At 43.4% G+C, this 114,773-nt stretch overlaps 2 protein-coding genes across 2 annotated transcripts; both read right to left on the bottom strand.

The window, feature by feature from the left end:
- Positions 1–5,805: 5,805 nt before the first annotated feature.
- Positions 5,806–15,605, bottom strand: LOC119379614 (uncharacterized). The gene is given in 5 exon segments (XM_049412034.1): positions 5,806–6,111; positions 11,648–12,585; positions 14,197–14,343; positions 14,345–14,495; positions 15,209–15,605. Coding segments are annotated over 5 exon segments (1,554 nt in total). The 5' UTR covers positions 15,292–15,605; the 3' UTR covers positions 5,806–5,876.
- A 4,969-nt stretch (positions 15,606–20,574) lies between these two features.
- LOC119379612 (uncharacterized) lies at positions 20,575–114,368 on the bottom strand. Its single transcript, XM_049413424.1, has 19 exons — positions 114,089–114,368; positions 107,604–107,709; positions 104,097–104,137; positions 103,952–104,017; positions 103,367–103,476; positions 99,581–99,938; positions 96,333–96,457; positions 92,558–92,675; positions 89,678–89,748; positions 86,445–86,718; positions 68,714–68,966; positions 65,921–66,162; positions 53,576–53,803; positions 50,432–50,530; positions 39,722–40,001; positions 38,813–39,049; positions 36,204–36,299; positions 30,425–30,506; positions 20,575–20,880 (listed from the first exon to the last, which is right to left on the bottom strand). The coding sequence occupies exons 1-19, from the start codon at positions 114,227–114,229 to the stop codon at positions 20,754–20,756; spliced, it is 3,054 nt and encodes a 1,017-aa protein (XP_049269381.1). The 5' UTR covers positions 114,230–114,368; the 3' UTR covers positions 20,575–20,753.
- Between the last annotated feature and the right edge of the window lie 405 nt (positions 114,369–114,773).

Here is a 114,773-nt window from a genome sequence, read left to right as displayed (position 1 = left end):
AAGTGCAGTACAGTCGTTTTCTTTCCTTCTTTTTATGTGTAGCATTATTTGGCGAATTGGTCCGAAAATTCTGTCCGACAGTGGCCTAAGACCACGTGCCTAAGACAAAAGGGAAAGAGAAGTGTTTGGGGGGGGGGGGGGGAAGGGACGTGGTGTAGTCGAGTGTACAAAGACGTTGTCTTTCATAACGTACGCATGCGCAAACGTCGCTCTTCCAATTACACGTGTGCAAAGCAGCCGCAAGACCAGCAGAAGCCGTATGAACATAACGCTAGGTACACTTCGAACGAGTTCCGTTCAGGGAGGTTCGATTTAGTTTTTTCCTCCTAATATTCCTATCACTTCTAAAGGAGACGTTTATTTTTTTGGCAAACTGTGGTCAACCGAAATGCGGGTCATACCTACTATGTAGGATTGACCCAGAAATGGCGGATCATTCCAACATATCATAAAAGTTCAATTTTCGGGATCGCTGAGATAGTGAATTGAGTCCGCTGAAAGGCACTTAATTCACACTCATAGTGTGTTAAAACTAACATGCGCTAAAATGAAAGCAATAATGCAGGAACAGTCAATGATGGTTTATTCAATTATGGCTTTCCAGCTCTTTCAAGAACGAAAGGTCTTCTTCAAAGAGCTCGAAATGGCCAAGAAGCCGTTCTGCAAAGCAGTGCCCGTAGAAAAAAATTAACGGCCAATTGAATAAACCTACGCATGTTTCCAACGAAGTTGTTCGGCACTTGCTTATTTTTGCCAAATTTGCCGCTCTGTGCAGTGATAATGGTGCTCACATGCTGGCCATTTGAAACGCGGTCGCGCGATGCTATCGAAAAATTCTGCAGCTGAGCACGTTCTAAATTATGAGAGCAGAATATCGTATATTATGTTTTCTTTCAGCCTCGCCAAAATGTGTTAATGTGCGTCATGTGCGTCGTCGCCATGAAGCATATCTGTACGGACACACATTGCGGGTTTGTGTGCGCGCGTATATATATATTATATATATATATATATATATATATATATATATATATATATATATATATATATATATATATATATATACGCGCACACAAACACGCAATGTGTGTGTTTGTGTGTTTTCGTTGTATAATATGGCTTTTGTTGGCACTTAACAGCCTTTAACATTCACATTGATGCATTCCTTCTCTCGTTCGTCCTCTGAGTGTAGTTTGGCGCGTAAGCGTAGCTATTCTAAGTCGAAGCGGCAGTCATGTAATGTGAGCGCCCGCAGCATCGAGCGGCCGCCACCGCGGGTGTCTCAAGCGGCTGATCGGAAGACAAAGCTTGCTGAACCATGACACGTGGCTTCGCATTTGTTGGTGTGGAGCTACTCATTTGTGATTATGTCACGTACAAGTATTTTGAACAACTTATATCCGAGTTTCAGCACATAACGAACGACACGGCCGTTAGGCTGACTTGGCACATTTGACGCTCTATAACTTGTTAGCAACCAAAATAATGCAACGTTTTTTTATGCAGAAAGATAGACGACGTCCTTAACTTCAATCAGAGGGATTTTAAAAAAATTAAAAATGGCCTTTTTGAGAAAACCATTTTCATAGTTCGGCGTTTTTGATAAATCACTTACGTTTCAGCCCACTTATCGAGTAAAATGAAGCGTGATAAAACCACGTAAATTATTTTAAAAGAGAGCGAAAAGTACCAAAGTTAATATGAACAGATTTTTATTATCCTCACTTTAACTTGTTTGCAGCAATAAATTCCTCAAATACAGGTACTTTGTGCGACTTGCCAAGTTTGCGATTTTTTTCTTCAAAAGTGCTTCGACAAGCAAGGAAAATAATAAGCTCATAAGATTATATTTCACTTGTTCTTCGAGGGCTATAAATATTGTGACCGAGAAGTGCACCGTTTTTGCCCTAGGTGCGCTCAAAATTCATAAATCGCGAAATTGGCGGAAAAGTGTTTTTTGCGGCCAAAATTTGCATATTTTTTTTTCAGGCGAATAAAATTTTTTTTTCGCAAAACTAACTTCGAAACCATTGTTCTGGGTGTAATGCCTAGACCGACAGTAAATTTCATCAAAATCGGGAATGGTGACCGGGACCTCGTGTTCGATCTTACCTGGACACACCCTACAGACGTTGTCCCTGAATATCTGCCCACTTTTCAGGAGGTATATGATATTATTCCCATGCACAGTTATCCCCAATTAGGCTTAGCGAAGAGCGCGGAAATTTCGCAGAGTATTGTGTTTCGATGCATTTATCAGTCAAGTTACTGCACAAATCTACATAAACACATGATGACTGGGAGCCGAAATCACTTCTCTTAAAAACCAGAAGACAGATTATCTGGCATTTTGAATGACAGGTTTTTCTTGTCTGAATGGGACGAAGATTCAGAAGCTTCCACAAAAAATGAAACAATTTTCGGGCATTGTGGGACTACTGCCACCTTCCGAAACTGCGGTAAAACGATTTTTCTCGAGCTTACACAGACGTAGGTGAGATAGCAGCCACTTAGCGTTGCGCTTAGTGTGCTTCGATGTGTGCGCCCCCTAGGGTGTTGTCATTCTTTGAAATGGCTGATGCCGCCACGACGCCATTTTTGCCCCGCGTCTGGCGCCTCTCAGCGCAGCGGCCGTAGAACGGTGAGACGCCAGTAAGACGCCGTGGGCTCAAGTATGACAGCCGCGCCGCAGTAAACGCCGCAGATGTCCTCACCCTAAAGCAGACAAAACGCGCATCAAGACACCCCAGTTGCGCTAATTATGACAGCTGATGTGGGAGAAAAGTTTCTCTGCAGAAGGAAAAGTGGGGCGTATGCTGTCGCACAAAGGGTACGTTACCAACTAGACCCGACATTCAACTTCACAGGTTGTAGTGTTTCGATGGTGCTGCCAAACGATGTGAACGAGACAAAAGATTCCATGCTAAAAAGAACTTTATTGAGCGTGACTGTAAAATACTATCAAATCTTGTTTGGCACTTAAATTTTACCAGTGCAGTAAGGCCACCAAGACTAATATGTATGGTATAATAAGGCACATTTGCTCGATGTAGTGCCTCCATCCACGCGCAGACCATAGCCTCCTACACGCAGACACACCTACACAACGCTGTCGTCGAAAGAGCTCAAAGACTGGCGTAGAGTACAAACAACCCGAGTGCCCGTGTTGCGTCGTTCTGCATAAGGCCAGCTGTGATGCTTGTACAAAAGAGCTCATCTTTATAATAGCATCTAGCCCTGGCTCACTATCAAGACAGGCTATTTCAGCAGAGAACGTCGGTATCGGAACACACAAAGGAAACGCTGATTGTGCTGGAGAGACACGAGCAAATTAATAATAGTTGTTGGGGTGTAACGTTCCAAAACCACGATACGATTATGAGGGACGCCGTAGTGGAGGGCTCCGGAAATTGTGACAACCTGCAGTTTTTTAACGTGCACCTAAACCTAAGCACACGGGCCTCAAGCATTTTCGCTTACACCAAAATGCGGCCGCCGCAGCCAGACACGAGTAAATTAGAATAGTGATTGTGAATATCTGAATACCACTCCCTCACTCATTACTTTTTAAAACTCGGTTAGCATTGTTTTGGCAACTAATCTAAATCTGGTGTGCTGCTAACCATGGTAATTTTTACGGCAGAACAAATTTAGCTTTTTTTTGGACCTGTAGTCAGTGGCGTCGGAGAGCTCGTGCCAACTAGCTTTTAAAACCACAGCCCTTCAATAGCTATCGAGAAAGAATGGTGTCGCCGAAGCTGGCAACCAGTGCTTATGACAGGTTCTTTTACTGTAAACTGAACTCACAGCTGGGTAATGGGTTGAACGCGTTGGTTCGTCCGCAATATTGTTTCGAACAATTATCGTGAAACACGAGGGGAAAAAAAACGCACGGAAGTGCAACAAGGTGGCTGCTCGGGCTGGGTGGTACAACATACTTGATAAGGAAAACTTTTTTTTTTAGTGCCCAGAATGCAGAATCCTCTCAAGTATGCATGCAGGTGTTAGGTGCAGAGCACCCATTTGTACAATATGGCTCTTTTTGCTATAAAAAAAAAAAAAGACAAGAAAGGAAGTATTGTCCTGCTGTGAGAGTCCGAGCTTAACTTTCACGCAATAAATGAAAAGAAAAAAAAAAACTGCACAATTCACGATAGTTTTGCAAGAAAGGACATAAGGAGCTGGAAGGTTGATTTTAAACTATTGCAGCAGCTCGAAAAAAGGGGTATCGAGAAAGGAGAAAAGGCGAAGAAAACTTCACGTATAGAAAATCTTGCACAAGCTCGGAATAAATCAGGACGGCGTACAATACGTGTCACTGCCTGTAGTTCTAGAACAGCATGGGACCACCTTCCATAATGTGTTCGCTAAACAGAGATGGCGAAATTACTCCTATAAAGTAAATAACCTACATTAATGATTACATCCGGTCGAAAATAAAGTTACTATTACTTTGGAAAGCAATGAAATTACTTTGCAACTTAACCAAAGTTGGCGCGAGTCTTCTTTCTGGCGATCAGGAGCTAAACCGTCAAGGCAACAACTTCTCGTTTTTCACGAAGCTTGCTTGGCTAAAAAATAGTTGGGCGGCAGAGGGACCAGGGACCACAGAAACTATCGTCGTTTTTTGTCGAAAGCAAAGTCCTTTCCCTAGTTTGAAACATCCGCATAGTGTTGCTGAGCTGTCCGACAGTTAGCAAAGCGTGGAGCCTTCATCGACCCCTCTTGGCTGTAGTTTGGAAGGCCGTGGCCTTCCAGCAACATTATTCAAGGCTTCAAATTTGGATACTATGCGAATTTTCTGTGGGCCTGCCTGGTTCCCATGCTTGAGGTTTCGCACTCAGGTTAACTTTGTCATTTTTCTTTCATCCTTCTGGTAATTTTTTTTATGCCATGCAAGAAGCGGGCATGCTATATCTCATTCTAAAGCAATTGGGAAAGCGATGAGAAATTTTCTTGAAGTTACTCGCTTGAAGTGATTCATTACATTACTGAATTAACAGCCCCCATAATTAATTCATTGCATTACTCATTACAGCAAAAAGTAACTTAAGTACTGTAATTCCATTATTGTAATGTCATTACTGCCAAGTCTGTCACTAAATAACGTGGTAGCTGCCAAGCGGATTCAGGAGACGGGAGTAATCTGAACGTGCCACAAGTGTAAAGGGCCGCGACGTTCAGAAGACGTAGCACGAGTTAACCAATATAATGTCCCTCTGGCACCAGGCGAATGTAGCAGAAAAAGGTGAACTTTTAGTGCAACCTTAGTCAAACAAAGAAAAAAGAAATGGAAAGGAACGAATGACCTGCATACGTCGTATGACTTGAGGGTTGCGCACCATCGCCAGCAACCGTATTACACGGCATCAACAACCAAAATGCGGAAACGTGCGAAACGGCAGTGTGTACTGTCGGCCGCAAAAGTTTGCGGGATCTGCTGCGCGTGGCGGAGCGACAGAAAACTGCATTGCTGCGTCACCTACCGTGATGCGGCAGGGTGTTGAGGCTATAGGCCTCGGCGATTAGCGACGGCGTGTTTAGACAACGTGCCTTTGCCGGATCTAATCACGGAGGCTGCGGCCGATAGCCTCAACAACCGCCTGCATCACGGTAGGTGACGCAGCAATGCAGTTTTCCTTCAGCTCGGCCACGCGCTGCACATCCCGCAAACTTTTGCGGCCGACAGTAGCATAAAGGCGGGTAAACTAGCAAGCGTTCCTAACAAACCTCTCACACCAGTTCGACAAGGTGCCTAAACTAAGCAATTTGTACAAAACTTAACACCCCACAACGCGAACACACACACAACAATAAATAAAGCAGTTTTGAACCTCGCACACAACCATATACAAGCGCGCACTGAAGCAGCGTTCTCACACAGAGCCTTCCTCGGGCTGTTCAAATATCTCTTCGTCATCCTCTTGGCCTTGAAGAGCATCGATGATAGCATCAAAGCGTGCATTTATACGCTCTTCCATTTCTTGAATTTTCCCGTCCAGTTTCTCAACCATTTCGACTTTCATTTCTTCAAAGCGTCGGTCTACCATGTTCAGCAACTGATCTTGCAGATTTTGAAACAAGGCTCCGACCACGTCACGCGTTTCGTCCCTGCGAAATCACAAAATAAATAGCATGCACACATAGTTACCACCATGCCAACCTTATAGCCTTTCTTATGTATTTTCAGCACTGCTCTCCAACACAAGACACCAGCGACACACCCTTGTGTTCTGAGATAATTTTTTTCACACACAGCATACATCCCAGCCTTTTAGGTTTGTTAGGTTTTTTTAATTTTTAGTTTTCAACGGTCGTTTCCTGACAAAAAAAAAAAAAAAAAAAAAGAGAGAGAAAGAAAGAAATCCACGAGACAGCAGATCGCTCCACGGGCCATGGTGCCATCTGCCCGTAGAACAAGTTTCAGGGAGACCAGTACCCTCAACACCTCTGCTTTCTTTCCTGACCAAAACCCAAGCGCTGACCACCGAGATGCAGAGGCGTGAACTGAGCTGCGCAGGGGCCGCATTTACGAGCCCGGCCTGGACCCGCTGCCTGTATCGAAAGGCCCGCCAGAGCCCGCTACACTAACAGGGACAGTTGGGCGGGCAACAGCATCCCCCCCGAAAAAGGCCCAGGCATGGCCCCACCTGCACTTCTGCACTTGTTTGCAAAGGTGGAAGGAATTTCGCGGAAGGCTGAAAGGCACTGCACTTGTTCTGAAAGCGAAAATGCTTTGCTTTCTACCACCACAAGAAACTTCTGTAACATCACACCTTTAGCATCAGTTTTTAGCAGCAGCCTGTAGTAGCCGTTTGAAATTCCCCTTCTAATGGAATCAGCACTGTTAGTTGTCATGTTGGATGTCGCTCTATTTGATTTCAAGGACGGTCAGGGGGACAATGTGCTTCACGTTCACGGGAAACTCATTACTCAACTGTCGGGGTTCTGACGCATGCGTCGTGAGCCCGTCCACAGAGCTAAGTTTCCCGTGAAGCGCTGTCACTGCCCCACTGCGTCACAGAAACTTGACAAAACATAAGCTAGGCTTCCCCAGTGGTCGCGGCGTTGTGACAACTTGTGTGCCGTATGGCATTTCTATCGTGTCCGCTTCATCTAAACCGCTTTCGTTTGTGGTTTTGTGGGTGCCTCACTGCATCCTTGTTTTTCAAGCGCGTCCAAAAATACGTTGCAATGCGCAAGGACGGCGAATCGCATTGTTATGTCAGACATTCGAGGCCAAGTTGAGTCGTTTGCAGTGGTGCTTGTAAAGACTGGTGTATGGAATTGGTGTACAGACACGACTGCAGCAGTGTGTGTTCTCCGCTCACTACCGGAACGCGAATGTTCGTAATCCCAATTAGAGGGGGGGGGGGGGGGGCTAGCAACGACGTCGGCTGCGAGGCAGTGGCAGAGCGTAACACATTTCTATGTCTCTGATAAACCATGTAGCTGTGGGGCTCCCCAAAAATGGGTCGCGAGCCCGACCTCTGTGTGGCTGGAATATATCTCACCGCTCGCGAGATATCCCTGCGTACATACTTCAGACCGACCGTGCTCGAGGTGCGTTCACGTAGTCGCAATGCAATTTGCTGTTCACCAGAGCTAGGGTGGCTAGAATGTAGAAGAAAACTTCTAGCCACCCTACCAGAGCTTTCGTTCGCCGCCAAATTTCTTCGCGTTTGCGGATTACCAGCAGGGGGCATAGCGAGCAATTTTTTCGTCAGGGCGGGGGGACTCGTACAGCGCAGTATACAACTCGGACGGCAAAGAAGCACACACGCACGGCGCTGTTTATTTCTCTCTTACGCCACTGCCCATAGCAGTGCATTTCAGATTAACCATGCTATTCGGCTTCATCTCATGAGTGAGGGAGTGTGGCTTATCTTTAAATTTTATTTCCTCGATTGCTTGCTGCAACGTCACCGCTCGTGCGCGCTAGTTTTGGCCGACTGTACACTATTTACAGCACATACACATTGAAATTACATATAGTACATTAAAACCCACACATGAGGATTGGCACTCAGATTACCTTGTCTTTGTTATTTCTCCTTCCTTTCATGGTAATTTTTTATTCACTAAGGGAATCAGACATGCTACATTTTAGTCAAAAGTAATTGGGAAAGTATTGAATAATTTTCTTGAAATTACTCACATGAAGTGATTCATTACATTATTAAATTACAAGTCCACAAAAGTATTTCATTACATTACTCATTACAGCAAAAGTAATGTACTGTAATTTCATTACTGCCAAGTCTGCTATCACCGTACCATAGCCATCAATAGGGCGAGTCAAGCGAATGCTGCTTTTTTTATACTCGCCAAGTAGTTGGCACCATTTCGCAGAAGCTTTCCATGATGTCTGCTGCGCCAAGGGATCGCCTTCTTCATCTTATTTATGACCTTGGCTTCACGCTTTCGCAGAGATGAAGTGTGAGCAGCTCGCGCCATGCTTGAGAGGTCACGTGGTTTTTTGTAGCCTATGTTTCGTGCTCACACCAGCTTTTCATTCAAGGCTACTTTCACATAATACTAGTATAGACTTTTTCACAGGAGAGAAGAAACACTTCCTTTATGGACTGTGGCATAGGAGTACAAAGGTTGACGTCACTGCCTCGGCATTGCATTTTTGGTAACAAACACAAAAGAAAGGACAGAGAGCACAGTCAGCGATTGTCCTGATGTTCTATCTTTGTATGTTCCTGTAGTGCTGCTCAGTGATGATAAATTCCATATGAACTTCACCTGCACTTTATATAAAAACCAGTAGCCAACACCAGGACCTGTTTCCAATATCTGCAATAAGGTTTGGATGGGGCTCTTTGCAACATTAAGCCAAAAATAAAATGCACAAATGGCACAACAAGTGGCAAGTATAGATGTGGGTTGGTTTTCTTGCAACTATTTGAATTTGTGCACAGCTGCGTTAGACACCAGCTTAACTTATCATAACCTAGATTTTTCCACTTTAGGAAAAGTGTGGAGTTGCAGTTAGAAATGCTTACATGCTAGCAAAGAACTTTGCGGCATTGCTAGTGTTATCAGGCAATATGAACAAATAAATTGAAGTCGGTCAATCTAGTATACATGACCATTTTAAAAACTGGAAACCCATAACTAGACTTCTGTGTGCAAATATTTGAAATTTCTGAAGTCAAGAGTGTTACAAAATCTTGAATGGTTGGGAAGAATCATAGCGAAAAACAAAACTGATGCCAAAGATCAAAGTGAAAAATTATCCACAAACAGACTGAGACAGTGCTGATGTTCTCACACATGAAATCTAAGCCAATACCTTCATTTCGAGACATTTCTTATCGCGATAACTGCCCATACCTTGGAATAAGACAATATGAATCTTAAAGGGGTCATGAACCACTTTTCCAAGTAATGATCTAATGACCTTAGTATCAGAGTTTACTGCCTCCCGAATCGATTGCCGCAAAAATTTCTCGAATCCGTCAAGAATCAGCGGAGTTACGGGGGTTTGGCGCACGCTCCCAGCGCTTTCTCTCTTTTCTCGTGCCGACGAGCGCACTCGAAGCTAGACAGGGAGGGATGACACGGGGGAAAGAAGTTACGTCAGTGCGCGTCATGAAACGCGATCGCTCTCCCGCTGTGATTCGCTTGCGCGAGTGCGGCTACCGTGTACTGAGGAGTGCGGCGCCGGCAAGTGGCGGCACGCCGCGGCAAGAAGCGCATCTGATCCGAACGCCGCTCTCGATTTACGTCGGCTATCGGCCAATAAGCATGCTATGTCTCTTGCGACGTAAACTGCCAGATGCCCCGCCCACCGACGAGAGTGAGAACCGGCCTCTGTTTGAAAGAGGGCGCCTGGGGGAAACGGCAACTTCGCGCTCCGCTTGTGGCCTTTACGCGGCGCGCACGACTGTAGTATTTGGCAGAGCAGTTCATAGCCGTGTCAGCTTTCCGCAGGATGTGTTTTTCAATCTACTTACACTCCCTACATCATGTGTACGTCGCATATAGCATAACACTGTTCCTGGTTATCCTCTTTGTTCTTAACAAAGCTCCCACAAAAAAGAGGCTGAAACATCACATTTCAAAATAAAGTTCACTTTGGTCAGTGTCTGTTTTGTTTTCCACCATATGAACTTCCTAATACATATCTACAATCCCTGTTAATTTGTATTCGTTTCTAGAATTTACTATTCAAAACTGTCATATAACCATTTCTGTTGAATACTAAAGGGATAAAAACATTTATTAGGATCTCGAATGTGATGGAACAAAAAATGTGGGGACTGTTTCGAATTGCGCAGAAGGATAGATGCAGTTGTTGTGCAAAAGCAGCAGTTCCTATGTGAGCACATGACGTGTGCACACGGCCAGACAGCTACTACTCAATAATTTATAGTCATTAAATAAGAATGGCTCACTGTTAAATAGCCTATATAAGAATTTGTTTAAACTTTGAAAGTGCCTTCATTACATGGGATGTGCAGGCAGCATTTGTCCATGTATCAAGAACTTGGGCTCAACATTGTACTGCTCATAGCACAACATTGTACTATGAGCATCTGTTGACATGCTCTTCCCTCCTTGTTTCATTATGGTCATTGCTGTGGTGCCCCAGCTAATCGAGAGTTGTTCTTTCTTTTTTTATTATTAAAAAAAACTCTTCAGTTATCCTGACACCAAATTTGGAAGCAATTACAGGCATGTGCTAACTATAGTGATTTTACCAAACAGAGCCCACATAAATTTAATACTTAGTGTCGCTTCATTAATAAAAGGAATATTCAACACTCAATTTATTATTCGGGGGTCATTTTTTCATGTTCGATTAAAAAATTTCACCATTGGCATGCTCAGACCCGAAGACCCGTCCATGGACGTCACTACTCTTCTAATCAGTTCTCATTGCCAAAAGGGACATCATGAGCCCATTTAAAAAATATATCTCAGTTGGATGCTAAAGCAGGAACTCTACATAGACGAAAAAAGTAGCTGTCTCCTCAGATTTCTTGTATTAAAAACCATTTTTATAGGCTGAAACACACAAGTGAACTTGCAAAATTACATCAGTGGCTCACATGCTGAACCTGAATTCTAGATTTTCATGATAGCTTGTGATATACAAGGCACTTCACGGGCACTTTTTGTCGTCTTTAGACTATACAATGGTGTACACCAAACTGATGCCGATTTTTACAAAAGCTGACAAAAATAATGCACTTAAATCACTGCCATACATATCTGCATGCACCAGGCATTATATCGAGGACTGATTATTTGTCATAATTACTTCCGAGCATATTCTGAAAAATACTTTAAGCCAGCTACCCAATTGGGTAACTGGGGGACTAAGAAGTTAGAACACCCATTCTTTAATGACGATTCCCTTCAACCTTTTTATATAAACATTTACCCTGCAGCTTAATTAAGATGTGATCAGTTTGAATGGTGAACATGTTGCGTTACTATTTTTGCAAATGACATGTGCCTCAGGTTTCGTCAACCATGTGACACATTTCTCAGTTCATGTGGTTATAAACTGTAGTTGCTGCCACTGAAACAAAACTGGGCACAATAAATAAAACATTAAATGCAAAACCGTAATCACTGCACAGAGTTCTTATATAGAGAAAAATTTGTACAACAGAAAAACACACTTTACCTCTGCTTTTGAAGGGCTTCCATTGTTAGTGGTGCTGGTACCAGCTGTAGTTCTTCGTTGGCTGTCGGCACTGGTTCAGGCTGATCAGTCTGTGAACCAGTCTCCTTGGATGGCTTGTTATCAGTCCCAGTTGCCTTTGACATCGTCTCGAGTATATTATTTTCAGCTGCAACCTTTGGTTGTTCGGATGCAACGTCTGCAACAGGAATATTTGTGGACTTTTTTTCAGCATCTCCGTGCGACTGGTTTAGCTGTACTGTGGCTCCAGTTTTCTGAATTATTTCTTCAAGAAGTACCGTGGCAGTCTGCTTGTTCAGGACACCAGATTTTTCAAGTAGCTCCAGAATAAATTCCTTGTCCAAGGATGCCGACTCTGAGGCACCTACTTTAGCCTTTGCTACAGCCTGAGGTGGAGGTTCGTGCTGAGGTTGTTGCTTGGCCGTGTGATTTTCCAGAAGCTTCAGTATACCTGCAAGCAGACCATCCTGGCTGCTCTCGACAGCTCCTGTGCTGCTCGAGACTGGCAGCGCAGCCTCTCTAGTTGACTCAGCAGCAAGTGAAAGTTTGGGTGCCGGCTTTGTAGACGTTTGCTGCATTTGAGATTTGAGACCAGCGTTTTGGAACATGTTGTAAAACTGTGCCATGCCGTCTGGAACTTGTTGCGGTGCTCCACGGGATAATGCTGAAAATCCGGCAAAAACGGGCGACATCGCAGCCGCTGAAAACATACCGCTGCTTCCCTGAAACAGTTCCATCATTCGCTTAAGGTTCTCGGCTTTCTCACTCAGCTGTGCCCCTGATGCTTCTAGCCTCTCTTCAACATCTTTCAGAGGCATGGAAGTTGGAAACAACTGCAGTGTGTCTGGCCTTGGCTTTTCCTGAACCACCACTTTGATTCCATACAGCCACATCGAATCTTTAGACTTCATAGGGATGAACTGCAAGTACAAAAGTAGGCATGCAAAAAATAAATTACACCGCAAATAGTATTGAATAATTTCTATATAATACACTGAAAAACTAATGTCAAATTATTGTTATAATTTTTAACTGGCTTTCTGTTTATTTAAAAATTTATTTCTACCCCCCCCCCCCCTTCCCCCCCAAAATAAAATCCTGACTACACTCCTACTGCCATGAGAAATAACTGTCCTTCTGGTTGCTTTATGTTTGTAAGTGGTGCAAAGTTGCTCTTATTTATTTACTTATTCATGTTACCCTCAAGGCAGAGCAGCATTACAGAGGGGTGTGGTTACAAAGTAAATAAAGAGAAAAGACAAGAAATACAGCAACAAAAATTTACAAATAATCCTAATTATAAAATGTTAGCTGTGCATAGTGAGAAAATAAAATACAATAGGTAAATGTACAAATGTAAGTTTTTAATCCAGTTATACAATACTAGCTAGAGGCTGTCACAAAAGCTGGTGGTCAGTAACAGTAACAATTTCCTCTGGAAGGTGGTTCCAGTTTGATGATGTACGAGGCAAGAGATCAGTAAAAGACTCGGTGTTACAAAGTTCAATGTCAACCTTATGGCGGTGGTCAATGTGATGTGATACACTGAGCTGTAAGAATTAGCGAGTCATGAGGCGTAGGATGATGTAATAATTTGCTTAATACAGACAACTGAGTTATTTTGCGGCTTGAAGCAAGAGAAGGAAGGGCTAGCTTGGATTTTGTTGATGTTACACTGGCAGTACAGTTATAAATAGAAAGAACGAAATGCATGTAGTTATTCTGTACAAGTCCAGGTAATGTAATCAAGTTATCATGGTGAGTACCATATACACATGGAGTGTATTCGAGTTTGGAACATACTAATGCTTTCTACAGAAGTAATATTAGAACAGATGGTGCTTTCGAAAAGTTACGAAGTATGTCGCCTAACATACGGTTAGCATTATTAGTAATGTATTGAATGTGAAATGCCCGAGATAGATAGATGTGACATGAATGCCCAAGTATTTATAACGATTGGCTGAATCGAGAGGAATGTTGTTAAGGTAGTATATTAATGGGCTGTTAGGACTGCTAGTAACATGCATTTCTTTACATTTTTTAATATTTAAATCCATTCTTCAACAAACAGCGCAGGAGCGGCAACGGACAAAGACAGGAACAAAGACAAGCGCTGTCTTTGTTCCCTTCTTTGTCCATTCCTGTGCTGTTTGTTCAAGATGGATTACCAACGAACCCAATCTCGAACCTTGCTTTAAATGCATTCGACATGTGCTGCACGAAGCTACATTGGTATTTAGATCAGATTGGAGGCATAAACTATCGTTACCATCAGTTAGTTCATGAAAAATGGCATAATCATCAGTAAAAAGGTGAATGTTAGAAGAAATTGAGGTTGTCCAAAGAAATTAAAAACAGGAGTGGACTAACCCCTGTGGCACATCTCTGTGTATTACAGAAATTGACAAGTTATGATTGTCAAGTTATGGACACAGCATGATCAATATCCTAAACATAAGACTTGATGCTTTCATTTTGCATGCAATGCATACATAAAAAATGTGCAACCTAAAAAAAATTATACTTACTTTCAAGCAGCATTCCTTAAGAGGTCTTGTAAGGTTAAGGTCACCTCGAAATACAGACATGCCATCCACTTCTTCCATAAGCTCGTTTTTCAGGGTGCTTAAGTATTCTCCATGGTAACCGTAGACTTCTATGACCCTTGCCTCGGACTAGAATAGACACACTACTCATCTGATGTGTCTCACCACAGAACAAGAAGACCTGGCAGGCCGGGACAATGTAGTTACCAGTGACATCATCCGCAACCGGTGCTTCCAATTGGACACAATTTTCAGCAGAAATCGCATCCTCGAGGTCAATGCTACAGGGCAGGCAGAAAAAAAAAAACACGAATGAGCTTTGTCCGCTATGGTTCAGAACATAATGCATAATTTAGGATATTATAAGTACACATTTCTAATTGTCGCACAAGCACACGCAGCAACAGCCAGCTAGGAAAAATCTATACATAAAATTCAGCCTTTCCTCTTTACTCTCAGATAAATCAGTCATAAGTCTACACACAATATTATATAGGTGTGTGCTCTGTATGAAGCAATGGGCCTAAAGTTCATAGAGGCACTTCTCGGAATAGGGGCGACAATAAACTTCGTAAATTGCGGTCGATCCTGTGCGCCAAAACGAAACAGCATTTACCCTAGATGTAAACACGCTATTTTTCAATGCTGAAATGGCATGTCCCTGCTATAAAAATGTACATGCATCTCAAGGGCAATTATCTAGTTCATCCATTCACCCCAGACTTCAGGACTTGGCATCGCCGCGCCCACACAGAGATGAGATAAAAATAGACTATTCGCCACGGGATTAGTCAGGACATCAAGCAACTGCAAGAAAAGGAAGTTTGCGGCACGATGATATTATTTCTGCCTAGTTCCTGCCGGGCAATCACTCTACAAAGCGTAAACTTACATGTAATCTTTAATAACGCTTGCTTTGCTTCATAGCAGATGACACGCGCACATGGCCGAAAGCGAGGGAACGCAGTGGACGATGCACAGCAGTCGAACTTACTTTTCATTGTCTTCGAAGTATACAATTGCGTCAGACACAGGACGGTCGCCTTGAACCTTCCACGTGCACTTTGCTTTAATCATTTTACCAAAACTGTGCTCTTGGCGGCCAGTTCCCTGGCGGAAGCAGACGCACGCGGTATCTGTAGGCTTCTTTCACGCCAGTCAATGATGCCTGCGAACTTCACAAAGCAACGACCACAACGTTTACGTTCGATCACCTATTTCGACACCGTAGTACACTTGACTGGATACTTTCAAACTTCATGCCGTGTCAGTCGGGAAAGGCTAGGCACATGTAACTGCGAAGCAAAGCGCCGGCTGCGCGCCGCTAAGATTCCTGCATCCCTGCCCATCTCGCGCTCCACCACACATCCCTCCGATCCCTCCTGCGGCCACTGCGGCCGGCTCGGCTTTCCTCCGTTCTGACTTCTGACTTCTCCGAGAGCACCCGAAGGGTCATCATCATTAGCACCTAGCAGGTCTGAGGATGATGATGGTGTAGAAAACGTTTTCTTTTCTTTTCTTTTTTTTGCGCATGATACAATAAATAGCTATGTATACGGAGGGTAAAATTCCATACTTAATATTGTACTACGTTCAGTACTGATGGTCGCTTTGTTCTCGCTCAAATTTCGCAGGAAGCGTTTCTGAGTTCACGGTGTGCCCTGCTGCTGAGCGCTTAGCTGACTTCACCTCATTATTTCTGTAATACAGGAAATACGGGTATCACACTGAGTTTTATGGTGCGCATGCTGTTAGTAAAAGCATACATGACCTTTAAGATCCGGTTCTTATAGCCCGAAATGCCTGGTGTGTCAAAAGTTAAAAAAAAAAAAGGCGAATTCGTCTTCACGTGTGTGTGCGTGGGAGAGAGAGAGCGATGTTGCGTAAAGGAAAATACTCTGTTTATGATCTCCTACAGAGAGCACGGCATAGCGACGTCCACATCGCAACCACTGTAGCTACCGTAGCCATGACCACAAAAACGACCAGCTGCTGCCATAGCCGACAGTTAAAACTCGATCTAACGAAACCCGGTTTTACGAAATTCATGATCTAACAAAGAAACATTCACAGGGTTTAATGTTGTCGTCTTCCCGAATTAACGAATCTAACTTGGCACCAAACTTATTCTTAAATTAAGTGAGTAAAAAAGCGGTGACTTCTCTGCAATCTTCACACAGACGTATTATATGGGGCTAAGGGCAGCACGGGCTCGTCTCCTCGCAACTTTATTTCTGCCATGGGATACAGGGCACAAAATGACACTCGACCACACTTGCCGGCCCGGCCTCCACTTCAGGCCCGGGCTTTGACAAAATTACACTTCTCCTCTTGGAAACGCACCGAATAGGGCGGCCGTAGCTAATCCCCACGGTCCGACGCAGGGGCGTAGCCAAGGGGGGGGGGGGGGGGTGGGGGGTTCAAACCCCCCAACCAAACAAACATACATGCATAAAGTATGGTTGAACCCCCCCCCCCCCCCGAAAAAAATTTCTGGCTACGCCCCTGGTCCGACGTAACATAGTTGAGCGCGAACGCGCTGCATTGAGGTGGGAAAACGGAACGCGGCAGGCGTCGAGATGTCTCTTGTTTCATTCATGCGTTCATCGCGCCGGATCCGTCGATTCACAAGTCCGTAATGCATTATGCATGTGAGTGGGGAACCGTCAGGAACTGTTCTGCGCATACTCCGAAGAAAGAAGCCGGTGGTCGTCCGGAGGCGCACGCGTCGGGCACGGTAGGCGTACCGGGCGCCGGGGCGCAGCGTATCTCGAATGGACGCAACCGGGGCTCGCCTGCGCGCCGAACTGTCGCGAATAATCACCGGCAGCGCGAAGTAGGCGGCTTATTAGAGAGTTTGATAATTGGGACCCAAGGGCCAAGACACTGGGTCCCCAAGCTGCGTTGGGTAGGCTGCTCTTGCGTTCGGAGGAGCAGCAGAGTTTGAGAAATGGGTCAAACACACGAGGCGCCACACCAGGGGCGTAGTCAGAAATTTTTTTCGGGGGGGTTCAACCATACTTTATGTATGTTCGTGCGCGCGTTTGTATGTGTGCGTGTGTATATATGCAAGCAAAACTGAAAAATTTCGGGGGGGGGGGGGGTTGAACCCCCCCCCCAATTCCCCCCACCCCCTGGCTACGCCCCTGCGCCACACGTGGCGAAATTAAAATCATGCGAGACTGCGCCGAGGCCCGCGGTGCATCCGTCTGCGTCGTCTCAGCTGGCGACCCAAGACCAGAGAATATGCCAAGACGCCTTGGGTACCCACGCTAGTTTTCGATTTTTGGGTCTCGGGCGCAAGAGCCCACGAGTGGCTCGGGCTTCTGCGCATGCGCCCTGGTGGCTCACAAATTTCTTGGGTCCCCAATTTTCAAACTCTCTATTAATAGTGCCCAGGCACAAGTAGACGACCGTTCAGAGTTTTTGCTCGCACATACACGTTCACGTACGACAACGTCCCTTGCTTTTTTTAGCTATGTTTTCTGCCTTACGATGAATTACGAAGACGCCCCAACCTTATACCGTTTGATGCAGCGTTCGCTGGTTTTTGCACCGATCGTTCTGGTTCCGGAGCCTGCGCCGCTTCTACAATCTTTCCGCTGTTTAGTGATTCAGCGTCCGTGACGCTGACTTCAGTGAACACAACACGGAAACGCACCACGATAGTACGACGCTCTGCATGCCATGCAGCCCTTTGCAAGATAGGCCGACGATCGCGATAAGTGCTTGGCCTACAGAAAACGTTTCGCCTTCGACAAAACACCGTAATTAAATGTCACGACCAAGGAAAGGTGCGATAGAGCTCAAGCTGATCAGCGACGGATTCCCGGGTCCAGCGCGCCGCCATTTTATCGCGATAGCAATTATATGGACACTCGAGGCATATTTTTGCCGTCGCCGTTGCCGTCATGTACCGTATAAAGGCCAAATCAATAACTCGCCTGCGCGCCGTATGTTCTCTGTGCGAGTGAAAGCTCGCGAAAGTTGCCTACGGGCACGGCTCAAGCAAAGATGAAACGCGCCGGCCGGCTCCGCCGGGCGAAGGAGCATGAACTGAAGGGGTGCCAGGGGAGGGTGCGTCGCTCGGGCAGCAATTGCGAACTTAGATCAAACGGGCACGGTCGCGCGCGCTGTTTCGACACAGGTTAGCAGACGGGGCTCGTACGTGCTGTGCTTCTCACCGCTTATTTCGCTTTGAAGCGTACAGACAGCACGAAAACCGCTTCGCTCGCTGGAGCGGCCGTATTCCCTTATGCCAGCGTTTTGTAGAGTTACGCCAGGCCGGATCCTAAAGGAATTAGCTGCTAGCCTTGCTTCGTACAACACACCAATTTGTTGCTATCGCATTCATTTCTTCGCCTTTGTGGCGAAACTGCGAGTTTCTTTAGAGTGTTCTAGTACACACGTTTCTTTTTTTGCTCGACTGCGGCACCTTAATTATGACGTCGTGAAACGTAGACGGAAGTCGCATTCGTAGCTTCGACAAAGCAGGCTACAGTGCCACGTGCTGTATCGAAAAAGCGAAGCAGAAAATGTGATCTTGAGGCAAATTTTGAGCAACCAGGTAAGTAACAATAATGTCCATCTGTGCCGAAAATAAAGGATATGGCACGCTTATTTCTATATTCATTTTTTTGACAAGGGGCTAGTTCCGACAGTTGTCCCACGCGGCTCTCTACACGATTAGCGTTAATAATGGCATAACGATCATCGCCCGTTGCATTCAGCACCAGCTGTCTCAACACGACGACTGCACAAAACCACGGCCTTCTCTCTGCATTCCCATCCCGTGCACATCAACAGCGTTTTTCTTTTTAGAGGTCGTTTCCCCTGGTAAATCCTGCGGGTATTTCCTTCAATACGCTGTTAAACTGTGCATTGCGACATCTGGCGCGTGCCTACGAGAGATGAAGAAGACAGTGAAACAGGTCGTTGGTCCTCGTGTAATCATCATCACTGTGAGCACGTGCGACTGTTCTGAAGGGAACTCTTTGCTGTCGTTTAAACCTATCCACCCAAGTGAGCACGAATTCGTAATTCCAAATTCACACCACAAGCCAGCCAGCAAGGACCGCGGTTCCGACTCGGCGAAAGGACATCAAGGTATGGACAAGTGTCTCGTCACCTGTATCACTATCCCGAAATGGCGCCACTGTTGAAGATGGACCTACGACTATCAGCAACACATCTAAAGCCTTGCATCACGTGGTAAGTTTCAGACTCACTATTGTTTCATAAGCATTTCTTTCTCCCGTACGAAGCATAAGGACGTTTTCTTTCATGCACGTATTAGCGTGGCATAACATGACTGGTAATGTTACACGACTGACCGCGTTGCTCTTCACAGAACTACATTACTTCTTTTCAACACATTCAACAACTAGACAATATCATACCCTCAATATCGCGTCATACGCTTCTCGCACAGATACGTTCATGCATGCATAATTTTTCCCTCGTACCAGTCAGTGTTGGAATGTAGATGTATCATTTCTTTTATCCCACTCCTGCTATAGCCAAATATTTGGCTGAAGTACGTACAAACAAATAAAAAATCACGTCAGATCCCACGCATTGCTGGAATCAATTTCATGCGAAGCAGTCAGCGAGTAGCTGCCTAGATGCCGCACCTTGACCAAAGTCTTACCAGGTAGATCGACGTCTTTTGTGCAATTTTAGTAGTAGTGTGCATCGTGGGCTTACCAGGCACGTTGACTACACTGGCGTCTAAAGTCAACTATAAAAAAACGGCGTCTTCCCTTTGTTTAATCCATGCAAAGTGTATCAAAGTTTTCAATGCATATTTTCGCTGTCCCGAGTTTATGTACCGTAAATCATCTGCGGCACATACCCGCATACCATTGATCGTTGTATGCGGGTATGAGCCATCATGGGAAAGGGTTTCATGACGCACGCGACAGACATGTCATGTTATTCAAATCATGACCTGTCAGTCATGTTTGTCATAGTCATACCCTCCTATGCAAATTTAGATAGATAGATAGATAGATAGATAGATAGATAGATAGATAGATAGATAGATAGATAGATAGATACAGGCACGTAGCCAGGATTTTTTTTCGGGGGGGGGGGAATCCTAATTGTTCGAAAGAAGCTCTTTCCATGGCAAAAAGAAAAAAGAAATTTGCCCGGGAATATAGAAGCCTGGACGAATTTCGGGGGGGGGGGGGGGGCTTGCCTACGTGCCTGGATAGATACGCTCAAAGCGCCGTTGGTTCGCTATTCAATAAAGACTGCAACGCAAACATGCAAACACATCTTACCCACTTTTCTTAGTGCTATGTTCCTGCTCGCTAGCAGTTCCTGTTGAACTCTTTAATGCAATCAGAAAATCACTGATGCTCTGAGAGATTTATTTTTTTTTTTCTGATTTAAACAAACGGGGCCCTTTGTAACACAACAATGTCCTTAACAGAGCACAACTGTTTCACGTTCAGTTTTTCAAACTCCAAGGTCCCTAACTTTTGGTTGTGACTGGGAGCATCACATGGAGATGAAAACAGGCCATTGCAGCATTACGTTCTCTGCAACAAACCCGCTGACATCATTGCGGCTGAGGACTGCTTCCTTCGTAGCAAAATGTCCTTCAAGTTGACGTGGACTTTCTCTTTGTTGGCCACAGGCACGGAATTGAAACAAAACCTGTTTGAGGACAAGGAAAAGAAAGAGATAGTACAAAAGTTAACTCATAGTACTAAAAACGGCGGAGCAATAACAACCTCCGCAAGCGTAACAAGTCAAAGTAGACATCTTGTTAAAAAAAAAAAAAAGCGTCGCCATCACCATTCGCTGATAGTGATCCAAGACATATTGCGCAGTTCCTTGGTATGACTAGTGTTACACGACCTCCAAAAGTTAAAGCGCACGCCGCGGCAGGCCCTGCGCGCTGAAAAATCGCGGAGGCGTTGTGCTAGGATCTGCTACAGACCAGGTGCACAGGTCATTTTATGTGCCATTTACAGACCGCAACAGCCCTGCAGCTTTGTGAAGATTGATTCAGTAGGGGTACAACAGCACGGGCGTAGCCGGGATTTTGCACAGCGGGAGGTTGACATCCCAATATGTCCATGTATACAGGCGCGCATGGCGGTTTACCTTTCAAGCGGGAAAGTGGGTGGGGGTGACTGACATTGAAATGGTGATTGGAAATAAATAAATAATAATAATAATAATTCACGTTGCGATTACCATTAATACAACACAGTAACAATATTAATGCGATAACTTGCCGGCGGCTAGTTATCTTTTGGTCCACTCTAATTTCTTCACACTTATACCAAAAATACTAGAAATAACATTCTCTATACTAGCGTTGGCTTGATTGTCTGTTAGTTCTCATTAATGTTGTGTCTAACAAGGAAAAACGAGCCCTTAAAGTTCCCCTTCTTTAGTAACAATGACGGATTTCAAAAGTTTCAAATTGTGGCGGCCGGGTGGTACTGCATCAATGACAATGTGTGTAGCGCAAATAACACGGACACGAAGGACACAAGACGACAAAAACAGAAGTCATGTTTGTCGTCCCGCGTATTTTGTGTCCATGTTATTCTGCGCTACAAACTGTCACTGAGTCATAAGTTTGTCGCGTGTCATGCGCGCTGCTTGGCACTGCGCCCACAAACACTTCAGGGAGGAGGGACCCCTGGATGCGTGTGCACGTCACACATACAGTGCTGCAAAAAATATTGGGGGAGGGGGGTTACTAGTCGCTACTTATTTATCGCCAATGAGCAACAGTGAAATTTCGTTGCAGTTGGCCTTTGGAGCTGATCGAAGCTGGGCTTCTATTTGGGACAATAATTTTATGGACTGTAGTGAAGCCTTGGAGCTGTGCGATGGGTTGTCCTCCTGCTCCACAGATTCATGCTGAGTCACGGTCCACTCCAGGAGCTTCTCCGCTATCGATGCCGTGTCTTCTTGACGGAAGTCGTCGAAGCCATTCTCAGCGTGCCATGCCGTTCACCGCAAAACTACTGCTTACCACCCGCAGACGAATGACCTCATCGAACGCTTTAACTGTACGCTCGGCGACATGCTCCCAATGTACGTCGCCGCCGATCACACATCGGGATGCCATTCTGCCCTTCGTCACCAACGCCTACAATACCGTCCCTCAGAGCACTACTAGTTTTTCACCATTCTTGTTACTGTACGGAAGGCACCCGTCGCCATCGCCCCCCCCCCCCCCCCCCCCCCAATAAGTCAATGCATGGGGTAGACTTTGCGCCCCCCTCTTCTTGGGTGGCTAGGGAAAGCACCCCCCCCTGGACGCACGCCTATGCCCGTCGCACACAATCGACATGATTCTTCCATACAAGCCGGATCCATCTGAGTGTGCACCTATTTCTGTGCGGAAGAGTGTCGCGAGCTTGCCAAGACCTTTACAACGCATGAACAGAGCGGCAGAAGAGCATTCGCGGTGACAACACCACTTATGCGCCCACGTTCCTCCCTGGAGCGCTTTTATGGCTCTCGGTCCCTAGCACTGCAACTGGCCTATCTGCCCAAATACAAAGGCCCCTACCGTGTCGTCGAACGCACATCCCCGGTTAACTACCTGATCGAACACATAGAACCATCTTCGGACATGCGCCGTCGAGGGCGCGACATTGTCAACGTGGAGCGCCTCAAGGCCTACCATGACCCGCTCATGGTCACAAGCGGTTAGGTCGCCAGGCGGCTCCCTTTTCGTACCCGAGGTATTTGTAGTGAAGCCTTGGAGCTGTGTGATGGGTCGTCCTCTTCGGCTCCTTTCTGGCGGAACGCCGCTCGAGCTGGGAGTCCGCGCTCTGCCTTGACTGTCGCCATTATTCATTGTCGCCGAGTGCCGATCGCCGAGTCAAACGACTTTACAGCTGTGGACGATTACATCATACGCATGCCATTTTCAAGCGACAGTGACAAGTTTGGCCGTAGCGGCGGTCAATCTGTCTGCCGCAAGAACCGGATTTCTGTTTATCGTCCGGAAAAGGGTGTTGAATCGAGTTATGGCTCCAAGGGACCCCGTTTGCTGTTGGAGGGAAGGGGCAGCCCTGTAGTAAACGCATGCCTGCTAGCGCGCCAAGAAATAATACCTAAGTCTATTGACAATTTTCTCATTTGCCTTGCTGAAATAACACTGCTTTATTTATACTGAGACTCAAATAGTTACGGGAAGTCGTAGGTAAACAACAATTATTGTTCACTTCACAAGAGTGTCTTTTTTTCTTTCCATTTTAGTCAGCACCACGTTTCCTGCACGCCTGTTTTCCGAAGTAAACATGGCGTCCGCGACGTGTGGGCCAGTGCGCGGCCGCAAACTCGCCGTTTAATTATCCAAGTAAAATATACTCTTAACATGACGCTGAAATGTACACTGAACAATCGAAATGTCTCACTCCCATTAAAAGCGTTAGCGGTGCTATGGGGTGAAACCGAAATCAGCTGCAAGCTGCCATACTAACTCGAATGTGTGGATGCCCGCCTCCGTAGCCTTCGCTCCACTGCCAAAATGAGCTGTCTCCGAGTGCAGTTTTTTTTTTACTTCGAGGTAACATGTACCAACTGGCCCTTCAGCAAACCCTACTCCCTATTCTTCTCCGCTTCTTGCTCTGCGTTGTTGGTTCTTCTCTTTCAAATAAGTACGTAATACGCGCATATGTATGTTTTGTGGGGATGCTCGCCAGTGTCGCATCGCCCAAGTTTTCACCGCATGGGGCTCGCGTATTCTGTAATCAAGAGCCACTATGTTCCAGCGACTCCAAGATGCGATTACTGTAATCCGGCTTCATAATGCGTGGACCACGTCGAGGTCAGCGTAGAGTGCCTCAATCTCCTCCTCGCACAGCGGCAAGCGAAAAGGACATCCAAGACACTCTGGTACCTTAGCGTAGTTGCGCAGGTTGCACCTGATGGCAAGGAACGGGCTTCCTCCTCTTTGCTTGTGGACCGGTCACCGCAGCCGCACGGAGTCCTCTTGGCTTGGCGCGCTCGGTAGGGAGCTCCGAGGGGCTGTCCCGCGGAAACCTTCTCGTTCCCTCGAATGTGCCTACGCTCGCGATGACTCACGAGCGAACATCACTCGTTCGATGGCTCTACTCCGTGACGCGCTACACTGGCAAGCTATTGGTTGTACGTTCTTGCAGGCTAGTTGGTTTACAATTTGAGTGAGAGGCTGAAACTTCCCGAAAAAACGAGGGATGGGGGGGGGGGGGCAGTTTTAAATATTGCCTTGCAGTGCACTTGCAACGTGTTTATAGGCGTACGAATGTATTTGATAGGAAATCTGTCGACTTTTTTTAAAGCATCGTGTCCATGCTTCATCACACTTTCCTTCAATGCTGCGACAAGGTACGCTTGTCGCATTGTTCAAATATTGCTTGCATGGGGATCATTTATAATGCTAGTTTTGAATGTTCTCAGAACTAGAGAGTTTCAACAAAGGATTGATGGCCTACCTTTTTTGTCATCATTATAAGTGAATGAAGGCAATGTATTGAAGCTTTTCAGCCCCACAAATCTTCCTGGCAAGAAGCAGAGTCCAACATACATATTCCTTGAGTGGAAACTGTGCACAGGGACAGGTCATAGGAAGGGATATACAACACTGCTGTCCCTTGAAGTGTACATCATTATGTCCTGTGCCTGTGTGCTGTTTCCACTCAAGTCATGATCCAACTAGACAAAATGCATATACTTCTGCAATATATATAGTCCATGCCAACTAATATGTTTCACCATTATTCTTGTTGCAAAAAATTTGACATCAAATGCTACATTTTAAAGTTTCAAAATTTGCAAAGAATTTAAGAGGAAGTGAACTGTGATTTCTTTGGAACACTTTGCAGTCAGCATCAAACCATTTGCCAAGAAAATTGGAAAAACCTCCAGCGATAACCTCTAGTACATAAAACTATCATGTCAAACTATGAGCAATAAGAGATGTACACAAGAAGATAGAAAATTCCGTGGCAATTTAGCAGTAGATGCAAGAGAAATAGATTAGAATTACTTTAGTTATCTTCAATTACCTTGATAATCAACAGTAGCATACATTTGTCAACAGTGGTGGTATTACATGAACAAGTGTGGCAAACTAGCTTCGAACAACGGGTCAGCTTCATACGAACTTTTTTCCACATTGCCCCTTCCTCCTAATCAGAGGCATCAGTATGGTGCATTCAGACGATGGACTGAATCTGGATTTGTCCAGGACGCGGATGACTATTCCGCGGATAATCCGCCTGCAGGTGCATCCACACGACGGGTGGGGTCCTAGCGGACGACAGCACCAGAGAACCAGATTACTCTCGACCGCAGCTTCTGCGCTAGCTGCCAGCAGATCGGTTTGAGAGTATACGACATTGAGGCCAACAGAACACGATGCTCACTTTGTCGAATCTCTAACATTGATGAGGACTGTAATTTGCGTTGGTGAAAACCGCGTTGTGAGCAGAAAGGCTGCATGGAAAGAAAGCCTCTAAGCAGCGGCTCTCTGTACAGAGAGCTGCTGAAGACTGACCTTGCTGCTGTCGCACAAGGGGCCCCGCATGCGAAGGGAGGATACAGTGATGCGCTCATTTATATCGGCAGTGTTCTTCTTTTGCGGATAACAGGTACTGACCGTGCACATTGCTCTGCTGCACATTGTGTTTCTACCTCTTAGTTCGCATCTTTACCTGAAGTGCAGTGTTGAAACACAGGCTGTATTCTAAGACAACTCTCGGCGACAGCGCCACTTTGCCTGCCCTAGAATCCCGCATGTGCAATGAATACAGCGGCAACCTACCTGCTATTCTACAACCCGCCATTCTGCGCATTGAAAGTGATAGATGTCTCAGTGGTGATGGTCTTAGAATACAGCCCCAGAAATAAACTGAACCATGCGCTAGCAAACAATGAACTGATGTCGACAGTGAAGACTGCCATACTAGCTGTACGGCTCGAGCAGAAGAAAAGTGTACTGGTTGCCAGACACTGCTGGTTTGACAGCTAAAGCTGCACTGTTCCGCCGCCAGAATCGCGATGTGTAAAGCAGGTTGGGATTATCTGTCCGTGAGCTGCGCTGACGAGGGGAATCGCTGATGTGAGGTCACATTACATGCCGTCTGCCCCTCCAAATCCAGACTCGGTCCATCGCCTGAATGAACCATTACAGGGGGACAAGTTTGCATCCCCTCACCCAGTCATCATTTCTATGAAAAATATCTCCTTGCTTGGCCTCCTCAAAGAGTACAGTAACTTAATATCACTGCAATCAATTTCCATAAGTTTCCCGTAAATAAAATACTGCCTTAGCGAAAGAAAAAAAAAAGCAAATGGCAGTATGGCAACTTTTCTTGAATGTTATGGTGGTTAGGACTTACACAGGATAGGGGACATTAGTGGCCTTGCAAAAAACTGATGGTCAAGGATGCCAGTACTAGTTCTCAGTTTACTGACACCATCAAAAGCCACATTTATCAAACCCAGTGGCGGTATAGCTAGTTTGGGATTTCGAGCAATTTTTTAAGCAGGAGAAGAGCAGTTATGAAGCAGATAAAATAGTGTTTGGGATCAAGTGGAGCAGTATAACATTAAAGGGGCCATGACACGGTCACAAAACAATTTGTGGTTTTCAGCAAAGGATAGAAGTAGAGAGTGTATTGTAGCTATACGTATATAAAAAATGCACTGTAGAAGAATAGTTCAGTACAAAATAAGCCCCAGAAGTTGCCCGCTATAAGCCCCGCCCACCACCAGCAACCGCCATTTTGCCATGGCATGTGTGACATGTGCTGCACGGAGCGGAGCCACCTTCTACCAAAGTTTCGGCAGCTGCAAATCGTTCAATTTCAATGCCAAGCTGAAGAAAGCTGAAATGGCTTGATTGCGCATGCAGCTGATGAGGGCATAAAATTTTGCCGGAATGCAGATGCTCAAATGTAAAGAAAGACACAAAAACAACAATAGGAAAGCAGCCATCAGTCCTCTACATGAAAGAATACTATGAAATGTTGCAAATAGACTTTCAATATGAAAGTTATGCTGGTAGGCACAAATTACAACTGCACTACAACAATGTTGTGTCGGCAGGCATCAAGCAAAATGACAACAAAGCCTTTCTTCATTCCACCGCAATACACAAGATGTGTATTGTGAAGCATTTATTTGTGACAAGGGCAAGCACGGCACATAAGGTTTCTGCAAGCAACTGTTGTCAAAATGTCACTTCAACCAGAAAAACCAACTTAACAAAACCTGCAGCCTAACCATTGAAAGAAATATAAAATTTGTGAACACTGCCTTCAGTTCGCAATTACCTAGGTGCACAGTACACCCTGCCATCAGCCCAATTTAATATGGCTAATGCCTCATCGTGCACAACGATAAGGCGCTGACTGTTATTAACTGTTGTAAAGCACAAATAACCATAGAATGCATACATCACATGTGGTATAAAGTGTACGTACTGAAATAATTGAAAGCTTTAGTTGGGTGTCAGCAGCAGCACAGCACATGCATGGAGCTTTTGGAGGCAGCAGTGAGCATGTGCAGTACAAAGCAGCATGGCCTGCATCTGGCCTCAACCCAGTTTTTTTCAGTAACTGCGTTGCAGCTGTTCTGGCCTATGTGTGACGCTCTTGTGTGTACTCGTACAAATGCAAAAGCGCACTTTGAAGATCAGTCTAAATGAAAGAAGCCACGAGGGTTCCAGCAGCAGCAGTAATCAAATTCTTTATACTAAACAGCTTTTAGATCAGGGAGAGAGGGGGAGTAAGCAGCGCTGAGCAACAAGCATACATCTAACAATTGCTGTTCCGTGGGTGTGCGTTTAGAACATGTGTACACTGTTGCATGCTGTGTACAGGAATGGTTGTAGATGCTTAACTAAAACTGTCAATTGATTGCTTATAGACCATGTATTGTGGCCCTAAGGAAGCTATCGGGAAGCTTTTTTCTTGCGGCTTGATGCCGGCCATGGCAGCAGCATCCTGATGTATGAGGGGTTCTCAAATTAGGTTTCATGAAAAGCGTTTTAGGGCTCTGCAAGTGGATGAATCCCCAACTCCGTCTCCATAGGGTAATAGATCGCTGACTGCCTGTAGTGGCCTAGCGATTAGTGCATGCCATGAACCCCAAGGATGACTGTGCTCCACAAAAGGTCCTTTGCTGCTTCAGTAAGTGGTGTTACCAGTCGTTCAATGATTCCAGATTCAGTGCGAGTATGGAAACACCTTACAGATAGGCACTGGAAATGCAGAGAGCCATTATTGTTGTCACTGACAAATGTGCCAGTATGACTTATCACCAACTGCCTTGTCATAAGCATCCTCCACTGCTTCAGCTATCTCCTCAGCAGTGTGTAGCACACCGCTGTTGTAAGCATACTGCATGCTTTAATAGGCAACAACCCAAATGCTCCGTGCTACCATTCACTCCCACCTCCTTGAGCAGGAAACGCGGAGTGTGCATTGTCTGCAGAAACGAAAGCAGCTCGCTGTCACTGCACTGGCCCATCAAAATGCTCGTCGCACCTGTGCAGTCAGGAGAGACTTGGGTCCGAGTTAACCTCACTGCACAGACAGCTTGGCAAATGCTTGCATACTGTACAGCAAGCGTTCAGCGAATGACAGCACAAGCTTAGTAGGTGGCGTGCGCTACACAAATAGTTAGGTATGATGATGGTTCTGCGCAGTACCAGGCACCGAATTTCAATAAAGCGGTGCTGGTTTTCGCTCAGTAGCAGATCCCTGTAAGATGCACACATATGCATAAGGGAAAGCTTGACAAGTCATCCGCTGTGTTCCTGTCATAGTTTCGAAATGCTACCCATCACCATGCACTATCAGATGATTGTAACAAGGAGGATTGATCGAGGGCTTGTTTCTTTGTTAAACAGAACCTAATGAAGCTAAGGAAGGTAGAGGGGACATTATTTGTAGGTTTTAACTGCAGCAATGTAATTATGACATAAACAGAAAGGAATTAAAGTGGATGAAAAATCAACTTGCCGCAGGTAGGGACTGAACCTACAGCCTTAAAATAACGCGTCCGAAGCTCTACCAATTAAGCTACAATGGTGGTTGCTTTCCCATCCACTTTAGTGGGTATTTATATTTTGCGTAATCCCTGGGAGTGTTAACTGTGCAAGATAGCGAAAATGTTTTCTGTGCCTTGGTAAAAAGAATGAAACAGCCTTGTAGTGGGTACTTAGGCACCATTTACTACGGCATCGCTTTAATTTTTTCCCCAGTACAGGTGAATCACGCCAGAAGATTCTAATTTGTACTTGGTGGTTATAGAGCAGTTATGCTTTGTTCCAAGCAGGTAAATATTAATGAGGTGTTACTGTACAAGCCCCGAGACACCTAATAAGTGTATTGGAATGCCCTTAGAACCATTTCGGATGTGGCTGTCGTGATTTTACACCTTGAGGGAAGTAAGAACACAAAGTTTTTTTTTTTTTTTTTTGGACTGCCCGATATTTTGAAATTTAACGCTCTCTAGGGAGTCCGAAATATCAGTTGACTGCATCTCAGGCTACTTTGCACTCACTTTTCAAAATTGGCGATTACGAAACTGCACAATATAATACATTGTACGAGTTAGTTTTTAGCTTCCATATTTACAGCACACGCGACACCACAGAGAAAAAGGCACACGAGACACAGAGTGCTGATGTCCTGTCTAGCTTTTTCTTTGTGGTGTCGTAGACGCTGTAAATAGGGAAGCTAAAAACCAACTCGCCCTACATATTGTATTGTGGAACTTCTTTTCTAGTACAAAGGGCTCTCTTGCTTATGGCCTTGCTCCTTAAGAAGTCTGTGTCTCGTGTGCCTTTTTATCTGTGGCGTTGTACTCACTGTAAATATGGTGGCAATTAAAAGTCACGCTGTATTTAGGTGCTAGGATTGTTTTAGGTGTTATACATTTTCATTTATGAAAGCTATGAATAAGAAAGCTGATGTTGGAGAAAATAAACGAGTTTCTTAGCATCCATCCAGTTCAATTGACAGTTAAAGCTACTAGTCCTGCTTGATGTCAGTGCCTTTTTGGTTGTCGTCTTCTTCTGTGCAACGACTGATTAGAAGAAATTAGTTAAAGCTGCTGACGGCAAGTCTAAAAAGCAGTACCTATTGACGTCCTCCAGCTTTTTCGAGAACCCCAGAGAGCCCAAGTTTAGTCCAAGAAGGTGCCTTATGCAAAAACACGAATGGTAACTTGCCTTTTAAAAGCTTCCACTTCACGTTCTAGTTCATCCAGGTCTCCATTTTCCAAATCAATATCCTTCGGAAGAAATACTTCATCTGCAATATTGTTAGACACAAGGCAATTACTCAATGTGGCTATACAACGCCATGAGCTGCTGCACTTTGCAATACAGTAAAACCTTGATATTATAACAGTCATCTATTCAGCAAAAAAAAAAAAAAAAAAAATCATATTCCGAATTTCATTAAAGGGAACTAAAGGCAAATATCAAGTAGGTGTGGACTTCTGAAATACCACTCCAGAAACATTGTACTGCTTGTTTTGTGCCAACAAAATGCTTAGTTTGAAAGAAAATCACATTTTAGTGGTACACATACCATTAAAACAATTCAAACTGCCTGCCTCCAAAGGACCTGTGACGTTACCATTTCCCAAAGCTGCCTTTAGCAGGCACTACACCAATACTTTTGCTCACTGCCAACATTGCACCTGCACCAGAAATGCACGCAATGCTGCAATACTTCCTGTTTTGCTTGTTTTTGTATACTTTGCTGGCCGCTGCTGCTGCATTGTAATGAGATATTTTCCGTGGATGGAATAATTCTAATGAAGCGTTTGATCCTCGGGCATTGCTGTGTTGTGTCGGGAAGCTGCATGCAATTCGGGCATCAGTGCCGGTCTACAGCTGCCCCATGCGTGTGTGTGTATTTGTGCCGACGCCGTTCGGTGAGCTGTTTACACCACTAGCACGCCCGCCAAAGAAAGGCAACATGATCAACTCATGTATACCGCGAAATCTGTGCACACAGCCTTCATATGTGTGATCCACGTCGGACCAATGTTCATCCCCTCCGAAGAGTCTTGCAGAAGGCGCATGACGACTCAGGTGGCTTCGAAGCATGCAGAGGGGTGGTTCACAAAAGCAGCCACGAGAATGATATGTAGCCCTTCCTATTAATACAGTTTTGCATTTTTAAAGCCCTGAACCCATTTATTTATGCTTCCATTTCGCTTACATGGGCTTGCAGCATCCTGACAAGACTGACGGAACAACACTGCGGGGAAGCGGTACTTTGAATGGCACGTAACACTGCTTGATTACATTATTGTTGGTTTTGTAATCCTCTGCTTGAAAATGCAGTGAGCACACAAGTAAATTTTTTTGTTGTTCATCCCACAGTCGCAGAAGTATGGCACTTAGATACTTTGAGTGTAGGAGTTTCCACCGTCGTGCCCATTGGAAAGTCGATTTCGTTGCTGCAGCTGCTCTTGGTCAAGTGGCGTACACAATTCGGGCATTCGAAAACATTACGTGGATGCCCGCATTATCTCTAAATTGCAGTTAGAGCAAGTTTTGCGAGCCCGCAACACCTGTGCAGCAATTTTGCGATGATGAAACAACTCTTGAGATGCGATTACACCAGCGGAGCAGAGCCTGGTGAAAACGAAACTCAACCACCAGCTTTGTCCACGGTAAAGTCAAGAAGTTCTTCTTTCTATGAATCGAACAGAAATGCACAAGTAGAATTTTATACCGTCTTCTGATTCATTGCAGTGATCTTTTTTTATTATGTGTCGTTAGAGTACTAGTATTTATAAACTGAGGCCTCACTATGTCAAATCGAGCTAGTACTAGACTGTCCCACTGGTGATGCAAATTGTGTCCTACATTTACCCGAGTTTCTCGATTACTGAAGCACTGCTGCAGATAATATTGAAGTTTTAGACCAGGGGTCTCAAACGCATGACCCTTGGGCCGCATGCGACCTGCCGACCTTTCGTTAGCGGACCACGGACCACACATGACAGTCGTCGTCCCATAATTTTTTTATGACTTTGTGATTGTTTGTGACATTGCTAAATGGTGGTCGCAATATTTTCTCGCCTATCGTGATTAATAACACTTTGTTCGGGTAAGCCACACAGACATGACCCAACGGCCGTGGACTTGGGTATATGGTGCAGTGATTTGGGTATATGGCATCATTTGTAGAGAGAAGAGGAAGCTATTTCTAGCGGACTTCGAGAATTAATTGTAAATGCCAGGTCGCTCTAACGGAAAGGTCAACAAAATGCTGCGTCCCTGTTATGTTGCCAGATGCCTGAATGGTGTGTGCTGCTTTAGCAACAGCAGCTGTAGCAAAGAAACCGACGTGACTTTCCAATGGATGCCGCAAATAAACCCATGCCGAAGTGGCTGAGTGCCGTGCCTCTGTGACAGTGTGCTAAACAACCAAGAAATTTGTGTATGAGCTCGCTGCACTTTCGTGCAGAGGATCACGAGATCAACTTCAATGTTGGGCAAGGCTTGTAATGTGCCTTTCAGAACAGAAATCACAACGTCGGCTGCCGGGCAGTAAAGGCAGGCAACGTTGGGCAAAGCAAATGCTGTCAGGAGGCCTTTTCAGGTGGGCGATTTAAGTGCGCTAACGCTGCACGGTGGACCACTAAAACGTAATTTTCTTTTATAATAAGCATTTACTTGGCATGAAACAAGCACTACGAGCTTTCTGGAACATTGTTTCAGCAATCAACGGCGACTTGACATTTTCCTTTAGTGTCCCTTTAAGGTCGATATCAAAATTGACATTGTCCAGCGCTAAAAACGCAACCTCTCCATTACATCAGACCAGAACTACTCGCGACAAGGAAGTGATGACGTGCCAAAGCAGAATCTTTCAGGAAAATTGGCAAGCATTCTGAAATACGCGAGTAGACAGGTTATTCTTTCGGTACAATGTGTGGTGCTTATCTGTTTGCTAAAAACTACCTCGTCTGTCTGGAAGAAAAAGCGCCGCAGTGGCCACTGCCGAGTTTTATGCTTCGCAGTGAAAGAAAAGGTTGATATCGCGTTTTTTTTTGCGCGCAGCTCAAAACAGATATGCACCAAACACCACATGCAAAGGTAAGGCGATCCGCTGGCGCAACTGAGATGACCTGCCGCTTTTCACAAAAAGATAAGGTAGGGTCCGCCTTCATTCAAATTTCGTCACTTCCTTGTCACCTGTAGTTCCGGCCTGAGGTAACAGAGTGCTCGCGTTTCCTGCATGCCGGGTGTAGTCAGTTTCTGTACTGGCCTTGAAATTCGATGAATATCTCTAATTATGTGCAACTTTTGTGATTTGCAAAAAAAAAGGTATGCCATAAATTCGCATGCACTACAACTTTCCAATATAAACACCTGCACCCAAGTCAATAATTTAAAAAATAATTAACGAGTTTTTGTTAACTAGTCACATCAGTGTCATTTTAACTCCGCCTCGACGTGGAGTTCGTGTGAGAAAACGACAGGAGCCTTACTGTCATGGGATTTGTATAAAAAACCTGTACTGTCCAAAAAAAAAAAAAAAAAAACACCCTGTGTATGAGTGGGTGTGTGTATATATATACACAGGGTGTTTTTTTTTTAGACAATACATATTTTTTAATAAAAAATAGTCATCGAATTTGAAGGGTGAAATAGAAACTGATCGCACAAGGCGCACAAGAAGCGCAACTGTTCTGCTATGGCAGACAGGCCCAAATAGTTTTTCGTGTCTTTATAGTTTAAGAAAGAAACAGATAAGCACCACCCATCGCACGCAAACATTAAGCTATCTACTCATGTATTTCAGAATGCTTGCCGATTTTTCTGACCATATTCTGCTTTGGTGCGCCTTCATTTAAAATTTGTCGCTTCCCTGTCACGTGTCGTTCTGGTGTTCCGCTGCGCTTTGTGTGCGCCGGGCGCCGTCAGTTTCGATGTTGCCTTTGAAATTCAATGCTGAATATCTTGAACTACGTGCAACTTTTGCGATTTTTAAAAATGGGTGTGCCATGAATTATCATGCACTGCAACTTTCTAATACAAACAACTGCCCTCAAGCCAATAATTAAAGAGATAATTAGTGAGTGTTTGTTAATTAGTCGTGTCAACGTCATTTTAGCTGTAGGAAAGTATTTCCGCCTCGACATAGAATTCATGTGTGAAAACAACAGGCGCTTGACTGTAATAGATTTTTTAATTAAAAATCTGCATTGTCTAAAACACACACACACACAGACAGAGGGAGAGAGGGGGGGGGGGGGGGGCGGCAAGGTTGTGCTGGATTCCGGCAATATAATAGAAGTGAGGTGCTCACGCACAAGTGAAAAATGCCTTTATTGACGTTATGGCCATAGGCCATTTTTTACAAAGGCCGGGCCCACGGCCTAACCATCGCTAGTCACACTTGTTCTTTTTGTATTTCGCTAGGCTTTCTTTGTAGCTTGGAGAAAAATGGTATACGTGAGACTTTTTTTATCGCAAATAATGCAACTGGGGTTTCTGAAGACGCTCTCGAACTTCGCAAGTCACATTTCTTGCCTGAAGTCAATATCTAGCAATTTAGTTAAATAATCCTAATTAACAAATTAGTTAATTACCAAACAAAAGATTGTCTCTATTGCACAAGGTGACTGTCAGTAATTTACAACTGATTTCACTCGCCTGCCTCTAATATTGTATTTTTAACCGTTGGCTAAAGATGGCCCTGGACACCCGGGTATATCATGCACACACACACATGCACATACACACACAAACTTATATTGAAATATGATCAGAATACTTCCAGCTTTTAATTTAAAAGCACTGTATGTGATCATACTAAGCAAATTATCACATCCTGCTGGAACCATGGTTACATTATTTTGCATGCTGACTTCAATCCTTTTAAAAGTTAGTTTACATAGAATTACACACTACCTTTATACCAAATATAAGGTCGGATTCCTGCGGAAGTTATGGCAGCAGTTCATTTGTCTCCTGCTAGATGTGTCATCACTGATGATGAAGAGCTATACGACATGATTCAAATACCTCAAAATGGTATGAAAATCCAGGGTGCAGTGCCAACATGGCAACACATCCCAAAACAATGTTGTATTTCAATGTCGCTGTTTATGCAAATACAAGCGGCTTTTACTACATCAGACCCGATGGTTACCATTTTATCAATGTAAATAGAGTTCCTGCTTCGGGCATCTAACAAGAATATTTAAACAAATAATACTTTTTTCACATTTATAACATGGCAGCCCAGGCACAGCCAGAAATTTTTTTGAGGGGAGACAGTGGTTCAACCAACCTTTATGTATGTTCGTGCGTGTTTGTACATGCACATGTACACTTGCATGTGTTTATATATCATCAGCCTGTCTACGACCACTGCAGGGCAAAGGCCTCTCCCATGTTCCGCCAATCAACCCGGTCCTGTGCAAACTTCTTAATCTCATCTACCCACCTAATTTTCTGTCTCCCCCTCACGCGCTTGCCATCTCTTGGAATCCAGTCAGTTACACTTAATGACCACCGGTTATCCTGCTGACGTGCTACGTGCCCGGCCCATATCCATTTCTTCTTCTTAATTTCAGCTATGATATTCTTAACCCCCATTTGTTCCCTGATCCATGTGTGTGTGTGCGTATATATATATATATATATATATATATATATATATATATATATATATATATATATATATATACACACATACACACACATGCAAAAATGAAAGAAAATTTAAGGGGAAGGGGGGGGGTGGAGTTGGCCCCCAGATATGCCGCATGCCAGTCACTAATAAGGACCTAACTGCAAATGATTATGCTCTTGAGATGCCTTCAGGTCTCAAGAGGATATATTTACAAGAGAAATAAATATAAAGTCAACAACACACAATAACATACATTTCCTACTGTCTCGCACTGACCTCCTTTTAGTACATGCTTTTGCAACTGCATGAAGGCATACATACAGATTGTAGTACACTAACCTGGAGATGTGACATCAGTTGAGTTTTTTTTTTTCCTAGACTTCTTGCTTTTGGAAGCATTCTGGTGGTAAGAGAAAAGACAATATAAATGCATAACTTTCCACATTCCATAAGCAAACGAAAAATGCTTACTTATATTTATGTTCACGAGACAGTTACAAGTCTACATGGTACTACATGTTTAAAAAGTGATATTATTTCATGATGCCAAAGCCCTATCATAATCATCACAAATGCACAAATAAGACAGTTTTTCCTCACATATTTTGTAATGCCATCATAGGCACAAGTTTCCAAATTTGCTTTGTCCTAATAACTGAGCGAGTTCCTCTTAATTGCCTCTATTCCACTTGTGAGTCTAATTACCATACATAAGGGCTACCAACTGGGCATTGCAATATGTGTGACCATTCCTGATGAACTAACAACAGAATACTGACTAAACAATTTTAATCAATGACTTCAGGGTGCATGCTACAAGAGGTTAAAGTTGGTCAGTTCCATTGACGGCTGTCTTCCTTGCTGGGAAAGTGCGGCCACTTTCAGAATTACCACACCTAAAATCTGTCATGAAATACATAGGTGTCCCACATAGCTTCGTCCAGCAGTGCAGAAGGAAAGCTTTGCAGGGCGGATGACATATGGGTGGCTAATTCAACCTCTTAAAGCATGCTGTAAGATTCAAGTATACAAAGGCACCTACTATCCTATAGAAAAAAAGACCTCCACTGTGTGGTCTTTAAAGATATGAGGTGATATTCATTATAACAGGTAGTATAGTTTTCGCAGACCATATATATCTGCTGTAAATTAGAAAGCAGTACTCATGACTCTCATCACTATAATTCACTGCCAAATAATTTCATCTCACCGGGCACATTCAAAACCTTAAAAAGACAAAGTTGATCTAGTTGGCAGGAATTCACGCTAGAAAGAAGTTTAGCATGCAGACCTGGTCTAGTTTCCCTGCTATATTGCGTAATTTTTTTCCTAATGCAAAAGCCTTATATAACATTTCACAGAATAGGTGGGACAGCATCTGCCCCATTGCCCATGTGAGGCTACCAAGGGTGCTGGGTCAGGGCATGTCCCACTGATTGTGAGAGACTAAAGAATTGGAATACAAATTTCACTTAGAGCCAGTGATTGAATTGAAAAAGGTACAAAACACCAGATGAACAGACTGCGGTTTTGAATAACATTCTAAGTGTAAATAAGTAATTTTCCAGGGAAGTGACCACGAATGTCAGTTGGTTTGTCTAAAGCCCCTCCATTGCATCTGCTACCGCTTTTTTAAGTACCGCCATCTATTGTTTCGACGACGACGCCCACTTCCGGTTCTGGAGTTTCCGGAAGGAAGTTCTTGAGCCACTTCCTTCCGCTTTTTCCTTCCATCTTGTTTCTGCGCATGCACATGCTGGCATTTGCACATGCGAGAAAGCAAATATTTCCTTCTCTGTTTCGCAAGTGTTGTTGTTTTGAGGTATGTTGTAAACTGCCTGCCGCTGAGTGAGCTTTCACTTGGTGTTTCTGCGTCCCGAGGGCATGGGCGGGCATGGGGCGGGGGCATCAAACGGAAAAGCAGCAGAAACATCATGGCGGCACTTCGGCTTCCGCTAGGCAGGAGCCGGTGTAAAGGGAGAGGGAGAGGACGAGTTGGCGCTACTTAACCTAGCCGGCGGAAAACGCATGGAGGGGCTTTAGGTTTGTCACTTCTCAATACACTTTTGGTTGTCTCGCCTAGCAGTACCCAGCCATCTCAACACACATTACATTACGTAATGTAATGTGTGTTACATTCAGTTCCAAACATTAACGAAATTAATTTGCATTACTACTCAATACACTATAGGTGGCCACTATAATGGTTTGTTCGATATACAAAATGAATTTATGCATGTCAAGCAAATCATTCTGATTGGCACACATTTGTCCCTGCTTGTGATAAAATCCACAGGATTAAGCAGAGACTACAGATTTTAACAAAAGAAACAGAGACCCACTGGTGTTATCACAAATTTTAGACCCAAAGTTTGCAGCACAGGATGCATTTCATCTGCACTTGAAAAAAAATAAGCCAAGTAACTGTTGATACAGTGATATTGTGATCACAACCAGTTTCCTGAACATGTGCCGACTGACTGGGGGAAACATGCAAGTTGAATGCGTCCTGCATGGTGGCGACATGGTGGATTTTTAAAAGTGCAGATGGAATGCTGCTCACCATGTATAACCTTATTAAAAAAGCTGATGGTGCACAATTTACAATTACACTTAACTATATTTCTAGTGCAAGCAGTAGCAGAGATACTTGACTGGGCTTAAAATCTGCCGAGTGGGTTGAAAGAGAGATCTAACTGAGGCACAACTTGGGCTTTTGCAACTGCATCTAGCCATTCTTAAAAACTCTGGCCTTATGGTGTGAGAAATCATAAAGGCTTAGCTCCATCAAATGGCCACAGACAGTGCCTCATTTCAATAGCAGTAGTAACTAATACTACTAAAATGCACCAGGAGGACTGGCGACAGCCATGAAAGAGATAGGACTCCGCATAACTTCTAGTATTTTCAGGGCAGAAGTCAGAGAAATAGTGTCCTAAGTGGCTGACCTGTGTGCCAGTTGAGATGGTGTGTAATGCATAGCTGTTTTTTGGCTTCCATATGCTGATCTGCAGAGCAGCTTTGCTGATGGTTATGTCTTGCAGTTTCAGGTATGCAGGCTTCCCGGTCCTGGGGCACTTTCTTTATCACATTATTTGCAGACAATGTAGATGATGTCACTGATAACTCCACATCTCCTATGGTCATTTTTGACACAGTTTCTTTGCTGAGCATGCTCCCAGTTTCTGCCATGATACACAGAATAAATATGTCCTGTCAATGACTGTATGCAAAGACAAAGTGTCCACTGTTACCGTTTCAAAGAGAGGGATAGAGGTGGGGGGTCTAATGAAGAGAGAACATAGAATATATACACAACAAAAAGCCAAAACATTGTGAGCAACACAATTAAATTTTTCAAATGACTCGTGTAGATCAGCAATCTTTGTGAAAAGGAAAAACTTTTCTGTTCTTTTTAGTGCAGAAAAAGTTGTAAGAAATGAAGGAGATAGGATAACACACAGTTCTTGCATGCTAGAAAGGTTTTCCTTGTCTGAAGGATGCAACACGAACCACCCCAAGCAGCCACCTTGTTAGACCACCAATATTACTGCTGTGTGAGCAGTAATCCTTAAGTCATTTCTGTCAATCAGGATACTATAATAAGTGTTTTGTATGTTGCATGTTTAGCAAGTTCATTAGAGACTGTGTGAAATTTTTGCATTTTCATGTAAGTAAACTACGTAAAAAATCACTAAATGATAGTGATGTGGCTGTTGCAGTCATATAGCTATTTATGAATCCGCACATCTTCCTCGGTAGCTTTTCATGGCATTAGTATTTCACTAGAGGCTAACTACCAGCTTACAGTTCCAGACATGAGAATGTGATGTGGCCATGTGCTCCTATGCACTCACCTGAAGGTAAAGATGGCCTGCCAATGATGAACACATTACCAGATATTGATGTTGTGGGTACTCGGCTGCTAGACATTGTGTTTATGGCTATGCTGGAAGTCACCCTGTTGCACAAGGACACTTCTGGTGGGGGACATTCCTCATTCAATTCTCGAATGCTGGCAATGCAGCTACTACCATTTGTGCTCGTGCCATTAGTTTTAGAACACTTGTTCAACCGGATGCCATTCTCTTTGCGGGCTTCTTTTCGGTTCACCACTGCCTTTGGTGATGACGGTACCTGAAAAATAGTGTTCATTTACCAAAAACCTTAAAACCGTTTTTTTTTCTTTTTTTCTTAACAGGCCTAACAAGCACAATCATAAGGAACTAAGAAGTTGAAGGGAACACTGCAGGACAGCATTAAAGGAGCACTAAAGGGAAATGTTAACCCAAGCTAATACAATAGAGTACTTTTGTAAAAATTACGCTTCGTACATTTTGAAAGACAAACGTCTCTTGTGAGCATGACGATATAAAAGAAACACTTCGAGCCCCTTTATCTGTATTCATTATCCCAGTTAGTTCAAAAGGAACAAAGGTGAAATCTGAAACTAAGATTGAACAGCCACCAAGCTTTTCAATGCTAAAGCAGACCACCCTAGAACCATACTGCTTCTTGTTGCCGAATTAAATCTCATACCTTCAGCCCTACAGGACAAATGAAAACCAAGTTTGCCATAAATATGGCCTCCAAAAAAAGGTTGCCAACCAGGCAGAGCTTAGCAAGATAGCCAAGACACTACAGTAAATGTCCCCACTGTACAGCATTTCATATATTGCATGTAATGCTGTGGACGCTACGAAAGAAGTTTAGTCATTAAAATGTATGATTCTGTGTGCTTCATCATCAGCTTTCATGGTTGTAAATGCTCCTAAGGCCCTGCCATGGTCTGCAAATGAAAAACTGGAAAATGGAAACAATAAAGCACTAAATGATCTAGAATATATTAACAGCCACATAAATGAGTTTACATTTCATTTATAACTCAGCATGAATAAAGAATTCACATTCTGGCCAGTAAAAACACCAAAGTATTCCATGGTGTGTATTAATCTACTGCAAGAAGTCTCGCTAGCCACTACAGCTTTGCATGCTATGTATGAAACGGAGTATAGACCCAGTTGGGATGGCCAAACATTCCAACATTAGTTTCCATTTTTTTGTCTTAGTCTACTGAATAACAATTAATAAACCGGGTTTCCTTAAAAAAAAAAAAAAGACAGGAAAGCTTAGTTGCAAGTTCTCTTTTAGCATTGTACACCTCCGAAGATACTTCACCAACTAGCCCAAACAGCCACTTTGCTCAGTTGTATGTGCAGCTGTGTAAGCCAAGGAACCTCCCCCTCCCCCCTCTTTACCCACCCCTCTCCCAATGTATGCGCACCACCCATCCCAACTTCAACCAAGTGAGAGCTGGTAACTCTAGTTCCAATATGTCAACCTTAGTCAGTTCTCACTTCGTCGAATTACATTTAATCATTTTATTTACAATACTGCCAGTCTCACATGAGACCACAGTAGGTGGACAATGAATCATAGAAAACGTTTTCAAAACATGCATACTTTAAATCTAGATGAGAACATTATCTGAAAGAACACTTGCAGCCTTATCATTTTCCACTCTCTTAATCGACTAATACAGAAAATAGGGACTGAAAGGGACACTAAAGTGAAACAATGAATTGGTTTAGATTGATAAATCGTAGTCTGAAAACATTAATGTCATTAATTTCACTATCATAGGCATCTTAATAGAGGAGAAAATAAAGGTAAATGTTTCATTTTAAAATTTTGTGCCTAAATCTCCGCGCGTGACGTCACAGATCTTGAAGTGAATTTTTCGCATTTTGGGGACATTGCCTCAATGAAATCCACGACGTCACGGTGATTGGTGCAGGAATTTCAAAGTGGCGTCGCCACCATGCATTTTTTTTTGCGTGTTTTCTCACTTATTAAGCATCTCTCACGGCAAGCGCAGTGATTTTGATATTGTGAGAGAGTACCTTACTAATAAGACAAAAATTGCTTTGCTCTTTAGTGTCCTTAAGTAAGAATCTAAGACTGGCGTGTCATAGGCTAGACAGATGCATAGGTGACCAATTGGGCAAGCAACCAGAAGCCACGGGAGAAAAAAAAAAGGGGGGGGGGGGTTCACTAGACAGACAACCGGATAAAACAAATGTGAAAGTGAAACTGGAAGTGAACAGACTGATAGTATGCGTTTAACGGTCTAGGTACAGTGAATGTTTTATAGACGGGACAGCCGTCCGTGCCCAAGACGGAGCCAGCACGAGCACGAGCACACACCACAACAACAGTCTTCGTAGTTTCTCTACAGGTAACCAGATTTATCACTACAGGACATTCAGGCTTTTGCATGTAAAAAGCAAACCAATTTGGAAGCATACCAGTTATAGAACTTTTAAATGCCACGACTACCAGCCCTGCAGATATTGATATAAATATAAGCCAAGCTTGCCGTAATCGAGGAAATGGTAGTGCTATAAGTTTGCAGAGGTCATATGTAATGGTAAATAAGAGATGTGCCTCAGAGATTATATATTTTTTATTATTAACAAAGCTAATGGGATGGATTAAATGCAAAAAATAGAGTTTATACTTGTATACTTAAACACAATTTTAGTTTCACACTACCTTATGTTTTTTTTTTGTGTGTGCCCCTGGAAGGGAGGGAAAAGTAGCACCTATCGTGCAAAGTTTGGCCTTCATACAATGCCTAGGGGTGTGTTATAAAATAGCTTATAGTACTCCTTAAAAAGAAATAGTGCCCAAATGCAAATAAGTTCCATATTTATTTTATTTTAGCTTACTAATTAAAGAAATTAATCTCTACTACAAGTTATTGAGAACACAGATGATTGTCTTCATTGCAACATGCCCAGAATGGAAGCAAATTAGGATAATGCCAAATTTACACAATAAACTACACCCTAATTCAAGTACATGCCCCAATCTCGAAAGGAATTGAGAAAAACATATAAGAAGTTTATTGCCAACTGCAAGAAGTAGTAGAACAATCACCAAAAAAGGATGTGCTATACATCCTTTTTTCTTGAATTGAAGGCAACTTCAATGCAAGAACAGGTAAGGAAGGAATGCCACATATTACGGGCAAACTTGTATTAAGAGAGTAACGAATCTGCCAATCACATGATCGACTTTTGCTCTGCCAGCAATATCACCCACACTGGGTATACACTTGGACCTCCCCAGGTTGTCAGTGTAGAAATAAGATTGAGAGACTAAGTAGCAAATAACAGATGGAAAAGATCTGTAATCACCTGCAAAATAATGCCTGGTGCTGATTAGGGAGCTGATCAAGACCTAATAGCAGGGATATGTACTGGGCTACACAATATTAAAAAGACAGCTGTACATGCTCATTACAATCCTGGCTGTATAACCTCTGAAAATGCTGCCATCAGCGAGTATTCAAGGATATGGACCTGGTTGAAAGGGTACTAGATGTGCTTTGGAATGAAATAAATAATGTCACTGAACAAGCTGAAAAACATGTTCAAAGAAAGGAAATAATATCAATCTCCATGGCTTTCAAAGGAATCAATTAGAATAGTAAAAGAAAGAGGGTTGGCCAAGGCTAAGAGGAAGATAGCACATGCAAGGTCCCTAACTCCAAATTAAAAAAAACAAAACAAAAGGGTATAGACGAGGAAGAGTATTTAAAAACACAATGTAAAGAAATCAAGGAGAGCAATTCGAAGGGAAGAACAATGAACCTCCACAACAAAGTTAAAGAAATTACAGGGAACTTTCAACCTAGACTTAACACAGCCACTGACATGCAAGGAAGGCATTGTACTATGAGGGAAGACAAAGATGGAAGGATACACCAAAATTCTAGTTATTGGTGTAATCTAGAAATTAAGGAACAGCCTTGGGTAGTACTTCGAATATAAACTAGAAAAAGCAGTTTTAGAAGAAATAAGATGGGCTTTACAGCAGCTACCTACAGCTATGGTAAGAAGGCCAGACAACATTCCTATCGAAATAGTTAACTAGGAGAAATAATATATTTATTATTAAATTTTTTGGTTTTTCATGCCAAAACACCACGATACAATCATGAAGCATATCATAGTGGGGGATTCTGGATAAATTTTCGCCATTCGGCATTCTTGAATGTGCACCTAAATGTAAGCACATGGGTATTCTTTGCATTTCGTGCAATTTGAAATGCGGCCATCATGGCTGGGGACCAAACCAACACTCTTGGGCTTAGCAGCGCAACACCTTATTTAGTAAGCTACCAGGACAGGTTGAACTAGAATCAAAATCAACAAAGTCGTCACTAAACTGTGTCAACAAATCTCGACGTCAATTGTTTAAATCTATTCACAGCTGGCCCAACAATTCCGATAAACTTCATCCCTAAAAATTAACAGAGAGCTTACTACATGACAGTAACCGCAAGTTCAAGCTGTAGGAAAGATGTCGACAGCGAGCCAGTAATACACCAAAGCGAGCTTGCAGACAGATTGGGCGGTACACCATATTGTGTCAAAGTGAGTAGACCGCTCTTTATCTACATGAAGCAGGTTGATTTACAAGCATTGCTGGTGTTAAATGAAGTGTGAAGAGCCGGGTGCATGGCCAAAGGTACTGTTCGTGTCAAGATAGCGACACATATTGAATTTGGTGCTGGTTGCAAGAATGCACAGAACAAGAATTTCTGGGCTTCTATTTGCTTTTCTTTTTTTAAAACAGGAAGTTCACTTGCCTCACTCGCACCAGCAGCTGGCAATTTTGCACCGCACCAGTATCAGCTTGCAGGAACATGGTATGATGCGGTGTTTCAGTGCCAAAGTGAGTAGACAAGCATAAAAAAACAAGCAAAACATCCCTGCTGGGTGCATGACCTCACCTCCAATGGCCAAACCCGATAATTGCAACAGTCTCCAATGAAGACTCGTCCACATTATTGAAGGTTATCTTGGGCCACATAATCTGCCGTTCAAGCTTCATTTCACGACCACACTAACGAGTGTAATGAATAAGCTCGCGATTTCCTAGGCTGTGCAATCGTCGGACAGGAAATTACAAGACTGTCAAAAAAAAGGCAGAATGATAAACCAGCTTGAATTTGCGCTGCTCAGAATATGAAATTTTAGGTTTACTAAATACACGAATCACAGATGTACCCTGCATGCAAGGTGGCAATCATCATCTGGTATAGAAGGCAAACTGCAGCTCATAAAATTCAAGCTGCTCTTCTCTGACCTACTTATAGCTTGCATTCAGTGTTCGCTGGAATGAAAGTAAGTATGGCACTAAACATGCCAGAATTACTATTCACAAACTTTTACGTCTACAGTGAAAAAGCTAGACCAGTGATCTTGTGATGAGGGGAAGCAATCAAAAGGCAGGCATCGGAGCCGAGGTCTCATACTTAAATTATTTTGCTGTAGCTCTTGAACAAAACCAAACTCTGGGGCTTCACACTACGATTAACAAAGGGCAAGCTCGTACTAGACCCCGTTTTAATGGAAGTATATGGCTTTGCCTAAATTTATCTTTTTGGCTTTAGAAGGGCACCGAAGAAAAAAAACGATTTTTCTCGTATTAATAAATTACTCTTTCATAATACCAAAATCGCTACGCTTAATGCAAGAAGACACATGGTAGGCGAGAAAAGGCGCAAAAAAAAATATGCAAGTGGCAACGCCACCTTGAAGTTTTGCATCGATAACCGTGACGTCAGATTTTGAAGGAGTCTACTAGGGTCTACGTAATTCCTAATCGGAAAAAATGAAGTTCATTGTCCTCTGAGCGGCCAGAGACATAACATACCAAGTTTTGGGAAATTTCGTTGAGCCAATGTGGCCAAAATACGAAAAAAATACACTTAGAAATCTGTGACGTCACCATCATAGATTTCGGCGGGAAATTTAAAAGTAAAGATTTTGACACTGATTTTCTGATCTAACAGAAAACCTATAGGGGTGAAATTGATGACACTGTGGTTTTCGTGGTACAACTTATCAGTATAATCTAATTTACTGTCCTTTTAAGTGCCTTGGCAATTTATAATCCCTCTTAAAGCTGGCTTCTCATTGCAAAAATGCTTGGTAATAATGAAGTGCATATAGTACCAAATATTTAATTATCTCAATGACATTTTACTTGTTTAGAAAATAACAAAAATCAATACACTTAAGAGAGAGTCGCTTGTCAATCATCTAGAGTTAGCAACTGATGTAAGGACTGCGTTATTCCATGTGCTAAAAACTGTGAAATTAATTCAATTCACTGCCATTGTACACCAAAAAAATATCCAGAAAAAAAAACAGGGTGCATGTGTTGGGGGGAGGGGGGTAGGACACAAACAAAACTAAACTAGAAACAACAGAAAGGTGCAACATAGTTTCTTAGTGCACATAAGGCAGCATTAAAAATTCTTGGGACTGGCTCTGTTTTAAAGAAAGTAAGTATTTTGAAGCAAAACTGCTAGCCGGCCTAGTTGGAACGAATTCGTTGTGGCACTTGCGCATACCACAATGTACCAAGTACCAAGTACCACAATGAGTAAGTATTTTATATGCATTCACACTGTCACCTTTCAAACAGTCCCCTTGAAAAGCAAAATAGTGCTCCCTGCATTCCTATCCCATTGTGAATACGTTGTGGACCACTATTTTTTGTACCAAATCAAGCACCTCTCTACAATTTGAGCTTGATTAATAGGGGCCACAACATGGCCTTCCAACTATATTCACAGTTTGCCACTGTAAATGAGTAGAGGTCCAATATGGCTGCCATTTTGGCATGAATTGTCTGACATAAAGGATCATGGGGTCACCATTCTTTTGACTGCTTAGAAACAGTCCAAAACCACAACGGACATTTTAGTCTGCAAGCACAGACACCGAATGGTGCAGCAGGGACACTGGCATTGTAGTGAAAGAATTGCGGTCGTAATTCTTTCACTTGCGCAACAGTAGCAGCACAGACCAGACAAGACCTGCACAATTCATATCAGACTAACTGAGAGACCACATGTGAAAACAAAACCTGCGGTGATCAAGATGTACAGGGTGGATGGAAAGAAATGCGAACAGCGCAACATGCTGTTTTCATCATGCTCTGACCTTGGTGGCACTAAAAAGATGCTAGAATGATTCTTGACTGTATCGTGAAGGGCTCTATTGGCTTTTTATTACCATCACCATCCAGGCTACAACCGCATGAAAATAAATGCTAAACAGCAGAGAACGTAGATGCCACTCTGTTTGTGATTGTTTCCATCCTCACTGTACATTTACAGTTCCTGCAACTGCTCCCTGTGCTTGCAGTACATAGAAGTAAGGCTTTCGAAATCAGCTTCCACTACTCCTAAGCAGGTGTAGTTAGGCAGCACCAGTTAGTGCGGCCCAACTACCATACAATTTAACAGTGATGCAAATGATGTTCTACAGCACTACATAAAACAAGATTACAACAGCTTGTAGGACACAAGCAGTTTACAATACGATACGTTACCTAAGCTAAAAATTTAGTGCTGTAGCCCCTTTAAACAACTGTGACAAAATGGCGACCTTTGAGCTGTGTTTTTAACTCGCAGAAGTGAAACCTGTTAAATGAACCATCTTATATGCTAAAGATCTATCACTACAGACAAAAGTTAAACGTACGAATACAACACTGAGACAAAGCAACAATAGTCATGGTGGAAAACCACTAATGTCTCCATGACCAAAATATGGCTAGGCATGTCTGCAGCTCAACGAAGTGCATGCTCACCATCTTCTTCAACATAAACTTTGCAGTAAAACTCACTGGTTCATCAGAAATTAATCCCAAATGGCCAGACTGTCAACAGTGATAGTAGGGTGGTGGTGGTAGAAACATTTATTGCCAGTGTGTGAACGTGGGGGCCAAGCCCCCTACATGGCACGTGGGTGCTCCCTCAATGTGAGGGGGCACCCTTACAAAGCGAAGGAAAGTCCCTGAAGCGCAATCCTCTTCATGGCGCAGGAGATGATCCGGCGCTGATCGAAAGCAGAAGTGCTGGTCATGATGGACTCCCAGTAAGACACCGCCACAGCCGGTGATGGGGGATGAGGGAAGGTGGGGCATGTGAGGAGGATGTGTAGGAAATCTCCTGGTTTGCCGCAAAGTTTGCATGAAGAGAAGAATTGGTCTGGGTATCGGGCGTTTAGTAATATGGGGTATGGAGCAGTTTGAGTTTGTAGGCGTCGCCAATGTGCGGCCTGTGCTATGGTTAGGGATGGGGCTGGGGGGGTGTATACTCTTCGTTGGTCCCGATAGTACGAGAGAATATCTCGAAAGGAGAGCAGGCGCTCCTCGGCCGGTGGAGGGGGCTCCATTTCTCCTGCCCGGAATGTGAGACCTCGGGCTAGGGAATGAGCCTCCTCGTTGCCAGGGAGGCCGGCATGTGCTGGCGTCCAGACGAGTGTTATGGAACGCTGGGGCTGCCAGAAGCGTAGTAGGCGAGCAGCGGTGCGGGAAATGAAGCCATTGGCATAGTTCAGGATAGCTGATTTTGAGTCGCTTATGATTGTGGAGGCAGATGTAGAAACAAATGCAAGCGCGATGGCTGCCTCTTCTGCCTCTGTGGAGGAATTGGTGATGACTGAGCACGACGTTAGAAGCTTTGCCTGACTGTCAGCTACCGCCAGGGCCATACGGGATCCTGACGCGTATTCCGCTGCGTCCACGTAGACCACGTCATGGTCCTCGCTATACTGTTTCTCGAGGGCCCGAGCCCTTGCCGTTCTGCGTTTCTCGTCTCGCACAGGGTGCATATTCTTCGGGATTGGGGGCACGTTGAGGTGAGAGCGGAGGTTAGAAGAAAGAGGGACCCCCTCGGGTGAGTGTGTAATTGGGGTTAAGTTTAATTGGGACAACAGAGTGCGCCCAGCCACTGAATTAGACAGATGAGATCTTTGTGCCGTAAAGGTGGCTTCCGCGAGTTCCTCAAATGTGTTATGTACACCTAGTTTGAGGAGTCGGGCATTGGATGTGCTGGGTGGAAGTCGTAGAGCCGTTTTCGTGCAACTTCGTATTAGCGCGTTAACCCGGTCTCTCTCCTTCTGTCGGAGGGGTAGGTAAGGGAGGGCATATGTGGTGCGGCTTACGATGTAAGCCTGGGTGAGGCGTAGCGTGTTTCGCTCGCGTAGGCCAGCCCGACGGTTCGCGATGCGGCGAATCAGTCGAGTGGTCTGCTGAGCGTGTGTTTGGAGAGTCCTTATGACTTCTCCGTGTGCGCCATGCGAGTAGAGAACTAGCCCTAGCACACGAATTTTAGAGACTAGTGGGATGGGATGGTCACCTAGCGTCAAATGTCAACGGTGAGTTTTACTGCTAAATTTTAGGTATCTGAGTGAGGAGAGGACATTCAGCGAGAACAGTTCTACCTATAGAGCACAAGAAGCTGGATCCTGCACAACAATGCATCCTGTCACACAGCACTCCACACATCCAAATTCCAACCAAGAACAACACAGTTTCTATTCTGCATTCACCATACTATTCATATTTGTCTCCCCTTTATTTCACTCTTTCCAGAGTTAGAAACCCAGCTCAAAGGTCACTATTTCAACAAGGCTGTTTGAATGAAGCTTGAAATGCAGAAGGGTGCTTAGCTCATTATGTCAATAAGTCTAGGACACATTCACAATGTCGAAGGAATGCTGGGAGCACTCTATTGCTGAGCAAGGAGACTACTTCTAGTGACAGTGTTTCTATAGACAAATTTCTGGGGTGTACAAATAACAGTTTTTCAGATAGAATTGAATGTGAATTAAATATTGGCTGACACAAATTAAACTGACTCAATGCTGAATACTGTTTAATGTAGTTATCATAATGACCAACAGTTTTCACACTCAACAGAAACAGATGTTCACTTCTTAGACATCCTACTAGTCATAAAATTACCATATTTACTCGAATCTAGGCCGACCCCAATTCTAAGCCGACCCCCGAAATTCGCAAGGCCAGAAAAAGAAAACTTAATCATTGTACTCGAATCTAAGCCGACCCCCCCCCACTTTCGCACATAGTTTTTTTGAAAAAAACATTGGCTTAGATTCGACTAAATACGGTAGCAAGTTTCTGCTTTAGATTACACAATATGAGTTCCTCGTTGAAATTTCAGATGGAGCATTAGCAACAAAAAAGTTTGTTCAGATATGCTGTGTCCCTCAGAGGTAGTGAACAGTGTACAACCAGCAAAGTGTGGTTCCCCTTAGTGAAATAGCTTGTTCTACTTCATAAGTTCTTGTTTTATGCCTATCTGTCCCCGTGAGGATAAAGGTATTGTACCTTTTCTTTGTGTTTTATTGCTTGCTGTTGATGCTATGAAAGAGTTTTCAAAATGTTCATATTTATATATAGGAACTATATGACTCCAAGGTCAAACTGAAAATCGTTTGATTTGTTTGAAAGTTTCAACATTTTTCCAATGCCTACAAATTATTTTCTTCAAAAAGTAAGTCTTAAAACTTTGATACCACTTCATATATGCTCTCTCCATGGTATTGCAGTAATAATTTTCCCTCTGTTATTGTTAACACGAAATCTTTTTGCTTTTTTTTTGGGGGGGGGGGGCTTCGTATATTTTGCCACCCCTGGAAATATCACCAGTCCATTCATTGCATGCCCACCTTCTGCTCCTCAGTTTCTGCTTCTACTAGCCTTGATATAATGGAAGGGCTACTGGGCTTTATTTCTATTGCTTCCTTTGTCTTGTCAATTTCTTCTCTCTGAAATAAAACAAGTCCAGTGACTTCATTGACAAACAATGTGAATTTACAATAATGACAAGCACCAATGACATCATAATTATGACAATTACAGAAATGTTAATGTAGGATTAGGATGCTCCAAAACCAGACCCAAATATTTTGAAGTATGAAACATGGCATGACTGCTTGATCTTCGTATCGCATCATTTAGTTGTTGTAAATTACAATATTTATACGGAGAACATGACGTGTCGAGAAGAAAGCACACCTGTTGAATGAAATATCTGGAAAATCAATTTTTCATAGCTGAATGCTTGACAAGGTATGGCCCAGACACTTTGAATGAAAAAGTTCACACTATAGAGTTCACAACACCAGTACTCGAGAGTGTATCCTCCACTCAGCCCTTCACCTTTACTCGAGGAAGTGTGTGGCACAGCCACCACTTGACAGAATTGGCAACTGCGCTCCAAGACACTCCACGGCAATTTTTGAAAACCATAGTGCCTTTCTCAATGGAGAGGAAGCACTGTGCTAAGCTATGTTGAGTAGAAGGAAAAGCTTAGAGTGGATGACCGTTTCGGCATACAGGGGTGATACAATATTACTAATCCTGCCAGGCAAGCTGCGACAAGGAAGCCTGCAAGTCTAGAAAGAAAGACCCCATGCTTTCAGTTTCACAGACCCCATTATAACATTAACCAATAGTGACAACAAAAGTATCTTCTTTCTGTATGTCAGGTACTGAAAAGAGGCCAGAATGTGCCACAAGACGCTGGTGAAAATGGAAAGACTGTGTGTTATAGTGACAGAATTGAGCATTCTTTTCAAAATTTGAATAGAATTTGTATATTACATTGCGTATGAAAGTCACAAAAACCAGCACGTCAGGCCACCTGGCGGACAGAGCTTGTTACTGCCCGAATGAGTCACTCAGATTGCTGCATGTAGACTGCTGCTGTTTAGGCGCACCACGATTCATGCTTAAAATTAGTCTGTATATTACATGCATCACCACTTTATTCTATTATTACGAAGTAAAGGGGGTTGACGCTGAGAAGCGGCGCTGGCTTCGCAGCAACCAGGGGTACTGGAAACCCGTTTGAAGCCGTGGCACATGCTCATGGTGTGCAGGCATGAACGGCGAGCTGTGGAGCGTGAACACAAGCTGCTGCAACACAGGCTTGATTTACGGGGCCTCACTTGTTTGCCAGTGTATAATTGCTAATACACATATACAAACAAACTTATGCTTTAAGGGCAAGCTTTGTCGCAAGAAAAAAAAAAACATTCCTATCGTGCTAACCTACCACTGTTTGCAGCATATGTTGCGTGTACCACTTCATCAGCCCTGCACATCGTAAAATTCTTATTAAAAAATATTTCACGGCGTTTTCAGTGTTACCATTTCATGATTAGACAGTCTGACTGGTAAGCTTTCCATTGCACTAAAGAAAACAGCATAAAATTTGGTTGTCAGTCCCTTTAACTAGTAAACAATCACATTTAGCTGGTTGAATATATTTTGCCCTTAGGAGGTTCGCCCATATACCAAAAGTTGAATACAGCAGAATCTTGGTAAATGTAAAGTGCTTAAGTGGAACACCTGCCTCTGGTTTTGTAGGTTATGTATTTTGCTGCAGCACCCTAATACATATTTATCAATAAACTAAACTCCTCTTAAATGAAACCTACTTTCCCAATCCCTTCAGGTTCCATTTAATCTGTACTGTATAGAATGATGATACCAACAGACATAAGCAGTTGAAAAACTTTCGATTGTGGCATAAGTTTTGTTGTCAGAAACTAGGTAGTAGCTTATATACATGATTTTGTTCTTGGTGAAGATAACTGATATAAGTACTCAAGCTGGCTAAGCATGCCCCAATCACCTTCATTTGCAAGATATAGCCACACTGTTGACAATGCAGTGGCTTGCACTTAATTGCCTGAATAATGCTAAAACTCCACTATTACTTTGTAATCTGAAAGAATTATGCAGATTTTATGCACTGTGGTAATCTGTGAAAGCAAAGGTTTCCTGAGCCAGTAAGAGGGGACCACACAGCTTGATAACAGATACATAGCAGACTTCAAGAGAGAAAGATGGCAGAGAAATGGGACGCAGAACTAGTACTCACCACTACATATAAACATTTAGACACTATAAATCTCTCATGCAAGAGCTTATGCATTTCAAAGAGCTAGTCAGTGTTAGCATGAGAGACATTTGCACAGAATTGTGACCTAACAGTCATAGCATTGTGCAGTTGTACTGAGAAACTGGGGTTCAATATGACCAAAGGACAGTCCTTGTTTTTTTCCCTGCTGTGTGAGCTATTTGGCAAGGTAGCAGCCACAGCAAACAAACCCTGGAGGGGTTCAAAAATAAATTTTTACTTTCAACTTTCAAATATTTGTTGACAATTATTCAGCAAGGAGTGATTCGTGATCACTGTTTCAAAAAAAATGTTTTGAATAGGCCATCTCTGCCAGGCAACAAAAATATAACCATAATGAGAGTAATGTAGCCACAACAAGGAAGAATGTCAGGTGAAGCTAAGCAAAAAAGCATAAAGTGTTGCAAAACAATTCCAGAAAAGATTGCTTACTCCCAAACAACCCCAAAAAATTTTTGAGGAATTGGCCAATCTGCATAAGATACTGATGCAAAATGGTAGAAGAACAGTGACAATTGTGGGATGAATAAAATGCAAGTGCAGTGCAATATAGAAGTTTAAGTCAGATTAATTTGCTATGTTCAAGAGGTGTCACATGACTCTTTTGTCATGTGCTGAAGTTTTTGCAAGTTTCTGTCATATTGGCTAAACACTTTCCTGGGCCAGCTGGTTCATAACCGAAGATGGCGGTATTTTTTTACCACGGTCTGAACCTTGGACACAAAGGTGTTCTCCCTTCACAATCTGTCAAGAACTATACTACAACAAAATGCGACATTTTTTTCTTTTAATATTTTAGGTTGCTCATTCGGAGAGCAGTTAAGTTGGAGCAATGGTATATCAGCAATCTGTAAAAATATACATGATCTGCGAATTAGCATACCCTCTTAGTTTTACGTTTATGTCGCTTGGTCACTGTCCCCTTCACCATTGTTGAGGAATTTGTGTTCGCAATACTGGATTCCACAGCCACATGTGTGGATGCTTTTCTACGGCCTCCCGTGTCGGTTCCATTGATGTAGCTGAGCAGTTCTTCAACTTCTCTATCATCTTCGTGTCGCTCTTTATGATGATTTTGTTGCTGCTGCTTGGCCATGTGAATTGCCTCTGCCTAGAAGATGTAAAAAACAATTCACATTCATTGGTAATTAGAGCACCACATTTACCACACAGACTACTCAAACTTTTACATACTACTGCTGCTGCTTAACTTGAAACAGGATTATACTTGAGAGCAAGTCTCGCTTTCAAGGCAAATGCCATTAAGCTAAGCAAAAAAAGTTATAATAGCACACACCATGCACAAGGACATGGAATCTGGCATTTAAGTGCTCCTTGTATTTTACAGCCCACTCCATCAACTCTACAAGTGCTCACAGACAAATCATCAGGCAACTCTACAGTTGTTACCAGTTTGTGCTAGGTAGACATTATTTTTTTGTGTGCTGTAAGAGAGGTACTGTGATTTTATGGAGCAGAATTAAACAAGTTAAACAGCAAAAATACCTTGAACCATCAAAGGATGCTACATAATTTACTTTAATATTTGTTCTCTAAGCCAGTTTCAGTTTCTCTATCCTGGAGATGCATGTGCCATGGTGTCACGATATATGACTCACTCTGTTGGTGCAAATGCTGCCATTGCCAACCGTCAGAAGAAAAAGCACACACGCAAAATCCTTTTGTAAATGTCTTCGATAATTTGTCACGATTCCTTTAAAGTAAACGTATAGTCTGCCCAAATTCACTTGCAACACCTTTCCACGTAATAATACAATGACATCATTACTGGTTTCTGCGGCTTCACGAATCTCCTGCTGCAAAAATATTTTGAATTCGTTTAGTACAAGTGAAGTTACCCAAAGTTATCACACAAAACATGCACTTTCTCACTCTTTGTTGCAACGAGCACACTGGAAGCAACACGGAAGGATGGCAAGGGGGTGACAGGGAGACACCTGGCCCTAAGGTTACAGTGCCACGTGTAATGGCCTTAGGCATTTCTTTCTAGTTTCTTTTTTTCTTTGACCCTACTGCCCGCTACTTCTGGTTAAGTGCACGGCACCAGCATGTGGTGGCACTCCGTGGGCATCTACAGTGCCTACACGATGTGGCATGTGGCCTCTGTGATGGTCGCGCTGGCTTCTTTCCACCTGCTGCGTAGTTTGCCGAGGGGAGAGCAAGCAGTTATTGGTTGTCTTTGGCATGAAACTGAAAATTTTCTGCTGCGTGCAGTGCAATAGACGTCAGACTCTGCCCAGGCGGCGCTGCGAAAAACACCGCCACCAGCGCCCTCATCGTAGCCCTGGCACTAACTGGGTAGTGCAAAGAGAGCCGCCCGCAAGCGAATGTGCATAGGCCGCAATATAACCCTCCTCTTTCGTTGGTGTCGAGGCGCGGTTTCCTGAAAATCAAGGACCTGGAAAGCTTCTTCCGCCAATCCACGCTTCAGAAACAAAGGAAGCTGATCAAAGCGAACTGCGAGTACAATGCAAAATAAGTTTTAGTTATTCCCGCGCGCTGCAACTCGCAAGTACAAGCGAGCGTCACACGACACCGAGTTCGAGGCAAGCCCTCCGACATCCGTTCTCTAGAGCCTAAATGCGTTAAAATCGGGTATATACGTATGCCACAGCGATAAAGTACCTACATACACGATCAATTTACTTAGCTATGCATCTTACGATCAGTGGTACAAAACTCGGTTCATCAGGGGCAAATGGCTCCGGCGATTTTCGCCTTTTCAGTTGCATTCTCCCTTAATTCATCTCTCGCTTCCTGTGCATTGGAGTGTTTTATTACGCATCCTCAAATGGTCTCTTGATGGTCGTCTTCCGTTTGTATGTACTGCAAATGGGGATACGTGCGTGTCCACTTTCGCGGGGTACAACCAAAGGCAAAACCGTGGCCTCCGAGATAGCTACGGCAACCGCGGAGGACACGGGCGAAACAAACCTGAAGGGGGTCACGACCAACATTCTGCGATTTACTTGTATGACGCACGTGGTGTCAGCTAGTTAGAACCAGAACTCTGAGCCTTCAAAACGTACATACGTCCACGATGCTGTGTTGTGACGACCAACTCGTCGCGGTGTGCGTATCACGCGTCTCCAGTCTGCCTCTAGCTGATCACTTCGTGTTACACGACAAGCACCGCGGTCAGAGCCTCTGCTGAGCTTCATAGTCAAGGTTACCACGGTTTTGCACCAGGGCTACGCAAAACAACAGCAGAGCCACACATTCATGCCACCGGCTGTGGAGAACGCGGGTACTTCGCTTACCCAACACGCTCGCAACGGCCCGTATCCAGCGCTCTCGCCTTTCTTCTTCGTACGACAACTACGGAAATCGGTAAAACTGAACGTTGTTATTCAGTCTTTTACGTCCGTGGCAATTCACAACGCAACAGTGCGTCTTTTGCGGAGTTTCTTCGTAGCGTGCGGAGGGCTCTCGTCTGCTGCTGTTTTCGCCGTCGTTCAGGCGAGTGATCCAGCAAGCACTTCACGACGGCTCGGTGGCGCGTCCGACTAGCGGAGAGCAATTCACAGCTCTCGTTCTGAGTGCTAAATGCGCAAACACACGCGATATTAAGCTCAATCGTTGTTTCGCACTCGCTAGTTGCACCTGGTCCCATAGCAAACTGTGCGAGAGAGTCGGTCTATGCACTACTCAATACTTCTCCGACAGGTGGCGCCACACATCTTGGAAACTCCAGAGTCTGACGTCTATAATATTTGGCTCACACATTCCCAGATGCCTTGACTACAGACAGGCAGCATTTACTGACTATGTTCAAAAAGTGTATATGAACAAATGGAAACTCAGCCAGAATGTTATTTTGCACTGTTGAGGTATTCATCCTTACCATCGCTCTAGTGTACATTTGGAAACCTCATGTATTGGCCTCATGTATTGGCTTCAGAGATTATTGCACATGAATCACAAAAAACCAACCGTGCGCCTCGTGGCCCAGGTGTGCAAGCTGTGCGGTCACTTCATCTTTGTAGCATTCATGAGACTAAAAAAATATCTTTAAAAAGCACCGTTTGCTTGACTTGGCCTGAAGTCACATGACCACCCGCGCGCCTCTTGGATTGAGGCATGCGAGCTGCGCGTTCACTTCGTCTTTGTGGCATTTATGTCATTAAAAAAATAATAAAAGATTCTCACACTTCCTCTATGTAAAAGCGCGAAACCAAGGAGATAAAAAAGAAAATAAAGACAATCCCCTGGTGCGGCAGGTGTCATGAAAAGCTTCCACGAAGCGGTGCCAGCAGCTTAGAGAGTGTAAATAAAGCAGCGCTCCCATGACTCGGCTTACTGAGATCTAGCGGAGTGAAAGCCATACGAAAGCAATTGAAGGCATTACTGTACTATATATGATAATAATCAAGCAAGCTAAGTGTATAGTGAGTTAATTAGTGAAAGTTAATTGGTGATAGTTAAATGAGCGAAGTTAATAAGTGACTTAAAAATTCAGGGAGTACTGAGTTTATTGAATTAATTAATGAAATCTAATTAGTGATAGTTAATTGGGGAATGTTAGAATGCTGATATAAGGTGCACCCTGTGATTTTAACGCGACAATGTCCCCCCCCCCCCTCCCCAAAGAGCCCCTTCCGCGGAAATTCTGGTGTCGGCGTCGGTGTTCGTGTCATTGGATGTGAGCGTAAAACCAGTGTTGTCCATGAGCGAAGATTCGAAATAGATGCAAAAAAATAAATACCGTATTTATTCAAATCTAAGCCGATGTTTTTTTCGAAAAAACATGTGCGAAAGTGGGGGGGGGGGGGGTCGGATTAGATGCAAGTACAATGATTAAGTTTTTTTTTGTTTTCTGGCCTTGCGAATTTCAGGGGTCGGCTTAGAATCGGGGCCGGCCTAGATTCGAGTAAATAGGGTAATAAAACACTTCAGTTCGAGTGGGAAATGGAACCCAGGCCTTCTGCATGGCAAGCAGGTGTTCTACCACAGAGCCACACCATTGCATGGAACTACTTCAAAAAAAACCATACAAATATCGTCTAATGCAAGGAGTCTGCCATACGTCATGCCATGTCATGAGTGCTGCCTTACAGTTGTGCAGTGGGTACTTCGCTGATTCACAAAAGGAAGAATTATGGCGTAGTGGGAACTTCACAACTGTACTTGCAGTAGGCATTGTAGGACAGTTTTAAATGGCTAATGTTATGCGTACAGACGTTCCTTTCCTTGCGGCACAGTTGAGGAGTCCACCGAGAAGCGAAGCAAGGCTACCGATTGAGAAGGCGATGCGAAGAGTGCCCGATTACGCTATCGCGTTCTACGCTTGAGGTGAAGCCCAAGCATCCTCCAACTTTCTTAAGGACTATGTTTTCGAGAGGTCCGATTATTCACAACTGTCTCTGCACATCGCTGCGGCATATGAACAATATGCTTCTTTTTCATGTAACCACTACCTTGCGTGCGCCGTGATGGAATATAGAACATCCTTGGTTATTTTATATTGTCCTGATAAACTTGAGCACGCAACGCGAACAGTAAAGTTTATTCTGGAAATAACACGGCCACCAACAATAAGGCTGGAACCTTCGATGCCACATGTATCAATGACGACACGCCTTACTGCAGATCAGATTACTGATGACCGATGGTTGTGCTCGAGGCTATCGTTGCACTGAGTGTGTCCCTTCTCTTTCTGGGCACAAGTTCGCCTGATAAAGTGTTTCATCGTTACTTGCTGGAGTTCTGCTTGCGTCACTGTCACAACCACATGACAATATTTAATGCTGCCACTAACATACTATGTTAAAAAAGGAGAGGCACGCAAGCCAGATGACAATTATTGCTGTGTAAATGTTTTTAAAGTGAAGACAGCAGAACAGCATTAGCAGAATGTCGGCACGCAAGCTGTGCAGCGCAACAAGGTAAGTGAATGGCACACACCGTAACACAATATGGTAAGGATCTCTAGAAAACAGGAGAGTAAACTTTCTTCTAGTATGGCAGGAAAAAGGATAAGTGGATACGTGGGAGGGGGTTGTATACAACTTTTATCGGTAAATGTGTTGCCCTTTGTACGTGCATGCAAGCTAATCCATTTTCTTTCATCACATTTTGCAAGTGCATCACTTGTCATGAATATTTCACCGAGGTCAGTAGGTAGTGAAATCATGATGTGTCAGCACTTGTCAAGGCAGCATAATTATGTGCTCAGATTCCAATTAACAGTCGTTCATGTTAACAAGCAGTGCTGATGCAAAGACCCCTGCTGGGGCTCGAGGCAGCATAGTTCTGTGCCCAGATGCCAATAAACAGTCGTTGATACATTAACAAGCAGTGCTGAGGCAAAGACCCCTGTTGGAAATTAGTCATGCCATTTGTCATTTGGCGATGTTTGGCGCAACAGAAAACTTCAGTATTATAATGTTCCCTTTACATCATTTTGGCAGCAACCGCTAAGGCTGATTAAGTCTACTGACAAAAAGAAAAAAAAATTACACTGCATTAAAAACAAAAACAAAACTCTTTGCAACTTTTGAGGACTTATCCAGTATAAAAATGACTCAAACAAGGGCTAATACAACTGCAATGACACAATGTTAGTTCTGTAATTTGACAATAAAAAAGGAAGTCTGACTACCAGACAAACGAAGCCAACCATTTTAAATCTAGCAAGTGCAGTGTTTTGGATGGCGATAGCAACAACATGTTTATTATCACTTTGGTTTGGCAAAGTCATATGGATGAGGGGAGACGACGTGTGAAGTTGCATTCATGGACATACCACTGTATTCACTGATGTAAGGCTTGCATTTTTTTTTTTAAAGATGGTTATGAGCTTGCCTCATCAGTGCCTCTAAAGTTATTTTTCATCCATGCTGTCATAGGTGGCATTCACACGTAACCAATATTAAGCAATTCTCTTCCTTTGAGTGGGAGGGCGAAGTGGAGCTACAGCATCCTCTTTAAGGGGTATTCGCACGAAGAAGAAATCTGCGGGAGACACTGGAGGATTGCGAATAACATGACAGCGACGCCACGAATTAGTCGCCCCACGCCTCCTTGGAGGAGACGGGGACATTTTCCAGACAGGACAAATGATCCCCCGCGGTGGGGGAGAAAACGAATTTTCGGGCAGGTGCTTGGCATAGTTGCTCCTACTGCAGCAACCGTTTTGCAATTGCTTTGTGGGTTACCCTTTTTTTTTTTTTTCGAATGGGGTGATTTTTATGAGCATTTTGACATTGCCAGTTTTCTTGAGCCCATTTAACAAGATGTCGCCGCTTTTCTTGAAATAACGACTTAACGAAAAAAGAAAGTAGCGCATGTTTGCAGTAGTATATTAATGATGAAAAGCAGCAAACAATACGTTCAAACGAACTTTCTAGATGTTTGCTGGAGTGTTGCTTGCTCTCGCACACTAAATAGTTCTCATGCAGAAGGCCCCGGCTCATTACACGTAATTTTAGAAATCTCTGTCAAGCATCAAGAGGCAACATCTCTTCAGTTCTATTGGGGGAAGGGGGGGGGGTGAGCAAAGAAAAAAAAAAGAACTATGATAACTGCACTTCTTCGCTAACACAAAGCCGACCAACATCGAAAGACATTTCATTTCAATTCCTATCACTCGACAACATGACCAAAGTCTCACAGATTAGAACAAAAGTTGACTGATTCGAAATGCTGTGCACAATTTCTTCAGCAGAGAAAAAAAAAAAAAGCAGCCGTCAATGACCTTGTGAAGAATGGCACTTTTTATTTTTCAGTCTAGGCTTGCGACAACAAAAGCACATGAAATACTCAGCGTTATTTTTTTTTACACGTATTCTGCGAAAGGCAACAGAGCACGTCTTGTACAATAGCCTTGTATAAGCCACCAGAGTAGTCTGGTGTCCCCCTCCGTTTGCCTCATCCGTGTGAGCAGGGGACTTGTAAGGGGAATTGTCACCATCAGCTGACGTCACTATGCTCCGCCTTTATCCCCTGCGGATTTCTCCCTCGTGTGAATACTGCTTTACTGGTGCTGCCAAATCTTTAATAATTTGGTTTAGCTTGTGCATTTGATGTGCACTATTCGAGCAGCTAGTTCAGCCACCTGTCCTTACATTTGTGCCAACTACCATGTATTGGGCTGTGTGCGAATGGAACAATAAGTTGAAGCCGAACACTGAATAATGTGAGAGCACGGAAGTATGCAGTAATCTTTTTCTCCGCACCATACAGTGTTCTAGGAGATAGTTGCCGTATTATCTACGAAGTGTCAAACTGAATTGCTTCGGTAGTCCCTGTTGGGATCACAATCACATGGACGCCACACATCTGCGCAACACCGCAGTACATGCATCAAGACCAATCCAGGCGCACTTTCGATTGCAATCGATTACAGTCCAAAAACTTTGGTATAAGCACAATCTCCAAAGAAGCATCGTATCGAACAAAACCACATGCCATGCTTTCAATATTCATATGCACTCTTGGCAACAAAGCCCTCTTCAAGCACCTGAAAGCACAATGCACCTAAACAATCAGCCACAGCAGTGGTTCTCAAATGGGGCTGCAAAGCCATTTATGAGAGTCCACGAAACCAACAGTCGAAAGAAAAAAAAAATTGAAGTTTACACTAGCCGTGCAAAGCTTAAGAAACAGCGAAGCTGGACGATCTTAGGGGCTTAACGTGGCCTTCTTGGCTGATGCTAGGTCTTTCCTTGGCGTAGACAGAGTCGAGTCTAACCACAGTCTGTCACAGACCTTGCAAGAATGTCCAAACACCAGTGCCAGAAACTAACGTGCAAACCTGGGGGGTGTTTAAACCCCCCCGAAAATTTTCAATATTGCTTGCGTATATCTACACGCACACATACAAATGGACACACAAACATACATGAAGTATGGTTGAACCCCCTCTGAAAAAAATTTCTAGCTACGCCCCTGGTGGACTGTCTCCGTCGGTTGGCGTGGCATGGCAGTTGGCTGCTCCTTTTGCAGGGTTTTTTGCAGACGCATATTACCTCAAGCTTTAGGAGCTTCGCAGGTTTTTTTTGGAGGCAGACTATGTGCAGGGACAGAGGCCCCTTCTAGTTCTTGCTATGCTTCACTACATAAGCCTTTTGCATTGTGGTGGACCTGAATAAGACCCGCTATCGCCGCAAACTGATTGGCGCACGAGAGCGCTGGTTTGAAACTGCGAGATAATGAATGCAGCAGCGGTGGTGGCACAAATGAATTAAGTTTCTCACCTGCGATCAAAGCAGAAGGTCCGAAAAAATCGGACACCAAAGAGTTTCAGCGTCCAAAATTTCAGGCACCCTTATACAATGACTCTAGGGTAGGCTTGTGCGAATATTCGAGCACTTCGAATATTCGAACGAATATTACAGTATTTAAATTCTCTTCGATTTGAATTTAAATTATCGGAAATTTCGAACTATTCGAAATCAACGAATAGGTGTATATTAAAGTCAACTGCTGATTTTTAGGACGGCAGATTTTTAGGACATGCTTGAAAATTCAGACGCTTTCACGGCACTGTCACAAGTCCCATAGACATCAATGTACAAGAACGTCCGATTTTTCTGACTTTCTTCCGAAATTTCAGGTCCGAAATGGCATTAATTGAAGCCCCCACCGTGGCCACCTCTATCATCTCGTAGGTTTGAACCAGCACTTCCGCGAGTCAATCTGTTTGCAGCCGTATAGCAAAGCTCGAAAGTCAGCTTTGCCGCAATGCTTACGTGTTATGGGGTGAAGCATACCAAGAATCCGAAGGGGCCACTATCACGGCGTAGTGCGGCGACATCTTTACGGATAAGCAACGTAAATGCAAGGAGGCTTCACGACGGCAGGCGGCAAACGCGCCAGTATGGCTTAATCGCTAACAACCCTTATGATAAGCATGTTCAGCTAAGTGCTCGGTAGTGCATGTGGCCTAGCGCGGTTGTATAACCCAAACGCGGCGCCACTACCCAAGGGGCCACTATCACGGCGTAGTGCGGCGACATCTTTACGGATAAGCACCGGAAATGCAAGGAGGCTTCACGGCGGCAGGCGGAAAACGCGCCAGTACGGCTTAATCGCTAACAACCCTTATAATAAGCATCTTCAGCTAAGTGCTCGGTAGTGCATGTGGCCTAGCGCGGTTGTATAACCCAAACGCGGCGTGCCTTCGTTCATGCTGCCTGTTTCTGCGATACTGCTAAGTGTGCCGCACAGACGCGTTGCCTTCACGTACGGAAGCAGCTCACCATCGCCGCGCCTGCGTGCGGTCAGGAACGGAGTGGTCGTGCCATAACGAACGCTTTCACGGCAAACTCGTGCGTGTGGTAAAGTAAGCGCCCCGGCATTGATGGTGGGACCTTAGTAGGCGACGTGCTGCACACAACTAGGACCGATCGGCTTCATGCGATCGGCGTGTCAGCAAAGATTTTCGCGCAGTAGTGCATAGTGGAAAGCCGGAAGAGTTGACCGCTCTACCGCCACAGCCTTTGCTGAGGCGAAAACCAGTCAAGAAAGACGCCGGACAAGGGGAAGAAGTGACACACACAAGGACTGTCCTTGTGTGTGTCACTTCTTCCCCTTGTCCAGCGTCTTTTTTGACTGGTTTTTGCCTCAGTGTCATGTACCAACTGACCCAGACTTCGACGTTACAGCCTTTGCGTTCCGCGTCATCGTTTTTTAGCGCTCCATAAGAGAGAGCCGTAACCTTTTCCGCGCCTTGCTGGTATCGGCAGCGCTCACCACGACATGCAAATTTGCAATTGGCGGTTGGCACGCTGTTAGGCGGAGTTCGCGGCCGGTGCCGAATGTGTTCACGAGAGCCTAGGCGTGCACCCAAATGCCCGATAAGTGCACAGGCAGGCATTGAAGCTGTTTCGGACGTGGCTGTGGCGATTTGACCGCTTGAGTGGAAAAGAACGGTATGAATTCGTTTTTTCGGACTGCCCGATTTTTTCGGGTGATTTCGCGGTCCCCAGGGAGTCCGAAAAATTTAACGTTGACTGTAGTCCGCATGTAAAAACCACCTGTAAAGGTGGTTTCCCTGCAGTGGAGAGGTGCTATACCGTGAATACACCTATACAGGAAAAATCCGCAGTGCCGCGAAGCCCAACTTCAAGGTTATATGAACATATTACCTTCGCATTGGTTCATCATTTTTTAAGTTTAAATGCTTGTTATACCGGCTTATATACTCTAACCTCGAAGTATAGTAAATTTTAAAACGTAACATACTTTACAGGTTATGACTTGCATTCTACCAAAGTCAAATCCTGCTACTATTCAAAGTTACTTCCAATTCCTTTTGAACCAAAAAGAATGACATTTGAACATGCCTTGTTTCAATTAAAAAGAAATATTGTGCTGGTTAGTTGGGTCATGACAAATATGCTAATTTTTCTTTATAATATGTGATATATACTCTTCGAATATGATTCAAAATTATTTGACCAAATCACTATTCGCTTTGAATTCGCTTCGAACCTAAAACCTACTATATTCTCACAAGCCTACTCTAAGGACATGTGGGATGGCTGTGAAAGCATACGAATTATCAGGAATATCTGATATACGGGGGCTTGAAAAATCTGTCGTTGATTGGCTCAGGGGCAGTATCTGGGAGTGACAGAGTCACAATAATGGCCCAGCTAAGCACGTCAATGTGCCACATCGGGAACTACTTCCTAAATCTGCCCCAGACACATGACTTGTGGCCATTTCTAAAGCTGGCATACCTTGCTTTGCACATAACAATGTTGAATCTGAAAATGAATTGCTGGAGCTTCAGGAAAACAGATGAAGACAGAGTTTACCACTGCAAGCCTTGAGGCATTCTGGCTAGGGGTGGCTCAAATGTTTCCCCTTCTCCATGAGGTGGCTGTAAAGGTTTTGTTACAGTTTTCTAAGCATGATTTTTCTAGGTTTGCTTACTTGAAAAGCAAACACAGCTAGAAACAGGCTGAATGTGGCTGCAGGTCAGCACTGCTTATTGACAAGCTGTTGATATCGAATTGACATGGCACTAGTGTTTGACCACTCCTTGCCAGGTGGCAATAAAGGGCACCTTATTTCACACTATGTGTTGTGTTAAGTTATACCCACCGCTCCCCTTTCACTCACTGTAAGGGGTCCCCCATCCCTTACACAGGTCCACAAGGAGTTCCGAACCCATCTATGGCTGAGAACCATTGAGCCACATCATAGCCAATAGCATGCTGGATCTATGCCATGTGATCCATAACCCTCTGTGACATGCATTATGATCGAATCTCTATAAATGCATGAAAATTGCACAACTTGTGTTCTGGAGACTAAATTTAAACCAAGTGTAATTGTTAGAATAAATTAGGACATTTATTTACAGCAATTGATTGTAATTACAATGTGAATAGTTATCTAATTATTGTACAGTCAGTCATGCTATATTTCTTCATAAAGCGAATTCAATGACCCACTCAAATTATACATGTGATAGTTATCTGCTGGCAGTGAGCATTCCTAAAAAGGTAAAAAAATATTTTCAAATTCCTGCCAAAACACCTCTTGTCCAACATCTCATTAAACACACTATTACCTTCACCAAAGCGATCATGTATAGCAAATTATTTAAACCAGAAGTGATATAAAAGAACTTTAGGCAACAAGAATGCTTAATTTACCATTAGCTCAGTGTTTGTGGTCTATTCCTTGACAATAGTGCACAGAAATGGAAAAAGTAAGTCTCGTCTTCAAATGAGGACGCCATGTCCCAAAAGGTTATGGATACGGTGATGACGATGACAATGCTATTGTTGGCAAGATTTAACAGTGTGCCCTAATCATATCTTGGTGGCCATGCCAGTGGTACACACATGTAAAACTTTTCCCAAAATCTTCATGTTTCACAGTGGGGGGCATAAGCCTTGCATGAAAACCCGACTTACAGGCAAAAATATAGCAGAACAAAACGCTCTTCAAAAGCTGCATAAACACATTTGGTTCAGGCGCAGGATGAAGCCAGTTCATTCTCGCAGCTCATTCTAAAGAGGGAGGCCACCACAGGTGGTGGGGACAGCAATATAAAAATGCCTGTATACTAAGACTGGTCGAAATTAAATGCCCTACACCCTGGCATCTCTCATAGTGCCTTTGTTGCTGTGGTATGTCAAATGCCTTAAATAAATCATTGTTTCTCTTTAGGGAACAGTATGTAGCCCACTGATCTTTAAAGCACATGCAAGAGCATTTTTTACCATAATCAATTAAGTGAACATACCTTTCGTTTGCTAAGGATAAGTCGTAACCGGTCTCGCATTTCTTGGTAATTCTTGCTAACAGGAGCCACAGGAGGCGCGCCGTGGCCAAACACTTCACAATAACAACAGTCACAGACACGATTCTCGCCAGCACTTCGTTGGTTGGAGGCTGTTGTCGAGGAACTGTGCTCTGAGCACGAATCATCCATTGAGTCCTCACCATCTAACAAGGCATTATCACAGTCAGAGTCCAAGCAAGTTCCTATGGAGAGAAAAAGAAAGGGTTCAAAAATTACCATTGCAAAAACAAAAAATACCAAGCCAATAAAATCAAAGGCACAAAAATAAATTGTGTTCAGAGAGTCAAAGGTATAGCAGTGGCTATACGTAACTCAAAATCTCAGTTTGAAATTGCTGCCTCTAAGCCCCTCCTATTGAAAGCGACGCCATTTTCACATAGCACGTGTGATGCGAAGTACCACTGCTGTGTATGCTGTGCTGAGAGGGTGCATGCCCACCAACACCATGTGGCTGGCAAGCACCATATTGGCACCATATCTGCACCAAGTTTGGTGAGATGTTGCTTTCTGGTCCGCCATCACTTGGAGCACAGTCTAAAGCTTGCAAGTCCTTTTGTCCAATGTTCAGCTCCCATTCATTGTTTTGTGGCCTTTTTCAGGAAAATGAGGAATGATGTTGAACGCTGCTTGTGCAGCAAGTCTAGATTTCAGTATGAACCAACTAGTCTGCAAACGAGTATTTATTAGGGGTGCGCGAATATTTGAAATTTCAAATATTTTCCGAATAGTGTTTCCTATTCGATTCGATTCACACTGGAATTTTACTATTCGAACTATTCGAACTTCCCAAAAACAAATACAGTCAACGACAGATTAAAAATGACCCCTTCAAATTTTCAATATGCTTCACCTCATTACACTCTCGTATTGCGGCAAAGCTGCCTTTCAAGTTCCGTTACGGTCGAACTTTGCCGAGACGCAGTTAACGTCTGATTAGAAGTGGTCCCTACATTTTCAATATGCTTCACCTCATCACACCCCTGTATTGCGGCAAAGTTGCCTTTCAAGATGTCACGGTCGCAAATGTATTAACTCAAGAAAACGCTGGTTCCAACATGGAGATGAAAGATGTGGCAGAGGTGGGGGCTCAATGCTGTTTTGGACCTGAAATTTGGGTAGGAAGTCCGAAAAATCGGAAGCCGAAGATTTTTAGCATCCAAAATTTCAGATGTTCTTATATATCGACGTCTATGAGGCAGATTTGGAACTGCGGACTTGAAGGGAGCACATCCTTGTCCGCCACATCAGTTAGGCTTCCACAGAAGTTGAAAGAGGAGGAGAGGCCGAGGAAATGGCATCTTTGCCTATCACCTGTAATGTGTTGTCGGCAACACTTTGGTTGCATCAAATCATGTACATAAATAGCATTCGGCCTCTACGTTGCCGCATTCTTGATAAGACAACTATGAAACACCACCCCGCCAGTGCTTCATCAACCTAGCGAAAAGAAACACTTTCGTGTTGCCATCTCATAAGAATATGCTTAGGAATCCTCTCTAACTTTTTTTTTCTGCAGTTTCGCTGTGAAGTATTCGAAAAATATTCTAGAAATATTCTAGAAATATTCGATTCGATTAGCACGCACACTTCAATATTCGAATTCACTTCACACCCAAAATTTTGCTATTTGCACAGCTCTAGTATTTATGCATCAAGTATTATTCTTCATTCTTTCTTCTATGCGACTATTACGCCAATTTAAACAGTGATCCAGAAACGCAGTGTACTGCAATCACCATATGCAAAAGGTGTGTGGACTATTTATGTCACAGAATGGATTGCTTGTACATGAAAGATACCATCTTTCAGCACACTAAATGCTACATCAAGGTATTTAAGAGTGCAACATAGGTAGATGTTACAATGCCTACAACTGGCCAAATTTCTGCTGGGAGCTAAAGATCGGCAGTTCTCAAAACTTTTTTCCTTTAGGGAATCCCATCAGCTTTCCTGAAGTGCCAAGTCAGTGAGACAACATTCGAAGTAGCACTGCTGCCATCACTTCAGTGTAGTGCCTCTGACATTCACAGTTTAGCGTGTTATCTTTTGGTCTTCAAGGCCACTGCTGTTAAAAGTGATTTTTTTTTTTTGCCACTGCTGTGCAAACCATAATGCAGCACATGCCAACCACACAGCTACTGCTCTATGCAAAGGGCACCATAAATGGCATTTGAGCTCAAAGCAAGGATGCATAAAAGTTCTAATTTGTTGCACAAAATGTCCTAAGTAATTCGAACTGTGGAATGACCTTCAAAATATTGAAAACAACACCTAAAATCACACGTTGCCCAGTATGCAGCTTCATGCATAGCAGGCGGAAGCTGCTAAATTCAAAAGTGGCCCTCTTTTTGCAAAACTTCAGAGGTGATTCCCAATCATGTGTCATAAAATGAGCACAAATGAATAATGCTCAGCAAGCACACAATGGGCCTGAAGATCACATAGCATATAGTCTCTAACAAAGACTAATGAAATGTGGATGTGGCATGCACTGGCTTAACCAAAAGGTAAAGCAAAATTTTTATTTTTATTAAGAAAGTGTGGAAACACAGGGAAAAAGTTTTTTTTTTTTCATTCCGCATTTTGGTTCTTTCTGCTAACGGAACCCAAAATGCTCTTCACAGAACCCAGCTGAGAAGTGTTACCACAAGAATGTAGAAACTAGTGTTCCTGCTGTACTATTTATATGCAGTTTTTATAAAGGCTCTGCAATATATAGCCACATGTACTCACCAGGCTCAGAGTGTCGACGTGCAGGGGTTGGGGAGCTTTGACCTGAGGCAGTGCCTGGGGGTGCTGGCTGAGGTGATAGCTCAGCACTAGAGTGCCGTGACTTGAAATGGCTACCCTCCCATTCCCTGATCTGTGCTAAGCTGTCCAGGGAGTCGAGGTCAAGGCTGATTGGACGTGCTCCATACAACTGCAGCAGTGACTGTGGATTCCATTGCATCTGCGTGCAGGCATGACACTCGCACGTATCTGCAGCCTGCAGAGAGAAGTTATAAAAATTAATCTTATTATTAAGGTTGGATAAAAAATATATGGTTATATTTCTGTCCACTTGGTGGTATTTATTTTCACACAGCAAATGAAATTGGTCTGACAAAGCCTACAGCAATGCCAACTTCTGACTGGTTTGGCTCATAGCACTTGCACTGCATAGTGCAATCAAATTTCATCAAAAGGGGTCCTGAACCACCCGTCAGGCTTGATATTAAGAACACCCTGGAATGCACTTGATGCCTCCTACAAATATACAGCTGAAAGAATTTTTCAAAAAGAGGGAGTAGGAGCAAAAACATTGTGAGCACCGAATTTCTCTTCTGCATTCTCTCTCAACGCCCTTTCATCTTACAGAGCAGGGCTCTGGAGGGATGGTTCCATTGGAGGCTCTCTCCCTCCACGTTAGGTCACCTGGCTTCAATTTCACCTTTTTTACTTCCGCAGAACTTGACGGTAGTGATGGGTGGGGTTGACAATAGGCTTGTGCGAATATTCGAGCACTTCGAATATTCGAACGAATATTACAGTATTCGAATTCACTTCGAAACGAATTTAAATTCTAGGAAATTTCGAAGCATTCGAAATGAACGAATAGACATATATAAACCGCATGTAACCTCCTGTAAAGGTAGTTTCACTGCAGTGGAGGTGTGCTATACCGTGAATACACCTTTCCAGGAGAAAAGCCCCCACTTCAAGTTTAAACAAACATACAGTAAAACCTCGTTAATTCAAAGTCACTGGAACAGTAAAAAATCTAATTAAGCGGGTTTTCGAATTAACAAAACATACAAAAAGCGGGATGCAAGGAACTTTGAATTACTGGAAGTAATCAGAGGTGGTCGTTTGCTGTTCCTGCTAGTTTGCAGCTACAAGGGTTATGTCTTCCAGCAATACCTGGTCCCAATTTTGCCGCTAAACCGGGGAAACGGTGGGCCTCGCTGCTGCCAGGGCAAGAAAAAAAAAAGGAACAGGGAAAGAAACGGTCTCGTGGTCAATTGAAATGCACGCCTGCGGAAAAGACATGCTTCGCTGCAACACAGTGGTGACACGCGGGCAGCATATCACCTGCTCCTCTTAGCGTGAGCGTGTCATGATGCGACCATTGGCCCATTCTTTCTGGTAAAATAAAGAATTTAATAATGACCAGTGTGATGGAATTCGCGATGTGTTCTGGGTGGAAAAGATGATCATTGAAGTTTTCGAACTGAGTTTTAGAAGTAGGCATTGCAGGCGAGTACTTCACCAGCAGTGCAAGTGCGCAAATTGCCGGAACAACCGCCATTCGAAGGTTTGCATACATCGCGAATTTCGTCAGACTGCCCTTTATTAATTTGTCTATTTTCCCAGAAAGAATGGGTAAATCATGACGCGCTGACGTTGAGAGAAGCATGTGTCATGCTGTCCGCGTGTCACCGCTGTGTTGCAGTGAAGCACGTCTTCTTTTCCGCAGGGGCACATTTCAGCTGACGAGACCGCCTTTTGTTTAGTCTTTTTCCTGTGCTGCAGCAGCGAGGCTGGGATGCTTCACTTGTCACTCATTAGTATTGCTACGCTGCACTGCCTTGTGGCTCTTAAGGGCCAACGTTTCTGCCGATTTGCGGCTAAATCGGGATCGGGGAATGACACATGGCACCCAAAGTTTTCGAATTAACCGGGCTGGTACTGACCGCCGCTTCAAATTGTCCACTCAAATTTACATTGCAAAATACGGGGCCAAAGAAATGCTTCGAATTATGCGGGATTTCGAAATAACAGACTTCGAACTAATGAGGTTTTACTGTATTACCTTCACATCGATTCATCATTTTTTAAGTTTAAAAGCTTGTTATACTGGCTTATATGCTCTAAGTATAGTAAGTTTTAAAATGTAACATATTTTACAGGTTATCACTTGCATTCTACCGAAAGTCAAATCCTGCTATTACTCAAAGTCGGTTCCACTTCCCTTTGAACCAAAAAGAATGACATATGCATATGCCTTGTTTCAACTTTAAAAATATTGCGCTGGTTAGTTGGGTCATGACAAATATGCTCATTTTTCTTTATAATATGTGATATAAACTATTCGAATTTGCTTCAAAATTCGCTTCGACGAAATCACTATTCGCTTCGAATTCGCTTCGGACCTAAAATTTACTATTCGCACAAGCCTAGTTGACAACCCATACTTCCAGTTGCCTGCTACGTGCTATGCTGGCTGTACACTGGCGTGATCTCTCTGCACTGTTTTCTTCCTCTGGTACACTATTTGTTGCCCTCTGTCACACACACATGGGCTCAGAGGCATGTACGCATGGGTGTACATGTAGCTAGACACATGCACTGTGCTCCGTGTGGTTGGGTACCTCTTGTGTGCGTAGCTTGTTCTCGATCATGCATGTACGTCGGCAGCGAGCCTAACACTCCAATGAATCACGCACTCCGAGCTCAAGAGAGTAAGACCCCAGAAATGGGTTTCAACCGTTATGGTGACACATCACGAAAGTGTACAACTCTGGAACCGGACAACCCAGATGTCGGCAGGGCAGCTGCCTTCAGATGAATATGTGTCTGATACACGTCCGTGCCCTGGAACAGTTCCAAATCATAATGGTAGGCATCACATGCTAAATGTCTACTGTAAACACGCATGTTTTTCTATGTGCCCGTGCACAGAAGACCAATACGCTGTAGCCAAGCCGACCACAAGGCATCATCTTGAGGCAGCTTATATTGGGACTTGACACCTTTTCTGCTGCTTTTTTGACAGCTGCATGCTAGGTACTGTTGTGCTTGATTGTCATGCTTCACTGTCGTGAGTACTTACGAGTTAAAAAAAAAACTCACAGGAAATTCGGGAATAGCAAGGAAGCGGTATTCGTGGATGCGGCCAGATACGCGCGCAGGTGTGGCTATGTGGCCACGGTGGTCAACTGCGAAGGAATATGCAAAAGGAGCGTTACGGTGCAAACCACACTCACCGAGACGGCCGAGGAGGTGGCCATCGCCCTCGCAGTGGCCACTACCAAGGCCGAAGTAGTAACTAGTGACTCGCAAGCGGCGATACGTAACTATGCTAACGGTCGGGTCTCCCGAGAGGCGCTGTGAATCCTAACGAATAACGAGCAAAAAATCTGAAAACAAAAACATGGCTGATCCCTCTGTCATAGGAATCGGTATAACACGAAAGTAAAACGTGCCTTCACAGACGTAGTTGAGCGTTTGTTGTGCATTGTTTCGCCCCGAGGGTGAAGAATGAATGCTATAGCAACAAGTTGTAATGTCACGCGAAGAACGGCAAGCAGCTCGAAACTTCCAACGCATTGCTCAAGCAGAAAGGACGCACGGAAATAACATACACAGGAAGAGCGTGAACTAAAAACTGTCACAGCTCGACAGTCAAAGCGCGCTGCTCAAACGCAAAGTAGGACGCACGAAACGAACGCACAAGTATACACAGTATGAGCGCGAACTGTCACGGTTGTAACATATTTAAGTGTGAGCAGCGCGCTCCTTTCGCAAAAGCGGCCGCTGCAGTGGGCGAAATGACCTTCGTGCTCTCTGTAACTTGAACGCAAACTTGCTGTGGGAACGCAAGACGTACAAGATAAGCGCGCGCGCAGGAGCGACCACGCCCTGTAGAGACACACGCTCATCTCAACGCGGGGGGCGACGACATTTAAAGCGCGCTCTTCGAGCCCTTCGCGCCATCTCGCTAGTGATAACGAAAACACGCTGATGTACCCTGATCTCTGAGTACCGCCACTGGCAAATGGTGTATATAAATAGCACGCCGTTAGTACGACGAAGAACGTGCCGTTTGTGGCGGAGTCGTTTCGCGCTGTGCGCTGGGGATTGAGAGGTCGAGAGTTCGATTCCAGGTGATGGAACTTTTTCTTCCTAGTTTTTTCTTTGCCATACGTTAGTCTTTATATTTTACAACGTCATATCCGTGATGGAAATGCGTCAGTGGAGCTGTGGTGGATCCTGGCATAAAACACTTTCGTGTTAAAATGACACTTTTGTTATATGGACCCCCGCACACACAGAAACCCCGCTGGCCAGCAACGAGGCGGCTCGAGAGCTCATGAACCGAGCCGCTGCGAACGCCGACGCCGCTTCGACGCCGCTTCGACCGAGGTCCCACGCGGGGAAGAGTGGGAATGGGAGGAACGTATGACTAGCTACAATGAAATAACGCAGCACTACAAGCTAGGAAGACGCAAATACCCACCGCCACACAACAGATTAAATAAAAAGCAGGCAGTTGCGTGGCGGCAGCTGCAAACACACACTTACCCAAACCCAGTTATCTTTCGTCTCTGTTACCCTGATCTCTATTTGACAAACAAATGTAAGATGTGCGATGCAAGGGCAACACTGGGCCACATACTATGGGAGTGCTCGAGCTTAGACGACAAAGCACACGGAAACCATGAGGAGGCAGTATCGAACCACAGGGTGCGCTGGGAGGAGGCTCTGCTCAGCTCCGCAATCGAAGAACAACTTTGGGCCGTCCAGCGAGCCGAGGAAGCCGCCCGAGCCCAAGGGCTCGTGGCCGATGCCTAGGCCGGGGTTGAGGCCTACCCCAAGTCAAGTTTGCTGGACTTTATAAATAAAGTTATTTCTCTCTCTCTCTTCAGTACTCATTCACAGCAGGATTCAAGAGGGCTGCTATTCTCCATGCCAAAAAAACTAACTGTGCAGTGGTACACAAGTTTGGAGTTTCTGAACAAAATGGCGCAGCAGTGGCAGCTGTAGCATCACCAAATTTTCACATGTGATGCCAAGCACCGTGGTTTAAACGAGCTGAAAGAGCGGAAATACTAGTGACGCACTTCAACGGCAGTAGAGCCTGGGCATCAAAGTCCAGTGACAGTGCTAATAAATTTCCATTGAGGAATATGCTTTCACGAGCGTCTTTTTTCTTTTTCATGACAGAAACGACATTTTATTTGCTTCGAGATAAACATGCATTAGGATGGATTGTAGTCATCCTGACCAAGTTGCAACATTAGCCAAGTACTTGATATCCATTGTGTCGAATTATTCTTAAGTACGAATAATATGAATTCGAAAGATGAATCAAATTATTTGATTAGGTATTAATTCAATCTGAATTCAAAACTCAAATATTCACACAACCCTAGTATTCAAGATCTTTCAAGACACCGTCAAAGCTTTTTCAAAGGTAGCACATTTTTACTACACAGCAACCTTTGCAAAACACTATAGATAGCTTCACTGCACTAGAGACACAAAAATTATGTCAGAAATATACAGCCTTGCTGGGATGTCCTTGTACTGGATGATGTTCATGAGTTCTTCTGCTTTGCTTTTAAATGTGTAAGCATTTGTATGCTTGCAAATGAGGAAAACTGTCCATTTGTCTGTTGTGTAAGACAGCTCGCTGTGATGAAACTAATGCACAAAAGTAAACGAATTCAAAAGGAAGAACGGAAATGGTGGTTTTCAAACCTATGATCTCACCTTCAGAAGCCCTAGTGTCTTACCCACTTGGCTAAATGTTCACTTGCAAAAGGTGAATATATATGAACCATATTAATGTGCTGTACCGACGGAACTAGAGCAAGACGCTAATAAAGAAGAGGAAATATGTCATGCCAAAAGCAACTCTATGAACCTGCACAGAGCAGGGAATTAATGCAAGATGCTGACCAACGAAAGAAAGAAAAAGGAAGGTGCCATGCCGATGCCACCAGACAAAGACATTCCTGGAAAGACTGCAACATAGAAAAAGCGCGGGAGATAACAAGCGAATGATACTGAATGTTCCGGGAAAATAGAGCACATTGCTCACCTCAACACAGCAGCATATGACATCGAAACAGCCGGTAATTAGTAGCAAACGCTTACACACAACCCAGAGGAGATTCTGTGTGGATATTCACACTCATGTTTCAGTGTGAAGTCTTCACAAGACAAGGCAAGGTATAAGTAGGAGAAGGCAAACTGTCAGGTGTAGCAGTGAAACAAACAATACGACGAGGCCCAAGGAAAGCCATGTTCTGTCATTCTAAAAAGACTTACTTGTGCCATGGTCCACAGCATACCGATTACAAGGTATCTGGAGATATGACTTCAGAAATAGCAACAATATTTTAAACAAGATAAAATATATTAATTCCAATTTCTTTACATCACAGTTTTTATTGCTGCTTCCTAAGCCTGTTTGAAGAAAATCGCATTCAGCCTCAATCACTGACTGCATTCAGCTATCATACGGACTGTATACCCTGACAAGACGTCGGCTATTACTTCAGCGATATACATAACAGCCTTTAGTGAATTTTGGGCATGTAGTGAATATCTATGAATCTTTTTTTCATTGAAGACCTTCCTACACACCAGTGTAGACTGATTAAATAGTATTGGGAATTAAGCTGCCGTATTTAGTGACAAGACCATAGAACTTTATATAGTGCAATGACAGCTCTTTTAAGGGGGGACGCGGGGATCAAATCGCGAAAATAGCACAAAAAAAAAAGAATTTTTGGAAAACACTCGTTTTGGCATCTGTGGTCTCTTATTCACGCAGTATCTAAACGATTATGCTGAAAACGCACTCTAAGTGCCCGAAAAAAATAATTTTGTGAGTGAGGTCAGTGAAAAAGGAGCCCAAAATCGCGCTAAAATGGCACAATTCACGACGTCGTATCTCGTCTCTCCTTTTCAAAGTTGTGTCAAAGCTCAAAGTTCCGCCTTTCCGTTCCCGCCCTTCTTGCTTACGATCACCACGTAGAAAAAGCATAAACAACAAAAAAATCGGACAGCGTTCTCACGAGCTTTGCAATGTACGCGGCGCTTCTATTGGCAGGGTGCGCGAAACCAATGAGAGGCGCTTTTCTATTGGTTGTTGCCATGACGACGGCCGCTGTGTTCACAAGCAGAGTGCTCACTGTTTGATCACTCCGCGGCCGTTAAGGTGGGGGTTCCACTGCAGTGTAGTTTCATTCTGAGCCGCCAGAAGACGCCACCAAGTCACGTTTGGAAAAAAGAGAGGAAAATGCGCTCTCCGGCCGTCGCGACAGCGAAGCGCCTCTCCCTGCTGCAACTAATCCACTCTTTTCAGGGGCGCCGCTGCTCCTTTGAAAAGTTTCAGATGTGCTTGACGTCCCCCCCCCCCTTCCCGCCCCCTGCCCCCCCCCCCCCCCCCAAAGAAAAAAAAAGCACGGCCCAGAGAGCCTTCGTACTCCCATGCCACTGTCTAGAAAAGAGGTGCCTCTTTCTCCTGGTAGTATAACTATTTACGCGCCGCTGCTGCAAGGGCTGCTTTTTTTTTTTCTCCCCTTCAACGACGCCTCTATCTCTCCTTCTGTGATGACCCTCGCTCACTTGTCCCTGCCCCCAGCGGTGCGGTTCTTTTCACGGGAGGAACAATTGCGCTGCAAACCGCTCACGTAGGCTGCCTGGCCAGCTGCTCTCCGTGACACACAGTGCCGAAATGCGGGTTTGGGTGACAAACTCTATCGCGGAGGTCACATCACAAGCGAACCATGAGACATCACATCCTTCCGTGTACAGTGTACTTATGTAAATAATCCCCTCTGTCGCTGTCGTTTACTCCTACCTCATTTACTGATTGTCACTACTCAGTCATCTGCTTGAGCTAGACAGCGGTCATCATAATAAACTCTCCTTTTTCTTTGTTCCATTTCTATGTACTTCCTCAAGTAAACAGTCACTTATGTCTACCACTCTATATGCCGTTACACACCCTGACACAATCGATCTATGTACTAAAGATTTTATTTCTCTCGAGAAAGAATTGACAGCAATATTTTGTAGAGAGAACGCTATAATTATGCAGTAATTATTCTCCAAATAATTGTGGTGACATGAGGGCTTCTATTCACAGTTTATGAATTATTTGCAAATGCTCAGGGAAGTTCTGTTCGCGTACACACACACACATATATATAGAAAAGGGAAAAAAAAACAAGCGTGCGAAGCAATTTTATTTACGTGTCACTGGAGGTCTAAGCTTCATCAGATAAAGCTCGGACCCCGAGCGGAACGTAAATAAAATTGCTTCGCACACGTGTCTGACTTTTCTGAGAATTTTTTACCGAACCTAGAAACCCTGCGTCGTTTCTGCGTGTGTTATATATATATATATATATATATATATATATATTTGCGCAGTAGAATTGACAGCATTCTTTCTGCGCCAAAAGTATGCAGAAGACATCGTTGCCACTGCAATTGTGCTGGAACGTGAGACATGGTGGTCTGACAGGAAGAAAAAGAAAGAATAAAGACGAGACTGCCTCCAGGATAGCATTCAACTCTGTCCCGTTGTCAAAACCCTGCCGTTTGTGATACCCTGTAGAGGGTCGTGACGCTATTTCTGCGGCCCTTGTTGGGAACACGGCTCAGTTTTACCCTGACCTGCAACACGGGGTGTAAGCAAACTCGTATGTACTCCTTCCTTCCCCCATGGAAGAAACGCGCCCAGTGGTTGTGTGTAACACCTCCACCCCCCCTCCTCCCCTCATTATACCCGACACAACTTCTCGTTCGTCTGTAGGAGGAGACAAATTCTATTTGACTAGCTGTGCTCTTCCTTCACCGTGTAACATAAGCTTCCGAATGTAACCTAAGCTTCCGAATGTTCGAAAGACGGGTAGTTTGGCAATTGCGTGCTACAACGCTGCCGCTCTGACCCACGGTGTCAAACCCGTGCTAACTGCCTAAGCAGCACAGTTTTCCCTGCTATACGTACCGTCATTTATTTCATTTGAATTGAAACTTCAGCAGAGTAGTATCAATTCATCTTTTGGTTGATGCAGCATTTATTTATCATGTTACCGTGTGCAAAGCATCAGACGAACCGCAAAACCATTTCTATGACAGAGCTGAAGCAATTACGTCTTGAGCGACATATATGCGTGGCATGAATGGTCCTGGTGCGTTATTCTCTTGTCGGGGGAACGACTTCTCTATTCGCGTACGCTATTTCAATAGGATTTTGATTTTCAATAAAGTTCGTTACAATAACATGATGAGTGGTCGTTTCACCCAAATTGTCAGTAATTGACAGCAAGCTGGCGCTGATCCAAGCGTAGACGGCCTAACAGCCGGAGACGCACAGTGCGGTCGTCCGAGGTCCGTCTTCGGCGGAAACTCGGCGTCACGGCCTTTCCTGGGGCACAAAGGCGCCATGTGTCGCATTACCGCTTCGGCACCAGCGACAATGGTGTTGTTTCGAGCAATTGCAACCATGCACCTCCTGGTGCATGAGAAACAGCCGGCGTCTTCCTTATCGCCGCAAAGTGAGGCGGCTGCCTTTATTCCGTCCCGGCGCCCGAGGCAAAGGGTGGCTCGCCGATTGCGACAACTCTTGGAAAAAAAAGGTCGGCATATTCACTGACTAAATGCTAACCGTTTACTTGTCACAAAATACACTAGCCTCTTAGTAAGTGAAGCTAGTAAAATGCAGGCTAGTGGAACTTGCTACCTAGAATAGTGAGTGAATAGTACTAGCTCGAATGGCTAGTCCATTACTAAGTTGTTAGTAACCGCGCTAACAACTCAATTAGAGGCTTACGCCTATTTTGTTTATATGTGCGTGTGCATTGCCATATAAAGATGATTCTATTACAAAAGTACCTAAAGGACTAAAAAAACGAAGTGTCATTGTCCTCGTACATTAACGAATGGCCGCTAATTACTTCATGTAATTACCGTGGTAGGTACACAAAGCAACATACATAGAGGCATGAATTGATCACGAATGAGAAAACACACGCAAGTGCACACACAGAATAACAAGACTTTTACGTAGCTGACATCTACTCTAGCAGCGGCTTGAAGACTATGCTCCTATGCACCGTGTACTGGTTGGCAATCATAGAATTTAGAAGAATAATTGATGTTTTCTACACATTGTCGTGTGCCCTTATATTTGCTTATATGCGTGCCATCACGTAGCACGAAACTTTAATTCCAAGGTAATCAATAAAACAAAAATTGTTTAATTTTGCTAAAGACCGTCACGATTACGGCAAAGTATACTGCGCATCTACGAAAGATCTGGCAATGTGGGTGGCTAGTAGTTACTTAGTTAAAAACACCAAGTAAACTTTCTGGTTAGTGAAGGCAGCACTTTACGACCTTTACTAACTGCTGGCTAGTAAACAGATTTCGCGATGGTAGTAAAATACGCTCGAAACTAGTAAATGCAAGCATTTACTAACCATTTACTAACTTTTTTTCTAAGAGTGCACAGCGCACGCTCGAGAAGCTCAAAAGAAGCACTCTACGCGAGCAGTGGACACCAGAGGATGCGAATGAAATGCGTTCCGTTCTCTAGCGTCTCCCGTTACTAAGCACAGACTGTCGGCTTTCGTGCTGCAGCACACATTTTATTACCTGCTCTCATCCTCGCTCAATCGCCCCCCCCCCCATGCTGCCTCTCAGCTTCAGGCTAGCACAGTGGATGTTATGCCCCATCTCCTGTACTCGTGGGGTCTAGACTACACCAGTCTTGGTGGTGTTGCCTCGTGCATAGTGCACCCCTTCTTCCCAGGGAAGGATTGGTTAGCCTACAGACTTTTGGGAAACCCTTGTCTCCCCCACTAACTCAATTAGACTGCATTGCCGTGGGAAACAGTGCCGCGTTCCAGCTGCGTTTACACGAATGCGACAGAATGCAGCGGTAGCACATCACCTTTCCTAGAGCAATGCGCCGCCGTTTACATGGAGTGCATGAACCCTCCCGAGAAGTCCTCGCTTTCTGCCCCCGCAGCTGTCGTGTAGTATCGAAGAGGTGCACTCGAAGCCGACTCGAGGAGGGGCCGGCGTTCCCCTTCAATTGTGTAAGGTGGTCCATGAGTCGGCTTACCCCTCGAAATCCACACCTGCCTGGCGCATTTGTGCGATGCGCCTTCCCAGCGCTTACACCCGTTTACATGGATGCGATGCGCCAGTTGTCGCATTCGTGTGAACGAGGTGCGTGCCGTGCCGGTTTACGGCAAACTGTCAACGCAGGCACACTTCCCTACCGTGGGAAGATGAACTGGGCCACACTCAGACAACGTGGAGACCATTTTGTGGAGACGGCGTGTCGGCGTCTTGTTGAATGAATGGAGTCGCCCCAGCTGGCCGGTTATAATCCCGTTTACATGAATGCGACAGTAGCGCATCGGCTTTGCAAGCGCGTTTCGGAAAGGCGATGCGACGCCGTTTACAGAACCCCTCGTCTTCTCTTCGCCGCAGCGGCCATGTGGTGTCGGGTTATAGCGAGCGAGTAAGACTTGTTGCTGGCCGAGTTCATTGATGTCAGAGGGATACATGCGCTTAGCCGTGTCTGAAGCACGGGAGACAAAAATTACCACCTTTTTCTCCTTCATGAACCACTATACAAAGAGATACATATTAGCGCGAACAAAGAAACAAAGACTACAGAGAGAAGTGGGAGGAAGCAGAAAGGTTTCAGCGCCTGACCTGTCTGCTCCCTTCCAATTCCTTCTCGAGTGTTTGTTTTTTGCTTTGCGCTAATATGAATACCTTATAGCGAAAGAGGCACGCCCGGAGTTCGCACGACGGGAGGCCACCGTTACTCTCCTCGTGATTTACGGCCTGTGATTCGACCGGGACTCGCAAAACCATCCCTGTCTGACGTATTGCTGCAATGCGCCTTCCTAGCGAATTGCCATTGTTAACATGAACGCGATGCGCATCAGTCGCTTTCATGTAAACGTGTTTTATGCACAACGATACCAACTATACTTTTTATAAACTTATCGTTTTCAAAAACGCTTCTCTTCTTGTCTGGCTACTAGGCGCAAGTCCCAGTTCGGCTACGTTGGCTCGTCAGCCTTACGACTCACGCTACGAGTTTATGATCCGCTATCCTCAGACATCGCAAGTTCTCAGCACGGCAGACTTTCCAAAGACGTTGAGTTGTTAGCTCCTAACGTTTCTCCTTCAGGCGAAAGCGGCGGCTGATAAAGCACGAGCTGAGCAAAGAAAACAGAGAGGAGGTGTTCGATCGCGTGTCACGAGCACAACAGCATGCACTGCGCAGATATCGAGGAATAGCTGTTGATTTCAGCCGCCAGTGCAGCAACACAAGCCTACAGGCACGCGCCTAAGATTCCCGGCCGGAGGCTATCAATCGGATGTCACTGTCTTCCGACGGCAAAGCTGTGTTGCGTGGAACGATGTCATACTTCGGGTTTCCAGCTCACCACATCAGCATTGGACGCAAATTCCCGCTACCGCAAGAATTGCTGCGTAGTCACCGATATGGTCTGCGCACAAGGATATACAGCAGCGAACGAACCGGGACCCCAAGCGTATCACGCATGTATGCTACCTGCCGTTTGTAAAACCTTGCCTGAGGAGGTTTACTGAAGAAATAAAAAAACTTAGGAGGCCTACTATTTAGGGCCGAAACATACAAATCCAAGTGCCAGAAGAGATGTAGAGTAGACCATTCGGAAAATCCCAATGAATATGTGCCCGCACATGCCACAGGGTGACCGCAAATACGGCCGAAGCTTACCACTAAGGCTTTTTATATAAACTTTATTTGTGATTCGAGCAAACAGGTATACAAATTTAGGTGTGAAGTTTGCGATACTGGGCTGACAGAAACCGCGTTCCACACCCCAAAGTACAATCATTCAAAGCAAGAGCAATGAATCAGAGAAATACGCAAAGTGAGCTCGCAGTTCCTAGGCTGTAACCGCAGGCTGTCTAAAGGTGCGCGTGATAGAAGCGGGGGCGGAGGCAGGGTAACCACGCGAGCGCCTTGTTGCACGGTGTTTCGACTCAGAGTGAAGAGTTCGCAAACGCCCGCGTCCCCTTGGAGCTAGCCTTATGTAATTATGAGGAACGCCGCTATGGGGCACTCCTGAACACTTAGAGTGCACGGAAATATATACGCGGGTGTTCCTGGATTTCGTTGCCATGGAAATGCGCCTGTCGTAGGCGGAAATCGAACCCACGTCCTGAAGCGAAACAGTCCGATGCATAACTTGCCAAAGTATATGATAGACGGCGAATCGGAGCGAGCGTATCCTGCCAAGTTTCCGCTTGTAGCCTAATCTAGCAAGTACAGAGGTGTAAGCCCAGTTGCAAGCCCAGTTGAACGGGATGGGTTACTTTCGCGCTCACGCACTTTTGCCCGGGGAAAATGCTGCGACGCATAAAGGAAAGGAAGCCGGTACCAAAGAAATTCGAGTGGCCTACATTTTGTAGAAGCGGAGGTATACATCTTAATTGTGTTTAATTGTTAATTTAGTTAGTTTAACTGTGCGGTGTTTAGTTTGTTAGCAGTGGCAGAAAGGAACACGCAGCAAGTACAAAACAGTTGTCGTGTCATTCCTATATATGTGTGCCTTATCTCGTATTTATGATGTTTATTGCTGTGGATTCATATGAACAAGCCCAGCAAACCACACCTCTGGAAAACGACATTTTTTCTAAAAAAAAGGAAAGAAAAGGAAAGCCGAGGTGCTATTCAAAACATACTTCGCCCACGCAGACCTACTCAGTTCTCATCGCGCGCGCACTGCCCGTTTTTCTGCTTTCTTTTGTCTGTCGTTGCACACCCCTCGGTTTTAGTGGTCGCCCGAGTGGGGCCACAAACATACGCACGCACACGAGGGGGACGTTCCGAGAGTACGGCTTTTTTTTTTTTTTTTTCACTTGACGACGCTCACCCCATACTCTCTGTGCAAAATCGGCATTTGCCCCTGCTCCAGCCACACCGGCACTTGCCCCCACCCAAGCTATGCCAGCTCTCTCTCTTCCCCCCTCCCCCAGCCACGATGCAAGACGGGTTTGCACCCCCCAAGGCGCCCATGCTTCACACTTGCTTTCACGCTCTCCCGCGCAGCCGTCTGAAAGGCAGACAAAAAGAGAAGACTTGCAGATGCTGGGGCATGGTTTGAAGTTGACATTCTCCCCTGAAGTAAAATGTTTTCGAACGCCACAGTCGGGGAGACGGGGAGCTTTCCAATGCAGCGCTTTCGTGTTGTCCGTCTAGGTGGCGCTAGAGGAAGATTTTCGTTGTAGTGATAGGAATAATGCAGATTTCTCAGTGTTCCTGCAGTATTTGTGTGTGATTAGTGTGTATAATTATATAAGGAGACCGTAACTATTATATTTTAAGCTATGCATGCGGAGATTTCAGCGCAGTTTGAAGATTACTCCACTTTTGTTGACGTTTTCAGCATGAAAAATTAAGACAGTTTACGAGCTTCGTATCGCATTTCTGCTTGCTTTATTGAAAAACGCTAGGTCCAGGAAATAGATCGGGGACTATAGTTTCTCTACGTGCAAATTCGGCCATGGAACTTCAGTAGCTTTCCACGAAAATGGGCCACGGTAGGTCCCTATATTGAGAATATCGCCCAATTTAGATGAATATAATTTAAAAAGTAGCACGTGCACATCGATGAAATTGAGCATTCAGACGGAAAACCTTGTCTTCTACATACGCCCTGAAAATGAACTTTCTCTAGCGAATAGTTACTGGACAATTTGCTGCGAAAGTTACTAAATTTGGCTGTTTTCAAAAGCGAAGCAACAAAAGAGTAGAAGTCCAACATCAATTTGCTACGTTGAGGAAATAGGTAAATATGTCTTGAAAGTGCTGCGCAAAGAACAGTGCTGTAACTGTAGCAGATTTTTCAAAAAATGGTCACTGCTGAGGCACAGTCAGCCAAAACCGTGTAACTTGCGCTTATTCTTGGCTATCCATCCCCAAATACTAATGGTTGACTTGTTTTTAATAAATATATTTGAAAAGTACAAAGATCAAGCTTTTCAATGATATATAAGTCAACTATATAAAGCACGGAGAACAGCCGCCGCGTCGGCTGGAAAAGTGACAAAAACGACGTGTTCGTGCCGCCGGAGTGAGACCGCCGCCTTAAGCACATGAATCGCCGCTGTTCGAAAGGTGACGTGTGTACGGGAGGCAAAGTGCAAGCCTCTTTAGTTTCGTAGGGAGGAAAACGGGGGACGGTATCACATGGATCGGGCGAGCCAGTGATTAGACTGGGGTGTACCGACTGGGTTGTCGGCACGTCGTGCCATCCCTTGGCAGGGCGGTAATAAAACGAAAGCGATGTAAACCATAGCGCTTTATCATCAAAATGTTTACTACTTATCAGATGACGCGTGAGTGCCGCTTTACCAGTTTTACTTCAGAGACGATCTGCCGACACTTGCTCTCGCGCCGCTGCGGTGAGACCCCAGCTTCATGCGCGCGCGTTCCTGGTTCTGTTTCAATAAATCGGGCATCTAATGTTCCCAGTAGTGGAAGAGCGTTCTCATTTCACTTAGAAAAAGTAATAATGTGAGAAAATGCGTCTGCGGTATAGTTTGGTGTGAAGTCGCCTTCAGCTTCGGACTGCCGAGGAGGCGTCGGCTATGCGGCGCGGGTGCGGTTTATCGTACAAGAAAATGAATCTTTAGGCCTTAGTAGCCGACAGGGGTGATCGCAAAGCATCATCAATCTAATACACCACTATTTAGGCCGCCTGACGACACGTTCCGCGGCAGCAAAAGTAGTGATACGTCCAACATGCCCAATGTTTACATGTAGCCTGGTGCACTTGCGTTCCAGGGGGCTGCACAAAAGCGTCTGCGGTAAATGATAAAGGGCAATAAACTTCCTAAATCAAGCCAAATTAAGAAGTAGAGGCCCGAAAAATTGCCTCCTGGCAAGGACACCAATTATTACCGTCCTGGCACACTTTAGCATAGGGTCGGCTGCAACCAAAACTTTGTTGTCCATTTTCTCAAAAGAGTGTTTCGTGCCTGCCACTTCGCTTGTGGAAAGCATAGCACAACTATGGCTAGACAGATTTTTATGCTGTTTGTTTTATTGCAATCCATAGACTGTGCTGTACTTCAACATAGTCTTGGAATTTTTGTTTACACTTTCATTCTTATTTCATAATTACTGCATGGCACGATTAGCTGAGACACAGGCATTTGCATGTAATGTTCAGCAGAAAATTATTAGGGCTGTAAAAAAAAATCTACTGTCTTTAAGTACAAACAGTATGTGAGCAAAGATACAAAGTAGTTCCAGCCTCCTAGCATGTTTCATCACTGTGCCAGGCTTTTCACGAGCAAGGAACTTGTGAATTTTTATAAAATAAAAACTGGCAAAGATATCTCTATGAAAATTAAACTTTGTCTTTTTCAGATGATTTGTAGTGTGTGTACCAAATTTCATGAACCTAGGCCAAGAAACTGAAAAGTTACAAAAGATTCTTGTGTCCCCCTTTAAAGGGACACTAAAGAGCAAAACAATTTTTCTCGCATTAGTAAAGTAGTCTTCCACGATACCAAAAACACCACGCTTGCCGCGAGAAGACGCTTAATAAGCGAGAAAACGCACAAAAAGAAAATACAGGTGGCGACGCCACCTTGGAATTCCCGCACCATTTGCCGTGAGGTCACATATTTTTGACGGCGCCTGCTCGGGCCTACGTATGTCCTAATCGGTTAAATCGAAGTACATTGTCCTCTTAGGGGGCCAGAGACTTGACATAACGAGTTCGTGGAAATTTCGTCGAGCCAGTGGCGCCAAAATACGTTAAATGCTCTTTGAAATCTTTTACGTCACGAGTTACAAAGTTCGGCGCGAAATTTAAAAAAGAAACTTTGAACTTCGTTTTCTCCTCTAATAATAAACCTATGGTGGTGAAATAAACTACACAAGAATTCTCCAAGCACGCTTCATCAATCTAAACCAATTCATTGTTTCTCTTTAGTGTCCCTTTAAGCAGTGGAAGCCCTATGGGAAAAACAATATCCATTACTTAAGACTAGTGCCAAAGTGTTCTGGCACGAAAAGCATGAATGCTGACTGTGCCACCTAAAGTAGCTCAAGAATTGTCATCATTAGCACTCCAGGGTTGTCGCTTATGATGGCCTCCACTTGTTGGAGAAACTGAACTGCATGAAGGACATTTGACCACTGAAAGCGCTTTTTTCATTTCGTCATGGATGAGCACTGATCATGAAATCGGTCTAGCCTTGAAAACAAAATACCATATTTTCTCGCATATAACCCGCACCAAAAAAATTGAAAAATGTGCTTAAAAAGTGGGGTTATATGCCCCTGCATATGCAGGGGCGGGTTACATGCGAAAAATATGGTATGTCTGACACATTTAGACAGCTGCCGATTTCCAAGTCGCTGTGCCCGGGGCTGAAGTGACATGATGTGCAAAATGACTAGGACTGTCTGCAGTTAAATCACTCATGTCAGAACCTAAAACAAATGTGCCAGATAAAGGGTGACAGAGGGGCTTGTCAAAACAAGGTAGAACCTTCACCAATAAAACGAGATAGTTTATGTCCATGGTGATCTGAGGCTGCCCTCAAGTACATTGGCATCACACTGCATGCTAGCGCAGGTTTTTGACAGATTTTTTTTACATGATGCACAATAAGGGGTCAGTCCTCCAAATGAAGCACTTGCCTTTTTTGGAAAGTTCGCCTCAGATGCCTGGCTATTTGTCCCGGGACCACATGTATCTCCCCCATGACCCCAAGCAGTTCCAGGCAGTGGTGATGATGTTGACAAGTGCAGTGTAGACTGTGGTTCCCCTGCTGCTGATATAGATGGCTGGATATGCACAAATGGGCACACCATGCCAGAGGCTGCTGCCAGGCAGCACTGCCGCTGTTCTAGCACTGCAGTACACCCCTCTTGTGGCAGTTCACCGGCCAAAAGACTTCTGCAGCACTGTCCACTTCATGAAAAAGTATAGACACACTGTGTAAATTCTACATATAACTACTTCCTAGGAATAACTTTGATTTAATTAAATTATGGAATTTTATGTGGCAAAACCATAACCTATTTAAAAGGCAAGCTGTAGTGGGGAGGCTCCACATTGACTTTGACCCCCTCCAATCGACTATATACTTTAGACTCTACTCAACTGCGTAATAACTGAATTGTTGCAACCAGCTGTACATACTATTAACACGAAAATAAACATCTCTTATTTTACAAGGTAAGACTGCTATGACCTTTGAAATACTGTTACAAACATTACTCACTCGCTTTATCCCTCCTTCCTTCCAAACTTTAGTCTCTACTCAACTGCGAAATCACTGAATGGTCGCATCTATGGATAGCGTTACAACGCTGGCCAGCATAAAAACAGATACAATTACTTGAGCGTGCGCAAACAGCAAAATTTTCAGGCAAGTTTGACATAGAAATAATGTTTAATTTACTGTATTTTTCTTTAAAAGCTATGTCAGGGCTATGAGAGATGCTGCAAGGGAGAGCTCCAGTTTAGCAACACTTCACATTTGTCCAAAAAGCAACCCTTGAAGAACACTAGAGCAGGACGAACCAAAGTGGAAAGAGAATGTATTTTCTAGCACACTTTGGAGATAACTAGAAGCCCATGCTAGTTCACAATGCTAAATGAGCAAAAATTCAGCACTCTTTTTTTAAAGGGACACTAAAGGCAAACAACAATTGTTGTCAGAGTGAAAGGTGAATGTTTGAGAATGCCTAAAATGTCAGTATTATCCACAGCAGTGCTCTACTAATCGAGAAATTAAGGTAAATGTAGGACACGATATGTGCCACTATCGAGACATATTAGAATAAGCCTGATGACATCAAGAGTCCCGAATACAATTAATCACTAGTACTCAAACTACTTATAATAAAAAAATAACATTCTGTACATTACAAGATGTAATAAAATGCTGCTTGTGCATTTGTGTTTCATTCATGGAAAAAAGAACTTGGCATTACCAAGGAAAACGGCGCGAGTGTGCTCGCTGCACTTTCGTGCAGAGGATCACGAGATCAACCGCAACTTGGGCAAGGCTTGTAATGTGCCCTTCAGAGCAGAAACCAAGGCGGGCAACGTTGGGCAAGGAAAACTCTATGTCAGGAGGCCCTTTCCAGATGGGCGATTTGAAGTGTGCTAACGCCGTGTAGACAACTAAAGTGTGATCTTCTTTCAAAATAAGCATTTCCTTGGCACGAAACAAGCACTACAGTAAAAGCTCATTAATTCAAATTTCATGGGACCGGAAAAAATGTCCGAATTAACAGAATGCCAAATTATCAAAAGTATCAAGAAAATAATAAACAAGTGCCTATTACATCAATGTATTTTATTTTTCTTGATGAATACGTAAATCCAGCACTTATTTTTGCATAAGAGCAGTGGCAATGCCGTAATTTTCATTTGCGACTTCGTTCACAATATGACCGCGGCTCAAGGCCTCCGTGTCTTAAACCGAAGCGTGCTTTGAACCCATCCCTCATTACATACCACCACCATCACCATGCACATGTGACAATAAATTTTTCACTGGAAAAATGGCCAGCAACTAATCGTTTGTCCAGCAACTAATGTAGCAAGTGAATTTTATGCCAGCATTCGGACCGCAGCTGACACTTCAACAGCTTCCACCATGTTTGAGTTTTGTAACATTGCGCTCGCACTGTCTTAAGTCAAAACGAAGCTGGAATAAACCTGGTTCGCTAATGCAGTTTTCAATGGCGACCCTGCCTTTCTGAAGGTCCGCGACCGTTTCAGTTGTTTGCAAACGCAGTTTTCTCTCCTTCGCATCGAACATTTGCGGTGCTTCGGGATTGGCATGCTCCAAGGATCGTCCGAATTAACTGGGTCACGGCCAGATATGACCGAATTAATGGAAGTTTGATACCGTTAAACAATACATATGCTTGCCAGGACCAGAGAACACGTCCAAATTATCCAAATTTCCAAATTAAGGGGGGTCGAATTAACAAGCTTTTACTACACGAAATTTCTGGAATGCTATTTCAGCAATCAACGTACATTTGCCTTTAGTGTCCCTTTAAAATGCTACTTACATTAAAGGGATATTTAACTGGAGAAATTCCAACAAAAGAAACTAGCTAGGTTTCAGTATTCAAATGCACTTATATAAAATCCCATATTTAACCAGAGAAATTCCAATACAGGAAATGCTGTTAAAGCTGCCTAGGTTGCACATGTTTTTTTAGGTTGCTGTTAGAAGGTTTAGGATGCATTTAGAGTGCCCATCCTACTGAGAATGCATCCTCAGTCACTGATTATTAACAGCACTCAAGCAAATGTCAATATCCATGAGAGCATGGCAAGTTAGTGGGAAAAAATTAACGACAGTGCTGCCACAGACCTTTTGTTTTCGCATTTTCTCTGGCTTACTAAAACCCGCCAACTGAAAAACTACCCGAGTATTGTGAAAGCACAATTTATTACTGCAGCTTTGTTTCTCTTATGAGTCCCTTAAGAGGTTAACGTCTGGGTCTCTAGCTATCCAAAGTTGAAATCATTTTATTTTACAAGCAACGGACATATCACGTAATCAACTTAGAGAGGCACAACTATGCTGCTTATCAAATGATGAAAACTGTTCTGGGGCAAAAAAAGACAGAGCAATTACATGACAAATTGAAGAGAACACAGACCTGTATAAATTTACTCATGCATGATCAACACTAAATGTTATTAATGATACAATATTAATGATCCAGTACAAAGTAAAACAAGTATCTGCCAAATGTGACACCTTAGCCATGGCTGGCTAAGGTGTCACTTCAAGGTTCAGTCACTCAGCAATAATTTAAGGTGGAACTACAGTGGAAGCAGCTCATTAACAGAATAAGATCACTTTCCCACATAACACAACACACAGCTAACTTACACGTTCTTGGCTATAACATCTGGGTCAATCGATTTCCAACTAGGAGGCATCCACTGGGCAGGTAACACTTGCTGTAAGAATACAAATAACAAAGCAAAAATTTAATGAGCATCACCTCCAGCTCGTATTAGCACATTGACAAGATCACTGGACTTAAACATACTTTTTGTCCCAGACATATAATCAATGACAACGAACCATCTTAACACATGCTTGAAAAGAGTGACACCCTAATACTTTAGTGAGAGACTTGACTTCACTGCAGATGTGCCTGTAGAACTTGCCAAACAAATATTTAATTCAATGTAATCCATTATGTACACGTCTGCCTTCATTGTCATTACCGTAAAATTCCAAGCAAGTGCCCCACCTCCCGCTCCGCAACCTGATCACGCACCTCGTCCAGGCAACACTGGCCTGCCAGGATCATATCCAATCCTGCAGATAGATTCCTAAGCATTTGCACCAGAAATTTGTAGTCCAAATTTGATTATTTTTTCCCTTTGCCATGTAATGATCGCACCCCGAACTTGGTGCACGATGCCCGTGTCCTCCTTCCAGTTTCCGCGAGCAAAAGCATGGCCTTTAAGATCCATATTTGCAATTCAAAGATGGTACCTATGACATACTATATATTATGGCGCACGCAGTTAGCAAAATTAAGGCCTTTGTGCACGTGTGCTGTATTGTTTGGGTAGTTCTTTAACTCCTCCCACTGCTGGTGCATATGAAATCGCATACAGTGATTACGGTTCTGTGTATGATGTCGTTCTCATCTCCGCGAATAAACGTGCCGGTTCAGTTGTAGTACGAGAGAAAAATAGAAGGGCAGTGTGCAACTCAGGTAGTGCCTACATAACCTAAGAATAATTTTTTGAGGAAAATTCACTCCCACAATGATCCCACTCCTGCTATATTGCATTAATTAAAAAAAAAAAGTGCGAACATTATGTGAGTAAATACGGTTGTTGGAGGCAGCAGTTCAGTGTTGAAGTGCACCACACCACAAACGAGAACCAGAAGACTCCTGAGCAAGTGCATGTGCACTGTTTTTTTTTTTCTGGTGAAAAAAATGTCATCGCCGCCTTCTTGAATTTCGGTGCTGTTTTGGGATAGCACCCCCCGCCACTTTGCGGATAATTTCAACTTGTTCAGTGGGGGGCTTGCTCAGAATTTTACGGTACGATGCCTTCATGAATTTTATGCCACCTCCATGCCAATGTTGTCACCGCATCATTATCGTTACTGTGCCGGCGTTACTGCATGTGCATCGAGGAAACTGCACATATTGCAGCAACTTCGCAAAAAGTTTAGGGCAATGCGTCAGATGGGTGAGTAATTGCTCTTGTATAAAATAAGCTCCAAGCCAGTTTTTGAAGTCTGCTAACTTTTCCCTTGTGTTGTAGAACTTGGCGCTACTTTACACTGAGGTAGCATGCATCCCTGAAGGAGTTGACGGCATCTAAATGATATGAAAAATGTTCCTTAACCATTTTTGTGTCCATATAACCCATAAGCCAAAATAAAAATAAAAAAGAGAAAAAATTATCTCTAAAATTTATAGCATTAAATTAATGTACTAAAGCAACAAAAACACACGCCTGAAGACACAATGATACAGTCAGGTTTATCTATGACAAAATAACCTGTAGGACGAAGGATTCCTTGTCTTGGCTGTACTGCAAGTGTTAAGGTGTGTGTTCTATACAATGAGGTGACCTGTATGAATGAAGTACAGGGGAATCTTGATAAATGGGAATCACTTAAATCACACCATCCTCCTGGTTGCATGGTTTTCGATTAACATCATCTCTTAAATGGTATCTCTGGTTTTGGCGCTGGATACACAAAACTATGAGCATTACCGCAAATAAACAAGCCATTTCAGCTCGACTGCAATATGTGTCAAAGTGTGCCATACGCAGCGATTCATTTTTTTTTTATTCGTTGGCAGCAGTAGATCCTTCACTGTTTGCGCTGAAGTGGTGCTCGAGTTTGGCAACAAAAACCGTGCACTAGCCAGAGGGTGCTAAGTAGCTCTTATTAATCTGCCCAGTTTCGCTGACGTCGACCGACAGTGTATAAAAAAAGTGAAACATTAAGGACACACATGGAGTTTGTTGCCGTCAGTGATATGTATACGAGTCAGTGGCTAACTGACTTGCTTTCTTTTGTAATTTATCTCTGCTATGCAACGCCTTTGTGCTGCCAGACAAATTATTTCCTCTATGCAATTAAATAGTTGCTTAAAAAAAAAGCATTTTGTCTATCTTTCAGCTAGACCTCTCAGTAAATGGAACTCCTGATAAACGGAACACACTTCCCGGTCCCTTGAGGTTCCGTTAAAATGAGTTCACTGTATTCTTCTGCACGTCTCGAGCACTTTGTTACAAAAGTGTCTGACAGTATATCTGTTTAATCTCTACTAGAAGAGCTTTCAATCCGTTGAAATGACATCAAATGTTGAGCTTGCATGTCATCCCCGTTTATATTTTTTATGTGTTAAAAAAAATATATTTTTCCTTATACATTTTATTTTTACAAACAGCACAGCTTGAACCAATAGAAAATAAAAAAGGTTAAGCAGGCCTTTGCTGCACTAGTTAGTTCTCCCACAGGGGCAAGCAGCATAAGCTAGTACTACAAAAGGATGAGGGTTTGCTTGTTTGCATTTTGCAAAACTGCTGTAGTTGCAGTACTTTTCAGGCGCACATGAAATTGTAAACAAAGAGGCAGTAAAAACACTTTTTGAACATACAAGACTTTCTTTTTTTTTTGCTACTGTCCAACAAAGGACAAAAAATGCAAGAACCCATCCAACTTCAACATGCTGGTAGAGGCTCAAAGCACAGCACCTCGGTGCCAGTACTTAAACCTTACCTCTAACTGATGTGGTTCATCTAAAAGCTGCTGCACTTTCCTCCAGATTATGGTGGTAAGTGTCATATCGTTGTCAAGCTCCAACAATGCTTTATGATCTTGTTTGAACTTTAGGGAGCTGAAAAGGAAGATTATTTGAATAATAACTAGATAATGCCTTTTCACTGCAAAACACTGGTGCTTGACAATTGCGAAACCCAAATGCTAGTTTGATACATGTCACCACAGACCTACCTATCAGTTACTGCGTCTACAATTTTTTGCTCTACTTTTGTTATGCATTTCAGGTAGCCCAACCAATTTCCTTACACTCATTATATATAAGGAAGATAATGAATCTATTGGATTATGATGAAAATCATTACTCTTACATTAGTTTTATTAAGCCCTTTATGTTCACAGATTCCTCAAATTGAAGCCTGCAAAATGACTGATTGTGCTAAATTGCAAGTACCACTGTTGTTACCGTTACGGCTGCTTTCTAAATGCTGCTGAGCTGCTAGGGCTAAGCAGAAATTTATACTGAATAGGCATGACATGCCAGAGGCAAGTTCCAATGCAGAATCTAAGACTGGATCATTCAGTATAATTGCATAGTGTTAGTAGTCACAGAACACAAAGCGAGTGAAGAAAGGAGCACATTGATGTGCTCTTTCAACTAAAGTGTACCAAAGAAAGCAGCACCTATATATGAAAAAAAACAAAACAAAAAAACTAATGGACACACGTAACACTGCAAGACATTAAAAAAATAAAATTTTTACTGAAAAAAAAAAAGGTAAGTAAAGCCAGCCCTTTTGCACCCAAATGACCATATCACATTGAGAAATGGTGAAAACGAAAAGAATGTACATATAATATGAACAGAATCAAACACAATTTTGGTAGCTTAAAGTGTAATTACAGTTTTAAATCAGCACACACACACATAAAAAGTGGGTGCCACGCAGAACTATTGCTAGCTTTAATACTAATGGAGTCTTCCCATATGATTACTCATTGCAGTATGCAACATAGCTGTTATTTCACCGAGTCTTCCCAGTTATCACTAATTACACAATCAGACGTATTTGAAAAAAAAAAAAGAGGAATTTTTTTTATGTAAACTATTCTGATGACAATATAAAGGAATATGAGAAAAACTTCAGTCAGTAAGACGCAGTTTACTTGCAAAAAGATTTTGTTAGACCGTAACTAAGATGGTCTCCTAACCAAGATGGTCTTCACTGCACACCACTGCCATCCCAGGCCAGTTCAGTCACAGCATTTTCTTTACTTCTCAGCGCAAAAAGTTTGTAGGAAAGGCAAGGTAAACAAAAATGCTCTCTGCCCACTGGCCAGCTCAGGAGTGCGACCGCCAATGTCGTTACAAATCACTCATATATAAGAGGATGAACTCATAGAGTAACTATGTTCTCTTTTCTTTTCAGCACAACTTGAAGCACGCACTCATGCCACGAAGGATGCCACTTTGAAATAGCGACAAGACAAAAAGCGTATGCTATCAACTTTACTCTTCAATAGTTTGTGTGATCTGGAACTATTTTACAACAAATGCACGTCACCCTAAGAAGTGCAGAGAACTCAGGAGCTCAAATAGTCTTCATGACTGCACTTAAAAAAAAAATGTGCTCAACCTTGTCTTACAAAAACATTCATTATTCCATTATTTCTTACATGCATTTGAACTGTTTTCAATGTGTATTATAATGGACGAAATGTCGACAATTACAGAAGTGCTGCCTTCAGAGCAGCAAGTACAGTGCTTCTGTGTATGTGCCAGTTTGAGACTTCCCAGATTTTCATGGTCTCCCTCCAATGCATAATACCGTAACGTGCATCATGTCAACACTCCCATGGTGTCTTCCACATAACTGCCGAAGTATTCGGCAATCTGATTGATAGTACTTCTGCTATACTAAAAAAATTTGAGTATCATAAAATCAGCTCTTGGTTCAATTAAGATATCCAAATTCGCTAGCATGCAGCACTACAGAGGGACACTTAGATATACAAATCAAGTACATGATATGAAACACTTTTGCCATTCTTGCTGCTCAGCTTTTTATCCATGTTTTATGTCTGCAGTTTGTACACATATGTCGATTACAGTTAACTATTTCTTCTTAGGATACACAGCCATGTTGCTTCCTTTGATCCCTTTAGCATGAATGAGCATCTGTTTGTCAACTTTTTCTACCCTGTGTTTGCTGCACTAAATAACACCATGCAAGTTTCAACCATCAATGTACAATATTTAGGAGCGAATCTTTCCTATTTTCATTGTGTAACCTGCAATTGTGAACCACAGGTCAAAGACAAACTGAGAACAGAGAGAAGAAACGAACTTAAGCACAGACTTCCAACTGATCGTCAAACCACATGAGACAGTCACGTGAGACAGAAGTTTTGTGACAGCGAGTACACCAGTTCTCCCTAAATTGCTTTACGAGTTGATGAATTACTTTACAAGTCAGCAAAACTGAGTATTACCATATATTGATGCATTTCAGAAAGCAGTGGTATTCCTTAATGCCAATTTACTGCAGAACCCATTTTTCTCAAGTCAACATAACAGAGAGACTGTAGCAAGGTAAAAATGGGACATCTAGCCTGGCAGTTTTGTTAACCTGTAGATGCACCTTGTGAAAGCACTGGTATTTCTTTTACATGGAATTTGGTCAAAGAGTTTCCAGACTGAATTCCTTGTGCATAAGTTTTTTCATGTGGGGTGGGTGAGGGGAAGGGGTCTTAGCAAGGTGGTCTTCATGCCAAGCGTGGGGGCGAGGAGAGCTGTTGGGAAGGTCATGCCCATCAGGAAACACTGGCAAGAGAGTGGAGGGATGGAGGAAAAGTTGGATGTCAGGGGAAACGGGGCCTGGCCTGTCAGGTGCCCCCTTCAGGTACGTGACTGCATCACAATGCTTCGTCATGATGAGAACTTGATCTACTGACGGTAATTCATAGTAAGGAGCAGTCTTGATTTCAGGTGAGTTGTTGCATTACTGTGGACCGTAGGTGTTCATGTGACGTAAATTAAAGTACCGATAGAACGTTTCAGGCAGAACCTCTGGATGGAAGTACGTTATCTGGTCTCACATAGCAGGACACTTCACTGTTGCCAACTGAGCAATGGCAAAATTCATATCTGTACATTGCGGTTATGTCATGCCGTACACACATGATCGTGGAGTGTATACCAGGTATGGCATTGAACAGACTTTCTGAGCTTCATTCTTGCTGTACACATTTCTGCACAGAGATTTCATCACTCCCACACCCTGTGAGACGTGGGCACTGCCAATTGAAACATTTCGTTCATGCCTCATATGATAACCCAGAATATGTATAGTATATATATATATATTTTTTTTTCATTATGCAACTTTACATGCGGCATGATGTCCAAGACACGTCCTAGAACAGCTTTCTCTTGCAGTGGCCCGTGTCTGGTGAAACGAATTGCAGTTGCTCGATACAATGGCTGCTCCTGTTCATGGTGCAGGCCAACGACAACAAATAAAGTAGCAAACCTAAGTAAAATGCAGGTTTCTTTAGGTAGTCATGTACAGTGGCAAGCATGTGCTTTTTAAAGCAGAAACGAATTTGTTTGCTTTTTATCACACCCATGAAGTTAGCGTCCAAATTTATGAATAAGAAAAGCTATCCATACACAATATACAGCAAATGATACCAGTTTTGTTTAGTATGAGCATTAGCAAGCTCAGGCACATATGATAACACACTTTCATATAGAGAATAGCTAGGCACTCACTGTCTTTGGGTGAGCAAGTCTGTGAGAGATTTGTGAATCTCGGGATCAGAGTAGACAATAGCTTGAAATAGATACTTGTTCACCAACTCCCAGGACAAACCATATTTGTTGAGGTCGAGTGTAACCTAAAGAAGCAAAGCAAAAAGGAGCTGATGTGAGACTTTGCAAAAAAGAATAACAGTGGTTATGACACGTTCATTCTTTTTTTCTCTTAAGCTTATCTCAGTTCCTATTCTTAAAATAATGAAAGTTGAAACAAAAATGAATAAAGTATCATAGTCATGAAAGAGCAGCGCCTTGACATTAAGGAAGAAATTGTTTTGTAGTAATGGCTCAAACTATTATTTTAATATAAATTGTTATGTACGACAAAGTTTCACTACCATGCCCCAAGTTCGAAGCGCCCTCTAGGCAAGACAAATAATGAAAGTTGAAACAAAAATGAATAAAGTATCATAGTCATGAAAGAGCAGCGCCTTGACATTAAGGAAGAAATTGTTTTGTAGTAATGGCTCAAACTATTATTTTAATATAAATTGTTATGTACGACAAAGTTTCACTACCATGCCCCAAGTTCGAAGCGCCCTCTAGGCAACACAAATTTTTTTCCCGAAATATAACGCCTTAAAGGGGCCCTGCAACACTTTTCGAGCATGCTCAAAAAGCGCTGCCGATCGGTAGTCGAGGCTCCCGAGAACACGCGAGCCAAATATTATAGCGATGCGCACGGCCTGGAATTTACAATAAATTCTCAAAGTCAGCTGAAAATCGCTCCCTCTTCTCTCGACAAATGATGTATTAGTCCGCAAAATATGACGCGATTGTCGGCAGTTCCACCATTGGCTGATGTTATAATCACGATAACACCCTCATTATTACTTTCGTTGTTAATTTTGAGTTCAATAAGTAGATAATATGTATGTTTATATTATGTTATCGCGTTAAAAAACACCGAACAAACATTAATATTAGCACTTTCGGTCTCACCGACAGCTCGTCTGCTCGTAGTTGCGTGGTTCCGTTTTCTTCGCCATGCAGTGCCGAAAACGTGAATATTTCTGTGCTTTTGACCATCGCCGGTTGCCGTTGAGAGTGGCAGCCGTTCGAGTGTTGCCTCGTCAGCTGAGAACTGCATCGTCGGCACGTTCTCACGACCGACCGAGGCACGGGCGCAGCGTGTCTCCGATAACAATGCTGGCGTCCGGTAATGGCGGCGCTTCGGGGTCGTCTGCCAGTGCCGTCTCACGAGGCGGTGTATCGGAGTATGGGCCGAAACCGATCTCAGCTGTCATTCGTTCCAAACGAGCGCGCAGGTTTGCTTCCATGGTTGGCAGAGCGATGAAAACACTACGGCGTTCGAGGTGCACACCCAACATTACCAAACCGACGCGCAGTTTTCAAGCACGCGCGATACACAGTGCGATCGACTCCGCTCGACGAGAACGACGCAAGCCGACCGGAAGTGGCGGCACAGACCACGTGGTTGCGCCCAGACGTCAGAGAGAAAAAAATGAAGAAAAAAACTCCGCCGGCGCTCTTGGGTGGAGCCTCGCTCCTCTGCGCTCCCTCCGTCGACTCGCTGCCTAGCTTTCCGCGCGCTGAGCGGCGTTGAGTTGAGGGAGAAAGCTGCGGAACGTGATCTCTATAATTTGGTAACACCACTTAGACTTGACGGATTCGAAAAATTTTTGCGGCATATGACTCGTGAAGAGACATACGTCAATAATGAGACTATTCCAATATAACTAAGAAAGGTGTTGCAGGGCCCCTTTAATAACTACTTCTGACATTCACACATACCAGCCATATTTTTTTCAGCACGATCAAAGATGGTCGAAAATTTACCTGGTACACTTGATATGGAATGACACATGTATATATATATATATATATATATATATATATATATATATATATATATATATATATATATATATATATATATATATATATATATGCACACACCTTTTGAAAACTGCAAATACTAAGAATAACAAAGAAAGGATCTTTGCCAACTTGTCACTGTACCTTAGCTTTCATCTGCTGAGACACTGTTAAAGGCAGTGAAGCTAGGATGGCCACCCCTCACGCGACTCACAGGACTGTCCTGCATTGGGGGCTATTGTCTCGTGTCCCGCAAGAAATACAAAAACCTTAAAATGTCCTGCATTTCACACTATTATTAGTGTTTTACAACACCTTCAGTTCAGTTGCATGTGGCCACCCTGTTTGATGAAGTCTAAGCTGCAAGCACATCGAGCTCCGAAAAGTGCCAGCTGGCCATGCGCCAGCGGCAATGAATACTTCTGGTGCCAGCTATAGGAATGACTTCATGAAAGTACAATAAGCTGCGTCAAGTGCTTGCCAGGCTCTTTATCAAAAATGTGTGGAAACTAAGCCACAGTTATTTTGTGAGTGACAATTTTTTTTAGTTGCTGAATTTTATTTTGATATTAATATCTTTGTTTTGGGCAGGATTAATAAAACAGTTTTGCTTAGTCAGATATGTAACTGCTCTGGCAATGTTCTGCGTTACGAAATGCGCCTTTTAATAGACAAGAGGACTGGGAGGAAGCCCTCAAAAGCGGCGATCCCCAGGAACAACTAAGGGCTGTCCAAAGGGCCCGCGAACGGGCGGAGGACCATGGTCTTCCGGTCCCAACGTGGGCGCGGCCCGCAACTACGAGTTTGTAGTTCCTTTGGACCTTAATAAAGTTTGTTGACTGACTGACTGACTGAACTTCAACTTGCATCACTCACTGTACTTCCATGTTTCAAAGATTATAAAATATTGCAACGGAACGTTTCTTGCCAAGGGTTTAGCTAATTTTCATAGTGTTGTGTCCACCTTTCCTTCGGTGGGATTTGAACCCGCAACCTTCGAACACGAAGGTTGTGGTTTCAGATCCCATCGACGGAAAGGGTAATTTTTTGTCCACTTTAACTTCTTTCAATATAAGTGAGAATCATTACAATACAGTTAAGAAACCACAAATAATGTCCCCTGTGCTTTCCTTGGCTTAACTGTTGGTCAGTTTCATTAGTACGGTACACTATGCCACTTTAGAGTCCAAAACGTACAGAAAGAACTATTTACAATGTATAAAGAGGTGCTGATAAGTCACTTGACAGTTGATTGCACTTATACTGAACCCCAATATACTAGTGCAGCAACGAGCCTCCGAGATGCTTAGTGGTAAAGCTTGGAATAGATGAAAGGCCTGACTCCTATGCCAAGCCAGGCATACCAGTTCCTCGAGCAGGGGGTCCAATCCCTCCCAGGCAAGTCGCAGCTTCGCATACTCTGCCACCAGAGCATCCTCGAGCCGGGGCCCAGTCACCAGCTGGCGCAGCATACGCAGGCGCGACTCGACTACAAACAGTTGAGCTTGGTACTTGAGGCATTGAAGCAGGTGCTGGGGGTCTCTGCGGCGCAGGCGTGACACCATGGCACGCACCTCGGCATCCGATGGAGGTGGTTGGTCATCGCGCAAGGGAGGCACAGCCTCGCTCCCTAGTCCTGCCCTCTGGTATTTTCGGTGCAGCGCCTGCTTCACCACTTGCCAGCATAGAAGCTCCTGCTGGTCCGCCTCTGGCTCAAGTGCCCTACACAACATGCCACAGGTGTTACTGCGTAATGACATGCCAGCTAAAGTGCTTCGTAGAACATTTTTGCATCAGTCAGCCATTAAATTTATATCTATAGCCATTGGCATAAAAATTAATGAGGGTAACTATTTCAGGCACACCTGAGGAAAAAGCTTTCCACTAGAATGTTTTTTTTCTATATGCTGACCAACATTACCTTTACTGAATAAATCTGTTCATCATCCAATTCTAATTATTTTATTGATTCTTCAGGAACAGTAGTATGTCTTTTAGCAGGCATGTGATCTCTGAAAATAATTACAATACACTAGTTCGCAGCTACAATGGTCATGACTGACTGCCTTAATAAATAGCGTTGATAGCCACATTTTCATACGACCCAATAGTGAACTTTCAGAACACCATTAGTTTTTTAAGGTGTTGGTGAATAGCAGTACTATATAAAAACTACCATACTTACTAGGGGCATGGCCTAGAAATTTTTTTCAGGAGGAAGTTCAACAACCTTATGTATGTTTGTGTGCGTGTATATGTACACATGCAAAATTGAAATTTTTCGGGTGGAGTTGGGGGGGGGGAGGGGCTGTTTTAAAAGCTGTGACAAAAATTGTGCCCTTTACTCAAAACACAGTGGCCTCCAGCTTAAATGCTGACGATGTTTGTGCAGGCCTCGGTAAGCTGACAAAGATTGACATAATGATGTGCAGCTACAAACAGTAAGAAAGCTGCATGCAGCAAGAAATGTCACAGAGTAAGGGCCCAGAACAAAAGACAGCATACAAGACACCTTTCTGTAACCATGCAACATATCAATGCACAAAAAAAATCTATTTTTCATCAAAATGTGCAAAATACAACAATAAGCATAATAAATAATAAGAAAAAAATATCTTACAGAACTTTCAAGAAATAGGGGAGTGACACCAGGCACAACACTGTAAGCGGACTTCACTTTAAACCACCTGGCTTTAATTGGAACATGTAAAGTTCTTAATGGACACGAAACATAGGTGCAAACTGCATTTATTTTATGTTACCTGTGTGATGCCCATAGGTTGGCAGAATACACGAATACTCTCTCACACTCACTCGACAATGCTAGCAAGCATGAGCAGGCTCTTGCCAACACTCATGCCAGCTCATACTCACCAACATACACTCTCATTCATAGTTCATTCCACTGACATTAACCAGCACCCACTCATGCTCACCAATATTTGTTAGTGAGTATGAGTGGGCACTCACTCACAGTCATGCCCACTCAAACTCACCATCACCCCCCACCTGTTTTCATAGTCAGTTCCATTCACACTTGCTTGCAGCCAGTCATACTCATGAACACTTGCCCACATACATAGTTGCTTCCATCATCACTGAACACTACTTAAAAGTCACCATCAACGACTTCTGTTCATAATGCTTAAGGGTAAAAAAGCACGAAGAACAACGTGAGCAGACAAAGGCACTTGTCTTTCACCTGCTCTCACTCACGTCACCCATTTCTTCGTGCTTTACCTTTAAGCATTATGGTGTACCAACTGGCCCAAACCATCACCCTCCTGTTCATACTCACGTTAACTAATATTCACAGCTGCATACACTCATGCCAGTCGCAACCTTTGTAAAACACTAGCGCTCTATTTTACTCCTGTGCAATGAATTTGAAAGAAGTGAGTTGGTGTACTAGTGAGTAAGCATGCTGATCTACGATGATACAATTGCAGCCACACATCTTACATCAGTCTGTCCCCTCTCACCACGCTTTAAAAAAGAAAGCAAGTCGCACCCCAAACTTCTTCCTTGTCCTGTGTTCCTGCGCTGTATCAACAAACAATGTTCGCTACCTGTCATTCAGTATTGGCCTCGGACACCTGATTTATACAGAGACTTCATACCGAAGCTTGGCAAGAAAAAAATTTTTCGTGGTCTGTATCCTGGCAACACTGGTTCACAAAATGTTAATAACAGGCGTCAGAAGTGAAAACCATGTTTGAAAAATAACTATGAATCCCATTTGCAGACGCTACAAGGCATGAAGCTGTTCACCCGACTTTGGAAGTGCACAGGTCATAGCACAAGAAGTGCCAGCAAGATAGATGCGCAATATGCTCACAATGTAGGCTGGCAAAGATAACACATCTCAGGATGCCCTCAGAGCATGTTATGCCATAGTGAATGCATACCTGGTTTTTGTTTCCTTGCCACTGAAAGTTGGCATGGATTATGTTCTGTTGTTTATCTTTCTCCCATTTTGGTGTCTTCCTTCTTATCCCTTTTTGTTCACTGCACAAGTGACTGAAGCTGTCCATGCATGTAAAACTGTGCAACGAGGTCTCAGCAAGAGATAAATTGTAATAGTGCGTGTGTCTGTTATCTCTTCACCATGGTAAAATTTCCCCTTGAATGTTCACCAACAGGGCTAGAAATATACTATTCTTAAAGTGAGCAACAGAATAATAACAGTCACTAATTTCTGGGGTTTTATGTGGCAAAACCACAACATGATTATGAGGCATGCCGTAGGTGTGTGGGGGGGGGGGGACTCCAGATTAATTTTGACCGCCTGGGGTTCTTTAAAGGGGCCCTGCAACACCTTTCCAAGTAGCTATGGAATGGCTTCACTAAAGGAGCTTATTGCCTCATGAATCGACCGCCGCAAAAATTTTTAGAATCCGTCCAGTACAAGAGGAGTTACAAAGATTTGTCGCACGCTGTAATTGCGCTCTTCTTTCAGCCTGCTGATAGCACTGGAAGCCAAGCAGGGAGGGATGGCACAGGGGAAGAAGGTACGTCACGCGCCTCGCGACCTTGATCACTTTTTTCTTTTTTTTTTCTTTCTTCAAACGTGTCATGTACTTCCAGTGCAATCGTGCGCACGTGCACGGGCAAGTGGCGGCCGCAGTAACTACCGAGCATGCCATGTTCAAATCAGCCAATGGCATGGAACTTGAGTCAGTGACGCAGTGATTTTAAGTAAATAGTACCATTTGTCGAGAGAAGAGGAAGTGATTTTTAGCTGACTGAGAATTTATTGTAAATCACAGGCTGCATGCTGCGCTATAATGTTTGGCTCACGTGTTCTCGGGAGCCTCGACTACCGATTGGCAGCGTTTTCTGACCATGCTGAAAACGTGTCGCAGAGCCCCTTTAAGATGTGCCTAAATCTAAGTACACGTGTGTTCTTGCATTTAGTCCATATTGAAACGTGGCCGCCGTGGCCAGGAATCCCAACCATGTCCAGGAGCTTAGCAGCACGACACCTTACCCGTTATGCTACCATGGCGGCTAAGGTGAACAAGAGAAGGCATCATAAGAAGTATTGCCTGCTGTTACACTCAACCGCACCACCAAATGGATAACCCTGCACACATGTAGGCTGTGCATATATAAACCACAATTTTATATTACAAGAAAACGAAACTTACTTCCAGTTGGAATATCGTTCACAGACGCACACAGAAGAACCACAATCATCAGCTAAATTCAACAACTCCTTTGGAAAGGTTCCGTCTCTCAACGCAGTAGACAAGTCGATCTATAAAAAACAAGTTTAAAGAGAGTGGTTATGCAGAATGAAACTAAGTGATAAGTGGGCTGTGTTGTACGCTATCTACTTAGAAAATTTCTATTGCATGAAATAAATGCTAAAATATGATCAACTTTTTTCTCTCATAGCAACCATCTCCATCTCTGCACCCCCTCCCCCTTTTCTTTTACTCCTCTAGAAACAGAGAGCAATGTTCTAACAGATGTTACTTTTGTGGCCCTCGTGCAAGGGTTCAATGCAGGAGTGCTTGTATTCCTAAGTCAGTCTAATATGATGGAGTATGCATGAAGTGACAGAAATGCTACTGCATTTTGGTAAGAAAAAAAAAAAATGTTAGACAATAACAAGAAATAAACCACCATCAACCTGAATAAAGTATCCAAAATTTTTCTGTTGACCCTCATAAACAAGCCCATTATTAAAAAAAAACATGTGTCCATCATGCAACTTTTTGCGAACTCACATCTTCACTGAAAAGGGCATCTGATGAGCAAAGGGCATCTGACGGCAAGTTGTCCCACACAGCTTCCTAAAATGCAATGCGACAAATTTATTTCACAATTTTTAAAATTACGAAAGCGTGTTCTTAGAACAATAAGTGTACTTACTGGTCCAAAGATATCCACAGCATCTTTGTTATGATCTGCTTCTGCAAAATATGTAGTAAAAGACCGTGTTATTGAAGAGAAAAGCACATAGATGTTGGTTGTCAAATGGCAATAATTTAACAGTTTCAACGTAACCTAATACATAAATTAGCGCTACGTGTGATTAGGGCATAAAAAATATCCCACATTTTGGCTCAAAGTTGGACAGTTCTACACCAACACTACTGCTTGAGCCCAGTGCAATGGTAAATATTGCTTTGTAAGCTTACCGTGCTGTGCATTTCAGTAAATTTATTTTTTATGTATTCATATCACCAGTAGGACATATTTTACCCACTTTTTTAGCATTTAATAGCATCGGGAGGTAAATTTTTGCAGAAAAAGATGTCCTCAGCTTATTTTATGCACCAGCTTTATTAAAATTACCGGAAAAAGCTACTGCACTTCATAAAGGGTTAAAACCAAAACAAACAGCAAAGCAAACAATACTGTTTACACTCAAATTTGCTATGACAAATCCTTCAAACAGAAGGAATGAAATGACCATCACTTAAAAAAAATCACCTTTGGTAAATAATTTCAAGCCTACCAGATATAGTAGTGAGCTCGATTGATGCTAAATATATGCCACTGTGGTCATCAAGGATGTCACAGATGAGGAAGGTGTGTGTGTGTATATCACAGGGTTAGATCCAGTACACAAATACCCAAGTAGATGTGACAGCTCAACACACATAATGAGACAAGATGGTACATAGTGAGGGTCTCAACACCAGCAGCATTGACGTGGAACATCCTGTCAAATGCAGGTGTGATGTATACATTAACTTTTTGGGTGAAGGCTCCAATAAATCCTTGTATGCTACCTGAAGGCATCATGATGCCTTCATTTACAAAGAAACAGTGCCAACAGCGAAGAGAGGAAAACAGAAATCGGTCTTTCACACAGGGTTCACAAAGTAAACTTCCTTGCCTGCCTGCTCGATCGATAGCACTTGTGTTCCAATCCCAAGTCAGGAGCTGTTGCTCAGCACAAGAATGTGATGCTCACTCATCTGTTCCAAATCGTCCCTTGGAATTTATGAGTTGACAAAAGGTACATGACTGTTCACTCTTAAATAAAATATGAGCTTACAGCCGTGCTTCTTAGTTCCAGGAGAAGGGGAGGAGTGATACTGTATGGCTCCACTTAGTGGATTCAATAGCCCACCCTGCTCGTACAGGTGCATTAAAAGCCAAAAAAAAAAAATTTAAAAAAAGGACCACAGTGTGTTGCTTCCTATTCTGCTGGCCCATGCGAAGCCTCACTTGATGCTTGTGCGGTACAGGAGTGTGCTGAACTGGGCTGACTGGTACATTCATGAGAAAAAATATATGGACCACAAGAGTGCGTGCCAAAGTGCATCGACACGCCATCTGCCATCGTGGCACCTGCTGTCAAGAGGGCCCCTAGAGCAGCGCTGCACATGTGCGTCCCATTACATCCTCTGGCTATTATGTAGCTTTGCCTGACATGGTTGCAGTGCTCGTTGACTAAAAGTCAACTGGGTGTCGCTTTCTTTGCTACGCCGCAGCTGCACCTGATCTCGTGTATGGGGCAATGTTGCAGCCGTTGTGCATTTATTGTTCTTGCTTTTGTTGAATGATTAGAAAAAAATAAAAGCAGTATGGTGCCCCTAATTTGCTCTCTGAACATGCTGGTGCTTACCGCAGCATAATAGTGCCTGCTACTCACTACTACTCCGTTTTGTGACAAGGGACACCAATTGCAAAACGGTGTTTCGATATGCGGCAGCAAACATGGGAACCACATGGAATAATACAGCACCGCAGAAACGAGGCATCTTGCACAAGTCATCTAAAGGCATCAGAGGAAGCAGCGTGTCACACAATAAGAATAATAATAAAAAAATCTAGTCAGCTCCATGCCCTGAAAACTGCCAAACAGCGAAGCTGTCACCCCTTTCATCAGGCATTACATTTTGGTCTTGCATCTGCATCAGGCATTACATTTTGTGTTTCGGCAAAGTATTCACGGTAGCGTTCCAGTGCGGCCGCGGCCCATTCCACCCACCCACTTGCTGAAAACGCATATTACTATCGCAGCTGCACAGGAATGCAAGCAGTGTCAGCATCAAAACCATCATTTCGAGCATCATGATGATCATCACCATTTCGTTTTATTTATTTATTTATTTATTTATTTATTTATTCATTCAAGTCCGCCTCTGGTCATGTGACCTGCATGATGCCTACTACTACTACGATGGCAATGACGATGGCACAGGGCAGACTAAGATAGCTTCACTTTAAAAAAGGAGGAAAGCGATGCACGCTGAATGTGTGCTCAGCTGCTATGTAAAACAAAAGTGCAGATGCGATGGAGCAGAGAAAGCAACACCCAGTTCAGGTTTAGTTGACAAGCACCATAACCACGCCAGGCAAAGCTTCAAGACAGGCCAGCAGATGTGTCGTCAGGCAAAGCTTCAAGACAGGCCAGCAGATATGATGGAACGTGCATGCGTGCCACTACTTTAGCATCCCTCTCAATAGGTGCCGTGTCAGCAGATGGAGCATAGATACATTTTGGCATGCACTCCCGTGGTCCGTATACTTTTGCACACAGATGTGCATCATTAGGACAATAAATTTGCTTGGATCATGTTGTATTGGGCACAAACATGTATTTTGTATCACTGTATGTAACACATCAGGTTTCATTGCCTGTCGGAGGAGAAACTGTTCAAAAGGGTAAATAACTACTACTAGAATACCTCACCTTTTTACTAGCGTCAGCATTTATAAGGCACTCCGCGGCATATTTTATTAACCTGTTTTTACAATGAAAGTCTGAGGAGCTCAGGCAAGAAATACAACATAAACCTTTAACATAGTGCATAGTGTCTCCTTTTTTCTCATGAGCAGCCTTTCTAAATGGTGTCACCGTTTTACTTCCTCAATCTCATAATTGTGCAATCACAAACAGTTAAACTCGCATTACAGTTCCGCTATATGAATGCTAATGGCCTGTCGCAGTGCCCAACTGAAAAAGCTGCATTCGCATTCACCAGCAAAACGATGTACTGTACATACTACATACGCAGGTGAAGATTAATGTGCAGCCAACTAATAAAGAGAATGTGTCAAATGTGTCGTTTCAATATGCTTTAGACATAGCATTACTGACAAAGTTAGCACTCAGCAGTGCTGATATTTTTTAAGGGTTCATATTTTTAGGAGTTCATTAAGTAAATTAAAATGAGTGGCAAGTAGGGACGACAAGAATGTGTCATCCCTACTTGCCACTCAAAATGCATACTGTGAAATACTGCAGAAAATTCAAAATTTGCCATTGTTTTATCCCTTGTTTGCCACTTCAAGCAGTGCATAATGCCGGGTGCCACAAAACATTAAGCCCTTTAGTGTGATACAAGAGACTGGCATTCGTGTAAAATAAAATGGCAATAACAAACAACGAATCCCACTATCACACATCTTGGCACAAACCTGCGGTGGAACCAGTGCCATGAGTCCTTGAGCAAAGAATGCACCCGTGCACATCCTCTCTTGGCCCACATGATGACTTTGACAATGATGAATCGATAACTCCATCCTAATGTAAAGAAAAATATATTTTCAAATACAGCAAAATGACAGGTTTATGGAAAAGCTCTTGTGTAATTTTGCAAAATCATTCCCGCCCAAATGAAAGATTATTTTCAAAATGCACAGCAATCCCAAGGTGTATGGCTAAAAAAAAAAGTTTGTTTTTTAAGGCGAAAGCCTTAGATGCCCCATCAAACGCGAAAAATTGACCGTCAAGTGTCCAGCGGCATCGGGGACAAGTGACGAAAAAAAAAAAAATCATCATCACGTGATGACGTCATCATGTCGTCACAGTGATGTCACGTGACGTCACATGATGACGTAATCACATGACATCATAACTTGGTCAAAGGTGGGCCGGTCACGGAGGCAGTAGGGCCGATCACGAAGGCAGTACAAAACCAGGTGAGGTGGCTCTGATCCTGGAGGCAGTGCCAAACCACGTTAGGTGCAAGAAGCTTTCGGAGGATGGTGAGGCAGGATCAATACATTGACTGAGAAAAAAATGAAGATGGCTTTCACCTTTGTCGTCTCAGGTGAATGCATAATGGACCCTGTGAGTTTTTTTTTTTCATGCAGTTTGTACTGATTTTACACTACCACGCAGCTTCCCAACATTTATCTGAATTATCCTCAGACATCAAACATCAGTATCGATATGCCACTGGCTGACATGTCTTTGCAAACAGCGAGTACATTTTTTTTAAAACTGTATCACTGAAAAAGAAAAGCAAGAAAGGCCATTTAATACACTATCGTTGTATGGCAACGTATTATGGAGCTCGACCTTCAAGGCAGAATAATACAGAAAAATGCCGAGCAAGCGCACCCACTACGGTGAAGGATAATCCGACCACATTTGGAGGGGGGGGGGGGCGGGCGCTTGCTCTGTCTCAGACCGAAATACAAGATGGCAGAGCGAGAGCCGCTAAAAATAAAAAATGCCCATCCATGCTTCTAATAAAATGCTTTATTTATTTACTGTTTTTGTTCCCCCTAGTCACTGTCAAACCATTGAAGCAGCAACCGGTTTGACCAATATACGACCGGCCACATGATAACAGAATTACATAAACATGAGATACGCATTCAGTGTACTCAATCTTTCATCATGAAAATAGCACGAATAAACGTAGGACGAGACGAAGAAGGCTACAGCACAAGCGCATACTAACAACTGAACTTATATTAGAACGAAAATATATAGGAAGCCCAACCACATGTTCACTACGAACAGAACCAAAAGCCTCAGATGTCGCATCCTGTGTGGCGAAGCCTTCCCTTGTGTAAAATAAGGCAGAGATAAGGTACCTGGATGTGCACATCTGAAGTTTTTGGTTCTGTTTGTGGTGAACATGTGGTTTGGGCTTCCTATATATTTTCGTTCTTTGTAGCCTTCTTCGTCTCGTCCTACGTTTTTTCGCACTATTTTCATCCATCATGAATTACCAATTCGCCCAACAGTCTATTCTTATAAGTTACTCAATCTTGTGGTTCTTTTTACACAAGCGATGCTCGTCTTGAAAAAAAAGTGGCCGCAGGGGAGGAGGGGGAGCGCTTGCTCAGTCATTGGTGCTTATTTCAGATCTCCTGAAAAAGAGAGGGGGGCGCTTGCTCAGCATTTTACGGTAAGTATGGTTACTTTAAAGCTTCAGTGAATAGGTTAGTACTCCAGAAAACAGAATTGAAAGACAGGTAGTACGCATCTGCTTTTCTGCATCAGCCTTACAAAATTGCACAAAATTTGAATAACTGGATGTGGGCAGTTAACTGCCGATTATAGAAAACAAAGATCACAGTGCCATTTAAAACCAAAACAAGGTTTAGCAAGGCAAGATTGGTAGGCTTCTCTCTCTCTCACACACACACACAAACACAAACACACACAATGCATGACACAGGATTAGTACTTAACAATCCCTTTCACATGAAAGAGGCCATCCCAGTAAAAATGTGAATGCTCACGGTGTCTCAATGCTACAGAGGCCACAGCATCTGTAGCTGCTGCTAGAATGTAGTGCTGCAAGACAATTTGACGCTGCTAAGCTGTAGAGAGTGAGGAGGTCAGCTTTCACTCTCCAGAGCTTCAGACCACGACTGTAACAGTAACAGCAACCATGAGCTGCAATGATAGCTCCAGTTATGTGTGCTATCACCCGTATTATCAGACAGTAAATTAAAAAAAAATGAGAATTTCTAAATACATGCTGTCTCCCAAATATTACTGCCAATAAAACCTTAAAATGATATCTACAAACATACTGGGCTGCTCTATAATACAAGCAAGGATTATTATTATAATCATCATAAATTATCCACAGGCTTTTCCATGTACTAAAGATACTCCTCCTTACAAGAGACGGAGTAGCACATAGAGAGCTCTGAATTAACCTTCACCATTTTTGGCTTTCTCAATGTGCATGAAAAATCAAGCACACATGTATTTTGTGTATTCTAATGCAATTAGAATGCAGTCATTATGGCTAGAAATAGATTGTCATCTCATGCTCAGCAGCAGACCATACATACCTCATCACATTTAACTTCATTAAAAAAAATATTTTAGGGTGAAATATGCGTGGACTATGCATCCTACAGACGACAACAGCAGCTATAACAAAAAAAAGAAAGAGAACAGTGCCAAAGAATGCATGTTACCTACCAACATATGGCATGTTTTTTTTTAATAGTTTGAGCATTTGAAAAATCGCCTGGAGCATATAGCCCTTGAACTGAAATACTTAAAGCAAACATTACTTGCGTGACAATCTGCAATGTCCTAATGGCTAATTAAAACAATTCACTAAGTACTTCTTTTTTAGTTGCATTATGGCACAGGTTCTAACTTGCAATTTGCGCTTACTACGAATCGCTAGATACACAAGCTTCCACTACTTAAATCTGCTTAAATACACGCTGGCATTACTACAATCATCTTGAATTGCTTAATACAAGCTTTCAGGAAATTGTCAGCTGGAACACCTATGTAATTCATGACACATTAAAGGACAATCAATTTGAACTAGGGTTGTGTGGACATTTTCAACTTCAAAGCTAATCTGAATAATGAAATCCAAGTGTGAATCAAACAGAATATCTTTTGGATATTTTCAAATACGAATAGTACCACAATTTACATTTTCAAAAAATACCTTTTTCTCCAACCAGAAATGAAAAATAACATTTGCTGTAAAGCAAATGTACACGAAAATCATGCATTCTTCAGCACTATTGCTTGACAGTACCACATCTAAAGTTATTCAATGTTGTCATGAAGGAAGGATAGCTGCCCAGTATGTTCGTGAAGAAGCGACACTGTTGTGTAAGTGAAAATTCCTCCAGACAACAAAAACAGCTGCTGACTAGGCACAATGGTGTTGATGTGTTTTATTTAGCTTGTCGTTGTAGTTTGATCCTCTGAGCGTGCTATCTCAATTTGGAGGAGCAATAACAACTCTGTTATGCACCGCCCATTTTGACAGCCGTAAGTCAGCGCCTGCATTAAAAGGTTAACATGTGGACCGCAAGGAGCACACGTCGCTCCCGCAGTGGACGCAGCCAATTGGAGAACATTCTTTCACAAGAGGAGGGGGGCAGTGCTGGCTGGCTGAAGCGGCCAGACTTGAAGACTGAGACATATGCTATCCAACCAGATCGAAATGGTGGTGGCGATGCTCAGCAGGGCTGTTGCAGAACATTAGCAGTTTGAAAAACAAAGTTTTTTTTTTTTATTTCTGCGAATTTAGTTGCGACCCTGAGTGATAAGACATTTTCTATAACGCTACCTTGGTTGATAAAGCATTCTTATGTCACCTTTGCACTTTAAAAACACATTCTGAATATGTTTTAAATTTTTGCGGGTGTTTTAATATTTCGAACATCAAAAGGATCTTTTGAATCAAAGTAAATACCAACGTTATTCTAACCACCATATTTCAAGTTTTGAATATTCGCACACCCCTAATTTTTACTTATAATTGTGACAACACCCCAATGCAGATTTCAGGCATTTTTTCATATTTGGCTTGGATGACTAAACAAAGGTTCTCAAAAAAGTATCTTGAAGCAATATTGATGGTTTTTATATTGTGGTAGGGCAATTTATTATTCCACATGGAATCATTTTTCTCATCCATGTCCCTTGAAAACTCAACAGACTTCCTGCAAAGCAAATATGACTTTACTACTGTTCAGTTTGTTTCATAATTTCAACATGTGCCATAGAGTTAATTTAACAAGTTAATCAGTAGATATTTTAATTAGCCACACAGACATAGGAATTCATCACTTAACATCCACCTCTTGATTAAATACACCAGCATGTATTCCTAAAATATATTTCAATAAAAGTACACATTTACGAGATTACTAATGGTAATGAATAAAATACATACTTTGCAGATAAAAGTCTGACATGTTACACTCTGACTACTGTCTACTACTTGGAAATATGCTCCTGCTATTTAGAAAGTGCTTGTAACCCATATACACTGGTTTGCTGCTGGTTTCTTCAAGCAAAATTACATACACGGCAAGATGATAAATTGAAAGATTTAAACAATGCTTATCTCAGCACTTCTTTTCATTATCTAATTTATTTGCTTATTTTTTCAACTGAAAAAATATATTTCACAATACAGTTCCAACAGCAGAATAACGCAGCGCTTCATTTATTTGCATGTTTTAGAAAAACTGCCAACTGCCACATTTCTCTTGGAAAACATAACAGTTTCCAAAATCTAAAGCTCATCACAGACATTTTTGAAGCACACGAGCTGTGATAAAAACTCAGTTTTGTTTCAGTTTAGCTACAATGACTGTAATTGAGAGGCAGTGTACCTGCAGAGAAACGCTGCCCCTTTAATTCCAGGATGTATGAATTGCCCATTGGGAAATTATTTTTGTGGTTGCATTTACTGTAAAATTTTGCAACCAGACACACATTCGGCTTCACATAAAAAGTATGACTCTCTTCGTTTTAGCCTGCTTTTTTTGCACTGACTGACAACACAGCTCTTGGTTTTTAAATATGAACTCTATATGAAAGCAGCTTCCTGAGAAATAGACGACGACACAGTTACTAGAGGCCTAAATGCTGTTGACAGAGGTCAAGGTACCTCCTTTTTAAGTTCCAATACAACCAGTCCATCAATACAACCTACAAAAATGCTGTGTGGGTGTGCAAACTGCACCATTATGTCAATGGTGTCCTGAATCAGCATTTTCATAGCCTTCTTTAGAACATTATAATAAGCAAACAACAGTATACACCATTCACATGACATGGATATAATTGCTGACATAGAAAGCAGTTCCATGTCACAGTCCAGAGTAAACACTCTCAATACAACTATGAATATTAACAAGACAACATGAGAAAATAAGAATGGAATTTCAAACATGTCTACAATTCAGAACATGCCCGTTAAGTTTTCAGTTACAGTGTTTGCTTACACTGAAATTAAATATTACTGTTTGTACTAATTAGTCTCATTCAGTAAATGCTAAAAATATCCTGGATAGCTGACAGAGAAATCAGCTGGTCACATACACTTGAACCTCTAATTTGCTGTGAAGTCGTAAGACACTGTACAAAGTAATAAAAAGACCTATCATGAGCATCAAATGAATGTGGTAGAATATTTGGGTGCACAGGGCACTCATGTACAGAGCCTTTTTATTACTTTCAACGGTGCACTGAGATAAATAGAGGTTATATTTTAGACGCCACGCCTGCTACAGAATTAAAAGTCGGGCAGCGTGCTCCCATGTTTAAGTGTTCAGTACTACCAGCTCAAAACAAAAATCATACGAAAAGAACATTTGAGTGATTCATAGTGCTCAGACGACAGTGGGCGTGACACGAACTGGCAACCAACATACGGCCGTGAAATAGTTCGTGGTGCATGGGAACTACTCATGTATCACTGAATGAAAACAAAACGAAAAGAACGAGTAGACAATCCTTCGTACGGTACGATCTCCGTTAAACCACGAAGGCGGGAAAGGACTGAACCTTCTGCACGATCCTCGTGCGTACCGGAAACGTGCTTCGGTTCCCTATCTTGTTCATCGGATGGAGATGAATACTCCCAAGCTCTCACGATAAAATACAAGTAAGGAGAATCGTAGTCGACAGGTGTGTCCGCGCTGTAGTTTTTTGCTTGTTTCTAGACTGACAGGTGAAAACGATCACTAGCCTAAACACGCATTTAAAGACCCAGTACCCTCCTTCCCCGCCCAGAGTCGAGTTTCTCATATTTCACACGTCAGGCACGTAAAAATTATAGTGAACCGTACTTGTACATTCAGTCCTACTGCTCGCGCTATCACACGGAGAAGGATAATCCTTACAGAGTGGCAAGCAAGTGCAGAGGATTGTGTACCTTTGCGTTTTGGCCAATACAGGGATTAGCACTGCCAACTTCTGAAGACATGCCTACGCCTTCAATCTGTTCTTTCCCTGGGGAACGTGCCACCTTCTTGTTCTTTCGTCGCTTGGTTTTCTTCGTTTCCGCCGGACTCATCGTTATAGACGAGCTTGCTGTTCAGGTGTGCCAGAAGCAACTACACTTGGACTTTATTTACAGGCGAAACGTAAATAATACTAGTATCAGACGCTGACTACCAACATGGCGCAAATTCTTATCCCAGGATGCCATTCGCTGCAGCACCAGCGCCTCCCCAAACTTTTTCTGTGCCTGCCGCGTCAGCGCCGGTTGCTCCCCTCTCGACTCCACCCTGAAATGCCACTTGGGGGCGCTATCCTTATTATGCTCTTTATACAGTAACTCTAATGCTCTTGCAGACGTAGAAGGAATCGCGGATGTTATGATGCGTAGGCAGCGAAATGACTAGTCTTCACATTAAGTACAATAAGAAATAATTCGCACATGTTAACTCGCTCCGTGCCCTCCAGAGCTTGCTCAAGCCAGCAAGACCAGCAAGACTCCATAATTCAGCTTGGCTAAAACGCACATATGCAGACCAAACAGTCAAGCTAATAACAATGAACTTAAAGCGCTACTCTATTGCAACAAATATCCCGGCAGCATTGTCTATGGTCTCTCG

This window comes from Rhipicephalus sanguineus, chromosome 1, assembly GCF_013339695.2.
Source record: "Rhipicephalus sanguineus isolate Rsan-2018 chromosome 1, BIME_Rsan_1.4, whole genome shotgun sequence".
NCBI lineage: Eukaryota > Metazoa > Arthropoda > Arachnida > Ixodida > Ixodidae > Rhipicephalus > Rhipicephalus sanguineus.
This window is presented reverse-complemented; position numbering and strand designations above follow the sequence as displayed.

Excerpts from the sequence above, each read along its gene's own strand:
- LOC119379612 (XM_049413424.1), bottom strand. The coding sequence starts at position 114,229 with ATGAGTCCGGCGGAAACGAAGAAAACCAAGCGACGAAAGAACAAGAAG. Across the intron at positions 104,018-104,096 it reads CTGTGGATATCTTTGGACCA|GAAGCTGTGTGGGACAACTT; the intron begins GTAAGTACACTT and ends ATTGCATTTTAG. Across the intron at positions 30,507-36,203 it reads AACTGATGTCACATCTCCAG|ATGAAGTATTTCTTCCGAAG; the intron begins GTTAGTGTACTA and ends ACAATATTGCAG.